At 55.6% G+C, this 136,556-nt stretch overlaps 9 protein-coding genes across 16 annotated transcripts; 1 reads left to right on the top strand and 8 right to left on the bottom strand.

Moving 5' to 3' along the window:
- Positions 1–14,446: 14,446 nt before the first annotated feature.
- TCIM (transcriptional and immune response regulator) lies at positions 14,447–15,503 on the bottom strand. The gene has a single exon (XM_062621051.1). It carries the CDS (start codon positions 15,433–15,435, stop codon positions 15,115–15,117), a length of 321 nt encoding a protein of 106 aa, XP_062477035.1. The 5' UTR covers positions 15,436–15,503; the 3' UTR covers positions 14,447–15,114.
- Positions 15,504–32,317: 16,814 nt separating this feature from the next.
- Positions 32,318–38,729, bottom strand: IDO2 (indoleamine 2,3-dioxygenase 2). 4 transcript variants are annotated; one of them, XR_009965287.1, is made up of 11 exons: positions 38,440–38,729; positions 37,857–37,952; positions 37,360–37,479; positions 37,077–37,195; positions 36,834–36,848; positions 36,316–36,415; positions 36,041–36,158; positions 35,572–35,623; positions 34,286–34,434; positions 33,182–33,756; positions 32,318–32,818 (listed from the first exon to the last, which is right to left on the bottom strand). XR_009965287.1 is itself a non-coding variant. In XM_062621042.1 (10 exons), exons 1-10 carry the CDS (start codon positions 38,536–38,538, stop codon positions 33,380–33,382), a joined length of 1,245 nt encoding a protein of 414 aa, XP_062477026.1. In that variant the 5' UTR covers positions 38,539–38,729; the 3' UTR covers positions 32,826–33,379. The 4 variants fall into 4 exon arrangements, 2 of the variants coding, with proteins under 2 accessions (XP_062477026.1, XP_062477027.1); XR_009965288.1 differs by lacking the exon at positions 32,318–32,818 and adding an exon at positions 32,826–33,074; XM_062621042.1 differs by lacking the exon at positions 32,318–32,818 and having other exon boundaries at positions 32,826–33,756.
- A 1,814-nt stretch (positions 38,730–40,543) lies between these two features.
- Positions 40,544–46,899, bottom strand: LOC134164857 (disintegrin and metalloproteinase domain-containing protein 32-like). Its single transcript, XM_062621054.1, has 19 exons — positions 46,819–46,899; positions 46,668–46,729; positions 46,455–46,533; positions 45,952–46,028; positions 45,685–45,862; positions 45,056–45,121; positions 44,878–44,949; positions 44,564–44,730; positions 44,391–44,472; positions 44,055–44,191; positions 43,702–43,882; positions 43,267–43,356; positions 42,921–43,119; positions 42,461–42,566; positions 42,013–42,196; positions 41,690–41,764; positions 41,352–41,460; positions 41,028–41,172; positions 40,544–40,737 (listed from the first exon to the last, which is right to left on the bottom strand). Exons 1-19 carry the CDS (start codon positions 46,897–46,899, stop codon positions 40,596–40,598), a joined length of 2,232 nt encoding a protein of 743 aa, XP_062477038.1. The 3' UTR covers positions 40,544–40,595.
- A 43-nt stretch (positions 46,900–46,942) lies between these two features.
- On the bottom strand, positions 46,943–54,999 carry LOC134164846 (disintegrin and metalloproteinase domain-containing protein 32-like). The gene is given in 21 exon segments (XM_062621037.1): positions 46,943–47,074; positions 47,302–47,449; positions 47,560–47,668; positions 48,100–48,180; positions 48,411–48,594; positions 48,966–49,074; positions 49,307–49,411; positions 49,414–49,504; positions 49,916–50,005; positions 50,184–50,364; positions 50,575–50,711; positions 50,848–50,929; positions 51,102–51,268; positions 52,051–52,122; positions 52,334–52,384; positions 52,895–53,087; positions 53,163–53,239; positions 53,590–53,668; positions 53,827–53,888; positions 54,321–54,385; positions 54,975–54,999. Coding segments are annotated over 21 exon segments (2,208 nt in total). The 5' UTR covers positions 54,991–54,999; the 3' UTR covers positions 46,943–46,965.
- A 1,982-nt stretch (positions 55,000–56,981) lies between these two features.
- LOC134164856 (disintegrin and metalloproteinase domain-containing protein 32-like) lies at positions 56,982–60,864 on the bottom strand. The gene is made up of 12 exons (XM_062621053.1): positions 60,712–60,864; positions 60,552–60,628; positions 60,284–60,476; positions 59,858–59,923; positions 59,555–59,626; positions 59,216–59,382; positions 58,805–58,886; positions 58,544–58,680; positions 58,270–58,456; positions 58,042–58,131; positions 57,610–57,808; positions 56,982–57,173 (listed from the first exon to the last, which is right to left on the bottom strand). Exons 1-12 carry the CDS (start codon positions 60,862–60,864, stop codon positions 57,061–57,063), a joined length of 1,536 nt encoding a protein of 511 aa, XP_062477037.1. The 3' UTR covers positions 56,982–57,060.
- Positions 60,865–61,854: 990 nt separating this feature from the next.
- ADAM9 (ADAM metallopeptidase domain 9) lies at positions 61,855–83,175 on the bottom strand. 2 transcript variants are annotated; one of them, XM_062621036.1, is made up of 22 exons: positions 83,061–83,175; positions 76,469–76,566; positions 75,549–75,613; positions 74,249–74,327; positions 74,062–74,138; positions 73,414–73,603; positions 72,589–72,654; positions 71,889–71,960; positions 71,038–71,207; positions 70,113–70,194; positions 69,679–69,812; positions 69,312–69,483; positions 69,107–69,199; positions 68,750–68,945; positions 68,156–68,261; positions 67,291–67,474; positions 66,636–66,716; positions 65,733–65,838; positions 64,511–64,643; positions 63,962–64,070; positions 63,705–63,832; positions 61,855–63,010 (listed from the first exon to the last, which is right to left on the bottom strand). In XM_062621036.1, exons 1-22 carry the CDS (start codon positions 83,158–83,160, stop codon positions 62,893–62,895), a joined length of 2,559 nt encoding a protein of 852 aa, XP_062477020.1. In that variant the 5' UTR covers positions 83,161–83,175; the 3' UTR covers positions 61,855–62,892. The 2 variants fall into 2 exon arrangements, 1 of the variants encoding a protein (XP_062477020.1); XR_009965286.1 differs by lacking the exon at positions 61,855–63,010 and having other exon boundaries at positions 65,723–65,838.
- A 2,315-nt stretch (positions 83,176–85,490) lies between these two features.
- Positions 85,491–86,698, top strand: TM2D2 (TM2 domain containing 2). Its single transcript, XM_062621050.1, has 4 exons — positions 85,491–85,728; positions 85,823–85,910; positions 85,991–86,106; positions 86,254–86,698. The coding sequence occupies exons 1-4, from the start codon at positions 85,535–85,537 to the stop codon at positions 86,465–86,467; spliced, it is 612 nt and encodes a 203-aa protein (XP_062477034.1). The 5' UTR covers positions 85,491–85,534; the 3' UTR covers positions 86,468–86,698.
- Positions 86,699–90,313: 3,615 nt separating this feature from the next.
- PLEKHA2 (pleckstrin homology domain containing A2) lies at positions 90,314–103,171 on the bottom strand. Of its 2 annotated transcripts, none has more exons than XM_062621044.1 (12): positions 103,048–103,171; positions 97,660–97,823; positions 97,255–97,311; positions 96,591–96,639; positions 95,916–96,013; positions 94,508–94,654; positions 92,628–92,774; positions 92,121–92,189; positions 91,973–92,043; positions 91,693–91,756; positions 91,022–91,099; positions 90,314–90,664 (listed from the first exon to the last, which is right to left on the bottom strand). In XM_062621044.1, the coding sequence occupies exons 2-12, from the start codon at positions 97,798–97,800 to the stop codon at positions 90,347–90,349; spliced, it is 1,239 nt and encodes a 412-aa protein (XP_062477028.1). In that variant the 5' UTR covers positions 97,801–97,823; positions 103,048–103,171; the 3' UTR covers positions 90,314–90,346. The 2 variants fall into 2 exon arrangements, with proteins under 2 accessions (XP_062477028.1, XP_062477029.1); XM_062621045.1 differs by lacking the exon at positions 103,048–103,171 and adding an exon at positions 99,971–100,042.
- A 3,262-nt stretch (positions 103,172–106,433) lies between these two features.
- TACC1 (transforming acidic coiled-coil containing protein 1) lies at positions 106,434–124,610 on the bottom strand. Of its 3 annotated transcripts, XM_062621038.1 has the most exons (14): positions 124,434–124,610; positions 123,771–123,868; positions 119,037–119,943; positions 117,265–117,300; positions 115,136–115,196; positions 114,527–114,719; positions 113,423–113,469; positions 111,608–111,733; positions 111,424–111,500; positions 111,140–111,183; positions 110,882–111,042; positions 110,687–110,793; positions 110,149–110,269; positions 106,434–109,276 (listed from the first exon to the last, which is right to left on the bottom strand). In XM_062621038.1, the coding sequence occupies exons 1-14, from the start codon at positions 124,574–124,576 to the stop codon at positions 109,208–109,210; spliced, it is 2,190 nt and encodes a 729-aa protein (XP_062477022.1). In that variant the 5' UTR covers positions 124,577–124,610; the 3' UTR covers positions 106,434–109,207. The 3 variants fall into 3 exon arrangements, with proteins under 3 accessions (XP_062477022.1, XP_062477023.1, XP_062477024.1); XM_062621039.1 differs by lacking the exon at positions 117,265–117,300 and having other exon boundaries at positions 124,434–124,609; XM_062621040.1 differs by lacking the exons at positions 117,265–117,300; positions 119,037–119,943; positions 123,771–123,868 and having other exon boundaries at positions 124,434–124,607.
- Between the last annotated feature and the right edge of the window lie 11,946 nt (positions 124,611–136,556).

The raw sequence follows: 136,556 nt of genomic DNA, 5'->3' as shown, positions 1-136,556 counted from the left end.
CTGGCTGCTGTGCCTTGATGTCAGGCTGTGACTGCAGCCAGCAGCGGACTGAGGGTCATGGTTTTGGAATGCTCCAGCTCAGGTGAAGATGCAGTGAGTTCTCTGGGCTTCCATAGCAAGGAGCCCTCACCCTCAGCATCCGGCTCCTGGTGAAACTTTCATGGAAGTCCTTAATTTCTCATGTAGAATGACATCTCCATGACACAGCTCTCACAGGTGGAGTACAAGCACTCAGTACTGGATGCTCCAGGGTAATGGTTTCTTCCCATGCTGTGAGCCTTCTTCCCAACCTCTGATCCCACCCATAGAAGAAGATGGGAGGATCTGTTTGCAGAGGTTGTGACACAGACCGGTCCAAAGCCATCCAGCTGAGCGAGTCTCCTGCTTCAAACCTGAGTAACCCGGAGATACGCTGGGCTCCCCTGGGAGATGGATGTGGATGCGGGGCAGCTCTGGTACACCCAGCTCGCTTCCCAAAGGCTGTGCTCTCCTGGTCCATCTTCCCAAGCCTGCTCCTCCCTGCCCACCCCTCTGCACTCGGAGCTGTTGGACCCGCAGCGGGATGCAGCAGGGATGCATCGGGATGCTGACACATCCTGGCTGCACTGAGCATCTTCACTGTTACTGCTGGGCGTGGAGATGCTGCAGCCTGCTTCCCTTAATGGATCTCCTGTGATCCTGGTGAAATTGGGAACACGTAGATCAGATTAAAGTGCTAAAACAAAGTGCCTGGGCAGTGCTGGAAGCTCACAGCAGCCTGTTGAGCCACGGTTCTCCAACCACCCTTTCCATGTCTATAACCCCTGGGGACTCAGGAGCCGGGATTGAGACGTGCATTGTGTGCTTGTGCAGTAATTAGCTGCTCTGTTTTACAGGGATTGATTTCCAGAGCTCGCATCGTGTGCAGCCAGTCTTGTTGAGCACTGTTCTGCCTGATACTGCTTCTCCTGTGGGCCCAGAGCTGGAGGGTAATTCAATTACTGATGCAGCTGTAAGTGAGATGCGTTGCTGCTGCTGCTGCTGCCATAGGTGGATCTCCAGATGCTGCGCTGATGGTTAAAGGTGAGCATCATCCACTACTGAATTGGGGTGAAGGAGCTGGAGCTGTGGATATGTCCTCAGGCTCTTAAATTCCATGTGGTCACCTCTGGACCCAAAGACTTGTGGCTTTTTGCTGTCCAAAGCCTGCACAACGTTGTCATTTTCTAATAGGCCATGTGTGAGAAAAGCAAGCTGTAAAGATGGGTGGTTTAAAGATAAATGGAATCCCAGTTTCCTTCCCATGGAGCAGTTTTAGATATAAAGAAGATGATAGATTAAATTATGTTTGACTGATGGATTTAAATTGGGATTTCTTTCTGCAGCCTCCACATCCATGCTCTAACGAGGAGGCTTGGGATTAGGGCCATTAAATGGCGTAGTTTATTGGGAAAATAAAATATCAGGAACAGATGAAGATGAAAAGAGAGGGAAATGCAAACCGAAAGTGTGTTAAAAATTGATTAAGGTAAGGTAGCAAATGAAATAGAATAGCAGTAAAATTAGATGACATGTAAGAAATTCTCTGAACGTGGCAGTGCTGAGGAGCCACTCGGGCTGTTAAAATCCAGAGCTGTGAAAGATGGATGAGCTCGGTATTGCCTAGAGCCTGGAACGGCTTCTCAGCCACTGGTGGTGCTGAAGGTCATACCTGGGGCAAGGTGCTGTTGTAGGACAAGAGAAACAAGGTGCTTCGGGGTATGGGAAGTGTCCCAAGCTGGATAAGTGCTGTAGTTACACCGTCCAAAGCAGCTCCAGGAGCAGCAGCCCCCTTGGCTGGATGTTTTGCCTTTGGTCACTGTGGGCAGACTTGTTTCTCCAAGGAACTGATGAAGAGCTTTGATTATTATCTTACTGTCAGGTGATTAAGCTACAAGGTGCCTCATGACCCCTTTGTGGTCTTGCTTAAGCATCTTTGCTCTTCAGAAGAGTCCCTGTCCCAGGGCTGTGCTGCAGCACACAGTATGGAGCATCACACACTGCTCCCTGCATCCGCACTGCCTGGTACCCAGCCCTCTGCCAGTGGGGATGGGAGAGGGATGGAAGGAATGAAATGTGTATGGAGTCGAACCTCCAGCTTCCTCATGTCAGTTTGAAGGCAGTGATGGCTCCTCCTTCCCAGGTCCATGCACCAATCCCAGGGAGCACATCCCAACAACTGGAGTTGGCAAGATGCTGTTACCGGCCCTGCTTAGTTCCTGCACCCTCCCCAAACCCCCGCAGAGGTGGGTTTTCTGTCTGCTGCCTTTGAATAACTTCTTTCAACCTCTCTGAGCCTTTGGATCTCTATTGCCTCCCTCCCTCTTCCCAGTAATTATACACAAGGCCATGGAAAGAGATCAAATTCTGCCGTCTCCTTTGAATCCTGGAAACTGCCTCTTATGGTTCCCTTGAGTCTCTTTAAAGGAAACAAATTAAACTGCTGCAGCCCAGATGATTGCAGGTGAAGGCGTGCACCGGAGGACCTTGTGTTTTCCAGATAGCCTGAAACGTTTCCAGGAGATTGATTTCTTATTGGGTCTGGGGAAATTCCGCAGCTCCACTGACAATCCATCACCGCCCGCCTGGAGGGGAGTGATGAATTCCCCGTCTGCCCCACGAGCATCCATCGGGATTGCGGGAGGAGCAGCAATGCAAACTGTTTTCCCTGCCCAAGAAAAGCTTAGGCTTAGGTCAAAGGAGCAGCTTTCCATCCCCTCCTGCCGTGATTCATTGGAGTCAGGCTTCTCCCCCCAGCAGCTCCGTTCTCATTGTGCTCTTACAGCTGCAATGCTTGGCAAGGAATTATTGCCTGCTTTCTGTTCAGCCTTTGCTTTCGATTCGTTATTATGATGGGTTGTTAATTCTTTACAATAGCAGCGTGTGTCCACTCTGGTGGTATTTGTATGTCCCTGCTGACATTATGCAGCTTGACTTGATGGATGTCACTCTCCTCATAAGCCAAATGTCTCTGTGTAACCACAGGGTGATGCTTCCCAGGGGAAGCATCCTCCTCCTCTTCCTCCTTGCGGGCACCCAGGAAGGGCAAAGGCTCTGCAGCACCAGCAGGGAGCAGGTAGGTACCAGTACGTGACAGCAGCAATCTGCTGGTGTGCAATGGAGGGACATCTCCATCACAAACTCTGGACTTAGCTTAAAGTGGTTTAATGAGCTCGCAGCACAAATGGGAGAGTTTGGATGTGTGGTGTAGGAGAACGTGGTCTCTTATGTTCAATCACTGCTCTGGGTCCTGTTGCCATTGGCAGCCTGAGGGGTATTTTGCATAGATGCTAAAACACATTGTAAATTAGGAAAACAAAACAGAAACTGAACCAAAACACCATATTGTGCTAAGATCATTTCTCTTGATACCAGAAAAGCTCCTCAGAATGAACCTCATTTATGTTTAGCCTCGTCGGGGGTTTTTCTTTGAGGGAATGATCTCATTTCTGCTTTGCAAGAGGCAACTGTTGTCTAAAAGGATGTAAAAATGAGGTTAAAAAGGTTAAAAATAACCCTTTTGCACGGGTAGATCTCTGAAACTTTCTTAAGTTCAGGCTGGGCTTTGGGGTGAAGCACAGAAAAAGCCAGTCATGAGGCAGAGCAGGACTTGAGTCTGGCTTCCCATGTGATGGGTGAATCAGTTTGTACCCAGGCTGTGTGATGCTTAAGTGTGGGTTGTGACCACACTCATCCTTTTAAAGGAAGAACAATAAAGGGTTTAATTTGCACTGTCACAGGGAACAAAACCAATTCCTGAAGTGTTGAAACTGCTCCGATTTTCCTCCGGGATTGGGCAAAGATTTTACTTTTCTTTTTGTTATGATAATATTTATTTTTACGTGGATGTTTTTCCTGATTTTTTTTTTTTTTTGGGGGGGGGAGAAAATGGTTAAAACTGGCCAGGGAGGAGGGAGATCAGTGCAGTGAATGCCTCTTTCATGGATAGCTTCTTTTAACAGCTCTCTCTAGGGCACAACCCCAGCTCAGCCTTGAGGTCCCCATCAACCCACGTAGTCCAGCTCCACCTGGGGGCAGATGGTCAGAAAGCTCCGGTGTCCTCCACATCCAGCTCCAGAGAGGGGGATAGGGGTTGGGATTGGGATGAACCGAGGTGTGTGATGGGCTCAGGGCTTTACTGGCTGTGACAAAACAGATCCCAAACCGGTGCGGGATCTGCTGCCGTGATGGGTGCTGCAGGAGGCTGGGGAGGGAAAGGGCACCCAAAACCCACACAGACACCATGAGCCACCCGTGGGTCCTTGGCCACCTTCTGATGGCTTCTGAATGGGGAAGTGTTGAGCCACATTAGGGAATTAAAAGAAACGGGGTGAGAGCACAATTAAAAGCAGCAGCTCTGAACTGGATTGAACGTGCCCAAACCTGGTCATGGTTGAGCAGAGCCATTCCACTCGGCGCTGGATTAACTCATCAGCAGAGAGGCCAGGATCTGATTTAATGTGAAAGACTACGAAATTCTGTTTCTCTGCCGATTTTCCAAGGGGCAGGATTAGATGTGGAGCTTTCGGTTTTCCACTGCTTCCTTTTAACTCAATTTGACAGGAACGGCTTTCGGTACAAGACAACATTGGATGGGTACCGCATCAGGGATGATGAAGGCATCAGGAGAACGGCGAAGCATAATGGGGGGGGGAGCTTGTTTTCCTCTCTCTGGATAAACCACGAGGGATGGGGTCCTGGAAGAGCATAAAGCAGGGGAATTCATAGCTGCATCCGAGCTGCACCTCTTTCTCGGCTTAAAACGGGAAGCCCAGGAGCTGCAGCAAGCCATGGGAATGAGTTGTTGCCTGGTTGGCACAGGTACGGCCACAGGGAAGGAAGGGAGGTGGCTGTGCCGTGTGGGAACGGGAGCTGCCCTTCCTCCCGGCTTGGCTGATGGAGTTGCTCCTTCTTTTGGCACTTGGAGCTGGAATTGCGCTGTGGCTGGGAGGGAGACCCGAGGGCAGGCGAGCAGCTTGTTCCCGGCTGGCTCAGCACTTCCCCGTTTGCAATTCCACCTGCCAGAGCTCAATAAAGGCTCTTCCGAAGGCAGCCCCATGGCACGGGCGGCTCTGCTCATCCCACCGGAGCAGCGGTGGGGCAGAGGCTGTGCTGTGCGCAGGATGAATTGGAAGCAGCATTGGAGTAAACGGGCTGGCTTGGGGAATCATTGCTTCTCCTCTTCCCAGGTCGTGAGGAGGGACTGCTCCCGACCGCTGGAATGCTGGGAGAAGGAGGGACAGACCCAGGTGAGCCAAGCGCTGCGCTCCACTCCCATCGCTCTCCCCTGGGGCTCCTCCAGCCTGAGCAGGATGGTTTGGCTGGGAAATGGACTGTAAACTTGCCGGCAATATGCTTGCGAGAGGCAGGTTTCTGATGACTCCCAAACGGAGGCTTTCTCCCTGCAAACCCGACGAGGTCTCAGTGTCCCTGATTAGCTTCTTGTGATGAATTCCATCTGCCTGCCTGGGATCAACAAAGACCTGAAAAAGCTGAGCACCAGACATGCAGCCTACTGTTGTCACGCTGAGCTTTGTTCATTATAGGAAATCACTTACGAAACAGGAAGCTCTTCCTCGTTCCACTCAATTTCTTGGGCTTATTTGCCATGAAATGTCGCCTTCTCAGATGAAAGCATGGGATTTATCACAATTAAGGGAGGCTTTGACATGTCCCTTTAAGTGAATCAAGGGTGCCTTTAATTCCGGATCTGCGCAGGGCTTTGTTGATGCAACGTGGGTCCCTTGCAGTTTATAATGCTCATAAAATTCACATTCCTGGGGAGTGGTTCCATGATTTCTGTTGCTCCCAGCAGTGCAGGAGCCAACAGGCCTTTATCCTGGGGAGCTAATGGAGCACTTAGTGAGGAGTGACCATGCCCACACCATGCTGCGCATCAGGTACCACCATGGCACGTGGCTGGGAGGCCCCAATGGACCAGGGCAGTATGTACTGAATGTAGCTTGTTCTCTCCTTCTAGAGCTGTGGGTTAACTTGCTGCTGTCAATTGATCATTGCTCTCTCTGGTTCACACTGGATGCTGTGCTACCTTACATTTGGCTTCCCAGTTTTCACGCTGGCTGCTCTGATGGATGCTGTTTCTAAAGTGGAAGCAGGTAGGAGAAGTAACAGAATGGTACCAGCTCCGGGTGACTGCAAACTCTGATTTAACACCGAAGGTAACAGCAAAAAGGTGAGGTAAAGCAACAGGGTGAGGCTGTCAAAGGGCACTGGGACGCTGTCACTGCCTTTCGAGGTGTGTTGCTGATATACAGTCGCATTGATATCATTGTGTTTCAGAAACTGTAGTAAAGGGTTATGAGGAAAGAAAGGACCTGTGTCTCTTCCTTAAGAATGCAAAGGGAGAGCTCCTGTGCTGGGCTGTTGATCGTTGATGGAGCATTTTCCTACATATTTTGGGGTTTTGCATTCACAATACACTGAACATCCCACCTGCGTCACCGGCCACGTCAGCCACCCGCTTTGCCAGAGCTTTATTTGGCTCCTATGCAAGATGCGGAGGAGATGAGTGGGTGAAACGTGGGGTTTGGTCCCAAGAGGCTGTTGGCAGCAGTTTTGGATCCCGGGTACACCAAAGGGCTCCCTGTTCCTCCGCTGCTGCTCTCTCTGTGCTGGGATCCATGTGTGCTCCATCACCTTCACCTCACCGGTGCCACCACCTTGGATCAATGTCCAAGTGTTTGTACCTGCATCTTGCCAGTCCTTTGCAAAGCACCTGATGTGGCCAGATGATGCTCCAAAGCCCGTGTCTGTGCCTGTGGTGCTTTATCTGTGACATTCCCACCTCTTCAGCACCTGGAGTTGCTTCAGCAAAGGGTTATGGTATGAAACACCCAACAGAAATGTGTTGCATTTGCCTTTGCCATAGCACATGTAGGAAACCTGGAACACGTTGTGGAAGCTGGTGAGTCACTGGGGTGAAGCATTTATCCCAAATCCTGGAAACCTTTTGGCTTTAAAGAGCCCGTAGCCCTTGGTGGGAGTGAATGGGACCTGTAAGTGTGTTGAGGCTCTTTGTGCCCATCTTACTTTGGTGTTATCTGGCTTATATATGGAGTTACAATGGCTTGGTGTGTCAATGGCCAGTGCTATTACACATATGCTTTTTGATGAAGTTAGAGGCTTGTAAAGCATCCTCCTGGTGTTAGCCCCGAGCTGCTGCGGCTTCCGATGCTGCACTGCAGCATTCAGCATCGCCATCCCAAAGGCAAGGCTGTAACCGTAGGTTTGGGTACCCGCTTGTGTCCCAGCCGGTTTGGAAGCTGGTTTATTCCAACCGGAGCCGTTCTCCGGCCACAGGAGGGCGGCACCGCAGTGGGCTGGGAAAAGGCTGCTTCCAGCTTGGTTTTGTTGGAAAATCCAAGCGCTTTAACAGGAGGGAAGGGGGGGAATCCTCACCTCCTGGCCACAGGATGCAGGATACACATGCGGCCTGAAGTCAACGCGCCTTCCTCTCGTCCTCTCCCTCTCCTCTGCAAGCTGCCTGGGCTGCCTTAGGGGTGTGAATCCATGGGAAAACAGTCGTTTTCCAACCAGGATTTACCCCCTTACATGGGGGTTTGGGTCTCAAAAGGCGAACACTCCATGAGGTGCTCACTTCAGACAGAGCCGTTTCCTCTGAAGGCTCTGGGAAGCCAATGGGATTTAGGAGCAGCTCTTTCCAGGACCTTTCCATGACCAAAGTGTACTGCAGGGCACCTGGGACACTCACTCAATGCCTGTGCCCGTGTCTCACCCCCCTCATAGGGGAGTTCTTCCCAATGTCTAACCTCAGTCTCCCTTCTATCAGGTTCAAGCCATTCCCCTTGCCCTGCCCCTCCATCCCTTGCCCAAAACCCCTCTCCAGGTTTCCTGTAGCCCCTTTAGGCACTGGAGCTGCTCGAAGGTGTCCTTGGAGCCTTCTCTTCCTCAGCTGAACACACGTCTCTCTCAGCCTGGCTCCAATGCATGGCATAAACAATATGAAAAGGTGGCTCTGCAGCTCTCAGCACCCAGGTGATGTTTAACCCCAATTCCTGCTCAGCTTAATGGGACTTTGCCTGTGTGAGGGGTGTGTAAGGGTGAGTCCAGGCCAGCACGCACTCACTGGTGTTTGCCTCAGCTAAAGATAACTTGGGTTTGCTCAGCCTAAGCTCGGTCAGCAGCAGCAGGAGGGCTTTGTCCCCCAAGAAGGCTTGTTTGGTTCATTTAAATGGGGTAGTTCTGTGCCCATGGGATTATGTCCCATATCCATCACATGGGGAGAACAGCGGAGCCCCGGGACCCACATGTGGGAGAAGGAGGATGGGCTGCAGCCCATGAAGGTTAAACTGAGCATTGGCTTCAAGTGACACGGGGAGCATTTGGGACTCAATAAGCCGAGCTGGCCAAACTCTGGGAAAACAAGGCCAACATTGGAATGGTTTTATGAGCTTTTCCTTGGCATCGATACCTGTGGACTTTGAGAAGCTGGTTTAAAGGCCTGTGCTTGAACTGGGGCTGAAGGACCCAGACACGGTGGTTACACAACGTTTTGCAACAGAGATTAATGCCATTAGGGAGCTGCTCTGGAATAGTACACAAAAGGATGACATTTGGATTCTGCAGTAAGCAAAACCTGCCTGGCTGAAAGCAGAAGGGGGATTAAACCCATCCCCATGAGCCAGCCTCTGCAGGTCTGCGATGTGATCCAGCACCGGGAAGCTATTAAACTCCATTAGGACCCTGGTTCAAGTGCTTAACTTTAGTATCTTTTCTAAGAGAGTTTAAATGATTCAAAATGAAATGTTCTCAGAAGGAACAGCAAAGCAAATCTCAGTCTGTAACAGCTGCCCTTGGATAGCCCTGGGGGCTTGTGCCAAGACAACCCAGGTTCCTGTAAGGTGCCTCTGGACTCTGCCCTCCTATGGGGCGGGTGCATTAATCACAGCAAAGAGCAATAATTCCCCCCCTCTCCTTAATGCCAGCTTCCTTGTCCCCCACTCCGGACACTGGGATCAGGCAGGAGGTGGTGGAAGGATTCCCGAGCCGGTGCTGCCCGCCGCAGCCCCTGCATGGACTTAATGGGGCTCTTCATTTGGCTCAATTAGAGGGCACCCACCTGAGAAGCTGTAAGGAGCAGAACAGTAAATCTTACAATCAAATATTAAATTAAGCCTAATTTATTTACTTATGGCAAACCATAAGCTCTGCAATCAGGCGTGTAGAGCTTTATAACACAAGCACTCCCCGGAGCAAGGGTATGTGCTTGGAACCCTCCCCACGTGGTGAGGCTGGGGTCTAAGGGGGGGCACAGGCAGGGATTAACTGCTATAAACCTACTGCAGAGATCCAGCCCCTCAATCCCATCACACACCAGCCAGGCTCCTGCCTTTGCCATGCACCCAAAAGGCAGCATGGTCTTGAGATTCACCCCCCCATTGCGTTGCTTGCTCTTCTTGGCTCAGCAGGACGTGGCATCTGGCTGGAGGTATGACTCATGGGAGTTGCTGTAAGGAAAATACAAGGGGGAGGACAACGTAAGAGGCTTGGGTTTAGTGAACAGGTCCATTAAATGCAGGTCCTGTGGCTGGGAATGGCTGTTGCTGGGTGGAACCAGCAACAAACAGTGAAACAGGGAGCGGGCCAGGATGCTGCAGCAAGAGATAATGGGCTTGTTCTGTCTGCAAGTGCCTGGGGGAGTTGGCTCAAGGTAACACAGGCCATTGGTGTTTGTCTCTATCTCACCAGCAGGTAATTGGCTTGGGGAGGCAGATAATGTTTTATTCACTTCCCTTGGCAAGGCAAAGCAGTTTTGGCCAGCTAACCAGGGAAAACGTGGTCCTTGACTTTGACAAATGCCTCTCCACCGTCATAAAGCATTTCTGCATACTTTTTATTGCAGCGAAGTCACGCAGTATTTAGGAACAGGCTTATTTATTGTTGGGATCAGGATAAAACCAGCACACGTTTGGCAGGGCTTTCTGCAGAATATACTCAAGGTTTTTCCCCCTGCACAAAAGCCTTCAAGCTGCCTGGATGTTTTCCATGCGCTCCACTCGGTCAAGATACTGATGTGCCTTTGAGCTGTAGTTTTGTCCTTGACCCCTCTGTGCTGTCACTCTGCAAATGGGCTCAGGAATCGTCCCTAGGACAGGGTATGGGGAGTCAATCACAGCCCCCCAAAAGCCTGGCAGAGGTAAAGGGTCTGGTGGCCCCAAGACCTGCTTGTGAAAGGGTGAATTGTGTCTCATTCTTTACAGATCAAGAGAGAGGGGAAGGAAAATCCACGTCTGGATCAGAACTGGTTTACCATTCCGGATGGCAGGCGAATTCCAACAGTCTGGAGAGCTTAATTTGACATTTTCTCTTCCCTTTTGGTGTCAAAGCAGAAACTACAGAGGTGAGGAAAGTCGTGTCAAGGTACTGTGGGATGTTTGCCTTGCCAGGTGTTGCCAGCTTCCTTGAGGCTTAAAAGCACCTTTACATGACAAAAGCAATGGAAATGCACATTTTGTTCCACATGGATGTTTAAAAGGCTGGGATTGTTCTCTGATGCTGGGGAAGAGCAGCAGGAATGGAGCGGGCAAGGGCTGGGTGCATCTCTGCTACCCCAGGCACATGGGACACATCTGGGAGCGGGACAGACTGGCCACTGAGCCCACCGAGCCCCATCCTGGTCCTGCAAAGGGTTTTGCCTTGGGTGGGTGCCCCAGCACCTCTCAGACCCCACATTCCCCCTGTAAAGCTTCAGTGCCGCATCCTCTCAGCCCCTTCCATGCATCCACACAGCTTTCCCATGGGGAATATCTTCCCCACGGAGCGACGGGGTCCTGGCCCTGGGGTCCGGCAGCAGGATCCCATGGGAAGGAGGCAGGAAGCAGGCAGCGCTCGGCAGGACCAGCGCAGTTTCCAGCTGGGTGTTTTGGGAACCGGTGACTCAGTGACACCCCTGGCCCTGGGCTCTGCTCGGTCATTCCCAGGAAGCGGGTTTTCCACGGAGGAGGATGCTGAGTCCCAACTGTTTCCCAGTTACCGATGATGCTCCCTGTGCGTGGGCCCGGAGGAGCCGCAGCCGCTGGCTCAGCTCTGATTCACTTCCCTGACACACCATAAAACCCTCCTGGCATGCGAGGGAGCCCACAGCTGCCTCCCAGACATCCCTCCTGCTCCGAACCCCTCTGGAGGGCCCCTGTGTGGAGCAGGGATGCAGATGAGCATCACAGAGGCGCTGTAAGAGGTGGCATTTCGGTTTTGATGCCTTGGAAGTGTCACGGTGCCTTGGCATCCCTTGCAAGTGGTGGCTTCTTCCTTACTTCCTTACTTGCAAGTATTTAGTGCTGGGTAGGGGTGACTCTGCTGAGTGCCACAGCAGAGCATCATCACACTGAGCCCCAGGTACCAGCTTGGCGTAGGGGTTTTTCTGGGCTGTGTGGTGTGATTCTGGGTTTTAGCACAGATATATGGCAACTGTGCCATCTCCTGTTGGCTACGGTGTTTTGGAGGCTTTTCTTCTCATGAGTAGCCCTGTCCATCACTGCAAAGTCACACTGTGGCATCGTTCTGCTGCATGTGAGGCATCCCTGCTTTGAAACCCCAAACCAGATCTATTCTATGAAAGCCACACATAAATCTCACCGCTTTATGGCTCTTCACTCCCATTTAACACAGCTCATAGCAGAGGTTTCCCTTGTGCAGCCCCAGATGAAATATGCCTCTTACATCCCTTTTAACACGAGGATGCTTGTGCTCATGCAGCAGTATCCGGGGTGCACCCATGGTGCTGAGCGCCTGTTTGCAAAGGCAAGCCTGTAGCTGGGGGGTGAAACAGCTCCATGGTTCAGCTGAACAGTCAATTTTTAACTTGCCCCATTGCTCAATGGTGTGGAAGGGAAACTTGCCCGGGAGGTGCTGCCGCTGACTGGAGCACCCTGTCCCTTAGCACACAAACACAGCCATGCGAGGGCTGCCCCGGCTCTGCTCTGGACTCTGCTCTTGCTGTCTGTGTTTGATTTCACCGTAAGGTCACAGCACTGGGGAGCATCCCCATCTCCTCCTGAACAGTGGGACCCTGGACTTGTTCCAGCCCCATCTTCCCATCAGCAGGATGTGGCTTTTTGGAGAGATGGAGACGGGTGTTTAATGGGGAGCACAGATTGCGGGACCTCTGCACTGCCCTCTCTAACTGACCTCCTTCTGCTTGGTTTATGTCTTGGCTTGCTTAGGTTCTCCCCAGGTCCTGCAAGCTGGGGGTGAGCAACCACTGTCTCTATGGTGCTCCTGCTGATGGCAGAGCATTAGAGAAGCGAGATAAAATTAGCTATTCGGACGCACGTTCCTCAGGATGCCGGGACACAGGGACACCCAGTACAGCCAGTTTGACTCATGGAGAAGAATTAATGGAAACGCCCGGCTCCTGAAGGGAGGAAATTCCTTGAACAGCCTTTTTCCTCCGTTTGTTGGTGGTGAAGCTGACAATGGGCTGTCCCGGGAATGCCGGGCTCCGGAAAGGCCCAGCCCCACCGGGTGACCTGCTCCTCTCCCGCATGGATCGTGTCAGGATCACACAGCGGAGCATCGCTCGGGATGCGGTGAGCACTGCGACACCGGGGCCCGGTGCTTGGAGCCACCCGTTGTGCAGCCCCGGAGAGCAGCAGCAAAGGGACCTGTGATGGGTGATGGTTGGGTGCCTGTACCTCACTGACAGCAATTTATAGCAATTAATTGTGATTTCTCCTGAACCATTGCAGGGTTCCCACAACACAAACGTGCCAAACACAAGGAAAACTGCCCTTTTCCACTGTAAAAATCCCAGAAACATCTTTTTTTTTTGAAAGTGACCTTTATTCATCAGGGATGCCACTTGGAATAATGATTTCAATGTAATGAGACAAGAGGGACTCTAAAGTCACAGGATCTTATCAATCATGCTTGGGAGCAAGAATGTCTGGGTGATCATAGGACATGCTTCCATCGGAGCTGCTTTCAGCCTGCTGCAAGCTTCCTTTAGATTCATTTTCTACACAGAAAAGGCCCCAGCAGTGGCTCTGCCCATGTCCCGCAGCACCAGCATCCTTGTGTGTGTCCCATTGTCAGCCCCTCTCCCCAAACTGGGAGGCTCTCCCTGTGGAAAGCTCCATGGTCCAGGGCAGGCGATGGGATGAGCAAAACCCCAGCAGCAGAGCCAGGGATGTGGGATGCAGTGGGACAGCACAAAGCTAATTTGGTACCCATGGAGGATGTTCTGAGAGCATCCGCTTGCAGCAGGCTTGTTGGGATCCCACCTGTAACACAGCCCAGAGGGAGATGGATTCGGTGGCTGCATCACCCTGCTGGGTTCTATTTTGGGTGTTTGTCACACAAGAAACGGCTCCGATGGGAAAACCTGGCAGAGCAGGAGGAACAACGCTGCATCCTGAATGCCTGGGGCTGCTGCACGGAGGCTCATTTGGCCTTTTTTGGGAATAGCCCGTTTGAGGCAGTTTGTGTCACTGAGGATGGTTTTGCGGGGACGTGCCGCATGGGACAGGTTGGATGCCAGAAAACTGGAGCAAATCCCACACTGGAGCAGATTCCCCCGAGCAAGGACACTTCTGGAAAGCCTTTGGAAGCGCTTCCAGAAATGTCCATCCCAAACCAGGTGTGATCCAAGCTCTTATCATCCCAGGAGCCATGCCCACAGAGGTCTCTAGAGGTAATGTGGGTTGCATTCCTCAGCCTCGTGCTTTCAGGGATGCTGGGGTATCCCTCCCCATGCTATAGGTAATGACATTTATCCATGCTATTAAAGGATTACTTCCAGTCCTCCTGACTTCCAGGTGATTTGGAGTTATTCCTAAGGGCTGGTCTCTCATTCTTCTGAATTGTTTGATCTGTGTTGCTGTGAGCAGAGTCATGGGAATGTTTTATTCTAACCCAGTGGGTTATTAAAGGACATGCTTATAAATAACCAGTCTTGGCTATTTTTAAGTATTTTCAACCTAGTCTATCAGGATAGTATGGTATAATCTGCAGGAAAACCGAGTCCAGCTCTGCTGCCAAGCTTTCGTAACTCACTTCTGTTCCTTTGGAGCCAAGTCTGAGCTCTCAGTCTGTGCTGCAGGAACACCAAGAGCCTGGAGGAGCTCTCATTGTGGCTCAGGACTGCTTGTTCTCTAACCTGATCCTCCTGTTACGCTATTGCAATGGATGGCATTGTCGTAGGTTACACAGGGGAAAGGAAATCTATAGCTAAATTTGGTGGGGTCTTTCATGGGGCCATGGGGCAGACTGTGGTGCTGCTGATGGAGCTGCACCTGGTATTCATTGATGCTGGGGGGGGGGGCTGCAGGCTCAGAGAGCAGCCTTTGGGGAGTCAAGGAGATGTGCATGTTGTCTGCTCCGTATGAACTGACCAAAAACCATATAAACCCCACTCCTCCAGCAGAATTGAGCATTTCAGACAAGCGAGTTGAGATTTACTTCTTAATTTATTACATTTCACATTGCTGTAAGCAATAAATTATAGTCAGTATAATAACGGTGTCACAAAACATTACCATGAAGCACTCGCCTAACAGATACTGTAATCTACACACATAAGAACTGTAGTTATGCTATTTAGGTTCTTGGTGTTAATGGGAAGTGAACAAAATATTAAGGAGCTTCACAGTAAATTCAGGGAAACCATGTCATTATTATTGCTTCTGTGCAAACATTTCTACTGCTGGAGAAAGAGAAGGATCAGATGCGCAGTGTGTTTAGAGCGTTCCCTGCTGCACCCATCCAGTGCACTGGGTGATCCATGATCAGCAGCTGATGGGTGTCCAGAGCCTCCATCCCAGCCCTGCCAGGGCTCAGCCTTTAAGGAAACCAGTCTGGAAAGGCAAAGGCTGGGAAACACCGAGCCCATGGGAAGGTCTCGAGTCGCACCCAGGCACGCGGGATGGGTCGGGACCCTCGTGTGGGACCATGCAGTGCCCCACGGCCGCTGCCATCCCTTTGGAGCCACCGCTGCTGCTGCTGCTGCGTGCGCGGTGGCTGCAGCCCTGCTGTCGCATCCCCTGTCCCGCAGCAGCTTGCGTGCGCGATGGGAGCTCACAAACAGTCCCGTCCTGAAGCGTTCTCCTCCATTTCTGCTCAGTGGACTTTAATGGAGTACTTCCGAAGCGTCAGGAACTGGAGCAGCTTGTCTTTCCTCCTCTGCTTCAGCGCCATTAGCGCTCTCGTTTTCTCCTCCAAGTCCTGGTCGGTGGCGAGGATGATTTTGGCTCTTTCCTCCGCTTTCTTGTCCCCGGAATTCCTGAAGAGTTTCTGCAGGGACTCTTGGTTGACGCTCTCGAAGATGTTGGCCACGGCTTTCTTGCGCAGGGCTGTGTCGAAGCGGTACCCGTGCACCGAGGGGCTCACGCGCAGGGATGTGGACATGGCTGCGGCTCTGGGGCTTCTCTTCGCTTTCATCTACGTGCGGTGCAGCCGGGTTTGCTCCCGGTTGGGTCGCTGGGTCGATGCGAGCCGTGCTGGCTCCCAGGACCTGTATTTAAAGGCAGGCAGGAGGAGAAAGCCCGAGGCTCAAGTTACAGCGATGAGCTCACGCTGATGTCAACACCGCCCGGTCATAGGCGAGTTTAACAGTTGAATTGCCGACTTGCCGCTGTCCCGCAGCCGAAGGGAAAACACTCCTGGAGCGTTCTGCAATGGGAATGGTTTTCCTTTGAGCAGGGTTTGTGAGGCTTCAGACTGAGGGACTCCTTCAGAACACGCTCTGCTCCCGGCCCTTTGCTGCGCTGCCTGCAGGGTACATCATAAACAGTTAAAGCTCTTGCAGCGCTAACAGGAGGTGATAGCTGCGAGCCAGTGCATGCAGATGAACGCTTGTCTGTGTCTCTGTCTACACAGCAGAACAAAACCTGCTTAGGCCCAGGCACGGGATGCTTTCTGCTGCTTCCCAGATGATGCAGCTCCTGTTCAGTCCTGTATCTTCTAGTTGGCAAGGGGTGTATTGGAGGCAGCGGATCCATAATGTCCTCTGAGGTGACTTCCAGGGATGTTACACCCCACATGGCCATGCTCTCACTGGGGTAAATCTCTGCACCAAGTCCTGCTCCTGCCTTGGGTATCCGTTGTCTTCAGTTTCCAGCCCACCCATGCAGTTCCTCTGCTCCCATAGAGTTAGTGCTCCCCACACCACCCTTGCCCAGTGCCAAGCTCTCAGGCTGGGAGGTCTCACTCTTAATATGGATTAGTTTTAGGGGTTGGACTTGATGGTCCCTATGGGTCCCTTCCAACCCAGGATCTCCATGATGCCCTCTCACTGACGATGTGGACTGGGCTGGCTCTGACTGTGCAGCTCCTGCTGGGCTTAGGAGTGTGGTACCACTGGGCACAAACCAAAAGAGCAGTGGGCTCAAAAGCCACTTGAAGGCAGGGATACGAGGATAAGTGTATTCTGGTTGATGGCTTAAAAGCAGCCGGATGCTGCAGAAGCACTGTTTGGAAACCGGCTGCTTGTTTATTGATGGTGGTGGTGACCCTGTTACTCATCCTCAGCGAGGAACTCCAGAAATAGCCTCTGTCCCCACAGCCCAGGGGGTTCCCTTCTATACAGGGAGCTGTGGGGTGATCTCTGACCGCAGTGATGAGCAGACCCCATGTAGCATCACCCGGTTGATGGAATTCCTTCTGTTTGTGCTGCCTGTTACGTGCTTTAGCGTATAAACAACCCCATTGCAACCCCCTGCGATTCTCCTCCTGCCAGAAAGACTTAAAAGCCTCTCAGTTTGCTGTAGTCTTGCCGAATTTGTGTGGATTACACATCAGTTGCTGTTTGCAGTTGTAAATCCACCCGGAAAATGGGATCGTTTCGATGTGGCTCTGGGAAAGAGCCTTATGGTTAACCTGAAATATAAGGGAGAGTAATAGGAAGGAAGGATTGTGGTCCTCTGCTGCAAAGTGCTGCCTGGAGCACTGTGGGAAGGGAAGGCCTGCATGAAAAAGTGGCTGCAGAAATGCTGGATGTACTTTACTTTGCTGGGCAGATAATGCCATTTCTGAGTATTTAGGGCAAAAAATAATGCCAGAAGATGACCTTCATACCAGCATTCCAGTGTCTGGAGGGGGCTACAAGGATGCTGGAGAGGGACTCTTCATCAAGGACCGGTTGGGATAAGAGGTGATGGGTTCAGACTGAAACAGGGAAAGTTCAGGTTGGAGATAAGGCAATTCTTTACTTAAATGCTCCATCCCTGGCAGTGTTCAAGGCCAGGCTGGACAGAGCCTTGGGTGGCACGGTCTAGTGCGACGCATCCCTGCCCATGGCAAGGGGTTGAAACTGGATGCTCCCAAGCTCCGTTCCAACCCAACCCATTCCATGATTCGATGATTCTAAGATCAGCCGTGCTGCTGCGGCTGCAGAAAACCAGTCCTTCTTTGTTTCCCCTGGTTGCAACCCAGAGCTGAGGCACGTTAACACGCGCCTGCTTCCCACTGCTCCCACTGCACATGGGATCCTTCTGCAGGTATTTGCGGAGGGAGGCACGGCTGAGAGCATAAATTAGCCACGCTTGTGGAAGACACGAGCTCAGGAAAGGATCTGCCATGGAAACCGAGTCGAAAGCCGACGCTTTGGGAGGAAGACATCAGAAAGCTGCCAAGATGAAGCACGCGCGTTGTCGTGAGCTCATCTCGTGCTGAGCAGTGACAAATGCCTTTGCCCCTTCAAGCTTCTGTGCCCACTTTGTGTAAATTTAGTTGCGCTCAGCTCTGACTGAGAGATGAAGCATCCCTCATCTGGGTTTTTTCCAGTAATTTTTGTTTATATCGCTCTTTTAATGCTGCTCTTCCAGTAAAGCCCAGGAGGAATTATTCATGTGTTGGAACGGAGCAAAACTTCAGAGAAGATGCGATTTCTATCACCGCTCTCCTGCTATTAGTGCATAATTGCTTTGAGAAACGCAATTGCTCCATTTCACACATTAACGGGAGGATTAATTCCTACCCGCACCGTCTCCGCAGAGCAGCTCAGCCCCATCCCTAACTGCGCTCTGCCTCTCGAGATGTGATGGGTTTGGAGCGCTCCAGGCTTTGAAGCTGAAGCCCTTGTGATAGGTTATAGGCTAAGCCAAGCCTCAGGGTCTCAGTCAGAGCTTGCAGTCGCTGTGGGGAAGATTCAGGGAGGATGGTGCCTGTGCCGTGCTGGTGATGCAAAGTGGTGTTAAATAGACCTGGAGGTATCTCTGGCTCAGAGCTATGGACTGCAGGACCCCGACTGCACCGTTATGGGAGAGGGGAAGGTAAAGGAGGGTCTCCACCAGGTCAAACACCATGTGAGGGGCTTTTGGAAGCCCCCATTCCCGAGAGCAGGAGGTGGAGGGAAGGCCAGGGCAGGCAGTGCCTTTCCAGCAAACTCTTGCAGAGAGCATAGTCTGCATTCATGTAACTGTCCAAAATCACTCCAAAGAAGGTCATTCGGGACGTCTTTGCATTTTGCTGGGGCATGTTTTACATAGCTTTCCTTTCACTAGCCTGCCTAAGCCTGCAGGGCTTGTAACACCACGTTGGCATCAGGAGGTACAGCAGTTCCCTAGGAGAGCATAGGTGCTAACAGAGACCTACCCAGCTGTGTGTGAAAGAGCCTAAAACTGAGTCTTTGGAAGGGTTTGGAACAGGAAAAGAAGTTAAATTACTGCTTATATATATATATATATATAAGATGGTTTAGCTCTTTAGCTCTGAAATGCCCAGGAGCCTGTGATGCACACCCAGGTCATGCCAATGGCAGCGCTGGCCCCAGCTCCCCATCCTGCCCACTGTGTGTCCTGTGCCTCTGTCTGCACAGACCCCACCTGGGTTCTGATTTGCTTTTCTGTGGTTGTTGGTTGTTTAACAGCACATCTGGGAGCACTCGTCCCCCACATCATGGCAGGAAGCTGTGCCCTTTGCTTACACAACCCCAGAGCTTAACTCAGCCACGTGTGTGCTCCCTGTGGCTTGTCCATGGTCCCCACTGGGGATGTGCTGTACAGGGGGATGTGATTTAATGGCAGCTCTGCTGCAGCTCAGCTGCTGGAAGGTAAAGGCATTTCTCAGACCATCCTGCTCATGCGGATTTAGGATCCTGCCTAAAAAACAGACAACAGAAGACAGATTCAGCTGCTTAAATTCCGTCGGGAAAGTTTCTAATAGGGAAAAAGAGTGTACACCGTGTCTATTGAATACTGTTCTTTATCCTACCTATGAAAACTAAATGAGATGCTGGCAATGCTAAGACAGGCATTGTTCTATCAGGTGTGTTCTGCACAGCATAAATCTGTGCTGCGGCCTCCTGTGAGCAAGAGCATCTTTTGTCACCTCCTGATAGCCACACTCTCCATCGGGCTCCCTCCATCCCATGTTCATCTCCTTCACCCTAACCCGTGCATCCATGACATAAGGGATAAACCAGCAGCAGCCCAGCTGCTCCAACAAACCGGTGCCATGCACAGAATAACAGCTTTTCGTGGTGTCAATGCAGGGGTGCAGGTTGGGCTGGCTTGAGCTGACTGCGCCAAGGCTGCCCAGGGCCCATGGGTGAGCCCTGCAGGAGCCGAGCATCGCGCTCTGCACGGACACCATATAAGAGTAAAGTTTGTGGTGTTACTGATAATGAATGTCTCCTCATTTCTCATAAATTCTCTGCTAAATGCACGATCACCAAGTTAATAATGCAGTGCAGGACATAATGAATAGCCAGTTACAGTAAGTAAATCATGCCTCCGGAGAAACAGAAACTTCTGGCACTTTGAAGAGGCAGAAGCCTTTTAAAGAAGCCCTGCACTGAGCAAAGCTGGACTGAGGACACGTTGACTTCTGGCATGAAACCGGTCTGCAGACCAGCTCCCCGTGCCCTGCTACAAGGGAAAGTACTTTAATAGCCTGGCTCCAGCATCTTCCTCCTGTGTCAGCAAGACTGAGTGCGGCGAGGAAAGTTTAGACTCCCGAGTGCGAACCACCCTTTCTTTCTGTGCTGAATTTCCTGTTGGATCTTCCTGAAGTCCCCCAAGTCCCCCTCGCCAGAGCAGGGCGAAGGCAGAGCCGTCTCCCCTTGTCAGACACCGCATTGTCTGCTGCCGAGGGGACGGGCCCACGGGAAATCCTGCCTTGGGGCTGGGACGCGGCGCTGGCTCAGGCCATTGTCACAGCCCAGCCCACGGGCGACAGTACCAGACACACGTCCCATGCTCCAGTGCCCCCCTCGTTAAGGCTCTAATCTCTGCTGAGCCGCTTCCTCTGCTGTGCAGGGGTGGCAGGCAGGATGTGTGCTTTGGACTGCTCTGTTTTGGGGGGGCCTGGGTGCCCCCAGTGCTCCAGAGACGTGGCTGCAGCCCAGGGCTGTATCTCCAGAGCCAACTGTGTGGGATGGCATGGCAATGCCAGGAGCCAGATGTGTGAGATGGCATGGCAATGCCGGAAGCCAGATGTGTGAGATGGCATGGCAATGCTGGAAGCCAGATGTGTGAGATAGCATGGCAATGCTGGAAGCCAGATGTGTGAGATGGCATGGCAATGCCGGAAGCCAGATGTGTGAGATGGCATGGCAATGCTGGAAGCCAGATGTGTGAGATGGCATGGCAATGCCAGGAGCCAGATGTGTGAGATGCCAGGAGCCAGATGTGTGAGATGGCATGGCAATGCTGGAAGCCAGATGTGTGAGATGGCATGGCAATGCCAGGAGCCAGATGTGTGAGATGGCATGGCAATGCCGGAAGCCAGATGTGTGAGATGGCATGGCAATGCTGGAAGCCAGATGTGTGAGATGGCATGGCAATGCCAAGAGCCAGCTGTGTGAGATGGCATGGCAATGCTGGAAGCCAGATGTGTGAGATGGCATGGCAATGCTGGAAGCCAGATGTGTGAGATAGCATGGCAATGCTGGAAGCCAGATGTGTGAGATGGCATGGCAATGCCAAAAGCCAGATGTGTGAGATGGCATGGCAATGCCGGAAGCCAGATGTGTGAGATGGCATGGCAATGCCAGGAGCCAGATGTGTGAGATGGCATGGCAATGCCAGGAGCCAGATGTGTGAGATGGCATGGCAATGCCGGAAGCCAGATGTGTGAGATGGCATGGCAATGCTGGAAGCCAGATGTGTGAGATGGCATGGCAATGCTGGAAGCCAGATGTGTGAGATGGCATGGCAATGCCGGAAGCCAGATGTGTGAGATGGCATGGCAATGCCAGGAGCCAGATGTGTGAGATGGCATGGCAATGCCAGGAGCCAGATGTGTGAGATGGCATGGCAATGCCAGGAGCCAGATGTGTGAGATGGCATGGCAATGCTGGAAGCCAACTGTGTGAGATGGCATGGCAATGCCGGAAGCCAGATGTGTGAGATGGCATGGCAATGCTGGAAGCCAGATGTGTGAGATGGCATGGCAATGCCGGAAGCCAGATGTGTGAGATGGCATGGCAATGCATGGCAATGGGAGCCAGGTGTGTGAGATGGCATGGCAATGCCAGGAGCCAGCTGTGTGAGATGGCATGGCAATGCCAGGAGCCAGATGTGTGAGATGGCATGGCAATGCCGGCAGCCAGATGTGTGAGATGGCATGGCAATGCCAGGAGCCAGATGTGTGAGATGGCATGGCAATGCTGGAAGCCAGATGTGTGAGATGGCATGGCAATGCTGGAAGCCAGATGTGTGAGATGGCATGGCAATGCTGGAAGCCAGCTGTGTGAGATGGCATGGCAATGCTGGAAGCCAGATGTGTGAGATGGCATGGCAATGGCAGGAGCCAGATGTGTGAGATGGCATGGCAATGCCATGAGCCAGCTGTGTGAGATGGCATGGCAATGCTGGAAGCCAGATGTGTGAGATAGCATGGCAATGCCGGAAGCCAGATGTGTGAGATGGCATGGCAATGCCATGAGCCAGCTGTGTGAGATGGCATGGCAATGCTGGAAGCCAGATGTGTGAGATGGCATGGCAATGCTGGAAGCCAGCTGTGCGAGATGGCATGGCAATGCCAGGAGCCAGATGTGCGAGATGGCATGGCAATGCTGGAAGCCAGATGTGTGAGATAGCATGGCAATGCTGAAAGCCAGCTGTGTGAGATGGCATGGCAATGCTGGAAGCCAGCTGTGTGAGATGGCATGACAATGCTGGAAGCCAGCTGTGCGAGATGGCATGGCAATGCTGGAAGCCAGATGTGCGAGATGGCATGGCAATGCCCGGAGCCAGGTGTGTGAGATGGCATGGCAATGCTGGAAGCCAGATGTGTGAGATGGCATGGCAATGCCAGGAGCCAGATGTGTGAGATGGCACAGCAATGCCAGGAGCCAGATGTGTGGGATGGCATGGCAATGCCGAAAGCCAGATGTGTGAGATGGCATGGCATGGCAATGTGTGGGATGGCATGGAAGCCAGATGTGTGTGAGATGGCATGGCAATGCCGAAAGCCAGATGTGTGAGATGGCATGGCAATGCCAGGAGCCAGATGTGTGAGATGGCATGGCAATGCCAGGAGCCAGATGTGTGAGATGGCATGGCAATGCTGGAAGCCAGGTGTGTGAGATGGCATGGCAATGCCAGGAGCCAGATGTGTGAGATGGCATGGCAATGCCGAAAGCCAGATGTGTGAGATGGCACGGCAATGCCAGGAGCCAGCTGTGTGAGATGGCATGGCAATGCCAAGAGCCAGCTGTGTGAGATGGCATGGCAATGCTGGAAGCCAGATGTGTGAGATGGCATGGCAATGCTGGAAGCCAGATGTGTGAGATGGCATGGCAATGCTGGAAGCCAGCTGTGTGAGATGGCATGGCAATGCTGGAAGCCAGATGTGTGAGATGGCATGGCAATGGCAGGAGCCAGATGTGTGAGATGGCATGGCAATGCCATGAGCCAGCTGTGTGAGATGGCATGGCAATGCTGGAAGCCAGATGTGTGAGATAGCATGGCAATGCTGGAAGCCAGATGTGTGAGATAGCATGGCAATGCTGGAAGCCAGCTGTGTGAGATGGCATGGCAATGCCAAGAGCCAGCTGTGTGAGATGGCATGACAATGCCGAAAGCCAGATGTGTGAGATGGCATGGCAATGCCAGGAGCCAGATGTGTGAGATGGCACGGCAATGCCAGGAGCCAGATGTGTGAGATGGCATGGCAATGCCAGGAGCCAGGTGTGTGAGATGGCATGGCAATGCCAGGAGCCAGATGTGTGAGATGGCATGACAATGCCAGGAGCCAGATGTGTGAGATGGCATGGCAATGCCGAAAGCCAGATGTGTGAGATGGCACGGCAATGCCAGGAGCCAGATGTGTGAGATGGCATGGCAATGCTGGAAGCCAGCTGTGCGAGATGGCATGGCAATGCCAGGAGCCAGATGTGTGAGATGGCATGGCAATGCCAAGAGCCAGCTGTGTGAGATGGCATGGCAATGCTGGAAGCCAGATGTGTGAGATGGCATGACAATGCTGGAAGCCAGATGTGTGAGATGGCATGGCAATGCCGGAAGCCAGCTGTGTGAGATGGCATGGCAATGCTGGAAGCCAGATGTGTGAGATGGCATGGCAATGGCAGGAGCCAGATGTGTGAGATGGCATGGCAATGCCATGAGCCAGCTGTGTGAGATGGCATGGCAATGCTGGAAGCCAGATGTGTGAGATAGCATGGCAATGCTGGAAGCCAGCTGTGTGAGATGGCATGGCAATGCCAAGAGCCAGCTGTGTGAGATGGCATGGCAATGCTGGAAGCCAGATGTGTGGGATGGCACGGCAATGCTGGAAGCAAGATGTGTGAGATAGCATGGCAATGCTGGAAGCCAGATGTGTGAGATGGCACGGCAATGCCAGGAGCCAGCTGTGTGAGATGGCATGGCAATGCTGGAAGCCAGATGTGTGAGATGGCATGGCAATGCTGGAAGCCAGATGTGTGAGATGGCATGGCAATGCCAAGAGCCAGCTGTGTGAGATGGCATGGCAATGCTGGAAGCCAGATGTGCGAGATGCAATGCTGGGAGTGGGATGCTGCCACAGCCAGGCTGGAGGTAGAGTGGTGGCAATGGGCAGCAGCCAGGCAATGAAGGGATCTAAGGGGGTGTTAAGCTGCCAACCTGCCCTACCTGGTGAGGGCTGTGACGGTGCAGGGGAGATTCTGGGCTTGGCAATGGGGCCCAAGGCTGGACTGGTGTCTTGGGGAGGAGCAGCGTGGCTTTGGGAGCAGGTTTGGGTCGGGCTTTGGGGTTATGCAGCTGAGTAGCACTGGGAGAAACAAGCTGCGAATGGGAGCTGAGGGCAACACCCAGTGGAGGTTGATCAGGAACTCAGCCCTGAGGTGAATCAGGTGCGAGCTTAGCCTGAAACTGCGGCGTTATCGGCCTCGTACTTCACTCCTCCACCAACAAAGGAGCTCCTTGGAGAAAACAGATGGTGTTTGCCTCCCATCACCCTCCCTGTGGCCCCGCAGCTCTTGCATTGTGGCTGCTAGAAAAGCACTTTCTGCCATCCTCCTCCTATCACCCCAAGCCAAACCCTCTGCAGGTCCCTGCCCATAGCAGCATCAGCATCAGAATCACAGGGATGGGGACTCCATAGGGGATTTTAGGGTTGGTTTTGATGAGACCTTGCTGCAGACCCCTCCAGTGTTGTGCAGCAGGGGCTGATGTGTTCTGCTGCTCTTGGGGGGGACGGGAGTTGTGCTGCATGGTCATTGCATGGGTCTGTGACCACTGTGGCTGCTGGAGCCCATCAGGGGCTGTTCCAGGGCTGCTGTGCGTGTTGGTGGGGTTATGCAGGTTTCTGTCCTCCTGCCTGTGGTGGCTGTGCCCAGCACACGTCAGCTCCCGCTCCAGGGAGCAATAACAGGGCTGTAAACCCTATCTCAGCACAGAGGCGAGGCTGGCACCTTGGGGCACCAGGCTGGCATCACCAGCCCAGCCGAGGCCGGTGCCAGGCAGAGCCAGCGCAGCTCCCATGATCCCTGTATCCATGAGAGCACCCCAGGACACAGACCTCCATACGGCCGCAGTGTGGGAAGCCCCCGAGGACCATGTTTAGCTCTTGCAGTGATGCCTTCTAGATGCTTCCAGCAATCACATTGCCTAATTGGTGCAATCTAAGTGACTGATGCCTTGTTTACAAGGGAGCCTTGCCTTTGTTCTCGAGATGTGCCCTTGAATCCCTGTCAAGTGTCAGCGCTGGTTTATGATGCTTCGCCCTGTCTGCATGGGGTTATTTATGCAGGCGGCTCAAACAGAAAAGGACCGGTTTAGAACTGTCAGTTTATAAGGGCTCTGTGTAGGAGGGGAAGACAGGGGAGAGAGATGCTGCTGTGTGGATGCAGGCAGGTATGGTAAAAGTGCTTTGCAGCCCCTTGGGAAGAAACCTGGCTGAGCAGCAAATGGTACAAGCAGTGTCTGTTGCCAGAGCATCAGGACGAGAGCATCAGCTCTGATCCATCAGAGGCTGGGTGTTGAGCTAGAAACCAGCCCTGTTGTTGAAGGAGTTGGCATCTGCCTGGGAGAAGTAAATCAGATTTGTCTTTATTCCAGCCTGAAGAGAGAAATCTGCCCCTCAGGAGGTCTGTCCGAGACTGGAGTGAAGCAGTAGCCAGCACTGGTACCAACCACCCTTTCAGCCTGGGGTGATAAAGCCTCTGAGCCATGTATTGGGTCTTATCTGTCCTTTTAGATACACTTCTTCATGTAGGTTGTGCTCAGTCTGAGGCTGTTCCCTTCTCCAGTTCTTCCAAGTCACTGCTTCCCAGCATCAGTGTTGGCTGGATCAGCACACGGATCCCCCAGTCAGTGCATGAGGTGGTTTAGAGGTGGTGGGTAGCCCTGATGCTGCTTCCAGCTGTGTCCCCTTTCCCTCTTTGCTCTCTTACACAAGGAGCCCTGAAAGACAAATGGCATTCTCAGTCTTCCTCTGTGACAGGGCATTCCATGGCCTCACCAGCACACTGGCGTGCTGCAGCACCACGTACATGAAAGGAGCATTTAGATGGAGAACACTGGGTAAAACAGCCCTAGTGTGGGCTGTGGGCTGCTGGTCTGAATGCACTTGGGAGCCTGGATTGCTCTGAGCTGCTCCCTTTTGCTCCAAGAAGGCACCAATGAGGAAGAGCTGAGCAATGCCCTGTGTTCTGGGGAGCAGCAGGTCCTGTCCCTACAGCGCGCAGGGAAAAGGGGGAAAGGAGGTTCCAGGTTTCAAGGTTTGGGTGTTATTGTGCACGGCGGTGGTCACTGCTGCTCTTGAAATGCCAAAGTGCTGCTTGAATGGTGCTGCTGACCCCATGAGTGGCTGTTGCTTCAGGCAGCTTCATGCAGCAGGGATGCTGCAGGGATGCGGCGGGGATGCAGTAGAGGGATGCTGCAGGGGTGCTGTGGGGATGTAGCAGGGATGAAGCAGGGATGCAGTAGGGTTGCAGTAATGATGCTGCAGGGATGAAATGGGGATGCAGAAAGGATGCCTCAGGGATGAAGTGGAGATGCAGTAGGGATGCTGAAGGGGTGCTGTAGGGATGTAGCAGGGATGCAGTAGGGATGCAGTAGGGTTGCAGTAGGGTTGCAGTAGGGATGCTGGAGGGATGAAGTGGGGATGCAGAAGGGATGCCTCAGGGATGAAGTGGGGATGCAGTAGCGATGCTGCAGGGGTGCTGTAGGGATGTGGCAGGGATGAAGCGGGGATGCTGCAGGGATGAAGTGGGGATGCAGAAGGGATGCCTCAGGGATGAAGTGGGGATGCAGCAAGGATGCTGCAGGGGTGCTGCAGGGATGAAGCGGGGATGCAGTAGGGATGCTGCAGGGGTGCTGCAGGGGTGCCACAGGGATGCAGCAGGGATGCAGAGGGAGCTCTGGGCACGCCATGCTGACGTGAGGCACAAATGCAAACGAAATGGGTTGTCTGTCAGTCAGTAAACAGTGACGAGTGTGACATTAAGTTACGGAGCTGCTGAGCTGTCTCCAGAGCCCTCCTCGTGCACAAAGCTGAGTCAGTTCCGGCCCCCAGGAGGTTCATGGAAGGAGCGTTTCCCAACTGCTGTTTAGGGAAAACTGATGGGGAAAGTAAACGAAATCCAGCTGATCTGACCCCAAAACCGCCCCCTCCACAGGCCCCTCTCATCACGGCAACAGCTGATGAAGAGAGGAGAGGAGGGACCTGAGCCCTCACCCTTGTGCTCACCAGCACCCCTTATCCATGCACCACCATCCCCGTTGCTCCAGGGCCTCATCCCCACCGACAAATCACTGCCTGCATCCAGCAACAGCAGCCTCCAGCCTGGCTGCCTTTGGCCAGCATGAGGGCAAATTCCAAGTCTCTTGTTCAGCAAATTCATTGGGAAGCAAAAGCATGATAACAGCCTTGTTATGGGGCTCCTGACCCCATGGGGCCGTGTCCTGACTGGCCCCGTCTGCTTGCGGGGCACCCCACTGCGAGCTGCGCCCCGCATCCCCTCGGAATGCTTTCCTTTGGGGATGACTTCCCCGGGCGGTGGGGCTCCTCTCTGTTGAGGAAATGTCTTTCATCAGTAGAAATGAGACCAGGGGAATAGTTTCCATTCGTGTCAGGATAAAAACGGCTCAAGCCGGGCGGGATTGATTGCTGAAAAGAATTGGAGCAACCCCAGTGCCGTTTCGGAAGGCTTCCCACTGCTCTTGCCTGCAGTAAACACGGAATATATTTAGCAGCAGAGCCCAGCGTGAGGCAGCCTCTTACTGCAATAATAGCGGGGCCTTGCCTTTGAATCCCTTTCTCTTTCCCTAAGGAATGGGTTTGACAGAGCCCTTGAGGCATCGCCCAGGGCTCCTGCCCCTGCCCCATTGCCAAGGGGGGTGTTTGTCCTTGTTTGCCGGGTGCAGCAGCCTCCAGTGCAGTGAGTAACTGCAAACAGGCACTGGGGTGGATGTGTGGCACCAGTGATCCCTGCTCTGATGGCACCCCCCCACTGAGCCCTCATATGCTCCATCCCTGGCAGTGATCAGGGCTTGGAGCACCCTGCTCTAGTGGCAGGGGTTGGAACCGGATGAGCTTGAAGGTCCTTTCCAACCCAAACCAGGCTGGGATGCTATGAAACCCGATGGAGCTGGAGTGAGAGGTGAGCTAAAGGGAGGCAATGTTGGTTTACTGCCCCCCAGCCAGCACCCGTTGTTCCTGATGCACATATTACACATGCAGGCAATGGGAAAACCTCTATTTCACAATAATGCACTTTCTTCACTGTATTCATTATTCAGATTGCTCCAAAGCATCCTCATAAACCAGGAACCTGCTGTGCTGCGTCCAAGTACACCCAGAAAGAGACAGCCCTGGCCCCAGTGAAGCCTGTGGGCTTTGGTACCTCTCCTCTGGATGTCACCAGCCCAAGAGCTGCTTGGCCACAGGCACGCAGAGACCCTGCATCTCCCCTGCTTCACTGCAGGCCAAAGGGGGAATTGAACCCATGAGGGCAATGGTGTATCAGCACTGGCTGGAAATCATCATCGGGGCTTGAAATAAAGCCCTTTGCCCAAAGCAGCCTCTGGGCATCCTCCCCATGGGGTGTTTCCCTTGAACATGATCCCGTTTCCCATTTCCATGGGAGAACAGGAGCAGAGTTTGCCTGGCACCGGCTTTGGGCTGGTTTAGCCCTTTTAGCAGGCAGAAATGGGAGGTGCTGGGAGATGGAGCCGAGTGTGTGTGTGACAGCCCCGGGCATGTCCCTGGTGTCACTTCACCCCAGCATCATCACATTGGTGCAGTGCAGGCACCGGGCTCAGCGAGGGGAGGTGAAGGGAGTGCGACTGCAGCCTGCATGGATGCAGCAGAGCCCTCAGCAGATGGGCAGAGGTTGCTGCTGTGGTGAGGCTGGGATGCTAAAGCACAGCAGAAACCCAGAGGTCCCACAGGGAGCAGAAACCAACCTATCTTCCATAGCCAGGCTCCTCCGAGGCTTGCTCACAGGCTGCTGTTGGGATGTGGGTGGTGGGTCCCAGGGGTGCTGGGGCAAAGAGGGTGCAGAATGGGGTGACAGCAAGGAGAGCAGCATGATGCCAAGTGCAGAACAAGGATGGGAGGAGGCCTGTGGCTGCTCCAGGGTGCTGCATCTGGTGTGTCCCCAGGCTGGGACAGCCCCAGGTTCAGCATCCCCGCAGCGATGGCTTTTCAATCTGTTCCCAATTCATTTTCCATATTAGGTGTAATTTAGCAGCTCCTCTCCTCCTCCTCCTCCTTCTGTGCTGTAATTAGCACTTCGGGGCTTGAGTCATGTCCTTTAATCATATCTAGACTGCAGTCAGTCCTGCCAAGGTGAGTAATTCACCAGGCAGAGATAAAGCCAGGCTGTGGTCAGAGATACAGTGCTCAGGGCATGGACCTGATACAGCATCAGGTCTTGGGCAGCACCAGAAGGTGATGTGTTTTCTGTGCCCTCCCATCCCTCCCAAGGGGGAACTGCAAAGCAAACTTGGCTGTTATTAATACCTTGCTTTGAGACGTGTGGCCCAGCTGGGCAGGAGAGGAGACCCAACCTGGAGACACACCTGTAAGGATGCTGTCACCGCGGGTACGCATCCATCGCAGGCGTGCCAATGGGGTTCAATCTGGGATGTGACACCGCAGGAATGCAGCAGGTCCCAGCCTTGTGAGCAAGGCAGGAGCTGGCGGTTGCCAGCAGACAGAGAAAGATGGGAATAAAAATGAGCAATCCTGGCACAGGATGGGAAGGCGAGGAGCGGAATGGCAGGCGGCAGCTTCAGTGGGACCTTCAGGGATGTAACAGCAGCCAGGGGATGCTGAGGTGAGGCTCCAGACCTCCCGGGCACTTAAGGAAGGTTGATGATCAAAGGTTTTATAGCTTATGAGGAGCTCATAAGGCAGCCAGGACCTGGATAATGGGGGATTTTAATTACTTGGATATTGACGGACATAATGAGTGTGCAGCAAACCACAGAGGGAAACCCATGGCTGGAGGGGAAGAGCAAGATTGATCTATGCACAGGCTGTTAAATAACATAAATTGTTCAGGGCCTCTTCTGGCCCTGGTTCCAGGAGCCGAGCCAAGTATGATAAATAAGGTCGGGGTTGGGAAGTGTCTGGAATCCAAATGTTTGTGTTCTCGTTCCATCCCAAACAGCCACGGGGACAAAAGTGGAAGCAGGAGTCTGGGCTGAGCGATGTCCTGGGGAGCGGAGCCGCGGCCGGGATGGCATCTTAGGAACTGCAAGCACTGATTTGTCCCGCTCGCAGACCCCACAGGGGAATCTCCCCTTAATAAAAGGGGTAACAAGGAGTCAAGAGCGTGTCCCCGGGGCGGCTCCCGAGCTGCAGCTTCACAATGGAAACGTGGACATCAGCGCTGCAGGGCCCGGCCTCTGTTTGCAGTGATAAGAGAGTTTCCTTGTGGGTGGCTCTGTGACTGCTGTTGGGGCCGAGGGTTGTGACATCCCGCTTGGTCTTGCATCAGTTCCCTGCCTGCTGTGCTCGGAGAGGGGGGGTTCTGTCCTTTTGCTGGTTTCTCCTTGCTGTAAACGCACCCACGTTAGTGAAGAGGTGCAGAAATGGGCTCATCCCATTGCAGGGGTCTTGCTGTTGTGGCCTTTTTAGGCACAGGCTTAAATGACCTAAACGCAATCATGAAGCACCCGAGACCTTAGCTCTCTGTGTCCTGTGAGCAATAGGAGATGGCAGTGATTTGGGGACAGAGAGAAAGCAAAGCTGCCCCATCCTGCAGGAAGGGTCTGTGCATCCCTGTCTAGTGCGGGAGTGCCGCAGGATCCTCCTGGAACCTGATTTTAAAGGAGCTGAATGTGATCGACGCATGTGCTGTCCCTAACAAAGCATTTGGGAAAGGGAGCTCAGACGGGGCGAGCCCTTGTTGTGTAGGTTCCCAACCTGGGACCACCATGGGCTGGGCAGCTTTTGGGGCACCTTGCTTGCCCCAGAGCTGGAGCATCGCTGTGATTGTGCTGGGCTGGGCAGGGGAAGGGCCCTGCGAGCCCCAGGGGTGGTTTCCATTTAGCTGGAGCAGTTTCTCCTTCCCTTTTCCCTTCCAAGCTGCAATGTAACAGACCGAGCCAAGCATCGGAATGAAATATTCCCCACATCAAACATGCAGCAGCTGGTCAGAAATGAAGATATGAGCACAATGAGGGCTGCCAGGCTGAGATTTAAAGGTGCTGCCACCTTCCCGTAGGTCTTTTACTGAAGATACCATCTCCTAAGCCCCAGCTTTAAGCCTGGACCTCTAAAGAGGGCACGGACTAGAATTCACCAGGGAGCTTCAATGCTTCGAGCCGAGCTTTTTGCTGCCCTTATGGGAACAAAGTCTCATTTCAAAGGACCTTGACTCTCTTTTGGCACTGCCAAAGCTATTTTTGCACCGCGGCACTGATTGGGTGTGAAACCCAGTCTCCGGCAGCCGCGCCAGCAAAACCCAGGCAGGCAAAACACGGTGGCATATGGCTTTGTTTCCCTCAACATGCCGCTTCCAAGGCATCTGGGGGTGTGCTCACACTATAAAGGGCACCTGGCATTATAGGAAAGGATTTAACCCTGTTCTTGGAGCAGACCTGCCCACCCATCCCAGCGCCGTGAGGTTTTGCTGCTCTGGCTTCATGGTGTCTCTATCATAAGAGCCCCTCTATTAGGCAGCAGGCTGGTGTTGGTCTGCTGCAGATACCTAGTGAGGACTCCGGGTGGTTTATTCCCTTGGGGAAAACCATGTGTCCCCATGTCCCCTGCCACAACCCGCTGCTTCTCGTCGGGATGTAAGAAAGCAAAGCCTGTGAGCGCCCAAATATTGCAGGGGTTGAGGGACTTCAGCATCACCCCCGCGGCTGGGGAGCTGCGTTTGGCAGCAGCACCTCCCTGTGCTCCCGCAGCAGACGCAGCAGCTACGCAAGGTCTCTGCCTCTTGTTCGAACCGGGAACAGACAGAACTGCCTTGTGCAGACACAAGTGACGGTGAAACCCCGGCTCCCATCCAGCGGCCGGGATGCAGGCGGCACCGCTTGTCGTTACCGGCCCCATCTATCGCGATCAGGCTGAAAGGGTCGATGGGAACTGAATGCCTTGAGGCTGCCCCCGTCTTTTGGGACCCCAACAGCATCACGTCCTGGTGTCGCAATGCCACGGCCGGTTGGTGGGGGGAGAGGAGCCGTGTTTGGGTACCAAAGGCAGCGGGAGGCCCCTCAGCCCCCCATAAACCCCGATGGGTGCGCTGTTTGATCTGCCCTAACCCCCCCCCCCCCCCCCCAACCTTGCTCCAGCATCCCGGCTGCGGCACAGCCAAAAGCGGGTTTCTGCCGCCACCTCGCGATGGGGAAGCGCTGGGATGTCGCGATGGGCAGCGGCTTGGCGACAGACACGGGGCCCGCAGCACGGCTCGGGGCGGGGGGGGAAGCGCTGCTTTATTTATCAGTCCGTGTAACCCCAAGGGTTCCGGGGGTGGGGGGAGCGAGCCTGGTGCGGTGCAGCAAGCAGGGCTTGGATGGACACGGCTCTTCCCGGTGCTGTGGGGGGGGTGTTGTGCTGATCCTGGTGCATTGAAGGGATGCTGTGCCCATGCCATTGCCATGGATGGGTGTTGTGCCATCCCGGTGCCGTGGAAGGATGCTGTGCCCATGCCATTGCCATGGAAAGATGCTGTGCCCATCATGGTGCTGTGGAAGGATGCTGTGCCCATGCCATTGCCATGGAAAGATGCTGTGCCCATCATGGTGCTGTGGAAGGATGCTGTGCCCATCCTGGTGCCGTGGAAGGATGCTGCGCCCATCATGGTACTGTGGAAGGATGCTGTGCCCATCATGGTGCTGTGGAAGGATGCTGTGCCCATCATGGTGCCGTGGAAGGATGCTGTGCCCATCATGGTGCTGTGGAAGGATGCTGTGCCCTTCATGGTGCTGTGGAAGGATGCTGTGCCCATCATGGTGCTGTGGAAGGATGCTGTGCCCATCATGGTGCCGTGGAAGGATGCTGCGCCCATCCTGGTGCTGTGCCCATTGCGGTGCCCTGGAAGGATACTCTGCCCATTGCAGTGCTGTGGAAGGATGCTGTGCCCGTGCCATTGCCATGGAAAGATGCTGTGCCCATCATGGTGCTGTGGAAGGATGCTGTGCCCATCCCGGTGCTGTGGAAGGATGCTGTGCCTATCCTGGTGCCATGGAAGGATGCTGCACCCATCCCGGTGCTGTGCCCATCGCAGTGCCCTGGAAGGATGCTGTGCCCATCGCGGTGCCCTGGAAGGATGCTGCACTCACTGCGTGCCTTCTGGGGGTCCCCAACAGCGGTGCTTTCCTCCCTCAACAACCCAGAGCATGTCCCACATGTCCCAGACGTGCACAAGCAGGAAGGGTGCTGCTGGAGGAGGTTTGGGTGAAGGTCCCTGTGGTTGGACTGCTGCTCAGGTGCTGCAGAGGTGTGGCCTCCTGCACAGTGCAAACCCCATGGCAAGTCAGGCACTTATCATCCCTTCCCTCGTCGTGTCCCTGATGCTCTTCAGGAAGCTGAAGATGTGGGACCCACCGGTCCCTTTGGCCTCCAGTGCGGACGGGGGCTTCCCTGTGGAGGAGCCAGCCTCGGTGCCCTGCTCTGCCCGCCCAGCCTTGGCCTTGGCCTTGGCCGCCGCGATGCTGATGTACTTGGTGACGATGGTGATGTGGTGGGACCTGAAGTCCGCCAGCGCGGACACGCACTGGTTGAAAGCCGCGTGGAGCCGCGTGTCCCCGGAGGAGAGCACCCGCTGCTTCAGGGATGGGGCGCGGTGGATCTCCTCCACGAAGGCTCTGTGTGGCGGGGGCATGTAGCCCCTCATCCTGTGCAGGAAGGCGGCTGCAAGGCACCGGCAAAGGGAGGAATCAGTGGGTTGAAGCACCCTGACGCTCAGCCCCCAGCCTGCATGGCCAACTACTTGAGAAAGAAGACCCATATTAGGCCAATGCTCCATTAAGGTTGGTTTTAAGCCTAAAAGGTAGAGTTTAGGCCTTGCCCTCAGCCTTTGGGTTTGGGTTGTTTGGGGGTTTGTTTTTTGCTGTTAGAATGGGTTTGCTAACTTGTGATAAACGTATCCTATGGGATGGACTAAAGCGATGAGGTGTGAACGGGTGAGCTGAGGATGCTCTGCTCCCTCGTCTCGGTACACGTCTATAACCTCAGTATAAAGCTGACACACAGAAAGCAGAGGCTGGGCCAGCTGGGAATTTATAGCAGTAAGGAAGTGCTGCCAGAGCCTCGGTTATAGGCTTCCTCCCTAACAAACTGGGCAGAGCCAGGCAATGCGAGGGCGAGATGGGAATCGCTCTGCCTTGGTTCTTCCCTCACCCCTTATTCCCTTAGGAAAAAGGAGAAGTGGGTGTCTTACCGCTCTCCTCGCTGTGGCGAATGCCCAGGAGCTCATCAAAGGCGTGAAGGATGGTGCTCTGTGCCGCGCTCCCTCCCGAGTACTCCATGGGCTCATCGGATACCCCTTCGTATATCAGCCCATCCGGCATGGCCGGGTTATCCTTCCAGCTGAGCAGGAAGACACAGCAGTGAGGCAGGGAGCAGAGAATGGGATGGAGGGGCTGCAAGCAGAGACCCTGAGCTGGTAACATGGAACAGAACCTTCCTAACCCAGCCATGGATCTCCTCTTCCTCCTCGCTCAGCCTCGTCCTCAAATGGGAGATGCACTTGGGAAGCAAACGCTACTGAGGTGCACCATAAGGTCATGGGTATAGGGAGGAAGCCTCAATTATCTCTCGAGTAGGAGCTAGGGATTGTTCTATGGGATGCCACACATGGATGAGCACCCTTGGGCTTTGACCCATGTGCAGAGCTGGGTGTGCAGGAGCAGAGGGGCAATAATGGCACTTGACATTAACGCCTTGAGATCCCAGTGGCCATTGGGAGAAGCCGGTTGCCCCTGCGGCGGAGTCACCCAAAACGCTCCCCTGACCCCCTTTGGGGTTATTCCTCGTTACTCCTGAGACAGTGCCCTTAAAGACAGCAGAGAACCAGCCTGTAGCGTGGCTCCCTCCCTCTCCTCAAGCTGCTCATCCTCAGCAAGCCCAGAGACCGGTGCACGCATCAACCCGCAGCCCTTGCACCCAGCTCCGTGCATGGACCAGCGCTTGCCCACGGATGGAAAGGGGGAGTTCTGATTTCACAGAGATAACGTGCCTGGCACAAAAATATCTCTTGACCTTCTGAAGAATGCACCCGTTTCATGAGGCTTTCGGTGCTGGCTGCTAGGGCTGTGTGAGTGCTGGAGCAGGTTTGGCCCAAACTGCAGAGAAAATAGATTCATTATCAAATACCAGCGTATTTTTAGCTCTCCCCGGGCTGTATTTATAGTAATCTTTACTAGTGGGAAGCTCTTCTAAGCAGAAGGGAATTTAAAAGGCATGTTGTTCCAGGCCGATGGCCATCAAGACAAGGTCAGCTGGGATAAAATATGAGAGAAACCTAAGCCGGATGCATGGAGCCTTTTGATTTAGGACTGCTGAGATATGCTGAAGAGAAATAAGAATAGAAACCCCTTGGGAAGGATGCTCGCAGCCCCGCAGGGAAGAGGAGGGATGACAAACACACAGCTCCAGGCTCACAGTCATGGTTCTGCCTTGCCCAAATGATCTTTCCTAGTGTTTGTGGGCGGTTGTTTTACTTACCCAGAGAGAAAGATGCGGATCACGGAGTAGAACACTGCTGGATCCACATGGTCTAGGAAGGAACCAGGTCATAGATGTTAGTGCAAGCAAAAGGCCATTTGTTCCCCATGCACCAGTGGTCCCTCCTGTCACAGCCAAGGTGAACTGAATCTGTGCTCAGAGAAGGACCTGGCGTGGTGCTGGTGCCCTTGGTGGCTGGGTACCCTGGCTCCTTGGGTACCGCAGCGTGCAGCACAGCATCAGTGCTTGGAGCCCCAAAACACCCCACACTTTTACCCTGGAGCAGTTTGGGTTCTCAGGGCCTGTGCATCACAGTGGGATCACTGAGCTGCACCAGGTTCTTCCTACCTCTTCCCTCTCCATCCCTCCAGAGATGCTTTATGGACCAAGCACTAGCTCCAATCCATCAGCTGATGGGTCCCACCTCACTGTGGGACACGAGCTGCCCTCCACCCAACGATGCTGTTACCATGCATCCGTTTCAAAGCCTTGCTCATGTCCCGGATGGCCCCTGCCATCTCCTGCAGTGCTCTGTGCAGGGTCTCCTCATCCAGCTGCAGCACAGCACGAACAGCCTCCACAATTGCCTTGGGGAGCAGAGTAAGGAGAACACAACGTGATGAGGGGCCGGGATGTCAGAGCACAGAGGCTCTGGGTACCCGATACCAGCTCTGCCCATGCCCACAGCCCACGAGCAAGGGTGCAGGGGATGGTACCCCCATCAAAGGGACAATGATGCTCTACCTTAAACCCTGGCACAGCCGCCTTCTCAACCAGGAGGGTGACGAGGATGAAGCCTCTCAGGCTCTCTCCCCCAGGCAATGCAATGATGGTGTCCAGGTTGCTGCAGCAGCCAAGGATGGGGGGAATCAGGAAGATGCTTCTCAGGGGTACCCTGCACACCCCAAAACCCACTGAGCCTTGGAACCAAACCTTCCCCAGCCACAGAGCCTCTTGCCTGCACCCTGGGCAGGGCAGAGCTGGCCCAGAGCCCAAGAGGAAAGGGGCTGCTGTGGTTCTAAGGGATGCAGGACCCTCTCCATGCACTCACTGGGCTATGAGGCTGGCCCAGGACAGCGAGGCTCAGCCGCAGCCATGGCACTTTGCTGTTGTTGCAGTTGCATTTGCGTGCCAATGAGGCTGAGCTGGTTTTGTTGTGCTCATACATCAAGAGAGAGGAGAGCCCTGCAGTGCTGGAGAGCCAAGCCAAGCCAAACAAAACTAATACCACCTGAAAATAAATAAGCATCTTAAATACTTACTCGATTTCCAGAGGCCTGAAGGCATTTTTGTTATTGCCAGCAAACATACAAGGGAAGGAGAGAGAAAGAGAGATGTTAGAATCAGCAATGGGTTGTGTTCTGGGGGGGGAGCACAGAGGGGCTCATTGGTCCAAGGCAGGCCCCACAATGGTGGGTTTCATTGGGGTCTGATGGAACAGGAATAGTTTGGGATCCATTGTGCTGGGTGGGCCCTGCTCAGGGTCACCACTGTTGTCTCTTTACCCATTGGGGTTCTTCCTCCTCCAGTTGGCCAACACAATGTCTGCGTGGCTGAGGATGGGAGGGAGGCCCAGAGCCTGTGAGACCTCCCAGAAGGGGACAGCAAGGTTTTGGGGCAGGACCTGAAGGGCATAAAACACAGGAGAAGAAGAAGTCACTGTCAGGTGAATGGCGCCAGTCTATGGGGTCACGCTCAGGAAAGGGGCTTTGCTCTCATAGGATGAGTCCCAGGGGAGCTGCCTCCAGACCCCAAGGAGGAGGTGAACTTGCTCCACGATGTTTTTACCTTCACGGTGCCCTCCTCGCCCTCCTGCCAGAGGTAGCCCATGGTGATGAAGCTGAGCACCAGATGTGCCAAGTGCAGCTCCTTGCGCCCATGGAGGTGCCGGGTGCTCAGCTGTGGCATCTGCCAAGGACAAACCCTGCTAGTGCCAATCCATCCAGCTTCCATCCCACCTCCCTTGCCCAGGATGCTATTGATTCCCTATTGCTGGTCTGCGAACACGGACAATAAATCACAGCATTTCACTTATGAAGGCATCCTTCTCCTTTTGCATGGGTCCAGCCGGACCATGGACCATAAAGCCTTGTGCTCCTCAGCTGGGATGAGCCCAGGGATCCACCATCAACGCTGATGCATTGCTCTTGGGTGGCATTAGTCCTTGTCTGGCTGTGCCCTTGCTAAGCACACGGCTTTGCTTTTCCATGTGCTTTTGCAGTGCGGATACTGCTGTGTCAGAGCAAGGCTTGAGAGAGCTTCAGGGATGGGAAGGATAAAGGTACCTGGTGAACTCGTGAGCGGAGCCCATGGCTCGTGATCAGCTGAGGCAGGTCGTGGGCAATCTCCATCCATGGACCATAGGGTGCCGGCAGCTCTGTCTTGGTAAAGAAGGGAGAAGGAGGACACTTAATGCACCGTGCGCCTGCATCCACCCCCCAGCATCCATCCAGCCTCAGCCATTGCAGTTAATGGCTTGTGTCTGCTTCCCCCGCTTGTAACAGCAGCCCTTGGGATCGCGGTTAAGGGATGATAAACAAGCGTCTGCCTGTCCCTGAGCGCTCCCTGCTGTGAAGTAAACCCGGTGATAAATGGCACCGCTTTCAGCACGGAAAACGTGCTGGAAAAGGGCTTTCCCTGGGGGCTGAGCACTCTCTTCACCCTGGAAGCCAAGGCCAGAGTGGGTTGCAAAGCCCCTTCTCCTCTCCCCTGTGCCTCTTGCTAATCCCTTGTAGATACCCTATGAAACCGTGCCTGAATAGCACGTGCCTTCCCCACTGCTGTTTATCGAGTGGGTTAAAGTAGCATCAAACTGAAACCCAACCCAACAGCCACCACCAACCCCTCTGCTCCTGGGCCGCGTCCTACCAGAGGCTCGGGAAGCAGGGAACCGTATTCCTCGGAGAGCTGAAACCTCGCCAGTGCCAGAGGCAATGGGGGCTCCTCCGAGCCGTCGCCGGGCTCCATCACTGCAGGGTCAGGATGCGACCTGGCTCCTGGTGCCTGCCGCGCTCCCGGTATGTGCTGAGCCAGCGCTCCTTGTCCCGGAGGGAGCCAGAGCCCAATGGCCGGAGGGGCCGAGCAAACACGGTTAAAGGTTGCTGATAAGGGGCTGTCATAGAGCAAACACTGATCTCCAGCCCCGTGGGCATCCACCTATGGGGAAGGCTCGGGGATGGGAGCTGGCTCTCCCCAGCACCTCCCCTTGGAGCTGCAGGGATGCTCCAGGCTCTCATGGGAGGCTGCATCAAGGTGACCTGGGGTGCTCAGGGATGCTGCATTGTACCCCCGCGTCCTGGCAATGCCAAACTTATGTCCTGTGTGCAGGAACCAGGCAAGACGCAGAGACCATCCACTCAGCACCAGTGCAGCACAGACCCACAGCCACCACAGCGCTAGGCATGGCAGAGCAGGGCAGACCTGGGTTGGTGGCTCTGGGACCTGCCATAGCTCCTGGCAGGTATGTGACATCCCCGGGTACCAAGCACCACAGGAGTGATACAGGAGGCCCTCCCTGTACCCTCACCCTGATGCTGATGCTCACACTAACACTATGCCTGGCATAGCCAAAATAAATTGATGGGGTGGATGCAACACATCCAAAGCCCTGTGTAGCAAGGAGTGAAACTCCCTAATCCACATTTCTTGCCACTCAAGGGTTTATCGGCATTTTGACCTGAACAGGAGCTGAGTTGGCATCAAATTTGTCATCAAATCCCCATCAAAGTCCATAACGATGCTTTTAATTGCCAGTGGTCAATGGCACACCGGTGCCGTGCTGTGGGCATCCCGACCCCACACATCCCAGCGTGATGGTGAGGGCTATGGGGTGCTTGTCCAGCGGCTGTGGCGGCAGGGAAGGGACGAGAGAGGGGATTTCCTGCTCCGATGACTCAGGCTTCCTCCTCCACCCGGCCCCACGCCAGCGGGAAGGAGCCTGCCCCATGGCAGGGACCGGGGCATCCGCCCCAGGCTCTTCCTGTGGGTCGGCGCCAGGCAGGGGCCCTGCAGTCGGGGGTCACTGGGGCACCCTGGTGGGTCCCCCCCCCCGATGCAAGAGGGGCTTGGTAGGATGCTGTGAGCAGGGCCTGCCCAAACAGGGGCTTCCTGGGGGAAAATGAGCACCGAGAGTGGTGCCTGCACTGAATGCATCCCATGCTGGGGCTGGAGGTTCCATGGATGGGTGGGAAGGGATGGAGACGCCATGGATGGGTGGGAAGGGATGGAGACGCCATGGATGGGTGGGAAGGGATGGAGACGCCATGGATGGGTGGGAAGGGAGCCACGGATGGGTGGGAAGGGATGGAGACGCCATGGATGGGTGGGAAGGGATGGAGACGCCACGGATGGGTGGGAAGGGATGGAGACGCCACGGATGGGTGGGAAGGGATGGAGACGCCATGGATGGGTGGGAAGGGATGGAGACGCCATGGATGGGTGGGTGGGAAGGGATGGAGACGCCATGGATGGGTGGGAAGGGATGGAGACGGATGGGTGGGAAGGGATGGAGACCATGGGTGGGAATGGGTGGGAAGGGATGGAGACGACGCCACGGATGGGTGGGAAGGGATGGAGACGCCATGGATGGGTGGGAAGGGATGGAGACGCCATGGATGGGTGGGAAGGGATGGAGACGCCATGGATGGGTGGGAAGGGATGGAGACGCCATGGATGGGTGGGAAGGGATGGAGACGCCATGGATGGGTGGGAAGGGAAGGGGATGGGTGGGATGGATGGGTGGGAAGGGATGACGCCATGGATGGGTGGGAAGGGATGGAGACGCCATGGATGGGTGGGAAGGGATGGAGACGCCATGGATGGGTGGGAAGGGATGGAGACGCCATGGATGGGTGGGAAGGGATGGAGACGCCATGGATGGGTGGGAAGGGATGGAGATGCCATGGGTTGGAAGGGTCCCAATGCAGGCATTGTTCTGGTACATAGTGAAGCTCAGGAACCACACAACTCCTCGTTGATTGTGAACAGCTTTTGTTGAACAACCAAAACCACAACAACCGGACACGCTACACCCGCTTACAGTGGTGACTGTCCAGGATGCCGTTACGTGGCTGCCAAGACTGATGCCACATGCGTCTCCCTCCGTCATGCTGCACTGCAACATCCCTCGTGCCCTGCTCTCCGTGGACCGAGTCCTGAAACCTGAGGCTGGAGAGGAAGCACTGTTATGGTCAGCACCCACCTCCAGCCACATGGACCCACATGGAGCTCATTTGGGGGCCAGGCCCACCACGAGCCACAGGGACATTGTGTCCAACCAGTAACGCAGCACTGCCAAGTCTACCACTAACCAGGTCTCCAAGTGCTGCATCTAAGAGGTTAAATACCTCTTCCCACCTTGGGTGTGCTGCACAGTGAGAGTCCTTGTCCAGGCTCCAGCTTTCCTGCCACCTACACACTGTGACCCCAACACCCTTTGGTGCAGAGCACAGACTCACTTGTCATCCTCCAACACCTCCGTGGTGCGACAGCAACTTGGGCCGCTTCTCTTTAGCAACAGGAGGAGGAGCGCCAGGGTGATGGGCAGAAAGAAGCAGAAGATGAGAAACAGACACATCTTCATGGAGCCCACGTTCGCCTCATCTGCTCCATCGAGGCACAAGGAAACAAAACAACCTCCTTGAGCTCATCCAGGGACACAACATGGGACCCAGGCATGTGCCTAGCCAGCCCCAGTGGCTCTGGCAAGCCACTACCAGAACAGGAATCCATCATCTCTCTCTTCCCATGAGAACCCTCGCCCTGCTGCCTTCACCACTCACCCTGCTCGGTGGGACCGCTGCCACTCACGCTCATTGCCCCTGCTCTCTCCCAGCAGGTTGGTGGTTTCCAGCCCGGGTAGCAATGGCAGGCCCCTAGGTTATTGCAGACCTGTGTGATGGACACGGAGGGATGGGATCTATCACCCCCTGCAGAGGGTGATGCCCGCACATCCTCACCCACCAGACACTGGGCACAGGGCTCTGCTGGTGGCACTTGAGCAGCCTTGAGAGATGCTCCTGCACTTCCACCACCAACCTCACCTCTGCTGCTCTTCCCCACTGAGAGGACCCAGTGGCTGCTTTAGCAAAGCCATGTCCCCAGCACATCCGTGACTTACGCCGTGATTGTGGCACTTCATCCCACAGCTGTAGTTGAGGACAGCGACAGACACGCACTTCTGGCTCAGGCAAATCTATAGCACAAGCACACAGGCAGCCCTGGCTAAGTTACACACCCAGCTCCATCAGGGAGCTCACAAGGGAGCACCAGGCTTCGTGATGGACCCCATCTGAAGGGGTTCCCATGCATCCATCCTCACTCATTTGGGATGGAGCTGAAGAAAAGCCACTGCCCTCGTGGTCCTGATGCCATTACCACTGCAATGCTTTCTACAAGCCCTTCCTCTCCCAAAGGAGCTGCTGCCATCAAGGCATCTCTTACCTTGCGGTCACCACAGACGGTGCCATCGTTCACCAGCATGGGGTCCCTCTCCGTGGGAGGCTTCATGTAGTCCAACGTTACACACAGCTTGTTCTGCACCAGAGCGTACATCACCGCAGCCTTCTCCTTGGTGAAGGGCCTGGAGCTCGAATATTCACACACAAGCTTCCCACATTGGAGATCCCTGCAAGGGCAGCACAAGCAAAGCACTTGGCCACAGCCACCTTCAGCCTTCCATCGCAGCTCTGTTGCCATCCCCACTGGGAGCATGGACCCCAAGCTCCCTGTTCCCAGCACGTGGACACGGCACCCTTACCTTCACACAGGCCTGGGAAGCATCTCCCCTCCCAGCTCCACATGGACTCATTCAGTGCTCAGCTGCATTTCCCCCTCACCTTTTGGGATCCCACCTCTCCTGCTCCATGGCAGACCCCGCTGCAGCACTTACTTCCATGCGCACCGCTGGTAACCGCGTTGGTTGGAGCCGCAGTGCCCCATTCTGTCCATCTGGCTGTTAATTTCTTCATAGCAAGCCAAGGGCCCATTCCTGGCCACTGCAAACACAGAACAACGCTCAGCGTCTGCCCCACAGCCTCTCTCCACCTTGGGAATGGGCATCTCCACAGGCTACCCATCCTCAGTGATGCCCGGGGCCATCGGCATCAGACCCAGCCCGGTCCCTCCAACCCGCCATGGTGGGATGCTCCAGCTTGGATCACCTCCCATGAGGTCTCTGCTCTCACCTACACCTTATAAACACCCCAGGCTACCCCATGCCCTGACAGCACACTGATGGGCACATAGCCCAGCAGGTTTCTTCCCTTTCCTCCACACCACCCATCCCGTTTCACACACACACATAGGTTGGGATGCCAGGGTTTCCCCGTCCCGGAACCCATCACCCTTACCTGAGCCGAAGATCCTCTGGCACTGCTTGTCGGCTGTCTGGCAGACCCCCCGGTAGCAGAAGGCGGTGTTCCTGCTGCAGGGATGCCCGTCCATGACCCAGAGGTCTGGCGAGCACTGCGCAGAGGTGCTGTTGCAATATTCCTTCAATTCACACTCATCCTCGGAGCTGCGCCTGCAAACTGCGCCTTGCCTCCTAAACTGGAGAAAAAGGGGTGAGAGGAGAACCACAACAGAGTCACCAGCCTGAGCTGCCTGGCTGGGATGGCCAACGCAGGGGGATATGTGGAAGCAAGCGATGCGTTATCCCATAGGAATGCACCGTTCCCATCCCATCCCACGGCTCACCCGGCACTTCTGGCAGCACGGTCCCGTCAGGCACTGCACCCCTCTCCTCAGCTTGCAGCCAATGGTGCAGCACGGGTCCCACCTGCATTCCTGGAGGTGGGGACAGTCAGGGAAGGTTCCGCTTCTCCCAAGGATACGGGATTAAGCGTGGCCTTTCCCATCTCCCAGGCTCTGCTGTGGACGGTGGTACCCAGGGTCCCCATGCTGGCTGCCACTAGTCCGTATTGCCCATCCTTACAACACTCACAGGCTCCATCCATCCATCACCAACACCGCACAAGCCCTTTAGGACAGACTTGAGACACGGCAGCCACCGCAGCCAAGTGTCTGCGTGGCTTCAGGGTCTCATAAAGCCTGCAGAGAGGGCTGGAGGATGCAGGAGCAATTCCCACATGGCTCGGCTCTGCCCCGCTGTACCAACGCTCCGCAGCTCACCTCTGCTGTACCGCAGTCGCAAGCCTCTCCCGGCTCCACCACTTTGTTCCCGCATTTGGGAGCTTTATAGGCTACATCCGTGGCTGGCTTCTTCAGCAGGCACTGCCCTTCCCCAGCGGCGAGGAAACGCTGGAAGTCTCTTCTGCTGCAGGTGCTGAAGGCTTTCACACCAGGCAAGTGCCTGCAGGTGAGGACAGGGCTGTGGTACCACGCTCTGAGAAGACATCAGTAACACGGGGGCAGCCCGTGCCCTCTGCCCCTGCTCATGGATGCATCCCCTGCTCTGCCCCCTTGGGTGGCATCACTTGGGTACCACACCAACCCCTCCGTTGTGTGCCCAGGGGCAGCCTTACACCGAGTTGGGCTGCATGATGCAGGCGGCTCCTGCGCATTGACAGCTCCCAGGCTCCTCCAGCTCCATCCCCAAGCTGAGCCCCAGCAGCTGGGCCACGGCGACTGCAAACGCCTCCAGTGTCATAGCCCTGCGGTACTGCGGGGACAGGGACCGGGCTCAGCCCCACAGCGCTATGGGGTGGGAAGGTGTGAGGGGTCCTGTGCCCCGGCACCTCAGCTGCGCAGCTCTGCTCCCACCCGGAACGGGGTCCTTAGCCAGGGCTTAGATGCTGCGGCACCATCGCATCACCTATAGGGATGGGAGGTTATGGGGCACACAGGCAGAGGTACCGTACCAAGGCAACGCCTCCAGCATGGGGTTTGAGGCACAGCTTCCGTGCAGAAGATGCACCCACAGAACGGGACTGCTCCCTGTAGCTGGGGAATGGACCAGAGTCAGTCTGACGCATGGTGTAACGGCACCTGCCTTCCCTTTTGACCCACGCTCCCACAGCCATCCTTCTCTTACACAAATAGGAACATTGCATCCTGCAGCCACGACACGCGATGCTCGTTTTTCCACTGCAGAAAGCTCTGCAGCAGCTCCTCGGCATCCCCTGTGGTTGGGATTCTGTTCTTTTCAACCCAGAACTCCAGGGAAGACAGCACCATGGTCACATTGAGGGGAGCAAACATCTGGAGGGAGGCAGACAGACACCACGGCTGGTCCATAGAGCCCTGCTGAGCCACAGCATCGTTTGCTCTACGTATGGAGCCTTGTCATTGCCCACACCACCACCGCACATCCCACACACGCTCAAGATGTGACCGAAAGCAGCTTACACTGTTCACGTAGCTGAAAAGCTGCACTATCTTGGCCACCACAACATCCTTGTCTGCTCCCATGTAGTCATACTGAAAGGTGGCAAACACAAGAGCACATCATGGCATCGGTGCGGGGCTGTGGTCCCTGCCACATGTAGTCCTGGTCATCCCAAGGGAGTTAGCTCCTGTTGCTTACCAGAGCCTTGTCCAAAACGATGTGCATTTCCAGGTACAGAGGGGGCCTGCTGGCAGCTTCCTTATCCTATAGGGAGATCAAATAACAAACCGAAACACGCACAACATCCCCCATGCACGAGTTTTAGTGCAGAGCTGCTGTGGTTCGTAGCCCATGGTCAGGTCCTGCACTTCACGGCTGATTGGAGCTGTCAGACAAGCAGCCCTGAGCATGCCAAGGTGCGGTCCTTCCATCATGCACAACATGATATCCTCAACCAGATTCCATCAGTGCTAACAGCAAAGGAGCATCTTGGAAAGGCTGGAAAAGGCCGCTCACAGCAGAGCAGAAGCAAGCAGGGATTCCTTATCATTCCCAACCGCTCTGGATCCCCACAGCCCCATGCCCTCCTGGTGCCATACAACCACTGGAGGCAAATAAACCTTCAATCTGCTCACCCAGCATTGGGCCACCCTCACAGCTCCCTCCCAGCACAAGCAGAGGCCTTATCCTTAGCACAGACAAGTTACAAAGCCCTTTAGCATCTGCTGCACTGAATACACTCAGGAACAGCACGTTATAGCACAAAGAGCATCCTTCAGCTGCACATTTCCCATGTCCACAGCAACATCCCACAACATCCCACTCACTGCTACTGCATCCTCTGGCTCCGGTGGCACCTCCTTGGGCCAGACAAGGGAACTCTTCTCTGCCAACAGCTGAGCCTCTGCGTTTTCATTCCACACCGGGTACAAGAGATGCTGATTCCTGGCTGCAGCTTCCAGAGGCTTGATCCCGTAGCTGGCATTGGCGAGCTGCAGGATCCCGCTGGAAAGCAAAGGAGCAGAGTGGCAGGAATGGCTCTGCCACCACTGAGTGATGACACCAGCATCCCTATGGAACAGCAATGGCTTTACCTCAGGCCGGAGCAGGTGCTGAGTGCCACGAGGGAAACAGGGAAACCCTTGATGTCGCCTTCATAGAAGCAATCCCGCTGGAAGCAGCAAAGCCACATCAATGGCTCGGTGCCCTCTCCCCAGAGACCTGGGTAGTGCCATGGTCCCCGATCCCATAGGGAAAGGATGCACAATAGGGAGAAGCACAACACCTCTGGGAACCCACCTTCCCCAGCCACACAGCACCGACCATGGGACTTTGAGCACCTCTGGCACTGTTACCTGTGCTCCCTGGGAACGGGCTGCCTCATCCCTGGCCGTGCTCAAGGCCAGGCTGGATGGGGCTTGGAGCAAGCTGCTCTAGAGGAAGCAGCTTGGAACTGGATGAGCTTTAAGGTCTCTTCCAACCCAACCCATTCCATGATTCTATGGCACCGCGTTGGGGCAGAGCAGGGGGAGCCCCCTCTGCTGCAGCCACCGCATTCAGAGGCACGGGGTGCACAGAGCACAGGGCACATCGTTACCTCCACGTGTGCCGGTTCCGGCTCTGTGAGCCCTCCTTGGCCATCGCTGTAGGCACGGAAATCCTCTGCCAGAAACGCTCTGTGCACACAACAGAGACGCGGCCCCTGCAGTGGGCACCGTGCGGGACAGAGCCCTCCCCACGGCCCCATTGTGTGTGTGTGGGGTGGGTGGTGGTGTTACGGAGGATCCGGGTCCCGCTGTGCCCCACTCACTGCTGCCGCAGCCGCACGGTGCGCGGGGTGCCCTCGATGGGGATGATGAAGCTGCGGGCGCGCTGCCCGCGGGGAGAGCAGCGTTAGGGACCAGCGGGGCCAAGGTACGGGGAGGGGGGGGGCGGAACGGGACCCGGGGCTCCGCACCTACCTGCGGGGCACCTCCCGCAGCCACCGACCCCAGCCCCAACCCCAGCCCCAGCCACAGCCACAGCCCCGGCGCTGCCCGCATCGCCCCGACAGCCGGTAACGGCCCCGCCGGTCCCCCCCGGACACGCGGCTGAGCCCAACGCCTTTATTAACGACTGCGGGGGGGCCCCGCGCCTGCCTCTGCCGCCCCGCCCGGCTCCGGGCTCTCCTCCACGTCCGTGTTCGACTCCGTCTCCGTGTTCCGGCCGTCGTCGGGGCTGCGGGGACACCCGGCCTCAGCCCCGCTCCCGATGCCTTTCCCTTTCCCCTTCCCCATCACACTTGCGAGCCCCCGGCTCTCCGTTTTCCCCGCGCGCTGCAGCTTCTCCTTCCCTCTTCCCTTTTCCCCCGGGAATTCCCAACAGGAAAACCTGTTTCCCTGGCTCCCGCACACAGATGCCTGCTTGGCGTAGGGAAGTTTTGTTTCGCTTCACCACCAACTCACCCCTGGGTTCGCGACCGCCTCCTCGTAAAGAACCCGTTCTGCCGCCTCCACCTCACAACCGCAACGATGCTGCAGAGGAGGGAGAGGAGGATGCCGAAGCCCAGCAGCAGCCCGTATATCAGCAGGGCAGAGCTTCGGACACTTCCAACTGGGGAGCAAAGCAAAGGTGCAGCTGTGGGTGATGCCACGGGCTCAGCTCCACGGTTTGTGGGGTCATAGGAGCTGCTGTTGCACCCAGGAAAACCATGGGGCACCCACCGGCCTCCCACGGGTTGTCAATGCTGCCGCCCACAAAGGGTCCTATGGTCTCGCAGTCGGGGGGGCTCCAGCCCCGATGACAGTGGCAGTTCCTGTTGTTGTTGCACACCTGCATGCACCAGGGGGGGCAGAAAGCATCCCTCCTTGTACAGGCTGAGCAGCCTGATTCACTGCTGCAGGACTGCGGCACTCAGCGTGCATCCTGCTCCAGACACAGCACCCTGCCCTGCACAGCTACACTCATCACCATTTCCATGATGTACCATTAAATCCTCCCTAAATACTCTTGCTTTCCCCCTCCCCTCCCAGTTTTCTGTTAATCTACACAAGCAAAGACCCCACGCTCCTTTATCCCCTTTGTTTTTCACTTGGGATGCAAAGGAATTCAGGCAATCACAGTTCATTTCTCCTACAGCAACCCAAAACACAGCTCTGGCCCATTCACAGACGAGCCCCAAGGGCTGTTTTACCAGAACCACTCATTCCTCTTCAGCAGCATCAACTGGACACCACCAAGGTAACGGCGCTGCTGTGACTTACCCCGTGCCCGTGGCATTTCTCCTGCACGTTGCAGTCGTAGTTCAGCACTGAATGTGGTTGGCAAGTGCCATTCAAACAAACCTGCAGGACCAAATGGAGAAAAACCCTGCTGGGCCCCTTTACATCCCTTCACCATTGTTTGCCATGAACCTAAGAAGCATTCTGAGCCCTAAAGAACGAGCAAAGGGCAATAGCACAGGCAGTGATTACTGGAACTCTAAGTGAGAGCACCTTTAACCCACACTGTGAAATGAAGCTATTTCTACCACTAATTCTGTGCCATTTCCAGAAGATCCCATAGGATTTCTCACCTTTCCAGGGCCACATTTTGTTCCTTCCTTCACCATGAGGGGATCAAACTTTGTGGGCCCATTCATAAAGTCAAAAGACACGCAGAGATGCTCTTGCACATGAGCATAAATGATGGCCCCCTTCATCTTTGTGAAGGGAAGACGATTCGGGTACACGCACACCAACTTTCCACATCCCAGATTCCTAAGGCAATCAGCACAACAAATTAGGACACAGCATCTGATTGATCCCAGTGCTGGGAATGTCGAGGGGCACAAAGCGGGGAGGGGGATTTACACAACATAAAACCCCATGGATGTGATGCTCTGCAAGAGCTCCATCTGTGGCAGCAGGGGAGGAGCCGTCCTGTGAACCAGAGCATTAACTGCAGCACCATTAGGTCTGTGCTGCGCTTGCCTCTGGTTTCTCTCCCCCACCGTTTCCCTATGGAACACCCAGAGCTAACACTGCAAAGGCAACCTCCTCACAGGTTATTGCTTTGCATGGGCAGTAAAAGGAAGCACAGATTAGCTGTATGCCCCCATTTCAACACCCTGAATCCCCTTGCGACCTACGGCCAGGAGCAGGGCTGGTAGCCATCCATCGGGTGGTTGCCACAGTGCCCAAACCTGTCCTGATGGCTGTTGACTTCTTCATAACAGGCCAAAGGAGCGTTCTTGGCACCTGAAAGTATAGAAGTAAAGCTGATTACAGACCAGGATAGCTCTGTTGCCTCCACGTTCAGCCTGAAACCTCCCCCTTTGGATGGCCCATTCCTTTCCCATGGTCCCCCCCCTGCCCTTCCCTACACCGCACGCTCCAGCAGTGCCCAGATTCCCTTATTTCATCCATCCTGCTTGGATCCTTCCTCCCTGAAGCTCACTGTTAGCACCAGTGATGCCAGAGCATCCGTTACCTTTCCCATAGATGCGCTGGCACTGCAGGTCCGGGGACTGGCAGCGGCCCTTGTAGCAGTAACCGGTGCCCTGCTCGCAGCCGTGCCCGTCCTGCACGTACAGGTCGGGGGGCAGGAGGCCGAGGCCCCGGTGCAGAACTCGGCCAGGTCACACTGCTCATCGGCGGCGGGGCGGCACTGCCAGTGCTTGCGCTTGAACTGAGGACGAGGAGGCAGGAAGGAGCCTTCGTCCGCACACAGACACCACGGGGGTCCCCCCATCACAGCCCACACAGTGCTCTCAGGATGCCCTCTGAGGCACTCAGGTCGCACACTGCCCTAAGAGCATCCCCAGTGATGTTCCTGCTGGAACCTCTGTGCACAGCACAAGCTTTGTCTCCATCCTTCATGGTGGGGACACTATTCCTCCAACAAATAAAGCTCTGCTTTACCTGACAGCCGTTACAACATGATCCAAATGAGACAAAATGCAGCACAAATATCATTAAGGTTTTTGGACATACCCATCCAAGCAAAACCAGAGGGCTGCTTGGCAGTGTTCCGATAGAATCCGCTTGTTCCGAGGTTGAAATATGGGATTAACTTCTGATAATGCTGGGCACAACTCACCTGGCAATTTTGACAGCATAATCCCGAGGAGCACTGCACTCCTGGCTTGAGGAGACACTGGGGAGTGCAGCATTTGTCTAAGGCACAGTCCTGCAAACACATCAGGAATCATTTCCCTATGGGCCGGGGGACCGCTTGCCCTGACCCCATCCTCCCAGCACACAGACCCCTCAGTGGGGCCAAATGGGAACGCCGCCCTTGTGTGCCTTACCCTAGAAATGCTTTATCCACCCCCTGAGCCCAGCTTACACCCGCTCTCAGCACCCACCTCCATCGACCCACAGTCACACTGCTCGCCAGCCTCCACCACGCCGTTGCCGCATGAAGCCTGATGGTGGGAAGGCTGGGGCTGAGCTTGCCTCACGACCAGGCAGTCCCTGTTCTGCTTCAGGAAGGTCTGAAAGTCCCTGCTGCTGCAGCTGCTGAAGGCTTTTGCCCCATTGAAACTCCTGAAATGAACGGTATCCGTCTGTGTGTTAACACAGCCACCCCTGCTCGCTCGCTCCACATCTCTGTGCCGCTCAGATGCGGGCACGAGGCGCAGCGGTACCCTGGGTGCCTTTCAGGTCTCTTGCCAAACTCAGAGCAGGAATGGATCTTGCCTAAGCAAAACACACCCAAGACACCTATGATGGGAGCATCCCCAGCCACCAACTCACAGCGCCTTGGGGCTCATGATGCAGATGTGCCCGGGGCAGTGGCACTGCGGGGACTCATCATAGCCGATGCCCAGGCTGCGCCCCAGCAGCTGAGCCAGGAGGACAGAGAAGGACTCCAGCGTTACACCCTTCTGGAACTAGAGGAGGAGAGAGCGGGGCTGCAGCATCTTCCCTGTGCATCCTTCCCGTCGGATCCCAGCTCCGGCTGCGGATGCTCCCGTCCATCCCTATGGCTCAGGGACATGGGGCTGGTAGGGACAGGCAGCAGCGTACCACGGCCACGATGCCGGCAGCATCTCTCTGACACGCTTTTCCTGGAGCTGTTGTGCCCACAAACGCTGCTTGGTCCCTGTACCTGAAACACAGGCGCGTCCACAGGGAGGGCCAATGGTCCTGCCCAGCTTTATGCTTGCAAAGCCTCTTAGTTTATACAAGAGGCATCCCATTCAAAGCAATGTGTGCTCTTCACGAGCACGGGCATTCAGCAGGTTGCTAGCTGCCCTTAAACAATGACAACAGGTTCTTACAGCAGCAGATAGGGCACTTCAGGGGGCTGCAGGAAGCGGCTGCTCTTCTTCCACTGCAGCAGCAGCATCAGTGCTTCTTGGGCGTTCCCTGTTGTCTTCAGCATGCTGTTATCCATCCAGACCTCCACGGAGGACAGGCTGACTGTCAGATTGAGGGACCTGAACATCTGCGAGTTCAACGAGAGAAGTGGCTGCTTCCCGTATGTTCCGTTTCAGGCGCTGCTTGAATGGTTGCTCCTTCAGGCAAGCAGACGGGAGCAGTTGGCAACTGATCTCCTGCTCTGTGTGTGTGTGCGTGTGATGGAAATGATGCAGGAAATGGACATGGAAGCGTGTCCGAAAGGGAAACCCCAAATTCAGTTCAGTGAGCGGGGTCTAATAAAGACAACCTCATCACGAGCAGGGATCCTGAATACACACACAGAATACACATGCTTCTTGCCTGCATTTTTGCCTGTTTCCAGGAGGAGACACTCTAGCCCCTTGGATTTCAAGCCAAACGCTCACGCAGATGCCTGTGTGTATTACACAAGCAAGGAAAAGCCCAAATCACTCCCTAAGAGGCAGATGGAAAGGAGCAGCGGAGGCTGCCAGCTCCTGCCGATGAGCATGAATACCCCTTGGGGAGCATGGACCATGGGACAGTGTCTAATCTGGGGGGTTGAGGCACTGCTGGACTGCAGAGCAGCACTGCTTTACAGCACCAGTGAGGGGCAAAACCCCCTCCACAGCTCCTACCCCAGCCTGGATGAGCCCTAGGCAAACCTGAACCTCGGCCAGCCTAACCCGAAGAGTCAAAAGCTGAGAGCTGGTAGCACCAGAAAGCACGTTTAGTTGTTATCTTCTCCAAAATCAGCCCAATCCCACCCATCAGTGCGATGGATATCAGTGTGCTGAAAGGAACCATCGCATTTTGCATCTCAGTACATCCAAATCACACAAAACTTACAATGCTGAGCAGGCTGGCGACCTGAACCATCTTCTGGACCACAGCATAGTCGTCTGCACCCAGGTAGTCGTACTGAAACAGGACACGAGGTTGGTTGTAGGTTATTTGCCATGCAGAAGCACGTTGGGGTTATCTTCATCAGAGGGGTTTCTGCACACTGAAACGTGGCCACAGGCCGGGCAGGACCATGGGGACAGCCACAGGGATTTAGCACTGATTTATCACAGCTCGAGCCAGGGGAAGAAAGCAAACACAGGACAGGAACCGACTGACCCAGACTTACCAAAGCCCTCTCCAAAATGAGGTGCAGCGCGAGCTTCCTCTCGTGCCTGGGCTGGAAAACAGGATTCTTCACTGTTAATCATTCATTGCACCAGCTCAGTCAGGAGGCAGAAGGAATGCTGGCTCCTCTGAGACACTGAACCCTCCCGAAGGCACTGCCATCTGCTGATGCTATCATCAGAACAGGCAGCAAAAGCCATGCACTAACACTTGGGACAAAGCTAAAGGCTTTTGCTAATGGCATTGGCTCTGGGCTAAGGTGAGCCCTGGGATGCTCCCATGAATCCCATGGCTGAAGCAGCCGGCACATCGCTGCCAACCATCTGCAAACCGGAGGGAGAAATACCCCCCTTTTACAAACCCATCAGCAAACCTTGTAGCCCTTGGGGACACCTCTCATTAGGCACTACATGGGTAATGACCCACGCCAACACCCGGCACAAGCATGCCCCCTCATCCCTGTCCACCCAGGCAGCACCCAACAAAGCTCCCCATGGGATAAAACCCCCTTTGTGTGACGGGGACAGCAGCAGCACGGCGACAACCGGCGCTCGGAGCTCACTTCCTCACGTCCCTGTGCTCGCCTCGACGCCTCCATCGCCGTCAGCCCATCGGGCCCTGCCTCGGGGCGGCTGCTGGCGAGGAGGGAACCCGCGGCCTGCCCGTCCCTCACGCGGTACACAAGGTGCTCGAACGCAGGGGAATAGCCCAGGGGCTCGATGCTGTAGCTGACGTTGTCGAACTGCAGCAAGCCCCTGGCAGGGGACAGTGCCGGATGCTGACACCCGGGTGCTGCAGCATCCCTGGGTACCGGTGCGGTGCCTCCTTACCTGAGCCCTGAGCACGTGCTGAGGGTCACTGCTGAGCTGGGGAAGCCGTCGATGTAGCCCCGGTAGTAGCAGCTTCCCTAGGGCAGGATAGAGCACAAGGAGCCCCTTCTGCAAGGCAGCCCCATCAAGGGTTGTATGGACAATCTCTCAAGGAATTAAGGATCAATCCTAGTGTGGGGATGTGGCACCCGCACAATAAGACCCGATGCTGGCTCTTCTCGTGGTCCCCTCCCCACCAGGAAGGGTGGCCATGGTCAGCATCACCACCTTTAAACCAAACAATCTCAGTGCCTCCAAACCCCTTCCCAACCATGAATCCGACCACGCAAGGAGAACTTGGTTTATCCTCATGCTGCGCTTAGGAAGCAAAAAGGTGGCGAGGGGCAGCACCCTGGGCACAAGGCAGCACCGAGCAGGTCGCTGTTACCTTGACAGGGGGGGAGGCGGAGCGCAGAGATCCCTTCTCATTGTACGTGTAAATCCTGAAATCATCCGATAGAAAGAATCTAGAGCAGAAAAGCAATGAAACCCTCGGAAAACGCTCTGCGATGCTCTAATCCAGAGAGGTCACTGAGGGTCCCGTAGCTGTAGGTGATGCCCTGGCAGAGCCAGACCCTGTTACCAGCAGCAGTGGCTGGATGGGGCAGCACCAGGACCAACTCACTGCGGCTGCAGGTGGATGGTGTACGGCCTCCCCTCTATCTTGAGGACATAGGACACTGCATCCTTGGCGTGCAGGAGAGCAGAGAAAGGAGGAATTGGCTGTGGAAAGGCACTGAGGGCAGCTGCAAACACAAGGGGTGAGCACGAGAGCTCCAAGGAGCTTGGAGCTATAGGGATGCTGGGGAGGGACTCTTCGTTAGGGACTGTAGTGATAGGACAAGGGGTAACGGGTTCAAACTGAAACAGGGGAAGTTTAGATTGGATCTAAGGAGGAAGTTCTCCCCTGTTAGGGTGGTGAGGCACTGAATGGGTTGCCCAGGGAGGTTGTGAATGCTCCATCCCTGGCAGTGTTCAAGGCCAGGTTGGACACAGCCTTGGGTGCCATGGTTTAGTGTGAGGTGTCCCTGCCCATGGCAGCGGGTTGGAACTGGATGAACTTAAGGTCCTTCCCAACCCAAACCATGCTATGATTCTACTCTATGATTGCTTCAGTACCGTCTCTCCAGCTCTTTCTGAAAGCAGCTTCTGGGGAACTGTGATGTGCAGCAGCATCTGTGACCCTAGGGAAAGAATTGGTTTCCCTAGCTACAATCCCAGATGGTCGTCACCATGTCAGGACTGCATATACCTGCACAGACGCCTTTAGAGCCCGTGGACAGATGCAGTTGCTACCTGCAGAGGTTCTTCCAACTCTAGTTTCTACCCTGCTATCATCCAGCCACCCTTCATCCTGCAGCACCTAGGCACTTGCACGGGTGAAACACAGCTCTGTGCGTGCCTAGTGCTGGACCAGAGCCCAGGAACATGAGCCCTGGGCGAGATGAAGCCCACCTTGCACCAGGAAACGGAATGGGGCGCAGAGATGCCAATCACCCCCTCCCATCCACAGCCACGCAAGGCACGTCCCGTTGGGAAGGGACCACACCACCAGCTCCATCCCCGGGGTCACCATCCCCATGCAGCTCCCAGCAACACCCGACCAGCACAAGGGAGCTGGGCATCGCCTGCGGCCCCAGCGGGGTCCAACGCTTGTCAAGGAGCAGGGATCAAACCCGTGCCCGCGGCTCCTCCCGTGCCGGGCACCGCGATGGGGGAACGACCCCATCCGCTGGAGCCCCGAGGCGGGGATGTCCCGGGGCTCTCACTCACGCAGCGCGGTCACCATCGCGGCTCCCATCGCGCCCCGGTTACCGGTAACGGCCCCAAAGGGCCCCCCCCTGCCCCGCACACAGCGCGGACGCGCGGCTCCGCCCAACGCCTTTATTAACGCCCGCGGTTGGAGCCCGCGCTCGGCTCCGGGTCCGGGTCCGTGTCCGTGTCCAGCCCCATCACCGAGCTCCACTCCGAGACCTCGCTGCTCCCCGCCGTGACGGCGCTGCGGGGAGGTGCGGGGCAGCGCCTCAGCCCCGGCTCCCTTCATCCCTGGGGTCCCCCCATCCCCGGATCCCTTCATCCCTGGGGTTCCCCCATCCCCGGATCCCTTCATCCCTGGGGTTCCCCCATCCCCGGATCCCTTCATCCCTGGGGTTCCCCAAACCCCGGATCCCTTCATCCCTGGGGTCCCCCCATCCCCGGCTCCCTTCATCCCTGGGGTCCCCCCATCCCCGGATCCCTTCATCCCTGGGGTCCCCCATCCCCGGATCCCCTCAGCCCCGGCTCCCTTCATCCCTGGGGTCCCCCCATCCCCGGATCCCTTCATCCCTGGGGTCTCCCCATCCCCGGATCCCCTCAGCCCCGGATCCCTTCATCCCTGGGGTCTCCCCATCCCCGGATCCCTTCATCCCTGGGGTCTCCCCATCCCCGGATCCCCTCAGCCCCGGGGGAACCTCCTCATATCCGCAGCTCCCGAGGGAATCACCCAGCCCCAGGGATCAACTCCCCCCCCCCCCGGGGCAGCACCGTGCCCCATCCCCTCCTGGCATCTCACCTATTGGTGCTCGGGGGCCGTGGTCCGCACAAGCCCAGCGCCCACCACCGGATCCCGAGGCAGATGGCCCCGGCCAGGAGGAGCAGGAGGAGGCAGGAGCCCAGCACCGGCCACGCCGTTGTCACATCCTCCATCACCCGCGCCAGGGACAGACCTGGTGGGGCAGCAGAATGGGACCAGCGCCCTCCTCCTCCACCCCGGCCCGGCGCCCATCACCTCCCCTCGGTACTGACCCCCATCGGGCGGCGGGAGGCCGCTGTGGGTGCTGCCCCCCAAGCGGGATCCCCTCTGCAGGCAATCCGGGGGCTTCCAGCCGGGGTGGCAGTGGCACTGCCCCTTGTTATTGCACACCTGGAAAGCCAGGGGATGGGTGCTGAGAGATGAATCCATGCAAGGGACCCTCCTGCCCCGGCCACCATCAGCCTCTGCCCCATGGCTGGGACAAGGCCATGGGCGCTTAGCAGCATTCCGAGGTCATTTTGGAAGGGAATCGTACAAGGAACACACTCGGAAGTGCAGGATCGTGTGACTCTGAGACACTGTGCAAGCATCACACATCATCCTCCTGCAAAACCCACCCCAACCACCCAACACCTGCATCTCCCCCAGCTCCGCTGCCCTCAATTCTTTCTCCCTTCGTTCCTGCTTCCTTCTTTCCCCCCCTTCCATCCACCAAACCAACCACCGCATTCTCTTACTCCGTGGCCGTGGCACTTCACTTTGCTATCGCAGTCATAGCCCAGGACCGAATGTGGCTGGCAAGTGTCGTTTATGCACACCTAGAACCACCACAACAGCTCCTGGCTTTGCCATCACAGCGCCCAGCCCCTGTCCCATCGCTTTAGGGGGTTACAAAACCCTTTCTCACCTTCCCAGAGCCACACTTTGTTCCTGGCGGAACCAGGGTGGGATCCAGCCTCGCTCCTGCATGCAGGTAATTCAGGGACACACACAATTGCCCGCGCACGTGGACGTAGGCAACGGCAGCCACGTCCGTCGGGAAGGGTTTCCCGTGCGGGTACGTGCAGATGAGCTTCCCACACCTCAGATCCCTACAAAATCCATGTGCAGGGGCTGTGAACCTCACGCACGCGTGCAGCGCTGCCCTAGAAACGTTACGGAGCGCGATGCAAAGCGGCATGAGAAAGGATGAGCGGGACTGGGAAGTCAACCTGGGACCCAAGGAGAGACACGGTCCTGCTAACGAGGACACGCACCCACTTATGGCATCGCAGATCTTCCTATCAGCTGGAGCCTGGATGCTTTCCTGCCTTGGAAAGCCCTGATTAAAGGTGCCCTTCCCCAGGCCTACCTCCAAGAGCAGGACTTAAAGCCTTGGCTGGGCTGCAAGCCGCAGTGGCCAAACCTGTCCTGCTGGCTGTTGAGTTCCTCGTAACAAGCCACGGGAGCATTCCTTGAACCTACAAGTTTAGCAATAAGATTCACTCACGTTTAAATGAACTCAAAGGGAGGTCTTAGGGTACCCAACCACCCCTTTGCTATTCGTGCTGCTCCCAGCAGAGCAGAGATGCTCTTGGCTAACTGGAGCAAACACAGTACCAGTCCCTGAGGTGCCAGCCCCAGGTATTAGCAAACAGGAGGGCAGTTACTGATTAAGCTTGCTCACGGATAACAACGTGCATTTGATGCTATTGCTTTCATTGTTACCTCTGAAGAACCCGGAGAACCACCCGCTAACGAAGCCCCTATCAACCAGAGACAGAGCTGAGCTTGCAACGCTCTCCTAAAGCTGCATCCTTCCTCCCCTCCAGTGCATTGAGGAGCAAAGGCACAAACCGAGCCCCCCCACACACACACACCCCACGGCAGCCCCGGTGCAACCAGAGCATCCGTTACCTTTCCCATAGATGCGCTGGCACTGCAGGTCCGGGGACTGGCAGCGGCCCTTGTAGCAGTAACCGGTGCCCTGCTCGCAGCCGTGCCCGTCCTGCACGTACAGGTCGGGGGGGCAGGAGGCCGAGGCCCCGGTGCAGAACTCGGCCAGGTCACACTGCTCATCGGCGGCGGGGCGGCACTGCCAGTGCTTGCGCTTGAACTGAGGACGAGGAGGCAGGAAGGAGCCTTCGTCCGCACACAGACACCACGGGGGTCCCCCCATCACAGCCCACACAGTGCTCTCAGGATGCCCTCTGAGGCACTCAGGTCGCACACTGCCCTAAGAGCATCCCCAGTGATGTTCCTGCTGGAACCTCTGTGCACAGCACAAGCTTTGTCTCCATCCTTCATGGTGGGGACACTATTCCTCCAACAAATAAAGCTCTGCTTTACCTGACAGCCGTTACAACACGATCCAGAGGAACACTTCACTCCCGGCTTGAACTGACACCCTGCAGTACAGCATTTGTCCTTCAAGCAGTCCTGTGGGGGCACCACGAACCCCACATTGTTCTTATTGGTGAGAGACCATCTCAAACCCCACATAATGCACCTTGGGCTGGCTCCAGCTCCGGGGATCAGACACGGTACCAATGCCCACATCCAGCCCTGATCCCCCACCTGGGCCGCCCCGCAGTCGCACTGCTCGCCGGGCTCCACGATGCCATTGCCGCAGGTGGCAGCTCTCTGGGAGGCTGGACCGGTCAGGAGGGGTCTGCTGAACAGGCACGTGCCTCCCCCGTGCCTCAGGAAGGCCTCAAAGTCCCTGATGCTGCAGGTGCTGAAGGCTTTTACCCCACTGAAGCGTCTAAACCAGAGCAATCATTCATCCCTATGACAACGCATCTATTGCCAGCCTCCAAACCTCCATCCTGGTACCCAACCACCAACTCACAGCGCCTCGGGGCTCATGATGCAGACGTGCCCGGGGCAGTGGCACTGCGGGGACTCATCATAGCCGATGCCCAGGCTGCGCCCCAGCAGCTGAGCCAGGAGGGAAGAGAAGGACTCCAGCGTTGTGGCCTCCTGGTACTAAAGGAGGAGAGAGCGGGGCTGCAGCATCTTCCCTGCGCATCCTTCCCGTCGGATCCCAGCTCCGGCTGTGGGTGCTGCCACCCATCCCCATGGCTCAGGGGGGGACAGGGCAGCACCGTACCACGGCCACGATGCCAGCAGCATCTCTCTGACACGCCTTCCCCGGAGCTGTGGTGCCCATGAACGCTGCTTGGTCCCTGTACCTGAAACACAGGGAGACCACAGCACTGGGGGTAATTTGGGGGTCCTGGGTTTGTATGGCTTGAGTCCCTGGGATGCTCTGGTGTCCCCAGAGACCAGGGCTGCACCGTGCCCTGGCCAGGAGCCATGGGCACAATGACATCCACCACATTAGCACTGAAAGCCCGGCTGGACTTGAGAGAAATACTGCCAGGATATAAAGGAATTAGGAAATATGTGAGAAACGCATCTTAAACCCCCATTTTTCATAGGAATATCTGCAGTTAACCCATGGTGGTTTAACCGATCCCCACCAAGTAACCTTTAACGAGTACCAAAACCTCTCTCTTACACCAAGAGGTAAGCGGTGTCGTACGGCTGCAGAGCGAGGTGGGTCTTTGCCCACTGCAGAAAGCGCTGCAGAAGGTCCTCTGCTTCCCCTGCTGTCGAGACTTTATTGTCCTGTGTCCACAGCTCCAGGGAGGCCAGCACGATGGTGACATTGAGAGCATGAAACACCTGCAAGCACAGCACCCGCCTGCTCGGGTCCCTCTCCTTGAGAGCTCAACACCCATTCAATCACCCATTGCTATTGTCAGCCACTGGGTGCCATCTCCTCAAACCAAAGCACTCAGGTGGCCCTTACCAACACCAGCCCCTCCATCACCTTACTAAGGGCTTCCAAACTTACACTGTTGACCAAATTGAAGACCTGGATTACCATCTGCGTCGCTGCCTTCGTGTCCGAACCCATGTGGTCATACTGAAAGATAACCCAAGGGCACATGAGAGCAGGCATCGTTCATCACTGGAACGATGATTGCCAACATCCCATCGTGTAAATGTAAAACACGGATTTCACTCTTTCTTCCCTAGAAATCCACAGTATGTAACCGTTTCCAAGGCAAAAGAAACATGCAAAAGGTGGGGAATGGCATCATTTTGTGCTCAAAATCAGGCAAACACAAGGGCAAAACGAGTAGCCCAGGCTTACCAAAGCCTTGTCCAAAACGACGTACGCCTGCAGGTATTTGGGAGATTGTGCTGCAGCTGATAGTGGCTGGAAAGGAAAAGAGCCTCCAATGCTGCTTATTCCTACACCCTATAGTCACCATGTGCCCAAGGTTTGCCCCACTACTCAAGTGCCAGTTCAAAAGCAACTCTTCGATGCCTTCAAACGAGCCCAAGGGCAGAAGCTGTTCTAACGTTGCCATTTCTGGCTGTTTTCAAAGCCATTTTACCTTGGTGATGCTTCTCATCAGGTAACAACACCGGTGACACCCGGTCACTGGTGCTTCTAAACATCCCCCCTCATCCCTGTCCACCCAGACAGCACCCAACAAAGCTCCCCATGGGATAAAACCCCCTTTGTGTGACGGGGACAGCAGCAGCACGGCGACAACCGGCGCTCGGAGCTCACTTCCTCACGTCCCTGCGCTCGCCTCGACGCCTCCATCGCCGTCAGCCCATCGGGCCCTGCCTCGGGGCGGCTGCTGGCGAGGAGGGAACCCGCGGCCTGCCCGTCCCTCACGCGGTACACAAGGTGCTCGAACGCAGGGGAATAGCCCAGGGGCTCGATGGCGTAGCTGACGTTGTCGAACTGCAGCAAGCCCCTGCCAGGGGACAGCGCCGGATGCTGACACCCGGGTGCTGCAGCATCCCTGGGTACCGGTGCGGTGCCTCCTTACCTGAGCCCTGAGCACGTGCTGAGGGTCACTGCTGAGCTGGGGAAGCCGTCGATGTAGCCCCGGTAGTAGCAGCTTCCCTAGGGCAGGATAGAGGACAATCCCATCACCTAACACGGAGTGGACACGGCTCTGGGATGCATCACTTACGGTCCGAAATTACCTTGAACCGGATCGAATCAGCAAGCGCAGCTCCCACCTCATTCGACACGAAAATCTTGAAATCCTCAGATAAAAAGTGACTACAAAAGGAAAGCATCAAAAGGGAAGCACCTACAGTAACATCCCTTACCTGGCTCCTTGAGCTCCTCGCCATCAGCGGTGTCAGGGCCAACTCACTGCGGGTGCAGGCGGATGGTGTACGGCCTCCCCTCGATGCTGAGGACGTAGGACACTGCATCCTTGGCGTGCAGGAGGGCAGAGAAAGGGAGAATTAGTGTGTGCCGAGGGCACCTGGGAGCACCCAGGGCAAGCACAAGCAGCTCATTGCCCCATTAAAGAGCAAGGATGGGTCTATCCCCCCTCGTTCCAGCTGCCAGCACATCTGCAGCACCCCAACCCCTGCAGCTGGAGACGTGCCTCGGTCGCGTTGGGGGGCAGCCGCAGCGGCACCGTGACCGGGGACAGGACCTGGGAGCCTGGAGGGGAGGGGGAAGAGAGACCCTGGCGGTGCTGAACCCATCCCGGAGCCAGCATCAGCCGCGGAGGGGCGGCCCCGGACTCACGCAGCAGCCCCAGGAGCAGCAGCAGCAGCAGCAGCAGCGCCCGGTGCGGCTCCATCGCCGCCGGTAACGGCTCCCCCGCGGCCGTTCGTCCCCGCCCAGCCCGGAAAGCAGAGGCGGAGGCGAGGGAGCGCCTTGTACAAAACCCGGCGTCTTTATTGCTCTTTGTTGCTTACAACGCGGGTCGGGAGCAGCCCTTGGGTACCGGGATGCGCAGGGGACAGGCACACGCGTTACACAACAGGAGTCAGCAGCAGCATCCCATCCCATCGGAGCCGGTTCCTTGCCTTGGCCATCACCCTGCGGCCAGGATAAAAACTCTTCATGGGTTAAAAGGCACCGTTTTCAGCACAGTTGTAGTGGAGGCAGCTTCAGATACAGTCCATACATCTCTCTCCATCCTGGATTCCCTCTCCTGTGCCCATGGTGAAGGTGGTTTGGACAGACAGCCCCCAGGGAGCAGGACACAGCAGAAAAGTGGGAAGTGATTACATGGAACAAACAGAGGACCCCCAGGGATACATCTGGTGCTAGCCTAGGTAATGGTTTACAGATTTCAATATTGTTATAAACCTTAGTCTATGTTTATGGGAAACCACAGGAGTTCAAGTATTTTATTACTGCAAACACTATATACACATTGTTATTGTATACATGGATGTATATACAGAGAAAAAGGTTTCATTTTTGGCAATATTAGGGGGCATTTTACAGACCGAGTTTGCACTCGGTGGCCAGCAGGAAGGGAAAAAGCTGAGCTCTTTTCAGTACTTAGTTCTAGCAAGTTTTGGGCACCTGGGTCCAGTTGTGACCCATGCACAGCAGCATCACCCTGACCTGATCTCTCCTCACCAGCACAGCAAGGGCTCAAGGCTGCACTCTTCAGATCCAAAGTCAAAGCTGAGAGCACCCCACTTCCTCCAACCAAAATGGGGCCATGCCTTTTCGTACCTTGATTTTCACTACCCCAGTACGGTGGTGTTAGTGGACATTAGTACATGATTCTCATCTAGCAACTCATCATTCCTCATCTTAAACCATTAAGCTCCTACAGCACAGCTTAGTGTCAGTCAGCATGAAAGGATTTAAGTGCATTATTACACATCAATACACATATATACATGCATAAACGTGTGCACAATGTATTTATCTTCCTCTGAAAGAGGAGGCTGACACCTTACTCCCCCTGTGCCGTGGTTGTGTAAGTGGATAATATCCTCCAGTCCTTGCAGTGTGATTTTCAGTTAACTGGCCTGATCTCCTTGCTTCGAGCAGGGTTAACGGGGTCACTTCAGCTCCTCACTGCACATCCCACACCGCTCCAGCATCCGGGCGCATCCTGGGCAACCCAAAGCAACTCCCAAGGGCCGAACTCCAGCAGTGCCCGAGCTTCCAGCCCGGTGCTGTTCCCAAAGCTGGGAATGGGGGTTCGGTGTTGTCAGTCCCTGGAGCTTTGGTAGAGGTATTTAAAGTGGTACATTCCTCCTTGCTGTATCTCGTCCGCCTCATCCCGGGCCGCAGCGGGAAGGCTCGAGGGCCACTTCCATGGCCGAAGGGTTAACTGCAATCTCAGCTCTCAGTGACCAGGTCAGCTCACGTCAAGGCCCCACAGAAGCCAAAAGCTATTTGGGAGGCAAAGGTGCGGGTCGAGAAGGGAAGTACTGTCCCTGAGGTAAACACCTGTGCTGTGATGGAGGCGGTCCCTGAGGTGCACACTGCTGCTGCTGCGGAGGTGGTGGCCTGCAAGAGGACACAGGAGCCATGGTGAGCCCCAGTGGCTGCCCCATCACTCATCCCCTGCCTGCACTGCATGGCCACAACCTCAGCTTCCAGCTGAAGCCCCATCTCAAATGGGCTGCGGTCAGATGCTGCTTTCCAGTGCCCGAAATCCCCAGGGAACCCAGTGTGTTAATACAGCATTCTTCCCAAAGACCCCACAAGTTTCCCCCCAACACAAGCTCCACCCCCTGCCCTTTCTGGACACGCATGGTTTCCAGCACAGGCATTACATCTTAGAAGTAAAATGAAAAGGAAAGGAAAACTTTTCTGTTCAAAGTTCCTGAGCAATGATCCTGTACTGAGCAACAGCACTCCCCCATCAGCAGAACGACAGATTCCTGAGTGATCTCTTTTTAAATCAGGTATTTTGAGAGGTGTTTTATGCCCCTGTACACGGGGCTAATCTGGCCCCACAAAAGCATTCTGAATCCTGTTAATCAAAATGTAGCTGTGACAGGGTGTGAAATGAATGCTAGGGGTAATAGCACTGTAGCTCCACAGTGTGAAATGAAGGAGAAGCTTCTTGCAATAAAAGGTCAGTCCTGCGTGTGTACAGCACGTGATGAAACACCCCAGTGCTTATAGAGATGAAGACAATGACAGTATATACACATCAGTGCAAATAGCAGTAGTTATGTGCAATAACTCAGCCAACCTTGTCGGCAGCTTCTGTGGCTGTGGGGCCTGGTACTGCAGAGGTGGGTAGTAAGACTGGTGGTAAGCCTGCTGAGGGTGCTGGTTAACTGGGTAAGATGGGACAGGAAAGGTGTTTGGCTCCATAGCCTATGAAGAAAACACAAGAACATTCACAAACCTGCACGTAGGGAATTGCAACACTTGTTCCATCAGTTAAGGGACATTTAAGACACTTCCTATGGGGGGGGAAAGTGACAAAGAGGAGATTGTTCCTACCATAGGGGCACCCCTCGGTGCATAGGGCATGCCGTGCGACAAGCCTTGGTGGTGATGGTGGTGGCCTCTTGGCTCAGCTTCTGTCCTAGGAGGTGGTGATGGCCGTGACCTAAAACCCAACAATGTGGAGTGTGTGAGCATGTAACCCTGACAGAATGACTCTGCAGGCCACAGAGCCAAGCACAGCGAACCTGCTGGATGGGTTTATATCATGTCAGCATGTATCAGATGTCAGGAAGATACTTGCAGCAAATCTGAGGAACAACATAGCCTTTTCTCTGTTTAGGATCATGACAGAGTCATTTGCCCACTTTCTATTAAAGATAGGACCCAAAAATACAAAGCCCATCACCAACAGATAACTTAAAGGTAAAAAGAAAGTTCTCTGCTCCCTCAATTTAAGATGAATTGATCTTTTCTGTCACTGCCCGGGGCAAGCTACAGGCATCAACTGATGCCTGACATCTCAGGACTAGAACATGCCTGGAACAAGTGCCCATGGACTACTGCTAAAGGGCAGAGGAGAAGGGAAGAGGGAGATGTACGTACGCGTGGCAGCGCGACATCGCTCCTCGACACCACCGCTTCAGCCTGTCTCGTTTCACAAATGCCAGGGCAGCAGCTACAAGGAGTGGGAGGACCAGGAAGAAAAACACCAGGAGCCCGTTCCTCAGCGAGGAGTCTTTGTGGGAAGGGGACAAAACGACAGAGGAATAAAGAATTACACGGCATCGTAGCTGGGCCCGCTGTAGCTGCGTTTGGTCCCATTTGTGCTCCAACTTCCATTTGTCATAGAAGCAAAAGCTAAAGACTCGAAGAAGACTGCAAGATCTATGCCCAAATGTATTAGTTTCTGATTATCTCCTCACATCTGGTCAGAGGTGAAAGAACTGTGCATGCTCTACTACCCTGGGCTAGACCAGCACATTGAATTACTAGATCAATACCTCATTTTTCTTCCACTACATTACTGCGAAGACCTTACGAGCTCAACTGAAAGAGAACTTCTGCCTTTTGGGCTGATCCTAAATCTTCCTCTTCTCCTACCATTGCTTGCCGTAGGCAAAGAACTCAGGTTCTTAACAAAGCTGTACTAAAAGACCCTTCCCTTTTGTTGTCTTGAGGCATCTGTCCTTGCTCCACTGTGATTCTCCAGCCTGTTACTGCACCACCACAGCATCCTTTCCCTCCACCTCTCTTCAATACCTTAAGTTGGTTGGGGCAGGGACTCTGTATGTATTTACTACATGTTGTAAGCATGCTGTCTGCACTCAAGTAACAAACACTAATAAACCAGTGGCTTCCCAACCAGCGTTGCCCCAGCCCACCTCTGCCAGATGAGTGCACATGCAGGGACCAGAACAGGACAGCTACTCATCATTGCCACCACTGTTAGAAGCAGCGCATCCTTATGGAGATGCAGAGTCAAACCCATGCATTTGAACCCATATCCCCAGCTAAATCTCAACTTTTGAATAGAAAGGGCTACAATTTCCTGCTTGGAAACAGGGAAGTCCAAGAGGATCTTGGTTCCAATGTGTCTGAAATCACCTGGGGGGCAATGAAACCAGCCCGGTTCCTTTCCACATCCCCAGCATCCCAGAGGAGAAGCGCAAGCCCTTGAGCCCACCACCTCAACTAGAATTGTTTGCAGATGACACCCAGGGAAGAGCCAACCACCGAGGCATCGCTCTGGAGCCGTGAGGAGCCCTGTGCTCAGCCCCACAGCAGGCAGGGCCACGGCCCCAGAGCAGCCACGACCTTGACTTGCCACTGTAGGGCGGCCCACTGTCCACGCTCCCGCCGTAGCCTGTCACGTCGCAGTAAGGAGGGGCCCAGCCTGGTTCACAGTGACAGTTCCTGTTGTTATTGCACACCTGCATTCAAACAGCACAAACACCACAGTAAGGCTATGGAGGAAGCCCACTTTCCACCTGGTTAAAGAGCACGCAGGACCCACAGCCATCTGCTCTACCCATCCCACACCGCTCAGGCCGGAGAACGTTAACCCACATCAATTCCACAGAGCCCCTTGGCCAGACATCTCAGCCTTGCACATGACTGCATTGGGGAGGATGAGCTTCCAAGGATGAGCTATATCCCCACAGCCTAAAGACCTTGGCTTTCCCTTTTTGTGTTCTTTTGTTGGAGAGATGCAGAGTTCCAAGTCACAGTCGTAACACTGGAACTGGGAATTCTTGCCTGGCAAAAAAATGCCATCTGAAGAGCTTTTGTCACAGGTTTTTTCATTACTGTTACAGGTTCTCTCCCCCAGGGACATTTTATAGAGTGTTTTATAGGGAAACAAACCAGAACACTTGAGTTCCCACCCACCATTTAAAACCTCGCTCCAGTTTGGTCCAACTTTTGCTGTTAAAAGGCACTTTTGCCACAAACAGTACCAAAAAGCAGCTTTTTACAGCAAAACCCACCCTCAAGAACCCCTGCATGCACCATCACAATTACTTTCTCTCACATCAGCCTTAAAGAGAGAAAGGCAAGACTTCCAAGGGCCATAAAAGACCAGGATATGGACACTATTGATCAAGAACCTCGTGTTCTTGCAACAAACAAGTCAGAGACCCTCATGGGGAGACCCAGTGACAGGAAAAGCCACAGGCTTTATCCTTCACCAGTGGATTCCAACAGGCACAGAGGCTCTTGCTCTACTTACTCCATGTCCATGGCACTGCTTCTCCACATCACAGTCGTAGTTGAGAACGGAGGCACTCACACACTGGAAGTGTCTGCAGATCTGTGTGCACAGATGATGCAAGGCAGCATCTCACTGACCTGCCCCTCATCCTCCCCTCCTTGCTCCATCAGCCACCCTGTGCTCAGCCTCAGGCTACTCCCTGCTAAAACCCAACTCCACCAACAGCCCTGTACTACAAAAGGCTTCTCAGCATGGGGTCTGAACTGCCACTGGGGCCTTTTGTCTCTGGCCTGAATGTAAAGGAACAGCAATTAAGTTGTGCTCAGTGAGGAGATGTGGAATGCACATTCCTGTGCTGGGGCTAAGCCTCAAGGCTTTTCAGCGCAGTCGGATTTTAATTGCAAGTCCTCCTGAAGGCATTTGTGTGCACTTGCTCTTCCCTCTCACAGAGCAAAGACTTTGGCTCTCAGACTCCATTTCTGCTCATTCCATTCCCCATGCACACACAGTGCAGTGCTGGGAAGCGAGGGGCTCACTCAGCTTTGCATCGAGTCCAGGCATCAAGAAGTTAAAGGGCCAGAAATACTCCCAAACCAACACAGCTGAAAACTGCATTCACATGAACCCCCCTGAATGACTACAGTGAGAAACCACTTTTTCATTGTTCATTTACCTTCCCATTCCCACATTTGGTGCCTTCATTCACCATTCCTGGGTCCGGGACATCGGAGCCTAGCTGGAAATCTACACCCCAGCACGTGGTGTCTCGAATGGGAGTCTGGATAATGGCAGGCTTGATTCCAAACACAGGCATGGTCTTCACGTTTTCACATTGCAGCTTCCCACACATGGCATTCCTACAACATCAACACAGCAATACTGCAGTAACACTTCAATCTGGGCCTAGAGAAAGAGCATCAAACACTTGAGATGATGTTTCCTTCCTACTGGAAGACACTACTTGAAAAATCACATCGAGGCCAAACACAACTGAGCTGGGCCTCCTTTCAGGGCTGCAGGAGGATGGGTTTATCCCTTCTTGCTGTTGGGGTCTTTACATTAAAGATCCTTTCTCTGCACATGAACAGCTTTGGGGTAAGAACAATCAGTGACAGGAGATGTGGAGCCCCACATCTGATGCATGGATCCCCTGAGGCTACAGAACACACATGGGAAACCACAGCATGAACCCAAAAGCCTCAAACCCAGCTACAGAGCAAAGAGAGCACACATTCAAACTCACTCCAACTCCTATGTGCAAGAGTCAAGGACAGACAATTTAAACCAGAGGTGAGCAAAGCCAAAGTGTGGAGGCTCTCAAGTGCTAAAAACAGCTTCAGAAATGAGGGTTAAAGCACATCTGAGCTCTCTCACTGTGGTTTCAGATCGATGCACACATGTCAGCAAGGTTAGATGATGGGGTAACACATCTCTCCCCAGTGCACCTGCTAGAACACCTCAAACTGATACTGCAGCACCCAAATAAGGGTTCTCAGTGATGCAGTGAGGAACTTGGTGATGCACTGGGCTCAACTCACCAGCTGGAACATTTCTTGTAGTCATGACCATGGAAACCACAGTTGCCAAATCTGTCACCCTTGGAGTTCACTTCAGCAAAACAGATGTTGGGGGCTGCTTTGGCTTCTGCAAGCAGAGAGAGGAACCAAGTTACACAGGGACAGGAACATCTCCTATCATCATGTCTCTTTTACCCAAAGTAATTATGCTGCTACATGTGATTTCCACACAGCAGACAGCTTAAGAACCTGATCAAGGCAATAAAGAGGTGCAAATGTCAGCACTATAAGACTCCAAGAGACAGACAGTCACTTAACATTGAGTCAATTGTACCATTTGATATTTCTTCAGCAAAATATCAAATTTAGATACTGTCTTCTTTACAGCCCTATACACTGCACTAGGAGGGATTAGAGCAAGAAAATCACTACTTGAATCACCAGCACGGCATTAAACCTAAAACAAAGGAATCATGTATGAAGACTAAGCCATAAATGCCACCATTTCAAACCCTTTGCCAAAGCCAGCTGGTCTTCAAGGAAAACAAGTAGAGTTTAAATAAACTTCGTGTATTCTTTTAGCTATATCTCCTGTAACACTGCGTTCTTCCTTACTGGAGCCAAAGATATCCTGGCACTGTGCATCATAGTACTGGCAGACCCCGTTGTAGCAATAGGCTTCCTCGTTGTGGCACGGGTGCCCGTTCTGCACAGTGAAGTCTGGCTGGCAGAACTGGGACGTGCCATTGCAGTACTCTGGGAGGTCACACTCGTTGCTACTCGCCCGACACTCGGTTCCTCCAGGAAGGAGCTAAAGAGAAAGGAGGAAGAGGAAACGGCATCAGGAAACAGAAAACTTAGCTCAGTGCTATGCACCCACACAACAATTCCCTCTCAGATGCCCCGGTGAGGCCAATGCTCTCCTCTTCCCAAGCACTGAACACTTCCCAGGAACACGGCTGAGCCTCTTACCTGGCAGTTCTTACAGCAGTCACCATAAGCACACGCAGCACCGGATCGGAGCCTGCAAGTGCCCGGCTCGCAGCAAGGGTCGCTTTCACATTCCTAAGAAGAGAAGCGCACTGAGCATCAGGAAACCTCATCCTCCACCACACACAGAGCCCCTCTCCAGCAAGGGGAGCGCTGGCAGCATCTGTAGGAGGCACAGGTTACCAACCTTTGGTGAACCACAGTCACACTCCTCCCCAGCATCCACCAGCTTGTTCCCACAGTACGGGACACTGTAGGTTTCATCAGGCTTGGGAACGTTGAGCAGGCAGCTTCCACCTTTGTTGAGAGTCAACTTTTCAAAGTCTTCTGCACTGCAGCTGCTGAAGTTCCTCGATCCCCTGCAACAGGGCACATGCACTTATCTCTACACTGAGCCAACCCATAAGTGCTCCCTTACTCTGTAGGGCAAGGGTAACACTGGCTTTCCCCATGAGCTGCAAGCACAACATGACTCTTTGCGAGAGTACTTTGAAGGCAAAAGCAGCCTGCAAGAACTAAGCACATGGGAAAGGGTGTTTCCATCAGGTACTTACGATGCTCCAGAGCTCATGATGCAACTGCTTGCTCCGCAGTGACAGACGCGTTCATCGTCGTGGTTCATCCCCAGGTTATGTCCCAGCTCATGAGCCATAATTGAGGCAAACATCTGTATACTGATCCTTCCAAACTGTACAACAGCAAAGCAGAAGGAAATGAGCGGGCAGCTTGTACTGAGATTTCTTACGTGCCAAAAAAGACACTTGTGCCATTCTGTCTGCATCAGCAGAGAAGCCCTGTCCTGCATTCATGAGTGATGCACACCGAGAAGGGAAGCTGAGCAAAGGATGCAAAAGATAACAGGAAAGTGCCAGAAACAGCTGAGGACTACACAAAACACCCCAGTAACCATTTCAGCTTTGCTATTAAAGACTCTGGAGTGCAAAACTCTTATCATGATCACATTCACATATCACTACAGATATCTCACCACGTTAATGCCTCCTGCGTGGCTCTTGGAGCACACTGTTCCCACATAGGCCATTCCAGCTGTGCCACCAAACCCCTTCTTCCTGCAGAAATGGGGAGGGAAAAGGAGCATTAATATGCCAGTTCAGCTTCATGGCTCTTTATGCTTTTGATTCCAGACAAAAGTTTGCGTAGAAAGTTGGCATCTTCCCTCTAAATATGAAGAGCTGAATGGCCCACCCTTAAAATCATTTGTTTTCCTTGGCTGTTCCCTGCCTTTCTATTACTGCCAAACTCCACTGATTCCTTTCCTTTTCAACTTCGTTACTCCCTTGTTTCTACACAGGGGGAAGCATCTTCCCTCTGCCTGCTTTGAGCAGTGACTTCCTAAAGGCCATGCTATCTACAGAGCAGGAAGTGCACAGGGGCACATGTCCTGGAAGGGCAGAGAGGGCAGGATAGGAAGCCCTGTGCTAGCTTAAGGCAGTACAGACAGATCAATGTTCGTGTCAAAGCTCAAACCATGCAGCCAGCTTCTGGGTACCAGCTGCAGAAACAACCTTCTCTCCATTAAAATGCAACGCTCTGCATCAGGTTTCTACCCATTTTCAAGTGGAAGCAGCCCTAGATGACAAGTCGAACCAGTGTACAACCTGATAAAGGATTATCTGAGTGGAAGCTTTATACAATGCAAAACACAACGTTGCAGACCACGTGGGACAAGCAAAAAAGATAACTCTCAGGGAGGACATTGAATTCAAGGACCACAGAAGCCTTCTGAAAAGCACTTACACTGATGTGGGAAGTTCCACCAAGTAGCCAAACCACAACAGATTGCACTGATTCTCTGCTGAAATACAGCAGCTACTTTTGCTAGCACAGTATAGCTGAGCAGGCAGGAAGAGAAGGAGCTTCTTGGGAGCGAGAGGGAAGGAACTGCCACTCACAGGACAAACTGGGCACTGTCATGTCTCCGGCGCAAAACAAGGTTCTTCTCTCGCCACTGGACAAAGTTTGCCAGCACATCACCAGCTCCTCCATCTGTGCTGATGATGTTTTCGTACTTCCAGATCTCTAAACCCACCAGTACCACGCGGATGTTGAGCATGATGTACATCTGGGGAAGGAAGACAAGGGGAAATGTGTCTGAAGACTTTCAGGTAAGAGCAGTGTCTGGTGTTCTGCTTACTGCAAGAATCGGCTGCTTCTGGTTGGGTTTGCTGGTTTGGAACACCAGGCTTGGGTTTGCTGGTTTGGAACACCAGGCTTGGGTTTGCTGGTTTGGAACACCAGGCTTGGGTTTGCTGGTTTGGAACACCAGGCTTGGGTTTGCTGGTTTGGAACACCAGGCTTGGGTTTGCTGGTTTGGAACACCAGGCTTGGGTTTGCTGGTTTGGAACACCAGGCTTGGGTTTGCTGGTTTGGAACACCAGGCTTGGGTTTGCTGGTTTGGAACACCAGGCTTGGGTTTGCTGGTTTGGAACACCCAGGCTTGGGTTTGCTGGTTTGGAACACCAGGCTTGGGTTTGCTGGTTTGGAACACCAGGCTTGGGTTTGCTGGTTTGGAACACCAGGCTTGGGTTTCCACTGTGGTGCTCCTTTAGCACCACACTCAGGCCGAGTGCTCTCAGGCTCCAACATCACAGCTGAGGGAACAGCCCTAGCTCCTGGCTTGACAAAACCCCCTCCTTCATCCTCACCAAAGCAGTATCAGAACACTCTAAGGTCAAAGCTGACAGAAGGAAGCAGAAGTGCAGGGCTACCGTGCACAGCATCACTTAACCCAGCTTTAACTTACACTGTCAAGGAAGTTTGCCAGTTGCACCATGTGTTCTCTTACTTCTGTTTCACTCTTCCCAAAATCTTCAAACTGCAAGACAAAGAAACTTGGTCATGAAGAGAAGAGATAAAGACAGAAGTTGGAATGGAACAAAGCATTTAAAGACTAGTTAACATGAAAACCAACCTGGCCTTGCTCAAATGTCCTGTCAAGGGTGGTGAGGTGCTGGCACAGGTTGCCCAAAGAAGTGAATGTTCCATGTTCCATCCCTGGCAGTGTTTAAGGCCAGGCTGGGCAGAGCCTTGGGCAACATGGCTTAGTGTGCAGTGTCCCTGCCCATAGCAGGGGGTTGGAACTGGATGACCTTAAGGTCCTTTCCAACCCTAACTATTCTGTGCGTCTATGCTAATCAAGACAGCAGCATCTTCAGTGCTATTGCTCAACATCTCAATATTGAAGAGAAGGCAGGAGTTGCCATGTGTTTCCCTTACACTCCGAAATTCCTTGCTGATAGAAACTCTCCATGTCTGACAGTTCACTCTTTGCCTGAAGACTACTGCAGGGAGCACGCTGATACTCAGATTTAGGTTAGTGCATGTGCATAACCTTGGCTACAGTGTCAGTGTCTTTCCACAATCCATTGGGCAGTAATGAAGACTGAGGGATTCTCAAGCCAGCCCTTGGGAAGAAGGGAGGGGGAACAACACATGAGCTTTACCTTTTCTTTATCCACAACTATGAAGAGCTCCACGTATCTGGTTTGATGCAGGACTGCTCTCTTTGTCTGGGGAGAAGAGTTTGCAAGAGCTGCAGTGTTAGTAATTCAAGTGCAAACCAAAAACATAACCCTGACATCATCAAACTTCACGTGATCCAGAGGGTGGCTCGAGGCACACCCAAAGCACAGTGTGCCAAGACTGTAACCAGAGCCCCGAGGTGGAAGCCAATGCAATGACAGTTTCTCTGTAAGTGTTTCACCTTCAACTTTAGCAGCACAAAGACTTCCTGTCTCAAAAGGAAGGGATCTTTTTCCTTTCCACACAGGTTTCTTTGTAAGAAAGGAGCTGAAAGACACTAACAAGCAAATGCCAACAACCTTGAAGTGAAACCTGAGGGTTTTCATACTCAACCTTCTACCACAACCACGTTCCTGTGCAGGCAGGCTTTAAACAACACAGGGAACTCCACACCAAACCGGTCTCCTGATGGTTAGGAGAATGGAATAAACACCATAATATTCTCCTGGCTCCTGATGCAATCCTTTGTTAATGAGCCTCTCCAATGAGGGCAGTGTTCCTGCCCTTAAAAGCCCCGCAAAGCTCTGCCTGTGAATAATGCAAGCAGCCACTCGCCTCTCGCTGCTGTAGGCAGATGGAGAAAGGAACTGCCACTGCTTTGTTGAAGCAACTGAGTTTCCCAGCAGCGTAGGAAGGCCTCAATCAGAAGCCTTTAGGTATGTGCTAAGCCCCAGGAAATCCGATAAGCAGCTTCCATACTCTGAGGTGAACACTCATTACTGTGGAGAAAACAGTGCAGCACTTACTCGCAGCAGCTGAGTCATGCTGGGATGGTGATCTTCCTCCCTGTGCTCACTGGCGTGGTCTTCAGCAGTTACTCCACACATTGTGGGCTCTTTCTTCACATTATCCAAGCGATATAAAATATGTTTAGAGCCAGAAGAGGACTCCATGGGCTCAATCCCATAGGTGATGTTTCCCATCATCACCAAGCCCCTAAAATGTAACAGTGGATGAGAAATCCCTTGTTAAGCACAGAGGTTATTCACCCAGATTCTTACAGTAAAACATAGGAACAGTTATTCTTTGGTATCTAATGGCATGTATCTCAGTCCTGGTAAACCAGTGGGCTTCACTGCAGGCCTGAGAGCAGTCAAATGGGAACACACTGGTGTTCCACTCTCCAGTTCTGCACTGTGCACAGCTCTTTGTAGTGATCATCTACACAAATCAGAACAAGCCAACTTTGTGTCACAGAGCAACTGATTCAACTGCATCAACCAACTTATTCAATGGCATTGCAAATACCAACTGAAATGGTGTTGGGGCAGAGAAGCTGCCCAAAGGCACCCACTGCTGAACCCCAGCTCAAAACAGAGCGAGACCTTTGTTTCAAGGCTCAGCAAATACAAGACTCACATGGCAGCCAAGGTACAAAAGAGGAGTTCTGCTACCTGAGCCCCGAGCAAGTGCTGAGAGCGACCACAGAATCCAGGCTCCCCTCCACGTATCCCTGATAATGGCAGTGATCCTACATGGGAAGACAAGGAAAACATCTCTCATTTTGTAATACACGATTCCAGGTTGGTGCTCAGTGTTCAAGTCACCTTCGGTAAGGGTATAAACAGAAAGAAACCCTACCTGGACATCTGGGTGCTCAGATTGCAACTTTCCCTCCTTGTTATAGGTATAAACAGTGAAATCTTTGGGCAGCAGTTCTCTGTAAGGAAAGGGGAGAAGGAATACTGGAGGAATTGCATGAAATGACTCTAGCAAGATGATCCTAATCAAAAGCATCCCAAATAGCAGTTAAATAAAGAAACCCTTCCAAAATTAACAAAGAAAATGGGAATTTCCACAGCAAAATCCAAGCTATCAGAATGCTGGAACCGTTAATGAAATCCAATCAACCACCTGACTCCAGCTATGCAAAACAAGCACCAGAACCCATTAAACTGTGCTAATTTCATACAGGAAAAGAAATATTCACAGCCCTCAGATTCCTGTGTCTGACTTCTCCTGCCCAGCTCCGGAAGGAAGTGCATCGGGGAAGTCTCCCACGATGAAGAGTGCTGGTCTGTAGTGGTGAACCCGCTGAATTCCCATGTCTCTGAGGTCAGGGGCTTGGCAAGTGGCAGCTGCAGATCCCCAAGGGCTTGTGCAGTGAAAACAGTTCTGTGTCTTTTGACAGTTGGAAGACAGAACTCTTTAAGAGCTTGATAAATGGGAACTTAGATTGATTGGATATAAGGAAGAAATTCTTTCCTGTTAGGGTGGTGAGGCACTGGAATGGGTTGCCCAGGGAGGTTGTGAATGCTCCATCCCTGGTGGTGTCCAAGGTCAGGATGGATGAAGCCTTGGAGGAGATGGTTTAGTGTGAGGTGTCCCTGCCCATGGCAGGGGGGGTGGAACTGGATGATCTTAAGGTCCTTCCCAACCCTGACTATTCTATGATTCTAACTTGCCAGCGCTGCAAGTAGCCCTAGTAAACTAAACTCAAGGCAGACAACATCTAGATTGACTGCGAGTTATGGGTATTGTGGCCTCGATACAGTCAGCTTCCTCATGTAGTATCCGTGTGCTACTGAGACAGGAAAAAAGAGAGCCCTGAAACAATAAACAAACCCCATCAGAAAGTGAAAATATTGACTTGCAATCCAGCTCCGTTTGTTTCTCTTTAGATGTGAATGGAGAGAGTCAATCCCCCCCATTCCCCAGCTCCCTCTGAGCAAAAGGCAGCTTCCTCCAGCAAAGGGGATCACCAGGGCTCAGGAGTTCCACACTGACAGCCGAGGCTGTGGGACTCAATCTGCTTTCACAGAGCTGGTGTGGAACTGTACTCCTCAAAGAGCCTCAAGGGTCAGGGCATGCTATCTGCCACCTTCAAACGCAGACACACAGATGGAGTTTAATACCTACAGAAAAGAAACTCGTCACTTACTTGTTCTTTTCTAGATGAATCGTGTATTCTTTGCCCTCTATCTCAACAGCATAGGACACCTTGTCCTGTGTAGAAAACAACAGTTGCATTTCACTCATGTTAATGAGGAAAATGGTCTTTGAGATCAGAAAAAGCTTGGCAGAAAACACCCTGTGAGCTCCATTACCACTAGCACAGCATACACAGCACCTTCTGTAGCTCAGGGCCAGGCTGTGCCGCTGATCTTAGATACGGCTGCAGTTGCTGGAGATGCAGCTACTAAATTCAGGGTTATAGAGACTCCTTTCAAATATCCCACTCAAGAATGTGCACAAGTCACAGGTTCAGGTCTCCCATTTGAAGTGGGATTCCACGGAGAAAAAGGTGCAAGGAAGAGACATCATTATAAATCCCTGGCTCCTGCTGTCACCACAGTGCTCGTCCCTTGTCTCCCCTGATATCCAGCACACAAAAGGACCATACACTAGGACTGCCAGGTACTGAGTTAGTTGCACCCAGACAAGGCAAAGCCACATGTGGGTAAGCCTGAAACCTATTTTGTTATTATCTCTACCTCCGGAACCTGGCATCCCTTCCTGTGTAACTGGGGAAAAGTCACATGAAGGAAGAAGCTGTTCCAAAATAGCTTTGTGGTTTTCTCACTCCTTGTTTTTAAGACTTCCATAGAAAAACCTCTTAGTTACAGCTGGAAAAGGACAACACAGTTCTATTACTGAACGTCTGCAGCGAGCCAGGACCCCCACAGCCTTGCATTAGCCAAAAGCTGCACACAGCAACCAGGGTCCTGACGTGTCCTTTTGTAAGGATGGAGACTTGTTTGCTGCTAGATGAGCCCAACAGGGTTTTGTGAGAATTCAGGTCAGTTTTAGGGGGGGGAACATGAAGATGTAGATGCTAAACTGAAGGCATTTTTAAGGTACCTGTACAGAGGAGACGTTGAAAGCCTCTCGCCGTTCTCTTCCTAACCTCTGCGGGATTACAACTTCATAGGAAGACAACAGAGAAACCTGCTGGAAACCTGGAAAGCAGAAGGGAAAAGCTGGCTGCAGAAACAAGGAGGGCAAGGCACAAGGAAGAAAATGACCAGAGAAGCTGTGGCTGCCCCCTCTCTGGCAGTGTTCAAGGCCAGGTTGGATGGGGCTTGCAGCAAGCTGCTGTAGTGGAAGGTGTCCCTGCCTGTGGCACGGGGTTGGAGCTGGATGAGCTTTAAGGTCCTTTCAAGACAAACCAGTGTGGGATTCAGACCCAAACAGAAAAAGCCACAGACCTTGATGCTCACAGGGCAAACCTCAGAGCAAAGGACGCTCGGATTGCCTTGTAAATTCACTTTTCAAAGTGAAAGCTTCACATTCCAGGACATTCCAAGTGTCCCTAGCACCCACCATCGCTTGCCATCAGCAGGAATCAGAGCATTTACCAAAGCAGGTCAGCACAGAGAACTTGCTCAAGGACACACAAAGACACTGTCAAACCAGGCATCCTGTGCTGGGAAGCTGCAGAACCAGCCCCACACCAGCCCCTCTGGATCCAGCCCAAAGCCCGGCTCAGCATCCCACCCTTGTCCATCACAGCCAAAGCCTGACACGAGGCCAGTGCTTCTCATTATGTTCTTAGAGAGCTCTTCAGGACCTTACTAAAGCGAGACGCACGCAGCCTTGTGTGTGCACCACCAGAGAGATGCTCCGAAGCAAACACAAGTTTGGTCCAAGTTTCCTTTATAAGGCAGCAGCTTCTGCAAGAAACTGTCTCAATGTGTAACCCATAATAAACCGCACATGTCAATGACTTTTCCCATCAACGGCCACTGCCTGGCTTCCTGGGAAGCAGGAGCTCGGTTCAGATATTGCAGGCGGGATTGAGAGCAATGGTTTTAATAGCTCCTGGCGATGGAATCAGTGAGCTCATCACAGCAGCCTGAGCTTCTGACCTGGAGGGAGGGGGAAGGGAACAGTTATCCTCCTTGTCAGCCTCCAGAAACAAGCACCATGCATTAGGGGTTGGTGAGAGGGTGCTGAGTTTCCGAGAGCCTCCAAAAGCTCTCAGAGATACTGATGCACTGAGATACTGCATCAGTAAAACCAGCCACCTCCCCACTGATATCCCCCAAGCAGTCAGATGGCTCTCAACTCCTCTCCCATCACACACACATCCATTTGGAGATCACGGATGCGTTGCAGGGCGCCTGCTTTGAACGCAGCAGTTTTGCCACACCGGCACAGGCAGAGCTGTGTTGTTTCTCAGGGGTAACACAGCACCATGGCTGCAGAAGCTTCATTAATTACAGTGATTGCTGGGAAGAAAAAGGTATTAAAGCCGAGATAAACTTCCTGAAAACAGGCTACAGAAAGCCCATGGCAACACCTCCTTGGCCTGAAAATCACGGTGGGAAGGGCTGCTTCCTTCCCTGGATGAACCACCGAAAGCACAGACTCAGCAAACGGCCCCTCGACATTTGTCACTTCCAATGACCCGTTCCACTCGTAGCCAGCCTGGAGATGCTGCACGGCGCTGCTCCGTGCTTCTTCCCAGCAAGAAGCACCTTTGTGAGCAGGGATGCGAGGCTGGAATCGCGGAGGCTCTCGGCACACAGGCTGCAGAAGCAGGGGTGGCTCCGTGGAGGTGCTCGGAAAGCAGCGTGCTTCCCAAAAAAAGCAGCTTGGAAGCATGAGACAAAGGAGTGAATCATCCCATGGAATGAGCAGGACTGGGAGGGATTTCTGGGAAGGGTGCAACACTGCAAGGCTTCCTCCTGGAGGAACAGCACCAAGAGTGCAGCTTTCAACCACGGAATAGCCCCTGTTTGCTGCTTTCTTTCCTTCCCTGCACTGCCCCCAGCGTGTAGGGAATTGTGCCCTTCATTGTGGGCACAATTCGGAGGAGGAGGAGGGTGTGTTGCTCTTGATGAACAAAGTGCTTCCTATTAGAAAGCACTTTCTATTTTTCTTCCTGTTAGGGTGGTGAGGCACTGGAATGGGTTGCCCAGGGAGGTTGTGAATGCTCCATCCCTGGCAGTGGTCAAGACCAGGTTGGACGAGGCCTTGGGTGATATGGGTTAGTGTGAGGTGTCCCTGCCCATGGCAGGGGGTTAGAACTTGATGATCTTAAGGTCCTTTCCAACCCTAACTATTCTATGATTCTATTACAAGCTAAAACATAAGGCTAGGAAGGCACCACCTCGCTTTCCAACGGAACTAACAGGAGAGGAGCAGCCACACGTTACAAGTTCAAACTTAACTGCAAAGAGCTCTGCTTTTAACTGCCAGACCTCTTCCCTCTTCTGGCATCCTTCCTCCCCTCGTGTTCCAGAACATGATCAAACTGATCCCCAGCCCCTGATGCACAAAGGGGTTTGTTCTGTGGGGTTCTTGCAGGCTGGAAGCACAGCACCCCCAGGACACCAGCACCGGGATCAACACGCACCAGCCCTCACTTTCCACGCTGTCTGCCCCACACAGTGTTTCACGCATCACCAGCAGCCCTCAAAGAGGGCACTGGGCTCGTTAATAGGAAATCCAATGAAAGGGACAAGTGCAACAAAGCAGAAATGAGAACATGCAAAAGACAACCCTGCTCCTAAAGCTTCCCCCCCCACAAAGGCTGGTTAGGAAGAGACAAGCCTTTCTCCTACCAAGAAACACACACGTGGAGATAAGGCCCTAAGCCAGCAGCCCAGTCCCAGCTCGCACCCAATGCTCCTGTCAGTGGCTGACACATTCAGACCTTCCCTCACCCTGGGAACTGAGACACACTCAGCCTGACCCAATTAGCATAGGCGAAATTCCCACCAGGACAAGGCTGTTTGCAGCTACCACAGCACTGTAGGGAAACGCTGGGCTCCAGCGTGATACGAAGGCATCAGCAGATGCGTTCCTACAACCACATCCCTGTTAACAATGCTACCTGCCAGGCAGGACAGTTATTATCCATAGGAATTCACCTGGATATTTCAGGCCAAAGTAGAGGTGGTTTAATTCACAGCGGTTAAGGAAAGGCAGAAGTGACAGCAAAAAGCCAACCTGGATGGATACTCAGCTGCTGTCCACATAAGATGTTTGAAGATGCTCACATTCTCTTTTCCTATACAGTTTTTTGTAGCTTCTTTTTCACCTCTTTGGAAAAGCTTCACTGCAATACCATAAGCATGGTTCTCAAACACAGCAGTCTGCAACAGATTCTGCAGGACTTGTTGTACTTGGGCACTTCCTGCCACTGGCCAAAGCTGATCTGAGCTGCATTTCACATCCTCACCACGAATGTGCTTCTTATCATTCATTCCTTGGGTCTAACAATACTGGAGACTGTACTTCCAAGGAGAAAAACACAATTACAACCACTATATTTATCTTGTCCCATTAAAGACTGACTTTAATTGCCAAGTATTGGAGGCAACTGGGAAGATGTGACTCATCTTCCCTTCCCCGCCCCAAATCCACAGCAGGAATTGGGTGCACGTTCCGTGGCGTGCAGGAGCTTGAAAACCATTGGAACATGTCAAGGCCATTCCAGCTCTCCCGATGCTGAGATAAGCTGCTACAGGATTCACTCCATCAGGTAAGGTCTACATGCAGCAGAGGTCAAGCTGCATCTCCCATCTCCATACACCTCGGCAGATCATTGGCTCAGCTGCAGAAGGGCAAAAAGCCCTTCCCACATGGAGCAGGGTTGGATTCATGGAGACAAGGCAGTGCTTGTGCAGCTCCACCTGTGCTCTGACTACCCCATTGGATCCCCCACAAGTGATGATGGAGAGCATCACCCTGTACAACAAGCAAATGCTCTGATGCTGCCCCAATTCACCTACCAGTGAGCAGCAGTGCTTTTAACCTCTCATTAGCCACATGCATCTGAGTCAAAGATGCACGTTGCTGAAGCATTAAATACACAAACTCATTAAATTAACCACTGTTATAATCAATTACAATTAATAGCTGAGGTCAGCTCACCAGTCATTTGACACTTAGGCAGCAGGCTGCTCACTGGAAGAGCTGCCAAAGGCTTTACACAGCCACTCTTGGGTCCCAGGATCTCCAACAAGTATCCTGATGTCTAACAGATTTCCCTGGTGCTTTAAGTAAAAACCAGTGCTTGGGATTTCCTTATGGAACCCATTTCTTTGACATTCACATTGGGGTCTACTTCCCAGTTAGACCAAAAGGGGATCCAAACCAGGACAGGGCAGCCCAGGGAGACCTCACCAGTACCACGGTTCATGTGCGCTGTGCGCTCATGCATTTCCCCCAGGTTAATCTTTCTTCCCTAGCAGACAGCAGGGCTGATTCACTTGTTGTTTAACCTACTCTAACTCTCATTTCCTCTCCTAACAGGCTCCTACACCCCAGTTTTCACCCTCTTGCAATTATTTCACCCTTAGACAATTAATCAGCAGAACACTTTGTACCAAAGCCACATCCTTCTGTCACATCCTTCTCTCGTGTGCCCACATGGCTGGGACTGGTTCAGGCTTCAGATCAAGAGGGTCTCCTCGTGTCACAGGGCCTTTCTGAAGGTAGGAAAAGGTGAGCAACTGTCACAGCAAGAGAAGCAAATTCACCTATTCCGATTTACTGCTCACCTGGAATACTGGTTTAACGTTACAGCTAAGAGCAGTTTGTGCAGTTTCTCTTGGTTGATGAGGATACTGTGCTCTTCCACAGCAATATTGCCTAGAAAATCCTTACCTCCCTCCTGCTGGAATCCTGACCCATGCTGTCAGAGTTTCCTGTCTAGACTCTATTCCTTCTGCCCCTTCTAAAGGCAGCCTAATGTGTCTGTGAGACAACAGCTACTCCTGTTCCACAATGACAGCTATGGCTCCTGCTCTCTGGTGGGTCACAGCACCCTCACCACCTCAGAACCTTCTTCATGGAGACACAGAGCAAAGCCACATTACCCTCTGTGGTGCAAGACAATTCATCTCCCCCCGCCCCAGGCCAGTGGATCTCACACCCGTGACAGCCTGGCCCATGGAGAGCAGCCCCTTGCCCTCAGAGCCCACTCACTTCCTCCGCATCCCCTGGGCTGTGGGGGTCTCAGCTGGGATCACACAGCAGAGGTTATGGGAACGCTGCTCTTCAGCCACCAAAGGAAAGCACACAACCCAAACCCAGCCACGGAACGGAGCAAATCAGCTTCTTTTTTATCATCATTCATTTTAGCCTGAGAAATGAGAACGACCAAGACAAGCCAAAACTACAACTCCCTCCGGAAAGCAGAGCACTACAAGGGGCAGCATCAGCTCCCCTCTCTTTAGTCTTCACTTGGAGGGAACAACCACAACAATGAGCATCCCAGGTCGGGTGAAGCAGAGCTGGGCTCCTCATGATCTGAACCAAGGAATCAAACACTGAAACCAAGGGTACAGACACTAAGAATTCCTTTAAGCACAGCGAGGCCATCCCGGGGCTGTGTGGTACCCAACGGCAAGGAAGAGATGAGCAGCAAAGCCACAGCCCTTAGCTAGGGCAATGCCAGGTGGTTTCTGGATGACTTTATGCAGCCAAATGACACAAAGGAGATCTCCACCACACAAATCCCTTGCAGCTACACATCCCTGGGTGATTATGTTCATTCAGGAATTCTCCATTAATAGTTGTGGGGAACACCCCATTTCTGTCTCATATCCCGGTTTATTGAGGAGAGTCCCAAGCACTCCCATGCCAACCCAAAAGCTGGAAGTTCCTGCATAAACTGAGCCAGGCAACTCATTTCTCCCCTTCTCCTTCATGCTGAGACCTGAGACAAAGGGATTTCACTGTGGAATTAGCTGGGTCAGAGACTTCCAAAGGCAGCAGAAACACTGCCCATCCTCAGGGACCTGCATTTCCTCCTGCCCACAGGTAGGAACTAGAACATTACCCCTCACAACGCTGACCAAAGCAGCACGACAGGTCACTGAAGTCTTCCCTCCTCGGAGCTCCATCAAAGCAGGTCCCAACGCACTGTCCTGCTCCACCAGCATGGGAGGGATGCCCACCGCAACAGCACCGTTGCTCAGCATAAAGCACCAGCGACGGATTCAGAGATCCCTTCCTTAGGATGCCTGATCTAAAACTATGCATTAATGATGAGCGCACAAGTTTAACGCATCCCTTCAGGAGGGGGAAAAACAACCAGAGGAGACATTTCTGCCTATAACATCAGCTTTGGCACCAGAAAAGCCCCTAAACGGAACGCTTTCAATACATCAACAACCCATACACACAGCACAGAACCAACTTAAGGGCCCACAGGGAGACAGACGGCTGTCCCTTCACTGCCCCACCGGCTCCACAACGACCCAGGCCGGGGCAGACCCACGTCCATGGGGCCTCTCTGCCCCCTCTCTCTCACCCCTCCGACCCGCACCACAGCACCGCAGCCCTCCGGACACCCGCGCAGGACTGAAGGACCAGCCCCGAGGAAGAGCCGGGGCCAACCGGATCCCCTCGGCGGGGAGAAGGAGAGGCCCGAAGGCCAGCGCGGCCGGGCCGAGGGGAGGCCGGGAGGTGTCGGAGCAGGCCCCGCCGCACTCACCCTCACGGGCCGGCTGCCCGGGCGCGGCCAGCAGCAGGAGGCAAAGGCAGCTCCGAGCCACCGGGGCCCAGGTCCGAGCCATGGAGCTCCGAGTCCGCATCGCCGCCCTCCCCACACACCCCCGGCTGGGGCGCTGGGTCCGGCCGGCGGCCCGCGGCCTTATGGAGCCGGGCCGGGGCCTGCGCCGCACCGCCCCGGGGCGGGGCCGCTCCGCCCGGGGAAGGGGCTGCGGCGGTGGCCGAGCCCAAGCGCAGCGGTCCCCGGAGGGGGGCCGGGCTAAGGACGGCTCCCAAGGGATGGAGCCTGCGGAAACCCACCCTTAACCTCCCACTGCTGAAGGTAAATAACCCACATATCCCACACCGACCGCTGAAAACTCATTTAAACTAAAGAACACCTCCCAGCAACAACCCGGTACACAACGCCTCTCTCTTTAGCCTTTCCCCCTTCCAAACCCGACGTTGCATTGGAAGCACGGGGTGATTTGCTCCGCTCCCTTCCCCAGGGGATGCTGGGCTCCAACTGCGCTGGGGAAGGGTGATTTTAAACAGCCAAGGGTCACGTTCCCCCTCCAACCCCAAGCTGCATCCTCTCCGCCTACCACGTGTATGGGGTTTGCTGACAAGCACCATAAATAAGACAGAGGAAGGGGTTTGGGTGCAGTCGGGACCTCACTGACACCGATATGGAAGGGCCCAGCTGGCACTGGGAGCACCGCAGCACCTCCAAAGCCAGGCAATGGCACTTCCCCAAACACATTCTTATCAAGTGACGTGCCTGGCTTCCAGCTGAGCGCCACGTACCTGTCCAGAACCGCGCTTGGCATTTCCAGTGTAGCGATCACAAGGCACCGAGGGAGAGGGATTAAAGGAGGGAGGAGAAAATGAGGCAGAGGAAGACTGCTGGAAACAGGCAGCAGCTTGTCGGGATGTAGAGGGTCAAGGACAGGATCCCAGTTCTTAGATCCTCCAGTTGGATCCTATATTGGATATAGCCCCTAGGATCTACAGCTTGTCCAGATGCAGAGGGCTAAGAACAGGATCCCAGCTCATAGACCCTGTACTGGATGTGGTTCCTAGGATCTACAGCTTGTCCAAATGTAGAGGGCTAAGAACAGGATCCCAGCTCGTAGACCCTGTACTGGATGTGGTTCCTAGGATCTACAGCTTGTCCAAATGTAGAGGGTCAAGAACAGGATCCCAGTTCTTAGATCCTCCGGTTGGATCCTGTATTGGATGTAGCACCCAGGATCTACAGCTTGTCCAGATGTAAAGGGTCAAGAACAGACCTCAGCCTGCTTTTAAAGAGCAGAGCGTGCCCTTCTCCTCACTCACAACTCTCCAGGCACAGCAAACAGCCAAGACAAGGGGGTCCCCCCATGCCAATGGATTTGTACAAGGAGGAAAGCAGCTGCGATAGAACCAACCTGCTCCCTGCCCATCCAAGTTGGTTTAGCTCCTCCTCGGGGCAGGGAGATGGTCTGGGCAATCCTGGAAACCATTCCCTGTCTTCCCATCAACAGGAATTTTGCTCAAGGGAGTGATTCCCATTTGTTTCCAAAGGAGCTCAAGGGGACCGAGGCTGTTTCCCCGCCCCTGGCTCGGAGCCTCCTCCAGCCCGTGCCCTGCTCCCGCCTTGGCTCCTATTTCCTTACCGCAGCCGTTAAGCTCTTCCCAAAGCCACTCGGCCGCCTCTCAATCGCTAACGAAGGCGCAGCCCCAGGCACCGGGACACAACCCAGCTCCAGCAGCTCCCCCACCCGGCGGCCTCGTTCACCGCAGCGAACGAGCCGAAGCCTCCAGCCCCGGGCACGAGGGGGGTGTTTGCGTTAATACCGAGAAACAACTCTCGGTACCCCCGGTGAGCGCTACCCGCTCGGATGAACCCACTGCCCGTAACAGGCACCACACGGGAGCGCTGCGACGAGGCCTTCCCGGGGCAGGCAGCGGCTCTCCCGGGGAAGAGGAAGGAGAACACGGTGTGAGCCCTAATGCAGGCGAAGAACCGCGAGTACCGGGACGGGCAGCACGGGGCAACAGCGGAGCCTCGCTCCGCCAGCACCGGCACTCGGCCGCTCCGACCCGCGCCCCAGCAACTCCCACGGAGCGGGGGGAACGGGAACGGGAACGGGAACGGGAACGGGAACGGGAACGGGAACGGGAACGGGAACGGGAACGGGAACGGGAACGGGAACGGGACACCCCTCGCCGGTCCCCGCCAGTCCCGCGGCCACGCCCCCCGCCTTCGCTTATAGGCTGTCCGTCGCTCCCAAGCAGCCAATCACCTCCTCGCTTAAAGCTCACTTCCTCCTTATCTCACCGCGGCCTCTCTCTATCAGCTTCTTCCTCCTTCTCGCTGATTGGCTCCGAGCGCCTATTCCCCGCCCACTGTGCGAAACGGCGTGCTCCCATTGGCCATCACGGCGGCGGCGGCACGGGGTGCCGGGGCAGCGTTTCCTAGCAGCGGGCGCCGCCATGGCGCCGCGGTGCGGCGGGCCCGTGGGTTACGCGCTGCTGTGCGGGCAGGCCCTGCTGCTGCTCGGTAACCTCCTGCTGCTGCACGGAGCCTCCCGGGGGCTCCCGCACAACGGCACCGAGCCCGACCCGCCCGCACCGCCTTCGTGGGCCTACACCGACCCGCAGGCGCCGCTGGTGCTGTGCACCTACCTGTGAGCACCGGGGTGGGATGAGGCAGGGGGGGGGAAGCGGCCTCTTCGCCTTCCTCCTCCTCCTCCTCCTCCTCACCGGCCGCCTTCCCCGCAGCCCCGAGGAGTTCGTGGAGTGCGAGGAGCCGGTGGACCACGGCGGCAACGCGACGGCGCAGCAGGAGCTGGGCCACGGCTGCGTGAAGGTGAAGGGCGGCGGGAGGGAGGGAGGGAGGAAGGAAGGAAGGGAGGAAGGCCCCGAGCTGAGCGCCCGTTGCTGCCGCAGTTCGTCGGGCAGGCCTACGGCGAGGTGGACCACACGCGGGTGCAATGCAGGGCGCTGGACGGCATCGAGTGCGCCGAGCCAAGGAGCTTCCTGCGGGGCAGCCGGCCCTGCGTCAAGTAGGATGCGGTGTCGTCCCCCCCCCCGCCCCGTGTACCCCCTCCCATCTCCGGTTCCCCTTGTTCCCCCCCCAACCCCAACGGCTGCACCGCTGCCGGCCCCCCGCCGGAGGGAGCCCCGCGGTAAGCAACGAGCTCCCGTTGCAGGTACACTGGCCACTACTTCATCACCACTCTGCTCTACTCCTTCTTCCTGGGCTGCTTCGGAGTGGATCGGTTCTGCCTCGGCCACACCGGGACCGCCGTGGGGAAGCTGCTGACCCTGGGCGGGCTGGGGATCTGGTGGTTCGTGGATCTGATTCTGCTCATCACCGGCGGGCTGATGCCCAGCGACGGCAGCAACTGGTGCACGGTGTATTGAGAGAGCTATGCGGCCCCCGGCGGTGGCTCCTGGGGGCTGGAGATGGACCCCACTGCATCAGGACAGACGCTGGCCTCACACCAAAGCTGTATCGTGGCGTGCAGAGCAATTACTCCTCTTAATGTACAAACCTTGGACACGGATTTGCTCAGGATCTTGTTTTGCTTGTTTGAAGTAATCTGGATCTGAAGGTGGTCAAACAAATCCTTAATAAAACCTGGAAGGAGCGGAGGCCACGTCCCTTCAGTCTTGGCAGAGTTCATCCAGCCACCCAGAGACACAGTCGCTGGTGTGTAGGGTTGTGGTCCTGGGCTTTGCAAACCCTTCAAGTTGAGTAACACGATGTTCTAGAGGCTCTGCTGAAGGGGTGAGTTCTACATTACCGGTTTAAACTCATGCTTCCTGGGTTAGATTGAGCAGGAGAATCACTTTGTGCTCTCTTGCAGGCAAGCAAAACCACGGTGCAGCCATCACAGTCACTATCCAGGCTTCTCAAAAGCAACGCTTGCTTCTGTTGATGTAACTCCGTGCTCATGCTATAGAAACATCAGCCACAGGACACTGTGACCACTGCAGAGTGGTACAGGGCTTACTTAAACGACCTCCTCCTCCCCTGCCTCGTGGTCTTTAAATCCCATGACCCTGCAGTGGTGACCATTTGTGTTTTACAAACCTGTTAAATCCCAGCTTTGCCTCCTTAGGCAAAGGAGTGAGGGCTCGTTTCCACCCAGAGCTGCAGGGAAGGGCTGGAGCTCCCATCTGTGTGCTCCTTCCAGCTCCACCCCACTGCACAGGGTGCTGGTACCAAAAGGAGCGGGAGCTTCAAGCAGCCTGACAGCCAAAAGAGGAAGAAGCCCCACCAGATGCAGGCTAAAAGCTACTGAGCTGACTAAGAACAGGAAGAGGAAGCTGCAGTTAAGTCACAGCCAGAACCACACACAAAATCCATACGTGCACAAATCCTGTCCCGTTTGATGTAAACCTCGGCAGATGCACGTGTGCTGTTCTCACATGGTTCTGCAAACTGAGCACCCTCCCATTGTCTCATTTCTGCCTCTCTTACTCCTGTTGCTGCCTCCAACGGAGCTGCAGCAGGGCTGGGAATTCTGCCCGTTCCAGTTTTGGTTTGTGGTTTCTTGCAGCAACGCCTCCTCTTTAGGGAATGGGGATCAGATCCCATTTAGGTCACGAGTAATCTGCATTTGGCAGCTTTCAATAGGTCTCAGGGCAGTGTGGGGTTGAGGGGGGGGAGGCTCCATTGGGAAGCTTCCACATTCCTCAGGCCACTGGAACAACAGTGCTGAAAAGCCCACTGTGGGGGAAGAATTCTACAGTGAGCCAGGGAGAGAAATCCCAACAATCCCATGTGCAAAAGCCCATTGTTATGAGCATCCCCCACGGCCTCAGCCCAGCAGCTGCCAGCCAACAGCAGGACATCACGTTCCTCTGGTACATGAGGCTGCTGTGGACCACAGTGGGGAGCAAGGGATGGGATTAGTCTCTGTCCCCTCATTTTCTAGCAGTGAGAAATGAGATTGAAACCTCTTTAACAGCAGCAGACGCGATGCCCCTTTGGCCTCCCCTTGGTGCTTTCCCTACTGAAGCTGGTGCTCACCCCTCCTGGCAAACATCACCCAACAGACACAATGCAAACAGCCTGGAAAAGCAACTGGGATTTCCTTCTTTATTCAAAAACACAGGGGAAAAAAAAGGGGAATTCCATCTCCTGCAGGAGTTACAGGTGAGGGATGGGACGTGGGTACCGGCACCATGCAGCATCGCTCACACGAGGCCCATGGCACTAAGAGCACTTGAATCCACAGCTGAAACCACCCTGGCGTTCCCATAGCAAAGAGCAAACCCATCTTCACACCCCTCTTCCCACACCAGACACCTCAAACCTTGCACGCATCCCTAGGAAAGCAGGAGGCACACCCAGAGATGGGGACAGCAGTTTTGCTTCAGACATCACCACAAAGCTCCATCGAGGTCCATCTGCACTTGCTTGGTCCTTTGGGATGGGAGAGAAATTCCTCCCTGTAACACCACCCATGTTACAATGAGGCTGGAGCCTGGCTCGGCTTTGGACACATTCATCTCAGATTGAGACTTCACATAGTCCTGGGGATGTGGGGAGGGTGGGAATGAGAAACAGGGATGTTGCAACAGCGCTGGAGCCGCTGGTAGTTTCTCCTCCTGGATAATTAACCCTAATTGTGCAACAAGCTGCTGCTTTCCCATCCCAGGCCCCGGGAATCTTTGCAATTATCAGGCAACACCAACACTTGGTACTGCACGGGTTTGAAGCCTGGCACGAAGTAAACCCCATCCCTCTGCATTTGGTGCATCCAGAAACGAGGCCAGAGCACTAGCGCCGAGTGCTGCGACAGCGATTGACCCAATCCCTAAACCATTCCTGAAACACCACGTCAGGAGCCAAGCCAGCCTAAAAATCTCAAACACTCATGCAAATAAAGCCAAAAGAAGGAAGAGCATCATCTAGGGTTCTACAGTTAAATAACAAACACTCACCCTGTACCGTTTGCATTGATTCCTGTTTGGTTTCATAGTTTCAGTGTTCTCCAGCATCTCCACACACCCCCCTGAGTGTACTCCTGACCTCAGGGAGGTCCTATCACTGCCACCCCCCCAGGCTGCCTGCTGAAGCAGCCCCCCTGATGCAGGCAGATGCAGTTTTAAACTTGCTAAGCTCAGTCAGGCTCCTTAGAGCTCAATTGCTAAAGCTTTGCCCCATCCCAGGCTGAGCTGGAGCCCTGGGAAGGGCAGGGACACACTGGATCTATGAGCTGAGAACATGTTGTGACAAGGAAAAAGAAAGGAAAACAAAAAGGGAAAGCTTTCCCACCCCTACACGTGCTGCTTTCCACAGCGCAAGGACATCACCAAGATCATCACCCCACCACTAACCCGTGGCACTGAGGGCCTCAGGTCACACCAACACAACCTGATGCTGACAGCAGGGATGGGGAGCTGCGTCCTCACTGGTACCCAAGGACTGCACACGCATTTCAGGATGAGGATAACAATCTCACTACCCAGGGAATACCTGAATCTACACTGTGTTTATCACACCTGCTACAGGAGCTGGTTTGGATATGGAGATGACAAGTTCACGTTGAGCAGAAGACTTCTGCTCATGCCATTAAACACTCCTGTTTCATCGCTGTTTGTTCAAAGCACTTCACCCCCCAGGCAGGGGTGCCCAGAGCAAAACCAACCCCATCCCTGAGCATCCCCAGAGCCACCGCTGCTCCAGAGGTACCAACAAGCCTCTTGGAGGAGCTGAGCCAGGGCTGGGGTTTTTAACAGTGGCCACAGGTATCAAAGGACATCATTAAAAGCCACCAAGGATGTTGATGCACCAGAGCACGCAGAGCTGTTCTCCTGGGGAAGCTGCAATTGTCCTTGCACAGGCAGCTCTGCCCAGCTGCCCAGGGAAGGATGAGCAGCGCAAAAGGGGATTAAAAACAGGTTTTGTCCCAAACACAAGAAAGGCCACGCTCCCCTTACCCCCTCCAAGACCTCCTGATGCTTCCTTACACTTGGCTTTGGAGGGAGAATTATGAGCATGCAGAAGATGCCCCCTCTCATTCAGGCCATGCTGGGGACCAGCACGGAGGCAGCTTCTGAAACACGGAGGCACTGGGTGGGGAGCAGGCAGGACGTGGCTCCCCAGGGTGCTGGGATGCGGGGTCCAGCCGGCTCCTGCATCGCAAGTGATGGAGGGATGGGGCCACTTCACCCCGCTGAGAGGATGGGAGCGAGCTCGGTCCTGAGCGCACACATGGAGCATCCTGGGGGCACGCTGCACACCCCCGACACCCCCCCCCCCAGCAGGCGGGGAGGGGATGGCCCCGCTCACACGTCGGAGGTCCGGATGCTTTCATCATCCAGGTCGAAGGCAAAGGGCTTCTCCTTGAGCTGCTGCGGCTCCGACTTGTGCCGCACGCGGGTGCCCGGCGCGGCTCCGGCATCGCGCTCCGGGAGGACCGGTGTGAAGAGCGAGTCCCGGAGCACCTCCGCCTGCTTCCCCGGCACCGGTGTCCAGGGCTGCCAGGAGGAGCTGGCGGGGGCCCGGCACAGCGCCCTCCTCTCCTCCGCCACCGGCCTCTGCTGGGATTGGGATGAGGAGCCCCCGGGTCTCCCCATGGATGTGGATCGCATGAAGGACATCTCCTGCAAGGACACAGGTGGGTTTGTGCGTGCGGTGCAGGGAGCTGTTTGGGGACCAGCACCAGGCCCTTTACACATTGAAAGGGGATAACATAGCCCTAAGCAAGCTGGGAGTTTGAACTAAAACAGCTTTTTGCCATCAGTCGGGGTCTTGCTTGTGCCTCAGTGCAGAGCAGGGATTGTGCCAGTCCTGTTCAATGGGAGATTTTCACTTTTCCAAGGAAATGAACACAGAGAGGGCAGGGATCTCCTCCTGGAAGCGGGTACCCGAGCACTAGCACCATCCACTAAGTAAGTGTCTCCTACATTGGCATGATCCTCATTTGGCACTGCACACGAAGCAGAAGGGATGTGACCTACCCTGGGGCGGGTTTTCAGCGCCTGGACTGCCCCTGTGATGGCTCGGATCCAGCTGTGCATGTCCTCAGGGCTGTCTGCCTGCAAAACACACCAGCCCCAGTGAGGCTTTGCCTCCCTGCAAGCCCCCAGTGCCACCGGGCCTGATCCCCACCACATGGACCCATAGATGTATCCAAGCTTAAACATCACCACAACACCCCATCTTCCCCTGTAGAACAAGGGCCACTCTCCACATCACAGCATTTTCATATCAGGAATAGATAAAGCAGTTAAGGGACAAGAACTGGGGTGTTACCAACTGGGTCTGTGTCTGCCATGAGCCCCGTGCACACGGGCACCTGCATCCACAGCATCACACATCGGCTGCTCTTTGGGTACCGAGCACGCAGCATCCCCAGCGTGCTGCTGCCTCCAGCAATGCAAGAGAGTGGGCAAAACCTGCTCGTTGGATCTCCCTGTGCTGGGCTCTGCTTTTTCCTGCTCACACAAATCGCTGCTGGTATAAATAAGCCCAAGGGGAGAAGTGAAACCACACAGCTCTGGGTGAAGATGCCACAGCCTCATCTGGTGTTTGGGGGTAAGAGGCTGCTGGGGAACGGCCCCTCTGCAGCAGCACAGGCTGGGGAGAGCAAAGCTTAATGCCCAGAGACACAACTGGCCCCGGTGCTCACCTGGATGTAGAAGGTCCTGGAGGTTGTGATGATTTCAAAGAGGTTGTCTCGCATCAGGAGGTCGCTAGGGACAGAAAGAGACAATCACTGCCCAAAAACCATTGTGGATGGGAAGTGATTGGGTTTATCCAAGGGGAAACCTTGGATCTCACTGGGGTTTTGGGAAGACTCCAGCTCCCCACAGACCTTCAGCTACACACACACCCCAACTTCTGCTGCCTGCAGGTAACCCCCCCCCTCCAGACCCAGGGCTCCAGCAGGGCAACACAAAGAGCATTACCCAGACTTGACCAGGCACTCATGGGTCTTGCAAACATCCTTCAGGAGAATGGAACGCAAGGGCTCCTTGTCCTGCGGAGGCAAGAGGAGATGTTGATGGGCTTGGCTGGCCTGGGATGTGCCCTTGCGGAGCATCCCGGGCTGCTCACCTGCTCACACTTGTAGTAACTGATGGAAAACTCATCCAGAACGAAGTAACGGCGCTTCCAGCTCTTCCTCTGGATAAAAGAGGAGGAAACCGCTCAGTGCTGAGCTCCACACCACCTGCTCCTGCATCCGGAGCATCCCCGCAGCATCCCCGCAGCATCCCCAGAGCATCCCCAGAGCATCCCCGCAGCATCCCCGCAGCATCCCCGCAGCATCCCCAGAGCATCCCCGCAGCATCCCCGCAGCATCCCCGCAGCATCCCCGCAGCATCCCCAGAGCATCCCCGCAGCATCCCCAGAGCATCCCCGCAGCATCCCCGCAGCATCCCCAGAGCATCCCCGCAGCATCCCCGCAGCATCCCCAGAGCATCCCCGCAGCATCCCCGCAGCATCCCCAGAGCATCCCCGCAGCATCCCCGCAGCATCCCCGCAGCATCCCCACAGCATCCCCAGCCTAAAGGGATGCAGGAAGCCCAGAGCCCCCCCCTCGAGCTGCACCCCAGCACTCACCACGTTCCCCTGCTTCACGCAGTAGCCACTCTTGAGCGGGGGGGGCCCCGCTGGTGCCTTGGTGGCCGAGGGGGGGACGTAGCTCTGCGAGCGCCGCAGCAGCGGGTGCGTGGCCACATCACCGCCGTCCCCTGCGTCCCCCCCGTTCTGGAACAGAGCACACAGTCAATGGGGACAGCAGGGATAGGGGGGGTCCCTGCTAGGATGGAGGGAAGAGCAGCAGCGAGTGCTGAGCCATGGGCTGGTTGCAATGCTGATGTCTCGCTGCATGCAGGCTGCTTGCTGCCCAGAGCGCTGCTCACCCTTTTGGTGCCCACGTGTTAAAAGCAACGTGAAGAAGTTGGAAAGGTGATAAGAGAAGTGATTTGAGGGCTGCAGAAAACCCCTTGCAGCAGTGGGGTTAAAGGATATCCCTTCGCTACCCGGCTTATCCCACACTGAGAGGTCAAGCCACTGCAGCACAGACCTTCTAGGGCATACAAGGCACAAGGAGCTCCTTCATCCCGCAATGGGAGGCAGAGCAAAGGAAGCTGGAGCTGGACAAACCCAGGTTAGAATGCAGGGATGCTTTCCAGCCAGACAAGGGGATGTATCATGGGAATACACTCAGGAAAGCCATGAAGACTCCACAATTCCACAGCCAAATCCTCCCAGAAGAGCCTGGGATGGCTGGAGTTCAGGCAGAAAACCTGACCTTCCTCTACCTGCAAGCTGTCTGTGCAGAGGGACACATGGCCATGTGCCCAGCACCCATTCCCAGGCTCACCCCCAGCACATGCCAAGGGCCAGATCCTGCTCTCAACATCACCCCTGGCTCCTCCATGCTGTCCCTGGTAGCGCCCTCCCTTTCCCTTTGGCAGTGCAGAGGATGGTTGGGATAAAGCACGTGTCCAAAGGCAGATCTGGTGCAATGGGGATGGTTACACCCAGGATGGAGGGATGCTGCTGGTGGGTCCAGCAGTGATGACCCCTTGGGAAAGAGAGGAATTGTGTGAGGACGGAGCTGGAGCTGCTGTGGAGGCGGCAGAGTCAAGGCAGGAGGAAAGAGCAGCTTTAACCCACAGAGACAAAGAGGAAAAGTCCCAGAGCTGCTGCCAACCGTCTGCCGACAGCAGAAAACCACAGCCACCACCTCCTCCTCTGCTCTATTTTTAGTGCTGATAAGAGCTGAAGCGAGACCTGGAGCCAGATGGGTGCCCCTTTAAAGGTGGGAGACACCGACAGCCATGAAGGGAAGGGAGCACACAAGGGATGGATCAGTCCCTTTGGCTTTGGGGTCCCTCTGCCCCAGGTGCCTCGATGGGGCATGTGGATGGGTCAGGATGATTTGGAGCCTCCTCCTCCTCACACCTCCTCATCTCCTCCCGCTTCAGAGCGGGACAAAGGGTGCTAAGTGCAGCTATTTATACAGCCCTGAGCAGGGTTTGCAAGCACCAAGCTGGCTGCCAGAAATGCAAGTGCAAACCAAGAGCCCAAACCAGCATCACGGAAAGGTTTGGGTTGGAAAGGACCTTGAGATCACCCCGTTCCAACCCCCTGCCATGGGCAGGGACGCCTCACACTAGACCATGTCACCCAATCTGGCCTTGAACACTGTCAGGGATGGAGCATTCATCGCTTCTCTGGGCACCTTCTGCCAGTGCCTGTAACAGGGAAGAGCTTATATCCTTATCTCCAATCTGAACTGCCCCTGTTTCAGTCTGAACCCATCACCCCTTGTCCCATCACTCCAGTCCCTGATGAAAAGCCCCTCTCCAGCATCCTTTCATGCTCATTCCCTTAGGAATGGGGCTCTTAAAGCACAGAGAACAGAGAGACCAAAGCAGGGCGCTGGCACCGCAGGGATTTCAAGCCCTGGGATGGGGATCCTGGCTGCTCACCTGATTGATGGAGATGGGGGTGTGGACCACCACCCCCCCGATGATCTCAGTTTTGTAGGCGACCTGCGGCTTCCTCTCCTGCGCCTGCGGCACCACAGGAGGCTTCCTGATCTCTGTGGCCGCTGGGATGCTACCACCCTTTGGCACCTATTGGAGAAGGAAAGGGGTGAAAGGCGCCGCTGTGACCATCACCTCCATCCTCCCCAGTGAAGCAGTAAAACCCACTCCATGAACAAGCCACCCCAATTAGGGCAGGTGTGGTCGGCAGGAGGCAAAGATGGGAGATGAGGTGTGAGAACCAGGGAGCATCACCTCACATGAGCGCAGCTCAACCCCTTTGTGGGACACTTGCTCCTTTAATTGCCCTGCTCTAATTACAGCCTGGCTGAGCTGCAGCGCCTGCAGGGGGTTCACACACTGAATCCTGTGTGTCCTGAGCCCATGCACTCAGCTTGGTGCTGAGGTTGTGGCATTTAACGTTATTTGAGGACCAAAGAAGCAAAGAGAAGCCAGGTCTGCTCTTGCACGTTGGTTTCCCCACTGCGACTGCACCGCAGTGATTTTAAACTGAAGTTATTGGATAGGGCCTGATCCTCAATTGTTTGCCGTGATTTTTCCTTACAGTTTACAAGCCACGCTTCAGTGCATGGTCTCATAAACCCCTGCTAGCGTTAAGCATGGCAATACTGCTAAGTGCAGTCATACAGATGCCTGCAGCACCCCAATCTTTCCCCAGGAACACACCCCCCCCCTATACCCCAGTGTCTACAGCCAAGCATCACACTCGGATGGGGCTGCTCCTGCTGCATGGGAATGGGATCCCCATCGCCAGGAGCAGCGGGTGGCTGAGGAGCGCTGGTACCGGGTCAGTGACCATGAATTCATGGTTCTATGAACACAGCAGTAAATGAGAGGAGATTGAGGACGAGCTTGCGTGGATGCAGGCACCGTGATGCCCGGGACAGCGCAGGGCATTGGCTGCAGCTCATCACAACCTCCCGTGACCCAGAAAGAGTGAAAATGGAGTAAATAAATGAGTGGAGCACAAGGAAGATGCCCTTGGAGTGGGTTACAATCCCTCCAACAGGAGGGAAACGGCCCTGGAGCAGGTGGGATGGGGATGGCTCCAGCAGGACCTTCCCCATGGAACAAGCCACTGTCCCCCGCCCCAGCAGCTGAGCAGGGAGGCTGAATACAGGAGCAAGCAGCAGCAAAGTAAACCCCAACCAGGAGGATCCCTAGGGATGGGGCAGGGGGAACATCCCCTGTTTGAGAGGGGGTCACAATGAGGATCCTAGAACCTAACCCTGCCCTGGTGCAGCTTGAGGCTGTTACCGCAGCAGGCTCTGACCCAGGGGCCCATCAAGGCAGGAGCCAGCAGCGTCAGCTGGAGCAGAACCCAACGCACCGTGATCTTACTGGCCCTGTTCAGAGCCTCCACCCAGTCCTGCAGGTCCTGCTGGTCACTGGCTTGCAGGAAGTAGCGTTGGGATAAGGCGTTGATAACTACGGAGAGAGGAGCCAGGGAATCCAGAGCTTTGCATCATTAAACACAACAAACAGCGAATCAAAGAGCTCCTCCCAGCTCCGTTCCCATTTGCAGGTATCAGTCCCAAGCTCTCGCATGGAACTCTTCATCTCGGGCTATATCCCTTGTGGGGAAGTGTTGCAAAGGCAACGCTGTTCCCTTGGGACAAGTAGGTGCTTGTGCTGTCGTTGCTGGTACTTTAAACCCAGGTTCACGGCTCGTACACGCAGCGCAGGGTTGGATGGGATACAACACCCCAATCCCATGCACCAACAAGAACAGGAGCTTATGCAGGCATTAGAAAGGAGAACCCTGTACTGCACATGGGGCACATGGAAGGGGTTGGGAAGCACCAGCAGAGGCAGGGGAACCACCACAAAGGGGGGACCCTCGGGGTCCTGCCTCCCCCACTGAACAGGGGGGTCACAGTGACAGGACCAAACGGGAGCATCCCCCTCCCTTCCTGACCATTGCTGGCAGGTCCCATGGGCATAGGGAGGGCTTTGGAGGGGGGGGCACCCATAACACAGCACCCACCGGGGTCCCCTCACTCACCAAAGCAGAACGGGGTTTTGGGCTTCTGTTTCGGGGTGGCGATGCTGACCTGCAGCAGAGCACAGGGAGGAAAACGCTAAAGGTGATGGAACGTGATGGGAGAGCCGGGTGCTTCCATCCCCATCCCTGGGATGGAGGGGAAGCCGCTGCTCCCTGAGCTCCAAGCCAGGCCACGCTTCCCATTCCCCCAGCAATGAGCATGGAGCCAGGGGAAGTGCAATGAGGAGCTGAGGCAGCTAAAGCACAACCCAGCCTCGAGTTTGTGCCCGAAACCTTGTCCTGCAGCAACTTCCATTTAGCCCAAAACGTATGGAATTTGTGAGCCAAACAGGGAAGGTTCAGCTCTGGCGTTGCTTCATCTGTGCTTAATTTATAGGGCATGATTCAGCAGGAGCAGGGAGATCTGCCCCATGCTCCATCCGGCTCTGGAGGGAGCTGAGCCCACATCCCTGCATCTCAGTCACCAATAGGTTCTTACCTATTGCACTTTACCTGCCTCCCCGTGGAGGCTGGATAATGCCATTAAGACACTCAAAGAGCTTCCCAAATGAACTCATCCTTCAGGATGCTGCCCTTTAGCACTCAGGCTCCCATCGCAGGAGCAGGACGAGCCGCTGCCTCTCCCGGGATAGCCGCACGGATACAGGGACAACAGGGACATTACCTTGGAGATGTAGGTGAGCTGCAGGGAGCCGACAGCTCCCGCGCCGATGGCCAGGTTCTGCAAGGCAACAGGAGTTAAATGACAGGGAGAAGGTACAAGGGTGCTGGCTACCCATCAGCATCCCTGCAGGCATCTCCCCTTCCCTTTAGTGAGCAACCCACGGCGCGATGCTCCTCAGGAACGCTGCTGCCAGCCCTGGCAAGCACTGGGGCAGCTCCAGATGCTGGGCACAACAAGCACTGATTCCATCCCCACCAAGCACCCAGCTCCCAGTCCGATGCCTGCAGCACGACACCGCTTCCATAGGTGACGAGGAAAACCCCTTCTCTTTCTTGTGACCGCAGCATCCTTTCTTGTAAGCACAGCATGCATGGATGCGGAGCTGGGAGCAGCACGGGTGCGTACCTGGGGGTTGTCCATGTACCACAGGAGGCAGTTGGCCTGGGTGTCCAGGATGAAATACCTGCGCAGGAACTTGCCACAGGTCTCATTCTCTTCAATGTCCAGGAAGCCGCAGATACGGTTCTGCCGGTCCACGTACGGCATTCCGGGCTCCTTCTCACATCACCCTGCGGAGCAGGGACAGCGAGAGGTGGGTGCTCTGCTCCATAAGGAGCCATCCCAATTGGTATTGATGCAATGAGATGGATGCAGCCAAGCTAACAAGAGGGAGAGGGCAGGGATAACCTGCCAAGGGTTATCCTGACTTGCCTGCCCTTGCTGAAAACCGAGGCATCTCCAGAACCCCATAGAAATGAGCATCAGTCCCCAGCCCCACACGAGGCTCAAAGGAGGAGCTGGAGTTTCCCTCCTCTGCCTCACATCCCATTGCAGGTCCCACTCCCCAGCCTTGCCCAAACCTCCGGCTGCCTCTCCCCATCCTCCTGGATTAACACACGGGAAGCAAAGCCAAACTGCTACCGCTGCACGTTGCTCCATGGGGACGCTGCCAAGCACAAGCGTCACCCAGTGTGACAAGGAGGGTGCAGCGTTCCGGCCCCAGGGCATGGAGCAGGACCAGAAGAGCCCAGCCAGGAGCTCCAGGCCTTGGGAATACCGGGAGGTGCAGATGGACTCGATCCCAGCACCACAGCTGCTGTGATGTGCTGGGGCAATGACAAGTTGCAGCCCCATCACAGCAATGTCCGCATCCCACCGAGCTGCCCTCCGATTGCCCGGCAGCGTGGGGCACCCCACAAAGCAGCCACAAAGGGTTGGATGTGAGACCCCAGGTCCCTGGGAATCATAACGGAATCCCAGTGGATGCAGTGCCAGAGAGAGCCCAGGAAATGGGGAGCAATCTGCAGCTCCGAGCAGCAAATCCATGCAGCCGGGATGCTGAGTGAGCAGGAAAACAATGCCCCATCGCCATGGGGCTGTGCCACCGGCTCTGTGCACCAGTGCTGCCCAGCCATGGGACAGGAGCCCCTGGGCACAACATCCTGCCATAGGGCTGCCTAGGAATGGGGTCTCTGCACCATCACCATGGTGGGGATGGAGGCAGCGGTGACCAAGAGCGAGCCAACCCCAGTGTGGTGTCTCTGATAGAAGAGGGGGGGCTCGTGCAGGTGCCCGGAGCAGAAGCTGCACAAATAGAAGATGTCATGCAGAAAAAGGAGGAAATAGCGTTCTTGAGCTGCAGTGGAGAGGGGCCCTGAGAGGCGAGCGTTGTGCAAGAGCTGCGGTGCAGCTCGAAGGTAGAGGTGGCAGCAAACAAGGCAACCTGGTGGCAGGATCAGCCTTGATCACCCGCCTGACAGAGATGGGTATCAGGGCTTTGCAAAGAGGGAAATGGTGCTGCTGCAGTGGAGGAGACTGCTCCGAAGCAACCCGTTTGTCCCAATGCAAAGGGTTATGGGGGCACTTCCCATTTCACTGCTTTTTGGGGGGATTATTTGGGGGTGGGAGTTCGCAGAAGCAGATTCCCCAATGCCTCAAATTCTCTCTTCCTGCTGCTAATAAGAATCCAGGGATTCCTGCTATTGAGAGGGATAAGGAAGAGCGAGGAGTGCCCAGCCCCTTGGGGCAGCAGTGCTGGATCCATAGGACACCTCCTGAGTGTCCCAACCTTCCCCTCTTCCCTTTCCTAACGGGTCAGCCCATGAACCAGCTTCATCCCCTGTGACACATGATGGACACTGCACCGGCAGCAGTGATTTATGGATGATGCCCATGCCTGATTCAATGGGATCTTGCAGGACTCGGAAGCAATTCTGACTTCCCAGCTTTGTCCCACCAAAAAGCACAACCCTTTTCAGGCTCTGTTAATGGAATGATGGGAGAAATAAGGCTGCGGAAGAAGGCTTATGGCAGAAATACCCTCCTCCCAAGATATAGGGAAGGGCTTCCCTGCTGGCTCAAAGACCTCGTGTGCAGCCACACAGCCAGACTTTCCAGGAAGCTTCCCCCCCTCCATCACCCCTTGCTCCCGGCATTCCCAGCACAGCCATGGGAGCACGACCCAGGGACACCCTGCAGCAGCAATGGAACCGGAGACCTGACATTGAGATGCCAGAGGCATCTCCTGAGCACCTCATCCACCCCACCTGCAAGCATCCTCCTCCTCCTCCTCCTCCTCCTCTCCCAGACCTGTGCAGGATTCCCCCCCCCCGTTACATGGGGGCTCCTGGCTGCCCCACACACAGCTCCAAGCCGGCCCCAGCCGTGCAGGGCGATGCCTGCGAGCCGCAGCGGTTGCACCACAACTTCCTTTTACCTGGTCTTGCAAAGAGCTCGCCCTGCCGACGTCTATCCGGGCGGCTGACACAGCCAGACGGTGCAGGCAGAGAGCCCAGCCACCGACTCCAGCCTTAAAACCAAGTACCGAACCTGTTGAAGGCAAGCTGGGAGCAGCCGGGATGCGCTTCCTCATCCCACCACAGAGACACAGCCCGGGGAACACGCTCCCAACAACTGCAGCTCCCGCATCCTCCCTGTGCTTGCTGCCGACCCAAAGCGGGGATCAGCGGGCGCAGCACCCGCAAGGACCCCGCTCCCAAACTCGCCACCTCCCGCTCTTGCCATCCTCCACGCCACCAAAGCACCTCGGAGGTGTCCCCGTCGTCGTCCTCCCCCACCACCAACCACGACAACCGGGATGCATCCAGCGCCGGGACCGGAGCTCCGGCCGCATCCCCGCACCCATGGACCAGCCCGACGCGGGGCCGCATCCCCGCCCGCTCCCTCCGCCGTCGGGCACCGAACCCTTCGGAATTCCCTTGTGGTGCGGATGGGGCCGCACCGGGTCCCCGCCGCTGGGGACGGGAGGGAGCCCGCACTCACCCCGCGGCTCCCTGCGCTGCGGGGCCGGGCGGCGGAGGGTGGCTCCCGGCGCCGCTTCTTTCCGGGTTAATTACGTCTGCCATGAGCAAACCCGGCCCCGGATGTGAGTGCGGGGCGCGGGGCGGCTCCGCGCCCGCGTCCCGTCCGCCCCTCACCGCACCTGGGCAGGCACCGGCTCGCTCCGAGCCCTCCCCGGCCCCGGTACCCGCTGCGGAGCGGGGATGGGGTCAGCCCGGCCCTGGGTTCGGGTCCCCGTCGTCCCCCTCTCCTTTCATACAAATCCCCCCCCCACACCCGACTGAAAATCACTCCGTAAATCAACGCTCTCCAAACGCCTCCTGCTCCGCACCGGGATGCGCTCCCGGCCGAGCCCTTGGCGGCAGGATCCAGCCCAGCGAGCAGCACCGAGTGCATTCCCATGCAGGAGCAGCGCTGGGGTCCTGGCCGAGTCGGTCCTCACCGTGACACAGAGCCCCGGGGCTCCCAAAGCCTCTGGGGCATCGTTATGGGTTTACAAACGCCACTACGTTATGGACATCAAACACAGCAGCGTTTGGGGTAATAGGGGCAGGGGAGCATGTGCCATGGGCTGGGGGCGATCATCACCAGTTTTCATAGAGTGAATGGGGTTGGAAGGGACCTTCAAGCTCATCCAGTTCCACCATTGTCAGTCAACCATCTAATTCCATCACCCACACCCCAAAGGTCCCGATGGGGTGATGCGGTCACAGAGCATTAGTGATGCCCCTCCGGGTACCAGCTCTGCAGAGTCCCCATCTAGAGACTGTCACCAGCTTTGCTCCTCTCCATGCAATACAAGCGACCCCAGCACCCAGCTCTGTGCCCCTCACTGCTGACACATCAGGGGGTCTCTCCTTCCATGTCAAGACCAGATTCCATGCATTTGAAGGTTGTTTTCCCCCCGTGAGCATTCAGCACTCGCTGCACATCACCTCCTGTCAACGCATTGCCTCAACCCCCAGCATTTCCTATGGCCTGGGTCACTTTTAGAGCAGAGCTTTCCTCCCTCCCCTCCCATGGCACACGAGATTGCCCAACCGCTGCTGCCGGCACCATGTGTGTTCATGCCTGTGTGACTGCTCCTGGCCCGTGGCAATGAAACCACAGCAGAGCGCAGCCTCCTGCCCATCCCAGACACAAGGGCTCTGCTGTGAGAGGCTCTCAGTGCGCACTGCATGGGGATGAGCAGCTCAATGTGGGGCCCTGCAGGAGCATCGCTTGCTGCTGGAGCTCAGGGTGGATTTGGGGAGGAGGAAACCCCCCCGTTACATGCATGGGAAAGGCCCAGCTTTCTCTTTGGAGCTGCATCTGGCCCCAAAGCACTGTCTCCTAGCATGGGTGAAACCAATCATGGTGCTGCAGAGAGCAAGCTGCTCTAGTGGAAGGTGTCCCTGCCCGTGGCAGGGGTTGGAGCTGGATGAGCTTTAAGGTCCCTTCCATTCTGTAGCTCTGATTGTTCACAGGGGTTATTTTTCCCCTAGGAATTCCCAGCGGGATGCTGGCAGAGCCGCATCAATCCCTCAGCCCAGCCCAAACGGCATCATTTATCCCTTACATCAGGAGGAAAGCAGCCCTGAGCTCCCTCTGCATCTCCTCCCAAAGAGCCCCAATGGGACCACACATAACCCGAGCCGAGACACCCAGGGTGGCTCCAGCCTGGATGCTCCTTTGCTGTGTGTGATGGCAGGATTTGGCCTTGCCCCCCCCGCATACCTCCTAAGGGAAAGATCACCCCTCAATGCAGCTGGGCATTGTTCCTTGCACTCCCCATGCATACCCTAAAGCCCATCCTCACCCAGCTGAATGCATTGGTGGGGCTGGAGTGTGAGCTCCTATAGAGCTTTTGAAGGTGCTATAAGGGAAGCAAAACCTGAAGCATGAAGAACCACCCGTTAAGGAAGCACAGGCCACAGCACCTGGGTCATACTTAGATCACATCACCCACCCCGAGCGCATCTTCCTCTTCCCCTTCCTGCTGCTCCCGGTGTTCCACACTGGAATGAGCTCCCCAGCCTTGCCCTGTCTCCCCCTTCCTCATCCCTGCCTGCTAAACTGTTCCACAGGGTATTTTTATACCAGGGCATCTCTCGCAGCCCTTGTGACTGGCACCAGGGCTGCAGCAGCACCGTGTCCTACGCAGTCACACGGCAGCTAGTCACACTGCGGCTCCTCCTTCATCCCAGGAGCCTTTCCATTCGCCTCCCACCTTTCCCAATGGGTTTTGCTGCTGTAGCCTGTAGAGGGGTGCAAGAACCCCCTTGAACTCACAGGGACACCCCATTAGCACACATAGGGCATTCCTGGAGCAGGGCATGCCTCTACACCACAACCTTCGGATCCCACCAGCATCCTTCATGCTCCCAGGGGAAGAAGCAGGCACAGAGCAGCTTTGCCCTCCCTTCTTGTGTTATCCCTCCTGCTTGGGGTTAACCCTCACAGGGCTCCATAGCCGTGCTCTCCAGGGCTTCCCACCCTGCAGCAAGCACTCACCCAGGGCTCTGTCCCGGCAGCATCCCGCAGCAGGGAGCTCCGTGGCTGGAGCTGAGCGTGCCGGATCCCTGCTCCTCTGTTCGGACTTGCCCCTGCTCGGTTTCAGTACCTGTTCCCTTTTTGCTCGTCTTATGACTAAGGGAAACTCCCACAGGTTGGCTGGGCTTCCAGGCGGCGCTTTGCTGCTCGCACTGAGCTGCATTCCTTGCACTCACATCCCTGCCCTCCTCTCCATGCTCCCAACCATCCTTCCCCTTCATCGTCCCCCTTCCTTTCCTCCTCAGTCTCGTCCCCTCACTTTCACCATTCTCCTTTACTCTCTGTGAGCACTGGGAGCTTTGTTCTTATCCCAGTGGGAACCCCCAGCATCCTGCACCCTCCCCAGAGCTTCATCTCCTCCATACCCCAACCAGCACTGCCTTTCTTCTCCTTAAACTGCAATTCCTCCCATGCCAGGCCCCTTTGCCTGCATTAGACCAGCCCTAGGAGGGCTCTGGGCTGCAAGAGGGCTTCTATATGGGCTCACTTTAGGAGGTAATGATGATGGGCAGCTGTGGAGCACACCCAGGAGGGGTTTGGAGGCAAAGCCTGCTGAAAAGAGAGAATGGGGATCTCCCTGGGGGTGTCACTTTGATCCCTTTGTGGCCAGGTCGGATGAGGCTTGGAGCAATCTTAATGGAAGGCGTGGAACTGGATGTGCTTTAAGGTCCCTTCCAACCCACCCCGTTCCATGATCCCTGTAAATGAGGAGCAAAGGGACTGCAAACACGGTTTTCAACTGCAGCTTTTATTGGTGCGATGGCAGCTCAGCCTCTCCATCCTTCACACACTCCAGACCCCGACCCGTGGCCCTAGGCTATGGCAACAAGCAGCTACCCCATCGCGGCCGCTCACACCCAGCTCAGCAGCAGCATCCCAGCCAGCGCAGCCACCAGCAGCCCATGGCGGGGCTTAGAGGGGCTCCCGGCCCCATTCTTGGAGCCCCGCTGCCCATTGCAGTCATCACTGAAGCAGCAGCGCAGGGTGGCCCCGCTGGAGCCGCCAGCACGAGCCTGGTCACAGAAGGCTTTGTAGGAGCACGACTTGATGATGCTGTCTGCAAGGAGAGGAGCACAGGGTTCAGGCACTGCCATGCGTCCTCCCTGCTGCGTGGTCTTATATCCCTTTCCGACCCTAACTGTTGTGCTGGGGCAGGGAAGGGAAGGAAGAGCTGCATCCCAGCACCGTTGTGATAGTGATGTGGAATCAAAGCTCCCATAGCACTGCTGGGGGAGCCAAGGAGTGGTCCGGTGGCCAAGGGATGTCCCTGTGGTCACCCTGCTCATGGTCACGCAGCCCTGATGTGAAATAGGGACCTGGTATGTGTGAGAGTAGGAATAGCCCAGGCTGTGGAGTGAACCCAAGGAGGGAGGCTGGGGTTGGGAACAGTCCCTGTCTGTTCCCATATGGAAAACAAATGGAACGCTGTTCTGAATGGGAACAGCGTCCCACAAAGGACTTTCCTCACACCAGCAAGGGGCTGTGAGTCCCCTCGGACCAAAAGGATGCTCCTGAGGATTAAAAACTTGGGAAACACAAATGGCTCATCCCTGCTTCACAGGGACAAGAGGAAACAGGCTCCCCCCCATCCCCTGCTTCTCTTTGCCCTCTGGTCCTTCCCCAACCAGCCCAGGCACTTACTGGGCGCAGTGATTGTGGAGCAGGCATCAGCGTACTGGGGGCAGCTGTGGGAGCCCTGCTTGTTGCAGTCGTTCTCGTTGGATGCGACACATCTGTGGCATCTCAGCGCTTGAGCTGCGTGAAGATGGGGAGGAGGAAGAGGAGGATGAGGAGTGAGAGCAGCAGCAGCGGCATCCCGGAGCCCCCGTATCCGACCCATCTCTGGATGCTCCTCAAAGGAAGCCCCAGGCGTGTTAGACAATAGCCAGCCCCTGGGCTTGCAGTGCTGTGTGAGCCAGAACTGATGACAGGGATGAGAGCTCTTGGATCCTTTAGGAGAGGGAAGCACACAGCAGGAAGAGGTCCCTGCTCCGTTTAGGAACCAGTGGAGCCGACGTGGAAGCAATGGTATCATTTAATGGTGTCATTTAATCACTTTCAATAACATAAGCGTTAAATTCCTGCAGGCAAAGCCGCCCCCAGCCCTAGATCTGAAGATCCTGCTCCTGCCTGAAACGAGGAATTCCTGGTTTTGATGGATATTCCCGCTGATGCTGAGAGTCAAACCTGGCCGCGCTTTGCTGGCTGAGCAGAGCCCTCTCGTGGCAAGAGGGGCTTGCGGGAGGCCGGAGCTCCCACCTCCATCCCTTGGGAAAACCCATGGAAAACAGGGATTTCAGATGCCGTTAACTCACATTATTGACCCCTGGCTTCCCCAGCGGCATCGCTCGTAGCCCAAAACACCGTCATGGTTCATCTTTTCGTGTCCCAACCATCCCGACATTGCTCATGGCACAGCTCAAGCAGCATCGCCGCCCTCCTGCCCTTTGAGATGCCTCTTTGTGGTTCCACCTCTGAGGAGCCGCATTTTGGTCCAGCAACACCAGAAGCTGCTGCTCCTTGGCTCGGGTACCTCCTTGCCCCACCAGAGATGCAGACCAGGAGGCTCCACAGCCTTGGCTGGCAATGTGAAAAGCAGGATGCTCTTTTGGGTACCAACATCCCCCTGGAATGCCGGTTCTCTGCAGGGATGGGGGCACCCAGCAAGCAGAAGAGCAGTGTTTCTACAGTGATTCCCCCCCCCAACCCCAACCCCAGCACTGCCTTGGACCACAGGACACTTACTGTACCCAGCCAAGGATGTGACGAGGGCCAGGGCCAGGAGGGTCTTCAGGGCGGACATCCCGGCTGTGCGCGGCGCAGGGTGCTCAGCGTCTGTTTTGTCTTAAGGTCTTAGAGCTAAGCTTCTTGGGCTATCGGATCACCGGGCTGGGGATAACGCACTTACTGCAGCCCCTGCCTAATGCCATCTTAGCCGGGGAGGACGGGACACGGATGCCAAGGGCATGGGCAGAGCACTGGAGGTGGTTGGATCTCCCCATGCTCGCCAGGCTGGGCTCTGCTTTGGGGACCAGCTCCATCTCCAACACTGGTGCCTTTCACAGACCGTGGCCATACAGAATAAGCCCTCTCCTGCCGTTTGCAGCAGCCAAGCTGGGCATGAACCCTCCAAAGAGAACATCTGGAGATGCTCTGGACACATCTGGAGAGCCCAGAGGAGCTGTCCCCGCTTCACTTGGGCTGCGCGACGCAGTCTCCATCCCAGCAGAGGATTTCCCCATGGCCATGAAGGTTATCAGGGGGAGCGTGGGGATTAAGCAGAGTCCCTCTGCCTAACGTGTTCAACCTAAACCCAGCTTCTCCATCCTTGCACACAGCAGGAAGGGTTTCAAGAGTGATAAACACGGGTTTTATTCAGGCAATGAAACATGGCAACAAAAATATATTAGTAATCGTTAGAATAATCTGTGTGAGTATAACTCTTACAAATATTTACCTGACATAGAAAAGGGAACTCAGTGGACATATAAAACCGATGGCCATGGCACTTACACACGTGGTGGGAAGCGATTGGGGTCAGTGCAGGGAAGCGCCTGCCTTGGGGGGAGCCATCTAACGTCAGGGCAGTTCCTCATCGGCACTTCGCTGGATGCAGGGATTTCACCTCTACTGCAAGCAGATGATGACAAACACCACGATGCTGGGAGCCCAAACACGGGTACCCGCAGTGCTCCCCTAACCGGGATGCATCCTGACCGGAACGTGGCATCCAAATGGGATGATAGCTCCAGGGCTAAGCCAGCCCCATCCACAGCTGGCTCCTAAGAGCAGCACTCGGGATGCAACAGTCCTGCCTGCTTGCAGCTACAAACACACGCCTCCTATTATATAGAACTATAACCATTATACATATACTTATATATATATATGTAACTATAACCATATTATAGTTAATAAATCATTCCTTAGGAATCTTCTTTCGCCCAGACTGGAAGTGCATGCTGACAGGCGCAGGGATGCAGCAGCACTGGGGTGACAGAGGCAGCGAGTGGGACCGGGAGAGGCTCTGGGAAGCAGATGGGGAGGATGCTGCTGCAAAGGGCAAAACCCAGCTCCCTAAGTAATTCCTGGTCTCAAGGGGGTCAATTCACCTGCACAGACCCCCAGGAGGTCCAAAGGGTCATGCATCCAGGCGGGAATGCTGTTCTGGAGTGGGAGAGCAGTGCTGTAGTCTGCATACCCCTAATTCTGATGATATACAGAGGGAAGGGCAGTGATGCTCCAGTGGGCTGAGGCTGGCACTTTGACTTCCCAAACAGGAATCAGCCTTGCCCATCATCTGCCAGAGGCTTTCCTACCAGCCCATGGATGTGTGGGGAGGGGAAAGAGGGGGGGAAAGAGCAGAAAAGGGGGGTTTCCTTGCTGTGCAAAGGGGCAAACATTCAGCACAAAGCCATGGATGGTGTCAGCCATCAGCTTCCCCACCCCGGTCACTGGGATAACTGGGAGCGCAGGGAACAGGCCCGGACTCTGCGTGCTAGGGCAGGCTGCTGGCATCTTCGTCTGCTTAAGTGCGTGATAAACTCTCTCTATACATCATATAGCTACTAAAATATAACCAAGTGCATGGCTCTGGGTTAAACACTGCATGCGCACCACTGGGGTTAGAAAATAGAAGGAAACCAGCTCAATTCTCTTACAAAAAGGTAGCAGCAAAAAGGTTTGTGAAAGTCTTCAAATAGGCTGGGTAGGAAACAGTCCAAAGAGCAAATACTTCCCTTATGTGATGCTTTACGACTCCCCGCTCAAGGCGATAGAGTCCTCCCTTTACCACTGCAGCTATTGCCTGATCCCATCCATCCGCCTTCTGCAGGGATGCTTCTGCACTGACCCACAGCCCCCCATGGAACCCCAGATCTTGAGGAGCCCCCCGCTTCCCAGCCCATCCAAAGGCAACCTCAGTGGTTGGCATGGCCATGGCCATGGACTCGGAGGCGGAGCGGGCACCCTGCCTGCGTGGAAAAGCAGATGTTGGGCTGCATCCATAGATTCCAAAGGGTACTTCCCTGCTGCCCGGACCTGCCTGTGCCTGTCAAGGCTGCCTTTTGTTTGGTTCCCTTCACGTTCAGTGCTGCAAGGGCATTTCTGAGAGCAGCAAAGAGCCGGGCAGGGCTGCTCTGTTCTGCACTGATGGAAAGAGCCTGAAGCCAGCAGGATCATGAAGCAATTTCCTCCTGTAACATCCATCCTAGCGCAGCTGTGGCATGGGGAGCCAAGGGCACGGGGCTTGGCTTTAGCACTGTGAAGGGCAGTGACCGTGGGGCAGGCAAATGGACCAGCACCAGCTCTGCAGAACCAGCATCTCCCCATGTCTCCAACACCTCCCGGTGCAGGAGCCTCCTGCCCTCCCCTTGGCAGGGCTCTGCTTTAAGAGGACTCAAGTTACTGCAGGTGAAGCGGCTGTATCCGTGCTCCCAAGGGAAGGAGATGTGTAACAGGACCGTGCCTGCCTGGAAGAAGTGAGCAGAGAGCCTCAGTGCTCATAAATGCTAATAAAGTGCACGAATGCAGAGACATTGGGTTCCATTGGCACAGCCAGGGATGAGGATGCTCTGGGCTGCCTTCCACCCACGGACCAGAGACTGGGACCAGCTCCCTGAACCCCAGCACCTCTCCCAAAACCAATCGACCTAATGGGAGGCTGCTTTGGCCAAAGGATCACACTGGTGGCCCCAAACATAAAGGCTCCCCTTTGCTGCCTCTCCCCAGCCATGCACCCATGTGCATGGTCCCCTCCCTAGTGCAAGGACCAGCGGCTCCGGCATCGGCATCACCCACATCCCATGGCAGGGCCTCATAGGGTCAACCTGGAGCAGGAGGGGACAGTAAGTGACAAGAGTGTGTAGGGGCACAACCAGACCCAGACAAAGGACACAGGGTCTGGGGTAGGGGGGGGGAATCCCACCTCCCACTTGAGAGGTGGCATCGGCGCAGAGGGACACGCAGCCTGACTGCAGGGATCGCGGTCCCGGAGCCCTGGGATGCAGGGAGCAGGCAGCAGGATGCTGTGCTCTGTGCCGGGGTCCTGGGGTAAGGCAAAGTGCTGCACGTTAGGAGGAAAGCGGCCAAGTGCAGAGTGCTGGGCGAGGGGTGGTGGGACTCAGTCCGTCTTGCCCAGCTTCGCTATCAGCTCATCGCAGATCTTGGTCAGCTCCTCAATCTCCTGGTTCTGGAAGGAAAACGGATCATGAAGAGCCCCTGTGGTGGCGTGGATGGGAGATAACACCCCTATGGGTACCGCTGATGCTCCTGCCCAACCTCCTCTGTGCAGCATCCAGGGGCTGTGGGGAGCCCGAGCTCACCCATCCTCACCCCAAACGCATCCCGGTGCTGCCATGGGTGCGCTGGTGGCTCTGACAGCCAAACTGAAGCCAGACTGAACTGGCAACCCCAGCACTGCCCAAAGCCGTGCTTACACCCATGCAGAGCTCAACACCCTCCATGGAGAGGATGCAGTTGTACATCTCAACAACCAAACCCAATCTGAATTGACCCCAGTACTGCCCATGGCTGTGCTTACACCCATGCAGAGCTCAACGCCCTCCACGGAGAGGATGCAGTTGTACATCTCAACAACCAAACCCAATCTGAATTGACCCCAGCACTGCCCATGGCTGTGCTTACACCCCTGCAGAGCTCAACGCCCTCCACGGAGAGGATGCAGTTGCACATCTCAACAACCAAACCCAATCTGAATTGACAACCCCAGTACTGCCCATGGCTGTGCTTACACCCATGCAGAGCCCAACGCCCTCCATGGAGAGGATGCAGTTGCACATCTCAACAACCAAACCCAATCTGAATTGACCCCAGCACTGCCCAAAGCCGTGCTTACACCCATGCAGAGCTCAATGCCCTCCACGGAGAGGATGCAGTTGTACATCTCAACGACCGAACCCAATCCCAAGACACGAACCAAGCAAGCAAGTGAAGAAATACCCCCAAACCCCAACCCCACAGAGCACTCTCTAGGCCCAAAGCCCAAAGGATGCCTCCAGCACCAAGAGGATGCTCAGGGCAGCAAAGGGAACGCGGTGTTACCTTCTGCTGCAGGGCTCTCTCCAAGGACTCAACCTTCATCTGCTCCTTGCGCAGCCCCGCGTGCAGCGCCGTGCTCTCTGCCTTGGCCTTGGCACGCACTTGGGCGATCTCCTCGTTGGCTCTGTGATGGGTTCGGACACAAGGGGACAATGGTCACTGAGATAAAGCATCCCAGAGCCCGGCTCCTGCGTGCCCGCGTGCATCAGGGCTGGTTCTCCCATATGGAAAACCTGCATGGACCGGGGTGAAGCTCAACCTCACTCGCTTCACTCAGGGCTGCTGCGTGTCGAGCACAACACAGACACGAGCCCTCTTGGAGCACGGGGAACTGGTTAAGTGGCTGCAAATCCACCATAAACCTCAGTTTCTCCATTAGGAAACCTAAGCAGGGATTGGAGAATCCATGGAGGGATCCGTGCTGCCTTCACTCACAGCCATTTAAAACCACTCGAGCCCGAGGTTGTGAAAGGCAGCTTTTCACATCAATAAGCTCCCACCACGAGGTCTCAGCACCCATCAATCCCATGCATGCCCTTACTTGTCCAGCTTCTCCTCCGCATGGACTTTCAGGGCTTGGTACCGCTGCTCCTCCTGCTTGACCCGGGTTAAATAATCTTGAGCACACTTCTTCAGAGCTTCTTCATTCTGGGAAGGGAAAAGAGCAGGGGACAAAGTGAGGGCGATGCTATGGGACCTCTGCGTGCAGGGAGAAAGGGGGAACGGAGGGAAGGACCTTCTTGAAGCCTTCCAGGACACCCTTCAGGTTCTCGTATCTCCTAAAGAGATCCGATAGGGACCTCTCCACCGAGTTCAGGTCCGCCAGCGCCTGCTCCTTCTCCAGGGTGAGCTGCTGCAGGTTCTTCTGGGACGTCATGTTCGTCCTCTGCTCGTCCTCTGGGATGGAGAATAAGCAGGAAGGGAACACAGGGATTGAGTGGGGCTGGCAGCTACCTCATTGCTCCGTTCACCCCACCGAGGGATGGCACCTTACCTATCATCTGGGCAATGGTCTTCTCATACTCAGCCACGATTTTCCTAGGAGGAAGGGAGAAGGATAACCCAGGGAAGAGGCAGGCACGCACCTATAGCCCTGTTGCTCCTTCCCCACACCTCAAACAGCCCAAGCAAGGCTGCAGGGCCCTGGTGATGCCCCTGGCAGTGAATGGGATTTTGAGCCTGAGACTAAGAACCCAGCAGCAAAACACAGCACGAGCGCATCTCCTAACCCATCCCACCCCGAGGAACCCCATCACATCCCAATGGGAAGGGTCCTACCGCATCTCCAGCACTTCCTGGCGGCTCTCTTCGTACTTCTTCTTCCACTCGCTTGCCTCGATCTCCTTTGTGATTATCTAGGTTGCAGCAGACACAGGAGCCTTGGGACAGGCTCTGGGTGCTTCCCCAGTGCTGTGATGCTCAAGGGGTGCAGGGCAGGATACGGCCCCGGTCCCCACGTTACCTCCTCTCGGATGAGCGTGAGCACGGCCGTCTTCTCGCATTCACTGAGGCAGATGCTGGCCAAGGGACTCTCGCTCCTGGTGGTGGCTGAGGGGGACTTGTCCATGGAGCACAGCCCGGGATTGCCCTGCGAGGAGCAGCCATTCGGGATGCTGCAGGGCTTTCACCTCCCATTTGGGATGCTCTCCCCCCTGCACCAGCCTCTGTGCAGGCGCTGAACATCCTGCACACACCGACAGCCCAGAGCCAGCACCAGGCAGAGCCCATAGGGGGGATTTATTGCACTTTATGCCCAGTCTCCTGCTGGGAGCTGGGGCTGTGCCATGGGACACCCAGGGAAGCATCATCCCAAAGGAGAGACCCAGGAAGGGCTCATTTCGGAAGCAGAGCTGTGCTCACATCTGACATCCCTTCACTTTCCCCATGGCTGGTTTAAATGGGAGCCACAGGCGAGGGACCAGGTCCCCCTTCTCCATCACCTCCATCAGATGGAGACGTGGATGCAGCTGATGCATCCAAACTGCTGCCAGCAGCAGCAGGGCCTCATTGATCACCCCAAATGCACAAGGGGGAAACAGGTATCACTTCCCTGCAGAGCACGGCTCCAGCTGAGCCAGCCCTTCCCAATGGGCAGCCCTGCTCATCCCACCGTGCCCCAGCCTGGGAGATGCTCCCACAGGGCTCCATCACCCTCCTGTTTCTATTATAGGTGCTTTTACAAGAGCTGAGGTGCTCGTACCCCCATTCCTCACTGCTCCCCAAACCACAGCCCAGCTCCTCCTCACCAGGGGACCAAACTAGGGATGAGCTCAGCGCTGTGAGGCTGAATCCCGCCTGGATGCTGCCCCATCCCTTCCCTTGGGGGTGCTGCAGCCTCCAGAAGAGCATTCCTTCCAAGCAAGGGCTGACACCACCGCCTGTTCCTCCTTGTATCCCTCTAAATGACAGCCCCGTGCAGGCATCTCCTTGGGAACCGGCTGCCAGGCCATAAATAGAGAAGAGCTTTGGAGGAGGCTCCGTGCCTGGGCTCTGTTTTGGAAACCAGAGCACTAAAGCACTTCCCTCCCTCCCCTCCTCCTTCACTGCAGCTCAGGCTCAAGCACGTTTGGGTCCAGACAGCCCAGCCCTGGATGGTGTTGGCGGCATCACCCAAGAGCCCCAACCCATCCCATGGGAGCCCCACACAGCGGCTCTGGGATGCTGGCGGCTCAGAGCCTGCCCAGCCCCGAGCCCCGGCTTCGCTTTGTCCTTGTGGGGCTTAGCGTGGGTCAATCTGTCTCAGAGGAGCTCCTTTTGCTGATGTTGGTAATCTCATTGTCATCTGCTTGCACCCGAGCAGCTTTGCCCAGGGTTGGATGAGCCGGCACAGGGTTCCCTGCAGCCGAGGGTCTTGGGGTCACCCAATGGCCCCTTGGGGGTGGCCCTTACAACGCTCATGAACACCTCAATGTGAGGCATAGACCATGTCCTGCAGCTCATCCCTTCCTTGGGACCTCCTCTGCCCTCTCCCTGTCCTGCAGCCGCTCCACACACAGTGTGCTTGCTCTTGTTGAGCATCCATGGGGCAGCCCTGGATCCCCATCATTCCCAGCATCTCCCTCCCGCAGTGCCCATCCGGAGGGAGCCATCCTATGCCAGCCTGTGGGACATCACCCCTGGCTTTACCAAGCCCCTGTGTGGGCTTTGCATGGACTTTAGCTCCCAAAGAAACCCAGTTCAGAGAGGTTTGGGTGGCGCAACATAGGCACAATGGGGTCACCCTCCCGCAGCCCCCAGCCTCCCCATAGGGAGCAAAGAGGAAGCAAGAGGCACTCACAGGGAAGATGTCCTTTTCCACCTGCTTGGAGATCTCCTTTTCAGGGCCTAAAGACAAGGAAACACAAGGTTTTAACCCCTTGTGACCAAGACCCTGCTGCACATAAGGATTTGCTGGGATGCAGAAGGGCATCGGCATCCTCCGAGCATCCCTTCCCAAAAGGCTTCTTTGCCCCATGCTCGTGCCCTTGCAGCCTGGATGCATCCCGCACCCTGCCAGCCTCAAACCCTGGAGTGGAAACCAACACTTCCCTCTGGTGGCAGCTCAGCCCTGTGGTGCCCAGAGCAGGATTGGAGCTGCACGGGAATGCTGCAGGATGCATCCCTGGGCTGAAGCCCAGCTGCTTGGACCACTCCGCATAGCACAAACCTCAGCCCACAACAACTGGGTCCAAAGGAGCTGCCACATGGCCCCAGCTATTCTTAACAGCATCAGAGAGGAGATAAACCCCTCCTGTCTGCAACCTGCCCTCTGGCATAGAGCAGGAGGTGATTTATGGACCTCAGCTGCAGCCAGCACTGGTCAGGCAGAGAAAAGCATGAAGGGAAGGAGGAAACAGAGCTGATTTCCTGCTCTTTCCCCCCATTTCCCCTCCCCAGAGCCTGCAGTCTGCACAGCATCCAGGGGCAATGATGAATGGGCACAGGGCAGAGCTGCAGACCCCCCCTCCTCTTGCACCTTTAGCTTTGCTATTGATTAAATGTCTTGCTCTGACGCCTGGCTCTAATTCTGCTGTAATGGGGTGGTCAGCGAGGCTAATTCCATATGAGACTGACAGCAAAGGGCCAGCAGGAGCATCAGCAGAGGTCTGCAGTGATGCTGAGATCTCCATCAATCACTGACCTCGTGCTGAGAGCTCAGCTTCGAGCAGGGCACCCTGTAACCACCCCAGCATCACAGGGATGCGCTGTACTGACAGCATCCAAGTCAACACAAGCCTGTGCCGCTGGTTTTCCATGATGGAAATGGTGCCATAAGCAACGGAGGTTTCATTATAGGAGCCTTGAGCCCTGGCAGTGGGAATAGAAGCTGCCTCAACAGCATCAATTCATGGCCAGAGCTCCATGCACAGCACATCCCAGAGGATACAGGGATGCTCCTTACCTGGCTCCGTGCCGTGCTTCCCGGCTGGCACAGGGACGTTGGAGCACTCAAAGTACTCCAGGTCATCTTCGGGCTCAGGCTTCTTCTCCAGCCCAGGTTTCTGTGCCGTGGTGCAGGCCAGCTTCTCCTCATCAGTGGCTCGTCCATCCCGATTGGCAATATCTGGGATTTCTGGGATCAGCGCTGCTTCATCCTGCAGGACCAAGGCACGCGGTTAAGCAGGACTGAGCTAATCCACGGGGATCTGGCATGGGAAGCAAAGGGAAGCTTCGCATCCACCACCAAGCTGCAGCCCAGCAGCTCCTCAGTGGGGTTTGGCAGCAGGAAACGCGTGGGGCTGGGGGCAGAAGCGATGAACACACAAAACCCCATTAACCCAACCGCAGAGCTCTGCCGGGGACAGGGCTGCTCCCGCACGCACACAGACCTCAATGAGCCACAGGGACCTAGCCTGGCCAGGGACAGGGCTGAGCACCAAGCAGCACCCTCCTGCCACCCCTTCCCATAGGGAAGATGCTCTCACATTGACTGCTTTCAGGGATACCCCACCCTGACCCCCCACCTCTCACCATGCCCCCCACCGAGCATCCCTGGTGGGATCCCACCTACCTGAGCGCCAGCATCCAGGACCAGGGGCTGTGCCTCGTATGGCTTCACCTTGCAGCCGCTCCTGCAGGGAGAGAAGCAGCAGCTCAGGCATAGGCAGGGACCGCGAGTGAGAGCCGAGCAGGGGGAAGCAGCCCCAGCAGCAGCGTTTGCACCCGGCAGCATCGCACTCACCAGTGAAACACGGAGGCAGAGCAAGCTCTGGGGAGGACAGAGGAGCAAGTGAACAAAAGACAGGACTACAGAGCAACGGGGTTTGTCTCTGAGGAGTTTATTCCTGCTGAAGGGGAGATGCTGACAACGCGAGAGGCCATTGCCACAGAGATGCCCCTCGCCGCACCCTCATCCGGCGGGATGCATCCCAAAGGGCGCACGGATCTCCTGCGGGATGGAAGCTTCTCCAGGCTGTCCCGTGCCCATTCCCTGGAGGTTTGCTTGGGATATCTCCATGGGCAAGTTGGACCCACACGGCCAGATTGCTGGTTCGAGCTCTGCTTTGCTTGCAGGGCAACCGCTGCACCTCGGATGCTCCCTCCAGCAGATGCAAAGGGAAAAGAGCCTTGCAGACAGGAGAAGGTTGAGCTCAGGTTGATCTTGAGTGGCTGGATGCTCTCCAGTGAGGAAGCTCTCCCTGGCTCTTCATCCCATGCTCCTCAAGGCGTGCCATTCCAGAGTCCATCAGCACAGCCACATCCCGACCCGCCGGGCATCAGCATCCTGAATCAGCTGGGGGCAGCACAGGGATGGTCCCAGCAGGAGCAATCCTGCATCTCACCGCCCTCTCGCTCCATGTCCACCATCTCCCATATCCAAACCCCCAGAAGGCAGATACTGGCCAAGCTGGATACAGCTCGTGTGGCATCCCACTGCGGGTACCTGCAAAGGGATCTCTGCCACAGGGACACGGGCAGAGGCTCAAGCAGGATTGCATTGAGCCATTCCTTGCTATAAAGCATCTCTCCCACCCACTTCACTCCCCATCCCATCACACACGTGCGCCAAATGATTCCCCCCCCCCCAGCACCAAGATAACTGGAATTCAAGGGGATGGGGCAATGGGGAGCAGGCAGCCCATGATGCCCTGCAATGCCTGGGGCACAGGCAGCCCCAATCGTGCTGCAGGGCCCGTGGTGAACACAGACACCCACTGTGAGCCAGTGGAAAGGCAGATGGGGTCTTGGCCAAGACACAGATGTCAGCGCTGGAGCCCGGCTCCAATGCTGGTCGTGCATATGGCAGCAGCACTGAGCACACAAGAAGGGCATTGGGATGATGACAGAAGATGGGAGCTGAGCCCAGCATTCTCCCTTGCACCACAGCAGAGCCCAGAGGGCCTGGGAGGGGACGACTGACAACGCTGAGCATCCCCCATGGCGGTGAGGCAGGTCCCTGCTGTGTGCCCATCCTATGGGATGGGAGCTGCAAGCCCTGGGGGCACAGCAGGGGCAGGGGGTATTTCACTGGGGTCCCACTGTGGCCGCTCATGCCAGGGGTATGGCAGAGCCACGCTGCAGCACTGCAGGCTGCAGGGCAGTGATTGGAGCTGCTGTGCTCGAGCCGAGCTTTCCAACCCGCGCAGGGCCCTGCAGCCCGGCTCCATCCCAGCCTTGGACACAGCAGGGATGCTCTGAGGGCTCTGGCAAGCACCAAAGAGCTCAAATGAGCCCTGTTTGGAGCTGGCTGCGAGGGCAAAGCTCCTTTGGGACCACCTCAATGTCCCAGAGCCAGAGGAGACAGGCACTGACTCCATCACCTCCCGGATGATGCTTTCCCCTACCCCTCTATAGAGGTGGCTTTGGGATGGGGTAGGAGATGCCCTCATCTTCAGGACTACCCATCCAGGCTGCACACAGAGCTGCTCCCCTCCATTAGCCAACGCACTGGGTCTGAGGGCTTGAATGTTCTAAAGGCATTGCGGGCCGCATGCTGCGGGAGCAAGCACAGCATCCTCACCTCACCGGGCAGAGCCACCCCGAGAGCTGCAGGACACGGACCAGAGAGCGCGGAGCATGAGACAAAGGGCACAAGGAGCCTGCATGCCGTGGAGACGTGTGGGGCCAGCACCCACCCAGAGAATGAGGACAAAAACCAGCCAAGGAGAAGAGGAAAGCAATAGAGAAGAGAGTACTTACAACAGAAAACAGAGAAATTTCACTTGTTCAGTGGTCCTGATGCACCAAAGCATGGACAGGGAGAGAGACAGACAGATGGAGAGAAGAAGAGCGTGTGAAAAGACCTGGGTATTAACTCTCATTGGGAGAAGCACAGCGCCATAGCCCAGCTCTGCTTTTTGGGGAGGAACACACGGATAAAGGATGCTCTGATTGGGCATCTCCTGTTCACGGATGTGAGATTGATGGTGTCATTCCACCACGCATCCCACTGCCAGGGAGGTGAGTGAATGGAGCAGCCCGTGCTCCCAGGAGAAGGGACCCTAAGGACTTATAGAATCATGGAATGGTTTGGGATGGAAAGGACCTGGAGATCATCCAGTTCCACTCCGCTGCCATGGGCAGGGACACCTCACACTAGACCGTGTCACCCAGCACGGCCTTGAACACTGCCAGGAATGGGGCATTCACTTCTCTGGGCACCCTGTGCCAGCGCCTCAGCACCCTCACAGTAAAGAACTTCCTTATCTCCAACCTGAACTCCCCCTGTTTCAGTCTGAACCCATCACCCCTTGTCCTACCCCTACAGCCCCTGATGAAGAGCCCCTCTCCAGCATCCTTGTAGCCCCCTTCAGACACTGGAAGCTCCTCACAGCTTCACCTCTCCCTGCTGAACAGCCCCAGCTCGGTCACACAGGGGAATGCTGGCTCCCAGAGAGCCCACATCCCCTCCCTGCAAAGCGTTTCTAGGAGCAGAGCACCCAACACACCCTTACTTCTGCCTGCTGGGTGTTGTCTGTGCTCCCTGTATAACCCTGCTCCCGTTTTCCCATCAGCAGAGCGATGGCGTGCGTTGGTTTTGCTGCCAACTCCACGCTCCCAAAATTCCCCCTCCTTTTGAGCCCTTTTGCTTTCAACTGGTTCCAATCCCACAACCCCAGGTTATAGTGGAAGGACCCAAAATTGCCTGGGCAGGTAGAGCCAAGCCTGGCTCAGCAGCTCCCATCCCCAACATCAGGCACTGCCCGGACACGGCTTGGAGAACATTGGTGATGCCACAGGTGAAAAGGCAAGGAAACGGGAAGGTTTGGCCATGAAACCTGCTCCAGAGGAGCATTCCCAGCAGGAACTGCCTGCATTCCCAGGAGGCACCATGAAATGTCACCGTCTCCACTGGGGCGGGGGGGTTAAATAGCACGGTTCAGGACCTAAAAAGGCACTGAAATAGCTCAGCAAGGCACAAGCAGCTCCCTCCTGCCTGTGCAGAGGTGATGGAAGCAACAGATCTGCCTCTTCACCACTATCCCCTTCCCCTGCTTGGCAAAGAGCACCCCCATGGCAGCTCGCACCATGTCCCAGCAGCATCTGACCCATCAGGCAGGCACCCACAAGCTGCAGCAGGCTCCCAAACCCTCATCAATACTTTCTAAAGCCTCTGCTCTGCCCACCCCAGCTCCATGAGCCGGAGCCCTGAGGGTTTTCCAAAGGGATGATCCTGCAAAGCGGGTCCTGATCCAGCCCTCCCCATTCTACGTGGGACCCCAGCACCACACCAGGACCTCGGTCCCTCTCCTCCCATCCGCTCCTGATGCTCCAGGATGCCAACAGGGATGCAGGAGCTGCCGCTCCGCTGGGACAAGGGGTGGATAAAAGCAGGGCAGCCGAACCCGAGGTGCACATCGGTGTTTCAGGCTCGCTTAGAAGGCACGGGGGCATCATCACCATCACCACCACCACCACTGCTCTGCCTGCAAGGGAACGGAGGGGCCGCTGCTGCCCGCTCCATCACTCACGTTATCAGGCGGGACTTGGGCTTCTTGGGGGAGCCGCTGCCTCTGCCGGGCTCATCCTGCACCTCCAGCGCCTGAGACTCCAGGATCTCATTGAGGCTGTTGTCAGCAGCAGGGCAGGAGTCGGTGGTGGAGCTGCCGAGGGTCTTGGTGGGCTTCAACGGATCCATTGCCTCAAAGTGATTGGGGTCGAACTGGTAGGACCCTTTGGGGAGAGCCGGCGCTGAGTCCTGCAGCGCTGAGCTGCCACCCAAGGGGCCTATCCGGGGTGCAGGACCCAGGCGGGGGGAGCCGGGAAGGGGCAGATCCATGGGGCCCCTCTCTGCATCCTCAACTGGTTTCTTGGGGGGCTCTCGGTGCCTCTTCGGTGTCACTTTGCTGGCCGGGATCCTGCTGCCCCTCCTGGGAGCTGCTCTCCTGGTCTCCGGGCTCTCTCCTCCCTCCATCGAATCAACCTCAGGCTTTGGGAGCTGCTCTTTGTGCTCCGGGTCCCCCCCTTGCTCCCCAACGCTGTCACTGGGGTGGGGAGGGCAGTGTGGGGCTGATGCTACAGCGGGGTTCACACTCCCATCGTACAGCTCCAGGGTCTCCTCTATGGATCCTTCTGTTATCCCTTTCCCATCCTGGACCAGAGCATCCCCCTTCGGCTCCATCATCCCCATGCTGGCATCCGCCGCATCCTCTCCCAACATGACCCGCTCCTGGTCGGCCCCACTGCCCGGTGCTCCTTGGGGCTGGATGTGAGCCTGAGGCTGCCTCAGGGATGCATCTTCGGGGTCGTTTTCCCCTTTGGCATCCAAACTGGCTTTAGGGGCTGCGATCTCCACACGAGCCTCATCTTTGGGATGCTTCCCTGGCGAGCTGTCCCCATGGACCTCCCCTACCAGCAGGTCACCATGGCCACTTGGCTCTGCAAAGACAAAAGGAGGCAGTTAAACCCTTGCCTGCTGCACACCCCATTTCAAGAGGGGGTTTTCCTCCCCTCCTTACGTGCTCCAGGGTCATAGTTTTGGGGGGGATTCCTGACCTGTGCAACCCTGGCATCAAGCACTTGTGGTAAGATTTGAAGCCCTGGAGACTGTGGTGAAAACATAGCCTGTAAATGGGGGGGGTCCCCTGTAAATGGGGGGGATCCCCTGTAAATGGGGGGGAGCTCAGACACAGCACCCACATGCGGTCGATGCTCTCTCCCACAGCCTGTTGCTGCAGAGCAGCAAGGCTCAGCACTGCTGTCGGAGTTCCTTAATCACAAATCCTGATCCATGACTTAATCCCTGCTACTCCAATCCCTGCCCCTAAATCCTTTTACTGTTTCATCTGTTCTTTGCTGTCAAAGGGATGGGGAAGGTCCTTATCATCCTGAAAGCTACACCCACAAAGCACCTAGAGCCGGGACCTCACTGTCACCTCCTCTCCTGCATCTCAACCAGGGGCTCCTGGCATAAGGCAGGAGGGGATGCTGGGATGCTCAGCACCACCAGGGACCCACAGCTCTCACTGGGAACGGCAACAGGGCTTGTGCTGGGGAACCTGTCCCATTGCACTGCTGCAACCCTGCCCTGGCACGCAGTGACAGCCATGGAGCGCATCGATTCGCAGGACGTTTGGATGCGGGATGCTCACAAGCTCCCCCCAGCACATCCCTGTTCCTCCGATGGGGCATTTGCACCCAACTCACGTTCACTGGGGAGGGAGGCTGGCAGGAGGAGGAAAAGTGAATCAGGGCTAACCCAGGACACGGAGCCAACAGCCCTGACTCAGCCGACGGCTTGCGGTTGGCATTAGTGGTGTCCAGGATGCTAAAAGCCATGCAAATGAACCAGGAGGGGCTGTGTGAGTGCAGGAAACCCTCCCTCCGCCTGCAAAAAGGCTCCCTCCGAGCACACATCGCTCTGCTGCCCCAGGAAACGCCTCAGTAAACACAACCCAATGGATGTGTACTCGGAGTGCAGCCAGGAGGAGATGGTCCGAGGCAGCGCCTGCCGGGAGCAGGGAGAGCCTCCTTAAACAGATCCCAACTTGGAGCTGGGATGGTTGGAACGGAGACAGCGCTGAGGAGGGAGCAGACTTCAAAGGGAGGGCAAAAAGGCACCTTTTGAATGCGTTTTCCATTCCCACCGGCCGGCTCTGCAGCTGCTGTTCTCACAGACGGGAGCCCCCATCCCGGTTTCCAACCCGAGCAGGGAGTAATTGCTGCTGGAATAACAAGCAGCCGGCACGCAAACCACCTCTGCTGGCTGGGATGGCTGCAGGGCAGGGAGAGCAGGAGCGCTGAGCCACCATTCCTTCGGCAGCATGGGAATCATAGCTCAGCTCATCCCCTCCTTCCTACCTGCATCCCAGAGCTGAGGGACTGGGATGGACTGGGACACAGAGGGTGGGGGTGAAGGAGAGGAGCATCCTGCTGCGGTAGCACCGTCCCTCCTGCAAGTTCAGTGGGGTTTTCTCCCCTTATCAGGGGAGGGCCTGACCATGAAACCCATAGAAATCCCTTTGTGTGTTCTCTGAGGAGAGCAGGACAAACCCCCCTATAAAGCAGCCCCAAAGGTGATGGGGCTTCCAGTGTCTGAAGGGGGCTATAGGGATGCTGGAGAGGGACCTTCATCAGGGATGGTAGCGATGGCACAAGGGGTGATGAGTTCAAATTGAAACAGGGGAGGTTCAGGTTGGAGATAAGGAACAGCACAGCAGCAAGGCTCAGTGCTGCATCCATCCCAAACACAGATCCAATGCAAGGCACCCTGGATCCCTGCAAACAGCACTTGTAGTGGCTGTGCATGGAGTACGAACGGGCTCCTGGTCCGGCCAGGGGATCTGACACAGTGAAAACAGGGATTTATCCTCTCCAAGCACAAACACACACGCAGGACAGGCTGGCACCGCTGTAATAGGCACTTTGTGATGTGCATTTTAATCCTTAGGCCCATCCTCCTCAGGCTGCAATGAAGCACAAGCACGGACCAGCCCAGCAGCTTGAAGCAGAGCAACTTGGCTGCAGCAGTGCCCTTTTCATCCCACATCCAGCACCCATCAGAGCAGCGCTGCTCCCCACACTGCCCTCAATGCCAAAGGCAGCAAGAACAACCCCTGCACTATCCACAGCACAGGATGTGCGCCCGGTGCTTTCAGCCTGGGCTGACGTAGCCAACGGCTCCGTTCCCCTCTTGCCTTTCCGCTTTGTTTCGCTGCCGTTGGTCTATTTTTAAACCTATTCTCTCAGAACGAGCATCCTGGCAGAGCGATGCTGCCGCTAACGCGCCGGAAAGCACGTGCCCTGCGTCAGGGTAACAGCAGGAGCAGCCCGGGAGCGCCAACGGGTCCATGTTGGCTGTCTCTGCTCGTTTCCTTGCACACAGTATTCCTTGCTCTGGGAGACGGCCGGAGAGAAGCTCAGCAAGGATGGTACTGAATGGCAGCACGAAGCCCAGCCGAGGTGATGGGATGGAGGAGCAGGGTTAACGCAGCCCTCAGCTGCACGCAGAGCATCCATCCCCTGTGTCACAGCTCCTATCCCTGCCTATTCCCAAGCAAGGCTGAGGCTGCAGCGCCTGTTCCCCAGCCTTGCTGAGCCAGGAGAGGCTGCATCCACCCGTGTTCCTGCTGCTCCTCCTGCAGCAGCGATTCCCCATCAGCTGGTGCGTTCCTGACATGCAGCCATTTCATGGGATCACCTCCCCATCGCCACCGCTCCTGATCTGCAGCCAGGCGAAGGGCGCACGCTGCTGCAGAGCAGTGCTGCCAAGGTGAGGGCTGAGCCGATGGATTCAGCACCCCGGGGTGCCCCAAACTCACACCCACACCTGGGAGATCCCTTCCCTCCATTTCAGACACCGAAGGGATGCAGGGAAGGGATGGAGCTGGGTGCTGGGGCCCTGCTGTTTCCAACACCCTGCTCTCCATCAGCCACCTCAGATAAACAGCTTGTGCCAGAGATCAGCCTCTAACACTGCGACCTTTGTGTGCTGGCTCCCTCGCTCCATGCCTGGCTGGCATCAGGGAACTGCTCATCCCAGGGTAAGGGCATACACCAAGCAATGTGCTTCCCTAAGGCAGAAATGATCTTCAGACCAGCCAGGAAAGCCTTAATCTCCCCTTTCCCCCTCCCCAGGCATTATCCCTCAAAGTAAAAACGCCTCTATCATCCCTGCTTACAAGGACGATTCCAAGAGCTGCGACTATGGGAAGCATGGACCCAGCGCTGCCTCTCAAGGAAAACGAACCTGTGTTTCCCACAGGCACCCAGATCCATCCCAACAGCAGAACAACACCGCAGGAGGTGGCAGCCCACAGCACCCTGTTACTGCCGAGGCCACCCAGCACTTGGGCTCCTGGTCCCATCTGAGCTCACACAGACCGTGCCCACAATTCCCCCTTGGGAGAAGGTGTGATGGTGGGAGTGAGCTGGTCCCCAAAAGACCAAGGATTAACAGGGAGCCACAATGGTACACAACACAGGGACAAACCAGCATCAGCACCGAGGACCCCTGCACTTCCAGCAGCAAAAAAATCACAGTTTCTCCACAAACAGGGCTCAGCAGCATCTTTAACGGCAGCAAAGGATGCTAACTGCAGGGGAATGAGGGCACAGCCCTTTGCCGAGTGGCATTTGAGCCACGCAGGCCATTAACCACAAACAATGTGGCAGGCATTATTCAGAACAAGCCACTTCTCCTGCGTGCCCCCACCCGGCTCTATTCATCCGGAGCCCAAAAACAGAAGGAGATGATGGCTCCTTACCCCGGGTCCCGGCTTCGGGCTCCAGCGGCGGCTCCTTTAGCAGCGCGCTGGTCGGCGTCCCTGCTTCAGGGGTCTCAAAACTATCTTTGGAGTCCGAGCTGCCGAGGAGGGGGGGAAAAGAGGGAGGAATTACCGCTTGCAAGGCTTAGCTCCGCAATCCTCCTCGCTGCCCGCACCGCCGGGCGGGCCAGCTCCCGGCCGGCCGCGGGCATCCTGCGGCAGCCGCTCCGTCCATGTCCAGCGGCACACGCTGGCAAACGGAAAAGGGAGAGCAGGTGAAACGACATCGTGAGTGCCCCCCCACACACACCTCTACGTGTGCCCCCAACCCTCCTCTCGGCCGAGCATCCACGAGTCCTTCCATCAGGCCTTCCCCTTGGGCATCCACCGAGGGCCACAAGGATACGGCTGCACACTCAGCATCTCCCCATCCCCGGAGGGGCGATCCTCGGTGCTCACACCTTGTGCCCCCCACCCTCCCAGCATCAACCCGGGGCAGCAGCGACCGGTTCCCCTCCGGTGCCCCCCCCCCATCGGGCAGCGGAGCTGGTGCCAGGCAGCGAGCGGGCAGCGAGCAGGCAGGGAGCGGGCAGCGGAATGGGGGGAGAATGGATACGGGCGCGGTCGCAGCCCCGACACCACGCGTGGACGCGGGTCACTTGCCTGAAGCCGAGGGCCGGGTCCTCTTCCTCCTCCTCCTCGTCTTCCTCCTCCTCCCCGTCGGGGCTGCCGCCGCCCCGCACCGCGGACCAGGTCCAGCGGGCCCACTGCACCGGGGAGAGGATCTGCCAGGCGCTGAACGCCATCGGCCCGCTCCGAGCCCCCGTTCCGTTCCCTTCCCAGCCCCGCTCCGCTCCTCTCCTCTCCTCTCCCCGCCGGGCTCGCTGCGGCCGCGCCGCCCCCAGCGCCTCCCCCGGGCTGCGGGGAGGGAGAAGGAGAGGCCGCCCCCCGGCACCGCCCGGCGGGAGGGACCGGACGGGGACCCCCCCCCTTTTAGCAGCGCCCAGCGAGGGGGATGTGGGGCGGGATGCGGGGGATGATGCGGGCACCCCGCGCCCCCACCCTGCGGGTGGGTGTTGAGGAGCTGCTGCTCCTCCTCCCTTCCCTCCCCTCCCCACGCAAACGCCCAAATTCACCTCTTTCTGCCCCAAAATAAGGGCACCCCCTGCCCATCACCAGCCCCAAACCCACCCCTCACCCCCCCCCCCCCACTCAGCGGTGAAGGACATCCCCCCCCCCAACTAAGAGAGCAGAGGGCTGTGAAACCGGATCGGCCCCGATTTATCCCACGTTTATGGGGCTGCACCTGTGCTCTAGCACAGATTCCTTCCATTCGGGGTGTGCCAGTGGCCCCCCGAGGGGGCCGAGCCGGGAGCAGCGGATCCTTCCCTAGGATTCAGTCACAGGGGGACAGGGAAACACCGGCCCCCTCCTTCCATTTTCCAAGGAAATGCCGGCCTCGGCAGCCCTGGCTGATGCCGCATCCTGGCTGATGCAGGTTTCTTCATGTATTTAACTATTGGCGTTCCCTGCAGGAACAAACACCCCTGAGGGCCTCCCATGGGAATCTGCCCCCTAAGGACGGCTCCCACATTCCTTATCTCCCACAGAGCGGAGCAGAACGTTCCTGATGCATCCAAAGGAATGTCCAGGGCTTTGGCAACGGAGCTGCAGCTTCCCGCAGCCCTCCCACGTCATCCTGGGGCAGGTCCCAGGGGTGCTGTGCTGCCAAACCAGCCCGTCCCGTTGTGAAGAGGCCCTGTTGGCCCTCCATAACCGCCCCATGTACTCCCATGGCAGGCTCAGACCACTTCCTGGTGAATCATCCACCAGCTCCCGGCCCAGGAATGCATTCGCATGGGCAGAGAGGCCTGGGGGTCAGACCGGACCCGTCCAGCGGGTCCGGCCACCTCCACTACCAGCCTCCAGCAGATGCTTCAAAGGGCTCATTCCTCATCGCAAATAACCTCCCTACAGGGAGCCTTTCCTGCGAGCTTCCATCTGTTGGTGTCCTTATTAAACACGTGCGTCATTGCTGCGCGTTCTCGCTGCCCTTCTGCCAAAGAAGAGCCCCCGTCCCCTTACACAACGCTTGCAAAGGCACCCCCACATCCCCAGTCACCCCTCGGCTGCAGCCCAGCAGCGCCGTGGGCCTCGCTCCCTGCTGAGGATGCTGCACAAGAGGGGGCAAAGTGAAACCCCAGAGGCTGAGGCAAAAGCAGAAGCTCCACATCCTGCCGCCTCCATCTGCTGCGAGCAGAAATGAGCAGCGGCTTCCTGCCATCTGCAGATGAATTTTACATAAGGGTAGCTCTGCACACTGCAGCATCCGCTCCCGCTCCCCATTCCCACCAGGAACGGGAGCCCAAATCCCTCCCGACCGAGGAAACTGGCTGGAGCAGCGGCTGATGCCTGCAGGAATGGGATTGAGCGGCAGCAGGAACGGGATCAGCAGGATTGAACCACGCAGCGGCAGCAGCAGAGCTCCTGCCCTGCCGGGCGCTGGGGTGGGAAGATACAGGAGGAATGCAAAGGCAGATCCTGCTTCCACTTGATGAGCAATTAAGGCAATGCCTCCAGTGCCATTTTCCAGCTTGGCACCAGCACATCAGACATCAGCAGATAACCTCACCGCAGCAGTGGCACCGCTGCCACTGGCTGCCAAGTGCTGCTCAGCACGGTCAGCAGACACAGAGAGGACCCTGAGCTGCTCCCAAGGAGACCTGCAGCGGTTCCCATACGCAGGGTGAGCTGCAGCTTTGTGCTCACCTCCTGCCCCAGCCCGGGACGTCACTGTGTGCAGCCACGGTGGCTCAGGGGTAGGCAACGATGTACAGCCCAAGGTACCAATGTACAGCCTGAATTACCAATGTACAGCCCAAGGTACCAATGTACAGCCCAAGTTACCAATGTACAGCCTGAATTACCAATGTACAGCCTGAATTACCAATCTACAGCCCAAGGTACCAATGTACAGCCTGAATATTGATGTACAGCCCAAATTACCAATGTACAGCCCAAATTACCAAAGTACAGCCCAAGTTACCAATGTACAGCCCAAGTTACCAATGTACAGCCTAAATATCAATGTACAGCCCGAGTTGCCAATGTACAGCATAAATATTGACGTAGAGCCCAAATTACCAATGTACAGCCTGAATTACCAATGTACACCTTAAATATTGATGTACAGCCTGAATTACCAAAGTACAGCCCAAATCACCAATGTACAGCCTAAATCACCAATGTACAGCCTGAATTACCAATGTACAGCCTGAATTACCAATGTCAGCCTGAATTACCAATGTACAGCTTAAATATTGATGTACAGCCCAAGTTACCGATGTACAGCCCAAGGTACCAATGTACAGCCCAAGGTACCAATGTACAGCCCAAGGTACCAATGTACACCTTAAATATTGATGTACAGCCCAAATTACCAAAGTACAGCCCAAGGTACCAATGTACAGCCCAAATTACCAATGTACAGCCTGAATTACCAATGTACACCTTAAATATTGATGTACAGCCCAAATTACCAAAGTACAGCCCAAGGTACCAATGTACAGCCCAAGGTACCAAGGTACAGCCCAAATTACCAAGGTACAGCCCAAATCACCAATGTACAGCCTAAATATCAATGTACAGCCTGAGTTACCAATGTACAGCCTAAATATTGACGTACAGCCCAAATCACCAATGTACAGCCCGAATTACCAATGTACAGCCCAAGTTACCGATGTGCATCCCAAATATCAATATACAGCCTAAATATCGATGTACAGCCCAAGTTAAGCAATGTACATTCTAAATATCAATGTACAGCCTAAATATCGATGTACAGCCTCTCACCACCCTGTCCCAGCACCCAGTCTCTCCCATTGGCATCCATGCAAAGGCCAATCCATGGATACAGGAGATGCTGCTGTGGCAGCACGGTGGTCCTCAGCCCTGGGAGGCTCTAACCACGGGCAAGTCTTGCTTAGTCACTATTTGTCCTGGCTTTGCCTCTGTTTAAGCAAATACCATGGGTTACCTAAGTGACATCCTCCATCAGCCCTGCAAGCACAAGGGGAGATGCCCCAAGAAGGGATTGTCGGGGTTCTTGCAGGCCTTTCCCTGTGGATCACCGGCCTGGGTGATGGCCAAGGGCCACCACACTGCTCTGGGAAGGAGAGCTGGATGACAGCTTTCCATGGAAGGGGAATGCAGCAGCACTCTGCCTCCAAGCAAGCAAGTGGAGACTCAAAGGATCTGGAGCTGGAACAGCTCCTGGCATCATGGAGGCTGCAAAAGGATGCAGAATCCTCCTCACACTTCTTATGCTGATCCTTGCAGGAAGCCAGCTGCATCCAGGGATAGGAGCTCTGCATCCAGGGGTAATAGTTCTGTATGCAGGGATATCAGCTCTGCATCCAGGGATAATGGCTCTGTATCCAGGGATAGTGGCTCTGTATCCAGGGACAGCAGCTCTGCATCTGTGCATCCGGGACAGCATCCCAAAGCATCCCCCAGGCCCAACAGCATCCCAGGACATTCCCTGGGAACGCCAAGCCTAAGGAAACTCCTTTGGGACTCTGTATTACTCAAGGACAACGGAGTTTAAGCACTGAAAGGAGGCGATTTGGCAGCTACCAAAACCAAAGCCAGGCTTGAGCTCTTCTAGGAACGGCCGGATGGTGTCGCTTGCGGATCGTTAATTCCAGACTAAGCGCTATACCCGGGAATGAGGCGGGCAAAGGGAAGGAGGATTCATTGGAATGGACCCCAGGATGTCGGGAGGCTCCTACGCAGTTACAACAGGTTTTAATGCCAGCTCCAGCTTCGGGACTTGCTAACTTGGATGAGCCTTTTGGACCTTTTGTGCATGAAAGGCAACAGGTTGCTTTAGGAGTTCTGGCCCAAAAGGTGGGATCCTGGAAGAGGCCTGGATCCAGTTAGAAAAGGATGGTCTGCCTCCTGTTCTTATGCAAGGGGCCTGAAGACTGATCTGGGGACAGAAGATGGTAGCAAAGGTACCACACGCAGGACATCGGTGTCCCCCAGCAGGATGATGAAGCACCAAGTGGTGCTGCTAGAACAAGATGCTATAGAATTAAACCTCACAAACACTGTCAATCCAGCTCATACCGGGGAAAACAGAACCTGAACACGATTGTTTTACAGACTATTGAACAGGAAAAAGTGATTTGAAAGGGCTATGGGTCAAGAAGTTGTTAGTTGTAGTAGATATTGGGGCCAAATATGGGGCCAAAGTGCCCCAGAAGAGGAGGAGGAGGAAGAGAGCATCCTTAGACCGAGGATGTCAAGAGGTTGGCAAGATAAAGCAGGACTGTCCTCAACGTCCTCCTCTGTTGGGGTACCCTCTCCCAAACAACCCTCCGACACCCCGCACGCAAGACTTTGCTTGCTCAGCACATCCCGGCGCAGGCGCAGGGAATCCGGCTCCTTCCGCACAATGAATATGCATGAGGGAGGCGGGATAACGGGATTCGTTAGGTGGAGCTTTGGTGTACGAGTATGGGATGAAGGATCCTGGTAGGGGCGCTTGAGTTGTGGCGATGCCCCAACCGAGCCCTGTGCGTGGAATAAACGCCTCCTCCCTAAACAGGCTTGGAGCGTGCTTTGGGAGCTCTCTTTTCCAACACAACACCTCCCTCCTGGCGCAGGCAAGCGCTCGCTCAGCATCCCAACCCTCAGCTCCCTTCCCCTTCCTACCTTCGCCGACACAGACTTGTCCCGGGCTCCGTCAATCTCCGCTACCTTTCCCGGTGGCTCCTTGGAAAGCCGCTTGCACAACCGCCCGCAGGAGGAGCAGGGAGGAAGGAAGGGGATGGGCAGCGTGGGGAGGGCCGTGGCGGGTGTCCCAGAGCACGGAGGAGGGTTTGTGGTGGTTTGGCAGCACTTCCATGGGCAGAAAGAGGAACCGATGGGGTTGAAGGGATCGGGGAGAGCATCCACGCACCCGCGATGCCGGTACCGGAGCTGGGCTGGGGGGGAGCGCCTGGATCCCGTCCTGCCGGGGCCCCACTGGTGTCATGCTGGAAAAATGCGCTCTTGGCTGGAATTTGGCAGCCTGGCCTCTGGAGGAGGGGGGGAAAGGGAAGCTCTGAGCTTACAGAGGGAGTGGGAGCTGCAGGGAGAGGAGATAGGGAGCAGTGAGCTGGGGCAATGGATGTGCCAGTGGGTTGGTGCACGAAGAGGCTGCTTTCCCGCGTGCAAGACGTGAGGACAGGGATGGACGGAGCCACCGAGCTCCCCAAAGAATCACGGAATGGTTTGGGTTGGAAAGGACCTGAAGATCATCCGGTTCGGCTCCTGCAGAGGGAGCACAAGGAGCGGGATGGAGCCCTGCGCCGCGGCCATTTCGTCCTCGGAAAGCATCAGGCAGGGGAGCTGCTTCCCAAAGGGAGAAGAAAAGTGCTCAGATGGGGAACTTCCCCTCCCAAACAAGTCCTGCTCCCGTAGCCAGGGGCTGGTCCCTGCCCTGGGACCTGCAGCAGCCGCACAGAGGGAATAACCCCAGCTCCTGCATCCCCGTCGCTGCAAAAGGAGGAGGAGGGCAGTGATTGGGAAGGAGAAGGACACACGGGCAGGACGGGGGTGACAGCACAGGAGCCCCCATCACTTCTTTAGGGTGCTCTTTGTCCAAGTACCCTTTCTAGCCAGGATTCCTCGGCCAAGGAGCAGAGGTTCCACCGCTCGGCTGGCCGGAGCATCCTATGGGTGCAGGATCCGCGCTGGGCTCGCTTCGGCAGAGGGCAGCAGCACTCCCCGCTTGTCCCATCGCTGGCCCCCGTCCAGCCCCACGCTCCCATCTCCCCACTTGCTCTTTCTTTGCAGACACTTCCTGTTGTTGCCGCTCTGCTCCTTCACCTCGTCAGCAGAAAGCTGGCCCTTGATCTGCCCTGCGAGGCGGCAGCGGAACCGACCCTCGCTGCATCCCCTGCGCACGGAGCAGCCTTGTGCCATCCTCTCCCATCCGTTCCTTGTTTATCTGCCTTCCCCAGGGGTGCTGCTTGGGTCCAGCTCCAAGAGTCCTGGAGCAGAATTGCTGCCATGGGCAAGACTGGGCTGCAGGTGGAGGACCCTGAGTTCCTGCTGCTCTCCATCAAGGTGCTCCAACCCCATCGCATTTCAATGTCTCACCAATTCCATGTGTTGCAACCCCAGGCATTGTAAACCAGTCAGAAACCCAACCCCCGGTGCAGGCAGGACTTTGCCAGCTGTTTTCCAAGAGCTGGTCCCAAGCACCCGGCCTTGCACGGAGCTGGAAGGGTCATGGAGCGTGTCAAAGCCGCAGCAGTGAGGAGCCAGTGGCACGCTGACCAGGGAGCTTATAATAAAACCAGATTTATAGCCCTCGCCCAAATGGAGCCTCGGCTTGGCTCCAATTCCCTCATTGCATCATTCGGGGCAGAGATTGCTGCACGAGTACCTGAATAATTGGTATTCAGAGCATAATAAAGCTCACCACGCAGGGCTGGGTGATGGCAGGTCCCGAGCAGGGGAATCAGTTTTTCCAGGAACTCTTGGTTTGGGATATTTGTGGGCACCACCGCAAGGAAGCGGCTCCTCCTTGTTGCACAGCACCACCGAGAGCAGGAGATGCTGCCACCAAGGCTGTGCCCAGCTGCCTGCCCTGGCACGGAGCCGGGTGGGCACCGCAGGCAGCAGGATCCCCTGGGACATCAGGATCACACGGGTCCCAGGGGATATCCCTGGAGCACAGAGGGATGGGCTTGGATGCAGGTTCCCAGGGCAGGGTTAGAGGCAGCACCTTCAGCGCCGTGCATCCTGGATGCTCCTCCTTACAGGAGGGGTCTCTTCCTATTTAGTCCATGAGCACTCAATTCACATTGGCCCATGGAGCCCTTCCAACACTCGGAATACAATGAGTTAGTATCTGTTGCTCTGGAGTTTGTATCCAGGCTGGAAGCCCAGCCAGCTGGGAGCACGCTGGGTCCAGGCTCCAATACAAAGAACAATGGGAAGGCACGGAGAGGGGCCGGGCGAGGGGCAGGCTCCTGCCCCTGGAGACAGCGCCGCATCTGGAGCTCCTCAAAGCTCTCTGGGTCTCCACCTAGAGAGGATCACAGCTTCCAGACCTTCCTTTTAACTCCGCGCCTTGTCCCTTTGCTCCCCTCCGGGGGTTCTGCGTGCCAAATGGGATGCTGCCTGGATGGGCTCCAGATGCAATGCAGCTAATCCGTTTCTATAGCTGGGAGCAGGTGCCTTGTGCATCACAAGCAGCTCATTCCAAGACCGTGCTTCACAAGCACTGGAGAAGCCCAAAGGCAGAGGATAACCACCAACTCCAGAAACACCCCTCGGATGCTCCATGGAACCGTGGTCCACGGCCTCATCGCCTGATGCTCACTGGGCCAGCAGGAAGAGCTCCGGGTGCAGCCACGGCATCATCCAGCACCCCCAGCAAGGGACACAGGGCCAGAGCTGTGACCTGCAGCCGTGCAGGGATGTGCAGCTCCCCATAGGCTTCGCATCCTGACCTGCATTGCATAAAATGAAGAACAGAGGCACCGGGCTGTGGAGAACCCCCTTTTTTTTTGCCTGTATTTCCCCCAATTCCTGCTCCCAGGCACAAACAAGGACATGCACAAGCAGAGAGTGCCCACACATCCAGACCACAGCAAGCTAAGGAGAACGGAGGGGAGGAAAAGGGAAACATCTGCTGCTGGAGCCTGGCATAGGAAAGGCCAAAGGGTTTGTTTTCCATCCCCAGAGCACAGCAATGCGGTGAGCGGAACCCGGGCAAGGAATCCCATCCAAACCCACAGCTCCTGCCTCAATAGGCTCCTCTGTCCTTGCCCATCCCACCTCCTGCTCTGGGAGGAAGGGACCCATTACCAGTGCATCCCCATGGAGCCTTGGTGGACCGATGGGTACCACCAACGGACCATGTGCCATTGCCAGACCGATGGGTACCACTGATGGGTACCACCAACGGACCATGTGCCATTGGGGGACCGATGGGTACCACCGATGGGTACCACCAACAGACCATGTGCCATTGGGGGACCGATGGGTACCACCGATGGGTACCACCAACAGACCATGTGCCATTGGGGGACTGATGACTGATGGGTACCACCAACGGACCATGTGCCATTGCCGGACCAATGGGTACCACCGATGGGTACCACCAACAGACCATGTGCCATTGCCGGACCAATGGGTACCACCACTGGTGGCAGCCACATCCTCAAAGCATCCAGGAGCAATGGGCTCCATCCAAGAGCAAGGTGCCCCATAGGCAGCAGGTCCTGGGGGATCATGGGGGGGTGAACCTTCCCCATAGGCAGCTCCCAAACATGCTTGGATGCGATGGCCCTGCTGAGACAAAGAGCCATTGCTGGCTTCAGCTGCCCTGGGTGGATTTTTCCCCTCTCTTGGATGAATCACCTGCTAAAAATATTCCAAATGGAGCCTTGGCCAGACCTTTCCCTGCTCTGGAAGCAAAAATATTTGTTTTACTCTGGCCGTGCCTGGGTTTTAGCAGAACTTTATGATCCATTTCTGAGGAATGTGCCATGCTCCGCGTTCAAATTACAGCTGCCTTTGGCTCCCGGAGTCCGTTTGAAACAGCTTGGTTAAGATGCAGTTGTTGTGCTGCCAGAAAACTGCAGTTTCAGCTGGGTTTCCCCCCTGCCAAAGCACTGGTTTTGCCTGCTTGATGGTTGTTGTCACCCCAAGTGGGTGTTTGCCCCATGGGTTACCACTTATCCGCAGGCTGGGTTTGCTTAGAATGGGAGCTTTCACATAGAAGGGTTTTGGTTGGAGAGGACCTAAAGATCACCCAGTTCCAACCCCCTGCCATGGGCGCCTATGGGACAAGCATCTCTTAAAAGCAAGGCCACAAAGATGATCTATGGGGAGCCCCACAGGTACCTGGCTTTGGGGACCACTGCTGTGCCCATGGCACAGGGCTGTGCTTTTGGTGCATCATAGACAGTGCAATGAGGTCCCTGAGCTGTTTGTGCAGGTAGGGTGTAATCAGCAGTACCTGGAGTCAAAGGAGCTTCATCCTGGTCCCATCTTCCTCCCAAGGTGTGCAGTTGAGTTGCATCAGTGCCAGGGGGCTGAAAACAGGGTGGATGCCACATTCCCATCCCCATCTCCTCCTGGCTCCGTGCTGGCTGCTTTGCCCTTGCTCCTGTGCCAGGCACACCTTCCCTATAAATCTCAGTCTGATTTTCGGAAGGAAAAGAATTGCTTTTTCTTGCCTCGGGGCAGAGGGAATAATGGGATCTTTATTCCCCAGTAATTACGTTGATTTCTGTGGGGGTTTCAGTTCGGCTCCCTTCCAGCCTTCCCTATGCACCTTTGGGTGGGTGTCTGGATCCAAGCATGGATGTGCTTGCGGGGAGGATGCAGGGGCCTGGGCACTGCGTGTCCTGCAAGGGCTATAGGCAGGCTCCATCACACAGATCCCAGCCAGTGCTTCAGGCTCACTGCAGCTGGAAAAGCAACGAGCAGGAGCTCACAGGAGCCCAGGCTTCAGCCTGTCCATGCCCAGAGCAGGGCTGGCATCTGCCCCGTGTGGAACGCGCTGCCTGGCCCCTCTCCATCCTTCCCAAGCGGCGCCAGGGAGACAAACCCGCTGCTGCCGTTGGCCACGTTACCGGTGGTTTCTGCAGGGAGGCCAAATATGTCCCTAAAGCCGGTGTTCAGGAAGAGGCAAAGACATGGAGCAGCCGCAGGGCTGCAGCTGCCCACAGGAGCGCTCCGCAGAGGGCTGGGGATGAAGCCGGGAGCTTGCTTTGGCTCGCAGCTCCCCTCATCCCCAAGGAAAGGCTGTCAGGGTGGTTGGGATTGCTCCAAAGAGCGGCCCAGTGAGGAAGGACCCCTCTTTCCCACCCTTTCTTCCCTGTTTTCCAGGGCTTTGGCCCGATGGCAGAGCCGGGGGCTGTTGTCTTCCCCATTGCAGCCAAACAGCTGGAGATACTTCACCGGAGAGTGAACTATGGGGACCATGTTCCAGCAAAGAGTTGCTGCCATGCTGGCCGGCAGCTGGGATGCTCTTCATGCCAGTATCCCCATCCCACAGATGGGAGCAATCCCAGCGGCTGCTCCGGGGTCTGCCAGCCCCCACAAGGCACTTGCCCAGTGCTGCCGCAATCTCAGCCCCGTCACTGAGGATGGGGAAAAGCATCCCGACTCTTGCCCTGGCTGAAAGGCATCTTGATCCATGCAGACCCCAGCACAGGGAATGGGATTCAGCTCATCCCCTTGGCTGCCATGTGAAGAGCAGGCGGCAGCCCCAGGAATGAGATGGGAGATGAAGGAAAACCCCAGGAACCCAACATCTGGTCCTGTGGTGGTTTTTGCCTGTGCCGGATGTCACAGAGTGAATGCAGCACGTGTGGGACACGCTGCAGCCTACCTGCAGTATCCTCAGGGCATCAGCTGGGCTGAGCCATCACGGTGAGGCTCAAGGGATCGGCTGCTGATGCAGCGAGGCAGCTCCTAGCTCCAAAGCAGGAAGAGGACCGGGATACAGGAGCATCCCGCAGCCGCGACACCAGGACATCCGCGCTGTCTGCTTGCCTGCAAAAGCGAGCAGCACATAGATTTACACACCCACACAGCATTCCCAGCAAGCAGGGAAAGAGGGAAAACAGTGCTTTGGTCAGAGCTTTAACAACATCAACACACGCAGCCAAAAGCTGATGGAGAGGATGGACCTTAACCAGCACTCCCCATCCCTTCACTCGCTGCGGGGCAGAGAGCAGAGGAAAACAAGGCACCCCCAAACAAGAAAGTGCTGTGTTTGCACAGCGCTTGTGGGTCACAGAGGGGAATCCACACTCAGAAACACAACCCTGCCATCAGGGATGCAGCACCCCCTGAATGCCCCTGCACAAGTGTTCATCGGATGCAGCACGAAGAGCCCCATCTCCACCAAAGAGGCTCAGGAAGTTTCTGTCCTCGGCTGCAACCCCTTTGGTGTGGGAGAGCCTGGAACTCATTACAAATCGCTTAAGTAACTTTGGCTCACTTGAGCTAATTAAATTGGTTTTCCCCTGCTCTGCTAGAGCCTTGAAAGCACCACTGTGCGAAACTCATTACAGCCAAGGAGGACTTGGCAAGGACCGAAACAGAAAGGCTGGGTAGTTAAGGAGCAAACCCAGCCCGGCTGGCTGGAGCACATGTCTGTGTGTGCTCGGAGGTGCTCGAGACACCCTCGCATGGGGACGGGGTTGAGCTCACGCAGGACAAGGTGCTTGGGCTCCAATGCTTTGCCAAATCTGGGCATAGGAATAAACTTGGAAGTGCAGTGCAAGGAGTCAAGGCAGGGAGCTCTGGGTTTCCATAGGAAGCAGAGTTAATGGCTTGGCAGAAAGGGGGTGTTTCCATTTATACACAAGAATTTCCTCCTCCTTCAGGCTTGTAAGGAGGATAAAGCAGGGCAGCTCTGCAGAACCTGGCAGCAGGACTTCCCATGAGGAAGAACTTCCCCGTTTCCAACAACAACCAATGGACCAGCACACCGCTCCTCGAAAGCGCTGCGGATGCTCGGGCTCTTCCTGCTCCATGGGCACAGCATCCTGGGTACCACCTTCCCCCCGGACCGGGCTTTGCGGTGTCCCCGCATCCTCACCTTGAACTCGGTGTAAGGGGCAAGAGGGCTCAGCATCTGCCTTGCATCAAGCTGGAAGTGGATGCCACGACAGGATGGAGGCTGCAATAAGCTTTTCCCCTCCATCCCCAGTGCTACCCGAACGCAGACCCTCCGCTGGCTGCAGTTTACATCTGTCTGCAAAA

Source organism: Pezoporus occidentalis, unplaced genomic scaffold (genome assembly GCF_034315485.1).
Source record: "Pezoporus occidentalis ecotype Australia unplaced genomic scaffold, CSIRO_AGI_Poc_V1 ctg226, whole genome shotgun sequence".
Classification (NCBI taxonomy): Eukaryota; Metazoa; Chordata; class Aves; order Psittaciformes; family Psittacidae; genus Pezoporus; species Pezoporus occidentalis.
Note: the sequence above shows the minus strand (reverse complement) of the source record. Positions and strands in the feature narration are given on the sequence as shown.

What these genes read in the sequence shown, in the direction of transcription:
- TCIM (XM_062621051.1), bottom strand. Translation starts at nt 15,435, where the DNA reads ATGAAAGCGAAGAGAAGCCCCAGAGCCGCAGCCATGTCCACATCCCTG.
- IDO2 (XM_062621042.1), bottom strand. Translation starts at nt 38,538, where the DNA reads ATGGAGCCCGGCGACGGCTCGGAGGAGCCCCCATTGCCTCTGGCACTG. An exon ending in GCGAGGAGGGCACCGTGAAG is followed by an intron (nt 37,196 to 37,359) that starts GTAAAAACATCG and finishes TATGCCCTTCAG; the next exon opens with GTCCTGCCCCAAAACCTTGC. An exon ending in CGGCTGTGCCAGGGTTTAAG is followed by an intron (nt 36,159 to 36,315) that starts GTAGAGCATCAT and finishes CTGCTCCCCAAG; the next exon opens with GCAATTGTGGAGGCTGTTCG.
- LOC134164857 (XM_062621054.1), bottom strand. Translation starts at nt 46,899, where the DNA reads ATGCGGGCAGCGCCGGGGCTGTGGCTGTGGCTGGGGCTGGGGTTGGGG. An exon ending in CGGAACCGGCACACGTGGAG is followed by an intron (nt 46,029 to 46,454) that starts GTAACGATGTGC and finishes TGCTGCTTCCAG; the next exon opens with CGGGATTGCTTCTATGAAGG. An exon ending in CAGCGGTCCCACCGAGCAGG is followed by an intron (nt 41,173 to 41,351) that starts GTGAGTGGTGAA and finishes TCGATGGAGCAG; the next exon opens with ATGAGGCGAACGTGGGCTCC.
- LOC134164856 (XM_062621053.1), bottom strand. Translation starts at nt 60,864, where the DNA reads ATGGCGAGGAGCTCAAGGAGCCAGGTAAGGGATGTTACTGTAGGTGCT. An exon ending in GACACCGCTTACCTCTTGGT is followed by an intron (nt 58,887 to 59,215) that starts GTAAGAGAGAGG and finishes CCTGTGTTTCAG; the next exon opens with GTACAGGGACCAAGCAGCGT. An exon ending in CCAGCGCATCTATGGGAAAG is followed by an intron (nt 57,174 to 57,609) that starts GTAACGGATGCT and finishes CTAAACTTGTAG; the next exon opens with GTTCAAGGAATGCTCCCGTG.
- ADAM9 (XM_062621036.1), bottom strand. Translation starts at nt 83,160, where the DNA reads ATGCGGACTCGGAGCTCCATGGCTCGGACCTGGGCCCCGGTGGCTCGG. An exon ending in CGGGCAGCCGGCCCGTGAGG is followed by an intron (nt 76,567 to 83,060) that starts GTGAGTGCGGCG and finishes TCTGCTTTCCAG; the next exon opens with GTTTCCAGCAGGTTTCTCTG. An exon ending in GCATGACTCAGCTGCTGCGA is followed by an intron (nt 72,655 to 73,413) that starts GTAAGTGCTGCA and finishes TCTTCTCCCCAG; the next exon opens with ACAAAGAGAGCAGTCCTGCA.
- TM2D2 (XM_062621050.1), top strand. Translation starts at nt 85,535, where the DNA reads ATGGCGCCGCGGTGCGGCGGGCCCGTGGGTTACGCGCTGCTGTGCGGG. An exon ending in CTGGTGCTGTGCACCTACCT is followed by an intron (nt 85,729 to 85,822) that starts GTGAGCACCGGG and finishes CCTTCCCCGCAG; the next exon opens with CCCCGAGGAGTTCGTGGAGT. An exon ending in GGCAGCCGGCCCTGCGTCAA is followed by an intron (nt 86,107 to 86,253) that starts GTAGGATGCGGT and finishes CTCCCGTTGCAG; the next exon opens with GTACACTGGCCACTACTTCA.
- PLEKHA2 (XM_062621044.1), bottom strand. Translation starts at nt 97,800, where the DNA reads ATGCCGTACGTGGACCGGCAGAACCGTATCTGCGGCTTCCTGGACATT. An exon ending in CAAAACCCCGTTCTGCTTTG is followed by an intron (nt 96,014 to 96,590) that starts GTGAGTGAGGGG and finishes CTCTCTCCGTAG; the next exon opens with TTATCAACGCCTTATCCCAA. An exon ending in GCGTGAAGCAGGGGAACGTG is followed by an intron (nt 92,190 to 92,627) that starts GTGAGTGCTGGG and finishes TCTTTTATCCAG; the next exon opens with AGGAAGAGCTGGAAGCGCCG.
- TACC1 (XM_062621038.1), bottom strand. Translation starts at nt 124,576, where the DNA reads ATGGCGTTCAGCGCCTGGCAGATCCTCTCCCCGGTGCAGTGGGCCCGC. An exon ending in TCCTGGATGCTGGCGCTCAG is followed by an intron (nt 114,720 to 115,135) that starts GTAGGTGGGATC and finishes TTGGTCCTGCAG; the next exon opens with GATGAAGCAGCGCTGATCCC. An exon ending in TCCTGGAAGGCTTCAAGAAG is followed by an intron (nt 110,794 to 110,881) that starts GTCCTTCCCTCC and finishes TTCCCTTCCCAG; the next exon opens with AATGAAGAAGCTCTGAAGAA.